This window comes from Odontesthes bonariensis, chromosome 20 (assembly GCF_027942865.1).
Source record: "Odontesthes bonariensis isolate fOdoBon6 chromosome 20, fOdoBon6.hap1, whole genome shotgun sequence".
NCBI lineage: Eukaryota > Metazoa > Chordata > Actinopteri > Atheriniformes > Atherinopsidae > Odontesthes > Odontesthes bonariensis.
In genome coordinates, this window is record NC_134525.1 from 28,104,299 (window position 1) to 28,223,563 (window position 119,265).

General features: G+C 38.4%; 2 protein-coding genes across 4 annotated transcripts; both read left to right on the plus strand.

Annotated features, from left to right (window-relative positions):
• The first annotated feature begins 28,797 nt into the window (after positions 1–28,797).
• palmdb (palmdelphin b) lies at positions 28,798–85,313 on the plus strand. 3 transcript variants are annotated; one of them, XM_075452159.1, is made up of 8 exons: positions 28,798–29,023; positions 38,488–38,538; positions 42,330–42,410; positions 45,393–45,523; positions 50,446–50,560; positions 54,568–54,592; positions 55,981–56,091; positions 57,016–59,217. In XM_075452159.1, exons 2-8 carry the CDS (start codon positions 38,494–38,496, stop codon positions 58,077–58,079), a joined length of 1,572 nt encoding a protein of 523 aa, XP_075308274.1. In that variant the 5' UTR covers positions 28,798–29,023; positions 38,488–38,493; the 3' UTR covers positions 58,080–59,217. The 3 variants fall into 3 exon arrangements, with proteins under 3 accessions (XP_075308274.1, XP_075308272.1, XP_075308273.1); XM_075452157.1 differs by lacking the exons at positions 54,568–54,592; positions 55,981–56,091; positions 57,016–59,217 and adding exons at positions 76,975–79,252; positions 79,348–79,436; positions 81,489–85,313 and having other exon boundaries at positions 28,827–29,023; XM_075452158.1 differs by lacking the exons at positions 28,798–29,023; positions 38,488–38,538; positions 42,330–42,410; ... (3 more) ...; positions 55,981–56,091; positions 57,016–59,217 and adding exons at positions 61,968–62,267; positions 76,975–79,252; positions 79,348–79,436; positions 81,489–85,313.
• Positions 85,314–108,887: 23,574 nt separating this feature from the next.
• LOC142369843 (CBY1-interacting BAR domain-containing protein 2-like) lies at positions 108,888–114,662 on the plus strand. Its single transcript, XM_075452243.1, has 9 exons — positions 108,888–108,983; positions 109,143–109,380; positions 109,467–109,535; positions 110,222–110,323; positions 110,888–110,893; positions 110,971–111,075; positions 111,184–111,297; positions 111,866–112,073; positions 112,226–114,662. The coding sequence occupies exons 1-9, from the start codon at positions 108,964–108,966 to the stop codon at positions 112,411–112,413; spliced, it is 1,050 nt and encodes a 349-aa protein (XP_075308358.1). The 5' UTR covers positions 108,888–108,963; the 3' UTR covers positions 112,414–114,662.
• The last annotated feature ends 4,603 nt before the right edge of the window (positions 114,663–119,265 follow it).

The following is a 119,265-nucleotide window of genomic DNA, read 5'->3' on the forward strand; positions in this document are numbered from 1 at the left end:
TTCCAACCTGTTAGCAAGCTAGGCATTGCTGTTGCATACAACTTCATTTCACTTTCGAAAGAAATACTGGACTATGTTTGTAAAAAAAACGGCAATGAAATTGTGACTTTCCAGAGCGAGTTACTCCACACTCAGCAATCAACTACGGACTCACGTGACGTGATGTCTCGCGTGAGATAGCCTCTTGTTGACGGAAGAGGCTCTGATTGAGAGCAGGTACTGGCTTGATTAAATTCATTCTGGACTCTATATCCGACCACATGAAGACCTCGGGACACTTCGGTTTGGCTTTAGGGACCCTCTACTCACTACCACGTAAGTGTTATGTTGTTTGGAGCTGTAGAAGAGGTATAAAAGTAGCGTTTTGTAGCGGTGACATGATATGCCCCCGTCACCTCCAGGCTAACGACTTTTGGCTAAAAACGGTCAAATCGAAATTCTCAAAACACATCCGAATGACATGATTTTGATGTCAACTCAACGTATGTACTCCAAACATCCCGTAAATTGATCTAAAGTGCATTTTACTCCGGATTATCCCTTTAAGCAATGAACCTGTATTTAATTTGGCCAAAGGTCATTTCTATCCGTGCCCTTGTTGTAGCATGTGTATGGTGGAATGCCCTCTCCGCCCTTGTTCCTGGATCAGGATATGGCGTGAGGAGGTACGGCCAGCATGCATAGCCTCTGTCCCCAAGCAGGACACCACTGAACTCTTCTGCAGAATAAGAGAAATGTTGGATGGATATACATGTGTTAAGACTGTAGGCAATTTGATGCAATATTTGCCTTATATGGCTATCTATGATAAAGTATGACGAGCACTTTAAATTCCTTAAGATGACCTCTACACCTGACCTCTCATTACATTACCAAAATTCTGCCTATGCTACACCTTACTTCAAAAGTACACTCCTTCGGGTAAGTAAAATTCTCGCGCCTTGTGCAAACCTCTGTGCCAGTGAAGATGCTCGGAAGATCCGAGAATCATGCACTGATCCCGGCCATTTAGCCTCAATGTTGGAAATTAAATGACCTCCATCACAGATCATCTGTATGCACGGAGGAAAGGAGTCAATAATGAGGTTTCACAGGGCATTAATGTAACATTGCTCAGCATTACTCAAAGGGGTTGATGTGGTATTTTTCAAAATGAGAAATCCAGTTCAGAGTCTATGGACAATTATCCCCAAGTGTACCTGTTCATTTAGGATATGGAAAAATTTTCGGTGTACATAGTCAGCCTCCACGGGTCCAGCAGGGGCCTGGACAATGTGACAATGTTTAAATCCAGACTGAAAGTTCTATTTAGATGTGCATATGACACCTGAAAGTATTTTATCTGCACTCTTCACTTTTAAATTAATTAATTAATGATTTTTTTAGTTTTTTGGAATGATTTTATTGCCTTCTTGTGATTTTATGTAGCTGTAAAGCACTTAGAATTGCCTTGTGTACGAATTGTGCTCTACAAATTGCCTTGCCTTGGATGCGTACATGGGTACAGTACGCCCCCGCCCCCGACATTCGCAATAATGACACTCACCCTCTGTTCAAGTCTTAACTCAAAACCCATCCGTTTAACTTTGCTTACCTACAGTGATTGCTCCGTTCTGTGTATTTTTAATATGGTATGATGTTTTAATTCCTGCGTTTTATCTAATATCTTGTTTGTACAGTGTCCTTGACTGTTTTAAAAGGAGCTTTCAATAATTTGTATCATTAACATTATTACCTGTCCCCCATTTTTCTGAGTCTGGTCCTACGTGGGTGTAGATCGGATGTTTGTTAGGTGTTGATTCGTTTTAATGAATACCATGTTCTCTCTCATTTAATTTCATGTTCAATACGTGTGTATAGTTGCGTTTCTTTAGTTGCACTGGCACCGACTGATTGATTTTTTCGTTTTTTAGACAAGACATGAGTTGCGGGAGCGCAGAATTCTAGGTGAACATTTCTTTCCGGAGTCTGTTTCAGCTGGTCGGACATTTTTTGAGTTGCAGCTAAGCTAAGCTTCAACTTTAGCCTGCCCGGGACCAGGCTAGATCAGCAGCATAAATTACCATGGTTACTCAGCCGGCGTTCAAATAAGCCACCTTTATGGAACGGCACTCTCGCTAAATTTAGCCAGAAGTAGCGAAATAACCCAGGCTTTCCGCTAAGCCCGCTTCTAGGAATACCCCCCAGGTTTTGGAGTTCTTGTTAGTTTTGACATTCTCTCTCTCTCTTTCGGGTTTTTTAATGGCGGTTGGCAAACAACTTTTAGCAGCATTACCGCCACCCACTGACATGGAGTGTGGATCACATGACACCTATCTTTATCCCTATATACCCTTCAATATATATATATACACTCATCTATAGCCCCATATATCTACTTATACCTACACTTTTACATATTCCCTACTCATATACCCTCATTTATATACTCTATATCTATATATAATATATATCTATACTAAATTCTATTATATAACCTACACTGTTTTAAATAATAAAAAATTACTTGATAACATCTGTTTCCTGATTCTTTTTGCAATAATTCTACTATATCTAATTTCATTTTCATCCTTCTAAGTTTTCTAATTAAATTATTTCTCTGATCCTGATAATTCCTACAATTTATCATTACATGTTCTATTGTTTCATCTTCCCCACACTCACATTTCCCTGATTGATGTTTTCCTATCATATATAAGTTTTTATTTAATCCATTATGTCCAATTCTAAGTCTTGTTATAATGATCTCCTCTCTCCTACTTCTTTCTGTTCTTCTCATTTTCCCTATTTTCCTTTGTATTCTAAACAACCAACGTCCTTTTCTTTCTTCCTCCCATAACTTTTGCCATCTCTCTTCCATTTTTTGTTTTATAATACCCTTTACTTCTTTTACACTCATTCTTACATTAATATCAATCATTCCTCGTTTAACACTCTGTTTTGCCATTCTATCTGCCATTTCATTTCCCTCAACTCCATAATGCGCTGGTACCCATATAAAATGAACTATAAGCCCCATCATATTAATTCTATATAGTGTTTGTTCTATTTCTATTAATACATCTGGTCTACTTTCTGACTTACTATTTTGTATACTAACTAATGAAGAACTTGAATCTGAACATATAATTGATTTTAATGGTTTAACCTCTTCTATCCATTGAACTGCTAAAAGTACTGCAATCATTTCTCCAGTATATACTGATACTCCATCACTTACCCTTTTCCCCACTTTAATTTTAAATTGCGGTACAATCATACCTATCCCTATCCTATCATCTAAAGTTTTTGATGCATCAGTATATATATGTACATAATTATAATATTGGTTTATATGTTCCTGTACAATATATTTATTCAAACTAAAATTATTTCTATTCTTCTTTTCTAATAATGCTAAATCTACTTTTGCTTCAGGTATTATCCATGGTGGAACTGTATGTAATGGAATCATTTGACTTATATCTATTTTATCTAAATGTTTTTCCCTAATTTTAACTTTTACTATTGTACCATAACTTTTAATTTTTTCTTTTTCCCACCCTGTTTCTAATACTTTTACTGTTGGATTATCTTTTTTCTGTCCTTGTAATTTTGACCAATAGTTTAAGGATAATTGTTCCCTTCTCATTTTTAGAGGCATTTCACCCATTTCCACCTGTAATGCTGCTATAGGAGATGTTTTAAAGGCACCTGTACATATTCTTAAAGCCTGATATTGTATAGTATTTAACTTTTGTAGATTTGTATCTGCAGCTGAATTATATACTATGCTCCCATAATCCAATACTGACCTAATTAAACCTGTATAAATAGCTTTCAATGACCTTCTATCAGCCCCCCACTCAGTACCAACTAAACATCTCATTATATTCAAAACCTTCCTACATTTATCTATTATTTTCTTAATGTGTATACCCCAAGTCATTCTTTCATCCAACCATACCCCAAGAAATTTAAATTCCTTAACTCTTTCCAATTCCTGACCATATATTTTCAACTTCATTTCTCCATCCACTCTTTTCCTTGTAAAAAACATTATTTTAGTTTTTTCCACCGAAAACCTAAATCCCCATTTATATGACCACTTTTCCACCATTGAAATTGCTTCCTGTAGCTTCTTTACTATAAATTTTAAATTCCTTCCTCTTTTCCACATTGCGCCATCATCAGCAAAAAGTGAACAACCCATTCCACCTTCTGATTCCTTAAACATATCATTTACTATGACAGAAAATAATACTGGACTTACTATGCTTCCTTGTGGTGTCCCATTTTCTATATTAAAATTTTCAGAATATTCCTTCCCTATTCTCACTTGTATTTTTCTTCCTTCTAAAAATGTTTTAATCCATTTAAACATGCAACCACTTATACCCATTCTTCTTATTTTAACTAATAACCCTTCCCTCCACATCATATCATACGCTCTTTCAATATCAAAAAATACTGCTACTACACTCTCTTTATTTACTTGAGCCTTCCTAATTTCATGCTCTAGACATATTACTGGATCCATTGTACTCCTCCCTTTTCTAAATCCACTTTGAACCTTTGATAGAAGTCCTTTACTTTCTATATAATATAACAATCTTTCATTTATCATTCTCTCCATTATTTTACATATATTGGATGTTAAAGCTATTGGTCTATAATTTTCTGGTTTGGAGTCATCTTTCCCTGGCTTTCTAATTGGTATAACCACAGCTTCTTTCCAACTTTTTGGTATTTCTCCCTCCTCCCAAATTCGATTATACAATTCCAATAAAATGTTTTTAGAAAATTCACTTAAATTACTGATCATTACATAACAAATCTGATCTTTCCCTGGTGCTGTTAATTTATATTTTTTAAGTGCCCTATTTAATTCCATTATTGTAAATGACATATTCAATACATCATCCGATTCTACCATTTTTTCCAAAAGCTCCTTATTTTCCAGAATTGTTTTTTCTCGCCCTTTTTTCCCTTCTAAACTGATATTTTCAGAACTATGAATTTTAACCAACACTTTTGCTAACATCTCTGCCTTATCTTTATCTGTCACTGCTGCTATTTCTCCATTATTTAATACTGGATATCCATTCACTCTTTTAATTCCTTTCATTCTTTTAATCATTGTCCATACCTTAGATATTTCTGTCTCCCTCCCTATTGAGTTACAAAAACTCCTCCAATAATCTCTTTTTATATTTTTAATAGTTCTTCTTACCATCGCCTGTAATTTTTTGTATTCATTCAAGTTCTGAAAGTTATGATTTTTTTTTAATACTTTAAACGCTTTATTTCGTTTCTTAATAGCTGCAGTACATTCTATTGTCCACCATGGTACCAACTTCCTTTCCTTTTTCCCGCCTTTTATCCTTATAGTTTGATGAGCCGCTTCTACTATAGCTTTACATATATTAAGATTCAAATCCTCAATACTACTATTTACATCCACTTTTCGTATTTTTAATTCACTATTATTCCTAAAAAGTTTCCAATTTGCAGATCTAAAACACCATTTTTCCATCTCATTCATACAATATTTCTCTATATGCATTTGAATTTCTATCATAATAGGGTAATGATCACTTCCTATAGTCGTTTCTTTAAGTACTTTCCATAAACTTTTACATGCTAAAGAATTTGACACTATCGTTAAATCAATGGCTGACTCTGTATTCTCTCTAAAATTAACTCTTGTTCCACTCCCATCATTTAATATTACCAAATTTTTTACATCCATTATTTCTTCAATTACTTCCCCATTCTGATCATTATGACTGCCCCATAATGAGTTATGCCCATTAAAGTCCCCACACCAAATCACTTTACCCTCTAAATACTTCCCAAATTCCTCCATTAACTCTAGAGATAGTTTTTTACATGGATTATAAAAATTTATTATTTTAATGTTCCCTTTTGTTGTCCAAATTTCAATAATAATGTATTCTAATTCTTTTCCTTTAGCTATTACTCTAAATTGAACTCCCTTTTTTATAAATATTATACATCCTCCTCCAGACCCTCCCTCTCTATCTCTTCTAACACTTTCATATCCTTTAATAACAAAATCTAAATTAGGTTTAAGCCAAGTTTCCTGAATACATATAATATCTAAATCTTTTTTAAATTCTTTAATAAATCCTTTAAACTCCTGTCCATTTGCAATCAAACTCCTGGCATTCCACTGCAGGATGTTCATTATGTTCTGTCTTCCTGTCCTCCTGTCTTCCCTTCTCCCCCCAACTTTTTATTTATGTGCTCCCAAGATATGTCCTTTATCCCAAAGAATTTCTCTGCTCCTTTCACTATTATTTTGATTTTTTCTGTTTTATATTTAACTTGCTCTGTACAGTTAATGACATATGCAATGAACAACATAATCTTCTCAGCTGTCAACCCTGTATCTGTTCTTATATGTCTTTGTTCTGATGTTGTATTCATCTCAGCTGTCACCACTGTATCTGTTCTCATTTGTCTTTGTTCTAATGTTGTATTTATTTGATTTTCCCCTGACACCTGTCTTGGCTTCTTCATTCTCTTTGCAGCTTCTGCATAGCTTATATTTTGAGCAACTTTAACTTGTTCTATTTCCACTGCTTTTCTTCTAACTTCGCAACCTCCATAAGTCACCCTGTGTTGCCCTCCACAGTTACAGCAAATATCCTTTTCATTTTTACACTCTTCATATCCATGCTCCCCTCCACACTTTGGACATCTTTGTTTCCCCTTACATGCTGCTGCTATGTGTCCATATCTCTGACACTTATAACATCTAAGCGGAGGAGAATTGTATGGCCTAACAGGAAAGACCATACATCCCACTCTGATCCTTTCCGGAAGAACTTCTCCTTGAAATTCTAACATTACTGACAGGCTTTCCACTCTCTTTCCTTCCACTGTTCTCATTAATCTTTTAATTTTGTTTATCTCATTTCCACTAATACTACGTCTGAACTTTTCTAGATCTTCTTCCACCGGTATTCCATAAATGACCCCTCTAGCTATTTTAGCTTCTCCCAAAATCTTTGTCTCATTCACCATTTTTTTGCAAATGTTCTGAACACTCAACACTTTGTTTTTCTGCTCTTCACTCCCAACAATAATCAAAAGATTCCCATCTCTCAGAATCTTAGCCATAATCACCTCACCAAACTTCTTTTTTAGTTCCCTAGATAAATTTAATGGACTTAGTTGAATACCCTCATCTTCTTTCCTGAATTTTATAATTATTTTGGTTTCCTCCCTGACAACCTTCTTACACACTATATTATTTTCGTCTGAGCTATTTCCTTCTAAACTTCGCTTACTACTTTGCATTCCCCTCATATTATCTTCCTTTGTCCTTCTTTCTTTTCCTGCCCTACCACTACCACATACATGACTCCAATCTCCATTTTCCATTTCATCATCTCCCTCATCTTCACCCTGAGACGCCATACAATCCAGTCACAAATCAGTTTATGCCAACCGCCCTACCGCCACGTCTCTCCAAACCTCCAACTCCTCCGAACTACGATTTCGATTTCAAAATTCAAATCTACTCCACGTCACCAAACCAACAGCTCGCCTCCGACACACTCAGGCTGACTCGACCTAGTTTTGACATTGTTTTCCCCTCACGTCCATGTTCAGTTCATTAGCTTCACTCATGTCACCTGTTCATTCCCCACCAGCTGCACCCAATCACCCAATCACTAGTCACCCTCCACAGTATTTAGTTTCCAGGTTCCCTCATTGTTTTGTGAGATCCTACCCATCAACATCCCTCATGCCATGCCATGCCATGCCATGCCATGCCATGCCACGCCACGCCACGCCACGCCACGCCACGCCACGCCACGCCATGCCATGCCCCCACGACCCCACGTCCCCACGTCCCCACGTCCAAGTTAAGTGTTTTTTTGGTTTGTTTTTTTCCCCCTCCATGCTATGTCAAGTGTTTTGTTTTGTTAAGTAATTATTCCACAGTTTAGGTTTTTGAATCCGGCTCAGCCGCGCTTTTTGTTTGAACTTTGTTTTGTGTGAAAATAAATCAAGTTTGCTTTTTTGAAAGTCCGCATCCGCATCCTTCCTCACACCCACCCTATCTGACAGTATTGGTGGGTTCTAGATGTAGTAACACATTGTTAGGTTTACCAACACGCCAGATGTTAAACAAAAATGTCACCTGAGGTCCGTTTCACAAAGCAGGTTTAGTGAAAACTTAGAGTTTATTAACCCTGAAATGAGGGAAACTGAGTTTTCTGTTTCACAAAGGGAGGTAACTCAAACCAGATAAAGAGGGGTAACTCCAGCCTGTTTCACAAAGAGAGGTAATTTAAGCTCTTGGTCAGTTACCGTAGTAACAGACTCTATGAACCTAACCTGGTTGGGACTAGGTTTTACTAAATGAACCTCGAGTTTCTCTCTGTCTCCACCCTCTTTCAGCCAGACTTGTCATTTGATTTCCTCATTCATTCAGTCAGCAGAGCGAGTTTTGGCGTAGCCTAGTTCTTCTAGTTCTATAAGTCCATTAGGCAGTGTAGGAGACGACTTTTTTCACGAACATGACATGTCCTTTTGACAACGATCCCGTGGATGAAGGTGCAGCATTATTGCGCAGATAATTAAATATTCGTCGGGAGATGTTTATCAGACCGCGCATAGATGTTTTAGCATTTACAGATAATTATCTTTTTGAGCGGCACCTTCAGAATTTTGTTGGGACAAAAGAAAAAAAGACATAAAAGATAAATAAATATTTGTATGAATAGGCTTAAAAAAGATATATATAGGCCTATTATATTTTATTAAGGCACTTGTGTCTTGGTGTGGACTCCCTCCAGGGATTCCCTCAGCCACTGGCCTTCTGGCTTAGGGTCAGCTCCTCTGCCTCCGTTACGGTAGCCGTCCACTGTTCCGGCACGTCAACTTAACTCGCCGGATTGGATGCCTAGTCTCGCCGTGTTGCTACTACAGTGGGTGTGTACAGAGGGGCGTGTAGAATGGCTCCGGGGGAAAGTAAATAACTTGTGATTTTAACCAACCGAAGTTTCTCCCTCTAAAAATTTGAGTTTTGGAGGGAAATTAATGTGTATAAATCGTCAGCAATGGAACATTATTTCATATTGCACCATGGCTCCGGATCTGCGAGCGAGGAGAGCTGCTATTGTGCTGCTGCTGCTGCGACACAGGAGATCACATGATCTACTGTCATTGGATAACGCACTCCGTCTGCCGTGGCAAATTTGCATAAACTTCGAGCGAGCCCAACTTTTTGACGTGCCGCAGGTCCCCCGCTCGCCGTGCCGGAATCCCAGCATGCTTTGCGAGCACGGCGACAACGATCGGCCGGATTTCATTGAAAATGAATTGAATGCGTTGGATACGGCTTGACGTGCCGGAACAGTGGACGGCTACCGTTAGAGGTGGCGGTGCTCGGCCACCACCCGATTTACGGGCATCTGCCTTCTTTCTGTTGCCTGAGTAGAAGGCTTAATTATTTAACAGAACATGATATAGATGAGAAGACATTTATGTGTGTGAAAACAGCATTATGTTGGGGATAAAACAACTGCACTGTGAAATTGCCACTTAATATTTACTTTACAGTGTAAAACATGATCAAAATAAGGGTACCTCCATGCCGAGGTCTCACCTGTTAGAAGCATGTTTTTATATTTCATCTTAAACTGGTGCCAAATGCGCTTCTCCCCCGTGGGATTGCACCTAAATTAAATAAATGAATAGGCTACCATTCAAGCAGTTTTCCCCTGTAATATTATTGTGACTGCAAAGGACTACATTTAAACTTACGCTTTTGTAGCTGCAGCGGTGTTGCACTTTCTAAAAACGTGTTGAAACTCGAGCGCAACTATGAGCACATTAAGATTTCCAATTCGAGGTTGGTGAAAAACGTAGCCCGCCTCTTCCCCCTTGCCATGGTGACTCGTCGAATCGGGGCTCCATTGATGCTGGCTTTTTAAACTCAAGGTGAAACTACTCAGAGTTGACTAAATTCACTCAAATCAGCGTTTCTGGAACCGAAAACTCAGAGTTTTCTATCTCAGAGTAGATCAACTTAGAGTTCAGGAATAGACTCAGAGTTTGTTGAACCTGCTTTGTGAAACGGACCCCAGGCTACTTTCCAGCCTTTGATCAACTTTCATCCAGGACAGTGCGGCACTCCACACTACTACGTGCCGCCCTGTTCTGGGTAAGCTGGAGTTTATTCAAGTCTTGCCTTGCAGCACTGGACCATATTGTTGGACAGTAATCTAGACTGGATAGAACCAACGATTATAGCACCAGTTTTACTGTTGATCCGGTCAACAGGCGAACTCCCCTTGTTATCATTGAAATATTACTACTCATTTTAGACACCATTTTATTGATATGTGTGGACCAGGAAAGTGTTTCATAGATAATCACACCCAACAACTTGGCCTTTCTGACCTGTTCAATAGCAACACCCTGCAAAACAAGCCTTATTTCAGGATTTGATATTAGCATATATATAGAACCCAACATGATACACTTTGTTTTAACAACATTCAACTTTAACCTGTTTTCACTAATCCAGTTAGAGACCATCATCAACTCAACTTGCAACAACTTGATACACACTACATTCTCTGGAGAAACATACATTGTAGAGTCATCCGCATAGATCTCCATACACACGCTTTTAAGTACATAAGGTAAATCATTTATAAATATTGAATAGAGCAACAGGCCCTTGGGGGACACCACATTGAGGGGTTCCCATCTCTGAATAGAATAGAATAGAAAAATACTTTATTCATTCCCCAATGGGGGAAATTCAAATTAGTCAATCGCTCAAAAAAAATTATAAATATTTACAATGATTAACAACAACTACAATAATAACAATACTAATAAAAATACTACTACTACTAATAATAATAAAAAATGACTTGATAAATCAGTCAATCAATTTGAGAAGAACTCAGCAGTCACTGTTAAAAAGTCTTATGGCTGTGGGAACAAAGGACCTCCTGAACCTCTCAGTCCTGCAGTGCAGAGAGATGAGCCTCTCATTGCAGCTGCTCCTCTGTCCTGCCAGGATGCTGTCGAGAGGATGTTTGATATTCTCCAACACAGATTACAATTTCCTCCTCATCCGTTGCTCCACCACAGCACTGAGAGGGTCTAGCCTTCTGTCTAGAACAGAACCAGCCTTTTTTTACCAGTTTGTCCAGGTGCCTACAGTTTTTGTCGTGCAACTCCCCAGCAGACAACAGCATAGAACAGTGCACTTTCAATGATAGTGTGATAAAACATGCAAATCATATCACTACAGACTTTGAAGGGCCCGAGCCGTCTCAGGAAGAAGAGACGGCTCTGGCCCCTCCTGTACACTGCTTCTATGTTGGAAGACCACTCCAGTTTATTATTATTGAAAGGCTGTCATTAAACATTACGCATTGCTGTCTGTCAACCAAATAACTTTTCATTTGTTTTATAGCACCTGCTTTAAAATGATATGCCAAAAATTTCTTGAGTAACAATTCATTATCAATAATGTCAAATGCAGTGCTTAAGTCCAAAAGTACAGCATTGACTTTCTATCAACGCACATAAGCCAGTCAGTGAGTGCTGTTAGTGCTGTGTTTGTGGAATAGCTCACCTTATATGCATGTTGACTCTCAGAGTTGATGTTGTTTTCTTCAAAGTAACACTGAGTTTGCTTACATATTATTTTCTCCATTAATTTGCTTAAAACTGGTAAAATACTCACAGGCCTGCTATTTGGACCTGTGAAAGGCTCCCTACTGTTTTTAATCAGCGGAGACACCTTCACGATCTTCCATAACTGTGGATTGACACCATTCTTAAAATTTAAATTAAACATAAGACATATTGGTATTTAATGTCCAGTCCTGAGACTGTTTTCTGTTGTGCCAACTCTTTAACCATGCTATTTATGACCTGTTGTTGATTAGATATTTTGTCCATGGTGCTTGAGAGCATACTAATAGCGTCATTCATTTAATTTAACTTCACCTGAATTTGTTTCAATGTCAATGTAGCTTCTATTCACAGTAAGCAGGCTAAGCAGGTAACCTGGCTGGAGTGAAGGTAGCTTAGCTGGTAAGCAGGACTGCTCCAGAGGCCTGGGCCTGGCCTGGCCTGGATGGTAGCGTGGAGGTAGCTTGGCTGAAAAGCTGGGCTGCTCCAGAGGCCTGGTCCTGGCCTGGATGGTAGCGTGGAGGTAGCTTGGCTGGAAATCTGGGCTGCTCCAGAGGCCTGGTCCTGGCCTGGATGGTAGCGTGGAGGTAGCTTGGCTGAAAAGCTGGGCTGCTCCAGAGGCCTGGTCCTGGCCTGGATGGTAGCTTGGAGGTAGCTTGGCTGGAAAGCTGGGCTGCTCCAGAGGCCTGGTCCTGGCCTGGATGGTGGAGTGGAGGTAGCCTGGTTGGAAAACTGGGCTGTTCTAGAGGCTTGGGCCTGGCCTGGATGGGTGAGTGGAGGTAGCTTGGCTAGAAAGCTGAGCTGCACGCCAGGAGGTCTTTGATGTCACTGGTGATCCGTGGTTTATTATTAGGATAATACAGTCCTCAATAATACAGATAGTACAGTCCTCAGTGGAATCACAGTGTCCCTACAGAAGTTAATGTAGTCAGTGATGGTGCTGACCTTCCTGTCCATATCGATGCCCATTTCCAGCTCATCCAGAAGTACAGTCCAGTCTGTGACTCAAGGCAGTCTCTCAATGCATCCCTTACCTTAGGTGACCACTTCCTGAAAGATTTGGTGGTAACAGGAAGTCTTTGTACACAAGGGCTGTGTTCGAAACCGCATACTTCCCCTACTACTCCTACTAACTTTTTGAGTTAGTATGTGAGTTTGAGTAAGCGAGAAGTTCCCAGGGTGGTGCGGCACTATAACACCATTCAGAGGATATCTATTGGAACAGGGAAACACGAGTTAATGACCACAATAATGTCACATATACATACAGAGAGTAAAGTGAGGAAAGGTGTGACAGATGAGGCCCCCCAGCAGTCTAGGCCTATAGCAGCTTAACTATGGGATGTTTCAGGATCACCTGAGCCATCCCTAACTATAAGCTTTATCAAAAAGGAAAGTTTTAAGCCTGGTCTTAAAAGTGGAAAGGGTGTCTGCTTCCCGGACATTTACTGGCAGCTTATTCCACAAACTGAGCGGAAAAACGCCACCCGACTTTTTTTTTTTTTTACGCCACCCGAGATTGGAAACATGTTTATCATATTACGCAGCTTTGACGCGAAAGTCAGCTAGGAAATGGAAGCAAGATGAAGAAATCTACTAAACAAACTAAACTCAGCTTTGGAAAGCCAACTGGCCAGGGGGAAAGAAAGAGAGAAGGTGAGTTAATTTCGCCAATCGCCAGTGAGAATGAGTGACAGTTCATAATGTTCATATGCGTTCAAAGCGCGGCTAGGAATAGGAGAATGCTAGATCATTGTCCTCAGCATTTCAAGCAACAGTCACAAAGCCCCTTGGTTAGGATTTCGTTTTCCAGTCGGCACCAACACACTGCACACAAATCTCTCTCAATTCCATCCATCCATTTTCTATACCGCTGAATCCGTCGGTCGGGTCGCGGGGGGACTGAGCCTCCCAGCGGTCAATCTCTCTCTCAATTCGATTTTCAAAAAAAAAAAGTTGCGACCTGTAATGAAATTATTGGGAATCGTGACACGGCTTGGGCTGTTAAGCTAACTTTTTTTTAATCAGGACTTGACAGTTTTGTGCCAACTGTGGCTAGTGGTCATTCAGCCTCACTAGCTACAGTTTTGTTCAGTGCTATATGGCTTCCTACATGTAAATAAAGCAGACTAATAGAAACTGGGTCAGAAACTTATATTTTTCTTTTACTTAAAACTATTGATGATGCACACGGGGCAAAATAACAGAATGAAATACCCCATGTACTCTCTCATATGACACAATCTTGAGGTTAGTTGTGCTGCTCATGGTGCATTATGAAGCCAAGTTTTACCAGCATTTAGCTAGTTGTCAGTGGTGACAATAGTAATAGTAGTAAATTATTACTACTATTACTATTGTCCACCATCATAATGTAATATTAATAACAATAATACTAATAATAATAATATTAATGGTGATGCTGCTGCTGCTGCTGATGATGATGATATTTTAAAACAGATGACACAGGAGATGATGAGAATCAGGGAGTTGAAGAGAGAGAGTCAGTCGAGGAAGAAAGGGGAAGAACTGAGTCAGGAGAGGAAGAAAGGGGAAGAACTGAGTCAGTAGAGGGAGAAAGGGTAAGAACTGAGTCAGGAGAGGAAGAAATAACAGAATCAGGAGATAAAGATAGGGAAATGACAGGTGAAGATGAAGAACGTCCAAGTACAAATTTTTCCATCCATGATCCGGCAAGCTATTCTGTAAATACAAAAATTCCTACACATGTTAGGAGAAAAGGAACATTCTACAAGGTAGATGGACTCACTGACTCACATTCATTCTCACTCACTCACTCACTCACTCACTCACATTCATTCTCACTCACTCACTCACTCAAATATTCTACTTTTGTGATCACAAATTGTTATAATAATGTTGTTCACCTACATATTCACCTCCTTGATGGGCTTGTGATTTACCTCTGTTTATTCACGTTTCCAAACTGTATTTTAAAAAGTCACCATATTAGGATGGTTTTTTTTGTCAAATAAGATTTATCGCAATATTTGACCTCGATATTTGAAAAATCCTGGTTACGGCCCTGCTTGCCCAAGGGAGGTTTGCTGGACTTTCAGCTCGTCTGCGTTGGCCGGACTGTGTTTGAAATGTCCCACCATTTTACGACACTTGGCAAGTGCAGCATCAAACCCCCTTCTCGCAGTGACATTACAATCGCTCTCTGTACAACATGTGCAACACACGGCAGATGCTCGAAGGGCAGTATCCTCCCTGCGGCCACCATATTAGGAGCGCTGTCTGTTCCAACAGAGCAGATTTTGTCAACTATCCCCGACCTCCATAAACTGCCTAGCACAGGCTTCTGCAAAGTGGCGTTCTTCTGTTTTCATCACACCTAACGGCAGACAAAGTACATCGGCCTACACCCGAGCTAAAATATCAAGGTAAAAGTCATCACAGTTTGCTTACCTATTTTGACCCAGTTCCCAACCCAATTTTGAGAATAGATTAACAGCGATATTTTTTATATCGCCCGATAAGACTCAAATTATCGCAGCACGTTAACGCCGATAACGGCCCACCACTAATTCATACATATTTTAGATACATATATATCATATGTACATATGATGTCTACCTTAGATGTCAAAGCCATTCATCAACATAATACAAAATAATTTATTCTTATCGCAATTTATTCTGGGTTTGCATATTTTCAATGACCCAGTAGAGTGTTTTTCCACTTGATACTTCAGTAAGTTGCTCAAAAGTGGATCCTGTCTACAAACCTTATTGACAATTTGAAATGTAGTCAACACGACTAGATTTCTGTGAGGAGGAAATCTCAGGTGCTTCGGTAAGAGGGAGAGCTCTGGTTTTGTTGTATGAAGGCAGTTTGTGGAAGCTCAAGATTTGTAAATGTGTCTTGAACTGAATTGTTTCTTATTGACTGGTAACATGGTGGAAGGGAAATATGAGATACTCCCAGATGAGGAGGTAAAGGAGGCAGAAGTAGACTATGACAAAACAGCTTTATTCATTTGGTTTGATATCCTATGGATTTAATAGTCTGGTAGTAAAATGTGATGGTGATGGTGGCGGTAGCTTTTAAGCAGAAGCTACAGGATCAGCCACAGGTGGGAGTAATGATGATAATGAGGCCAACAGTGTCACTGCCAATTGAGGAACCTGAAACACTGAAAACAGCGACAACACAGACAAAGAAAAAACACAAACCCTGACACTTGTTTTTTTTGCCAGAAAAATCAAAACCCATTAGATGCTTCTGCTGTATCACCAAGCCTGCTCAAATGAATCCCTGGTTTGAGATTTTTATTTTTCCTTTTTTTTTATCTGAGATATCTGGTATGGCCAGCTGTCCATTATACAAAGCAGATCACCAGTTACTTACAGTTCCTTGAACACTGTTCTCTGATTTAAATTCTAAGAGATATTTGAGAGGCTCCATTTAAGCCATTTGAATAAATTATAAATTGTGACTTCAGCTAAGAAACCTACATTTGACCAAAATAAATCCAGAGATTTTTTTTAACTATCATTTCTAAATGGTGATGGTAGATAGAGCGGAATGCCTTTATTTGTTAAATCTCAGGACATACTACCTAAAAATCAATGTAGGAGGCATGTTCTCTCCCCAGTCTGTCGCATAGCAGTGTGCACATTTGAAACTAGTAATGTTGCTATGGCAACATCAGCCTCTCCAATTAAAGCCTTTATGTAAAGCGTTACAGAGGGAATTCAATGGGAAAACATAATTTTATAACATTAGACAGATGCAGATGACTGATTGCTTCAGCATTAACATGTACAGTGCGCCGAGAACCTTATAACTAAGAATGAGTGTTCTTTACATCGAGAGCTTACTCTCATAGCTGAGAGTTTCAGCTATTTTTTGACCCAAGATTACTCCAATTGAGTTACAAAGAGGAAGCAGACAGCAATATGCCCATCTACACTTCATTGCTCTCACTCAAAAAAGCTAAGAGAGTAATGCGTAATGATATAGTAATGCCTAGTCAGAACTGACATCTGTGCACATCTACTATTTGCCATAAAGAGCTGAATTTTCACTCATGTACACATTTCCATTCATATACAGATAATGATTTTCCTCTTTATTGAAGTAAATCTATTAATGGTTTTTGATGTCATGTCAAACAAGATTTGTATTGACTGGCTGGGTACATTTACATTACAGATTCTATAAACATAAAGTAACAATATTTTGTCTTTATATACAGGTAAGTTGCCTATCCTCAGAGACAAGGGAGGCAAGAGGAAGATCTAAATAAAAAAACAAATACTTTTGGTAAACAATTTCAGGATAACAGTTTTAGCGATGAAATATGTTCTCTTTCTTGGAAAAAATAACGGTGTCTATCTCTACCTGCAGGGACAATCGAGAAGAGGAAAGATGGTCTGTATTCTCGGCCATGACTCTTACATCAGGGTTAGATCTTTTATGGTCACACCTGGAGCAATAACTACCAACTTCGATAATGGTTAAGCTATCTATATTCAGCTACAATGTCCGGGGACTGAACGCAAAACTTAAAAGAGTGAAATGCTTAGACTTACTCCGTCGCAAGAATGTAGATGTAGCATTTATTCAAGAAACACACCTGAGGGCGGAGGATGTAGCACGCTTTCAAAATAAGCAATATAAAGTCGTGACTTCAGATTGTGGGAGTTCTAACTCTAGGGGGACAGTCATTTTGACCAAAAGGAGCTTGACCTTAGAGGTGGACAAGATTAATAAAGGGGCATCAGGTCGCATAGCATTTTAATGTGCATCCATATATGGAAAGAAAGTAGCCTTTGTATCCGTATACGCACCAGCAGTTTTTGACCCTCTCTTTTTTCGTGAACTTACCAAAGAGCTGCTGTCCTTATTAGACTACGAGCTGATTGTGGGAGGGGATATGAACGCAGTGTGCAACCTTAATTTAGATAGATCCACCTTGTCAGTTTCCCACACCCAGCGGGCAGCATCAGCTGCTCTCAACGCCATGATAGAGAATATTAACCTAGTTGATATGTGGCGCGTTCAGAACCAGGGCATTAGAGACAATACATGCTTTTCCGCGTATCATAAATCACATTCCAGAATCGACTACTGTCTGCTTTCTTCGAGTCTGAAAACAGGCGGAGACCCGATACAGGTGCTGCCGGCGACGCTATCTGACCATAACCCGCTGTTGATGACAATAGATCTTAGTCACAGACTCAATAAAACACCTAGATGTCGCTTTAATACGACACTTCTGCAGGATGAGGTATTTGTAGCACAAGGAAAAGAATTACAGAATTCGTAGCCAATAATATAGGCACATGTAACCCATGAAATGTGACATAAGTCAAAGTTAAAAATGTTAATAAAAGAATCATTTGTTAAAAAAAACTAAAAGAATGGTGACAGAAAAGTCATGTCGCTGTCCCTTTAAGAATCAGTATGCAGCACCTCACTGACGCTGCCGCAGATAACTGAGGGAGAGAGCAGAGGGGAGATTGCAGAAAGTGTGCGGCGGCTAATTAGAAAATGAACAGTGAAAAAGTTAATTCAGAACCCATAAAACCATACTTATGGGAATTGACGAGGAAACGGATACAACCCTAGCGACCCCGGTTTTGGTGAGTTTTGTGTTTATTTTCTTGCGGGGAGCTAATGCTAAAAACGTAGCAATTTACAAAGAAATGCTTCGTCATAGACTGTCTACCACAGTGGTACCCAAACTATGGCCCACGGGCCACATCCGGCCCGCCTAAACAATTGGAGTGGCCCACTTAATAATCCCAAACAATCCCTCTAAACATGGCCTATTTTTTAAAATTGTATTTTCCTATTATAAAATATCCGCACTTAATTATTAAGGTTGGTATTCCGATTAAGATTTACCTTATTTACGAATTATGTACAGTTGTAGCTAAATTTAACCAACCCCATACACACACACAATGGTATATTCCAACTTGCTTGTAATCAACAGTCAAGTGCGCGCGGGTGAGGCGAGCTAACGAAAGAAAAGCAGAAAACAAAATGTCGTAACGGAAAATAGATTCAGAGTGTAGAGTTTTTAAACAGCAATGGTAGGATGAATATTTTTTTGTCCTGTGCAAGAAAAAGGCAGTTTGCCTTATCTGCAAGGAGACAGTGGCGGTGTTTAAAGAATTCAACATTCGCTGGCACTATGAAACTCGCCACAGAGGGCATTATGCTAGCTTGCAGGGTCAAGTGAGGAGAGACAAGGTGGCTAAGATAAAAAGTGGATTAGCTGCCCAGCAGAGTACAATGCTACGCCAAACACAGACGAACCTGTCATCCATTCGGGCCAGCTTCAAGGTAGCTAAACTGATAGCAAGCTGTGGAAAGTCGTTCAGTGATGGGGAGTTCATTAAGAAGTGTTTGAATGCTGTCGCGGAGGAGGTCTGTCCGCATCTACAGTAACCAGGCGAATAGAAGAAATGGGACATAATGTACATGTCCAGCTAAAAGAAAAAACTAAAGATTTTGAGTGTTTTGCATTGGTAATGGATGAGAGCAATGACGTGCAGGACACAGCACAACTGCTGATTTTTATTTGGGGAGTTAATTCAAATTTTGAAGTGTCCGAGGAGCTGGCAGCTCTACAAAGTCTCACAGATACTATGACAGGAGAGGATATTTTTTGTAAAGTACGCCAAATGATGGAAGAGTTGGGTTTAGACTGTTCTACGCTGGCTAGCATCACAACAGACGGTGCTCCAAGTATGAGTGGTGCGTCGAGGGGGCTAATGGGGCGCATAAAAATCGAAATGCAGGGACGAGGTCTCACCCCCCCATTACAAGTCCACTGTCTGATTCACCAGCAAGCACTGTTCTGTAAAGTCCTGAAGTGGGAATCTGTCATGAAGGTAGTTATGTCCTGCATAAACTTCATCAGAGCAAACGGACTTAAACACAGGCAGTTCCAAGCTTTTCTCTTTGAGCTGGAGTCTGCCCATGGAGACGTGCTTTACCACACTGAAGTCCGATGGTTAAGCCGGGGCAGAGTTTTGAAGCGTTTTTACGACTTACTGCCCGAAATCAACGCCTTTCTCCTGACAAAGGGAAAAACTGTCCCAGAGCTGATCGACGCAGGATGGAAATGGGACCTCGTCTTTTTAACAGATGTGACAGAAAATTTAAACGGCCTCAATTTACAGCTGCAGGGCAAGGGGAAATTAATCCGTGAAATGTACTCCCACATCAAAGCATTTGAGGTTACACTGGCGCTGCTTGTTGGACAAGTGCAAAAACAAGACTTCACCAATCTCCCTGCTATTCGAAGCCTCTCAGCTGAAAAACCAGCGGTCCCATTCCCAACCGAGAAGTGCAAGGACGCACTGTAAACGCTGAGGGCGGAGTTTAGAGTGAGGTTCCGTTTTTGCTCAGTTGGAAGCTCTGTCTGAGCGAGAACTGGACTTTCACTGCAGTGTGCGGGCGTGCACATACACAGGCGGGATTCAAGATGGCGAGCCAGACCTAGACCTTCGTCTTCTCATCCTCATCGTATCAGTGAGGAAATCCTCTGCATATGGTGACTCGCTACCAGAGCGGTAGGAGTATTGGATAAGTTTGAACAGAACGGAGAACTGATTGAACAATATTTTTCCTTTATTTTTTGGACTGAATCGGACTGAAACGTTTCATTGAGCTGAACTCAAACTCACATTGAACTTGAACGGATTTAAAGTGTCATACTTTTATTTGCATATTGAGTTAATATTTTTGAATGTGATTTTGAAGGATTGTGGCCCACTTTTATTGATTATTTTGAACTGTAGGTTTAATTTTACCTGTAAAGAAAGAAAAAGAGTTAACTCGGGAAATAAAATAGGATCTCAAAATAGGTCTAACCTAGGAAATAAAACGGTCTAACCTAACTTAAATTTAGCCTTACTGAAACAACCTAGGTGAATTGAAGGAACAAAAAGTAAAGGGTGAAATACTTTTTTATTTTTATCATTTATTTAATTGCACTTAACTCTTATAAGAACCTGCAAGGTATTTTTTTGTTTTGTCTAGGGGAGAGTGGGGTGAGTTGTGCCAGTTTTTACTTAAATTGACTTTAAAACGAGGCTATGACAGTAATGCTTCCATCTAAAATATGTACATATATTTCAGGATGAGGTGCATCCCTGCAAACAATCACTTTGGATCTGAAATATAGTATTTAAGAAATATGGCTTTCTGAAAAAAAGTGGTCTCGTGGCACAACTTGCCCCCAGTGCGGGGTAAGTTGTGCCTTTGGAGAGAATACATTGGGGTAAATTGTGCCATTGATTATTGAAGTAAAACAGTATATTTTGATCTCAGAAACAGCAATGCTATATAAAAGATAGACAAAGTCAATACAAAATTACTCATTTAAGGTTTATTTAGTTATTTTACAACATCAAAGGCCAATTTTCTACAAGCCTATTGCGCCACATGAACACATCAAAGGTCAATTTTCTTAAACAAGGCCTAGTGCCACATGAACACGTTTAGAACAAAATTAAATTCAAATGAAGACCAAAGTGACTGCAATTCTCTTCACAGATCTGGCCTACTATATAGCATCCCACTTGTCGATGCTATAGGGAAATATAAATTTCTGCTCCCTTCTGGCTGTACCACCAAGTTTTTGTGGTGTGGGTAGTTTCTTCAGCACATCTTCTCTAGGGATGACTCCTTCATCATTTTCTTTGAAAGTGAAGATGGGCTTCCCATCCACAGATCTCTTACTACTTTGCCTTAGAAACTGCGCTGATGTCGGCACCATCAACCTTCTCAACCAATTCAACGTAGTTGTAGGATTTGGTTTTGCCTGCAAAGTTCACAATGACAAAGTCCCCAGCAGACAGATCCTTCTCACCATCATCATTCTGGACATCTGAACTCTCATAGTCAGTGGTGTCATTAAGTGGAATGCAAATGTCACTCTCTTCTGAGCTACTGGAGACAACCACTTCTTTTTTTGGTTTGGTTGGTTTGGACCCTTTCAGAGCCCCTCTCTTCTTATTTTCATTCCTTTTCTCCTTTTCACCCCTTTCATTTTCATTGTTGTGTGTGTTCTCCAGGTCATCTTCTACTTCATCATCGTCAATCATGACTTTACATTTACGTTGATTTGATTCTTTGAGAGCCCTTTTCCTCTGCCTTTCATTCTTTTTCTTTTCAGCCATTTTGTCATCTGTTTCTTTTTGTACCTTCTCCAGCTCCATCTTCTCAGGTGTGTCAGTCACGATATCGGTTTCATTTCTCCGGGCGTACTCAAAAGCCAGTTCACAGCATTTCATGGGACTTAGACCGTGAAACATTGCTGCTAGTGCCTTCATATGTTCTGCCAGCTCTTTCTCCATATGTTCGTCAAAGACTTGATTGGCAAGTCCAGTTCTTTTATATCCTGGTCTTATGTATTTTCCATCTATCTTTTTCTTCTCCATGTATCATTTTAATGTCATCCTGCATATGTTCATCTGCCTCGCCACCTGACGAATGGACTTCCCTTTCTCCACCACTTTCACTGCTCTGTCCATGTCCTCTAGAGGAGTGGAGGCCCTGCCTGTCTTCCTCTTATAACTCCGTGGCATGATGGTCTATTTCTGTTTTTGGTTTAAAATTAAGAATGTCAGATAGTTTTAGTGATAAAATGTAAGAATACAATGTACAGTTACAATAAAATAATATGTTTAAAATATTCATAAGTGGGGGTGAGTTGTGCCACTGGCACAACTTAACCCAGGCCCTTTGGCACAAATCACCCCAACCCTACCATTTTGTAAAAAATGCATCATCCAGCAGTTTTGAGGTAACATCATGCTAGCTGTGTAGACTCATAGTGTAGCTTACCAAAGCAATAAAACATGTGTGAAATGTTTTTAAACTTGTCTATAACTGTTCAGACACAACAATAAAAAAACATTGATCATAGATATTTTACTTTGAAAGGCAAAAAACTGTTTTTTGAACTTAAATGTTAAACCTTTCATGCAACTGATGGCTCAGACTTCTTGATGGCTCAGACTTCACCCCACTCCCCTACTGTGTTTTATATGTTTCTACTGCATTCAGTAAATTGCCGGCCTTTTGAACTTAAAGCAGTGGTCTCTGGTCTTATTATTTTTGCTCCCCACTCCTTAGAGCCTAGAACTGGTCCAGTGGCGCAGTAAGTGGTGTGATACCGGTGCTACACACAGTAGAGGATGCCTCATTTATATGGATGGCCACCAAGGGATGTATTAGGGACTTTACATCCTCTTATGCATCTCACCTTAAAAAAGAGAGGAGCCGCAGACTGTGCGAGTTAGAAAGGAAGTGTCATATACTTGAAAAGCAGTTAAAGGGTAAATACGCTAAATCGACGGAAAAAGAACTGAAGGGAGTTAGGGTGGAGCTCAGTGATCTGTTGAGGAGGCGAGCGGAATTCATCATGCACAGAGTCAGGCAGAGCTATTACTTTAACGGAAGCAAACCAAGCAGGTTATTAGTCATCAAAATGACTAATAATAAATTTACATCGGACCCAAAAGAGATAAATGTCACATTCCACTCTTATTACAAGGAGTTGTACAAATTCAATTCAATTCAATTCATTTTTATTTATATAGCGCCAAATACAACAAATGTCATCTCAAGGCACTTAGATAGTAAGTCCAATTCAAGCCAATTGGAATTCAATTAATTAATAATAATCATAATTCATAAAATAATCCAATTCGTTCATATAGAGCCAATTCAAAAACAATTTCCTAGCTAAGAAAACCAACAGATTACACTGAAAACTTTATGTTTTTCGGTCCAATCTCCCGGCCTGAGCGTGCCTGAGGCGACTGTGGAGAGAAACGACTCCCTTTTAACAGGAAGAAACCTCTGGCAGAACCAGACTCAGGAAGGGTGGCCATCCGCCTCGACCAGCTGGGGTTTGAGAAGACAGAAAGGGGGGGAGGGGGGGAGGGGCGCGGCGGCGGCACTGTAACACCATTCAAAGGATATCTGTTGGAACAGGGAAACACGAGTTAATGACCACAATAATATCACATATACATAAAGAGAGTAAAGTGAGGAAAGGTGTGACAGATGAGTCCCCCCAGCAGGCTGGGCCTATAGCAGCTTAACTATGGGATGTTTCAGGATTACCTGAGCCATCCCTATTCAAGGTAAACACAAGAAACTTGTGCTAACGAAAAAATAAATAAATAAAGGACCAGACTCAGTAAGTAATTCCCTATACTCCCTATATAGACAAATATATACAAATCAACATCTAATTTTGATTCAGAGAAATGTAAGCAATTTCTGAGCAGTCTGGATTTGCCCACATTAGGGGAGCAGGAAGCAACAGATCTGGGTCGTCCCATATCCTTAAAGGACAAGACCGTTTTTTTTTACATTGGGCCCTTGATTTCACATTATAACATGATGTTCTACTCACCCCTGGTTGTTGTTGGTAATTTGGAGCTGTTCCGAAGATATTCGAGAGGCGTCTGGCTGCTCTCTTGAGATATTCGGCCATGAAACGGTTTCCTATGAGCAACGTTATACAGGCACAAACTATGCTGTTTATAATTTATTAATTACTGTACACTAGCACTGATAACGTGGAGGTGCGTCGCTTACTTAAAAAAATCCGGGTTACTGTAATTTTGAATTTTAGCCGAATGAATAAATAGGCAGCAGGTCTGTGGGCTGTCTGTGGTAGTAGCACGACGATAACGTCAGTAACACCCACTTTACGACAAAAATTCAAAACAGCTCCAAATTACCAACAACAAGCAGGGGTGAGTAGAACATCATGTTATAATGTGAAATCAAGGGCCCAATGTAAAAAAAACGGTCTTGTCCTTTAAAGGAGCTGGAGACTGCGCTTAGGATGACAAATAAAGGGAAATCGCCGGGTCCAGACGGCATACCGCCAGAGCTCTTACTACACTTCTGGGATATATTAGGGCCAGTTTTGCTGGGATCGATCCAATCAGCGGTTGGAAAAGGTTCTTTCCCTACTCACACTAATGCTGCCCTGATTTCACTAATCTCCAAAAAAGGAAAGACAAAACTGACTGCTCAAATTATACACCGATTTCATTAATTGACTCAGACAAGAAGCTGTATTCTAAGGTACTGGTGCTACGTTTGGAGAGATACATGGACAAACTAATTCATAAGGATCAGATCGGCCTAGCAGCGGACAATATCCGACGCCTAATACATGTAATTAATGAAACCCAACAATAAAAGACTCCATGGGCGATACTGTCACTTGACGCCGAAAAGGCCTTTGACAGGCTCGAGTAGCAGTACTTGTGGGCGGTCCTGGAGAGATTTGGCCTAGGGAAAGGGTTTGTCGACATGATTTGTATTTTATATCTTAACCCCACTGCCATGGTGTCCACGAATGGTTTACATTCGAGCCCCTTTCCCATTTTTCATCCGACAGGGATGTGACCTCTCGCCAAGATTTATTCTCTCATTAGAACCGCTAGCCCAACATCTGAGGGCGACCCAGGTCATTGCACCTATTCGGATTAAAACCTTGTTGCATGCCATATCGGCTTTTGCGGATGATGTACTTATCTACTTATCGGATATCGAAAAGTCAATACCCTCTCTGTTAACCACTTTTGAAGAGTTCAGGATGTTATCAGGCTATAAGATCAACTGGACAAAGTCAGCTCTGATGCCCCTGAATCAACCGCAAAAGCGGTAGTTTTGCCTTATGACATTCCCATTACAGCAAAGATCACGTACTTGGGCATCCAGATTCAGCCTTCACTGTATAATATAGTGAAAACGAACTATGAGAACATTTTTAAAGAGGTGGAACGTGACATAGCTGTATGGACTTAATTACCAGCTTCACTGCAAACAAGGATTGCCTCCGTCAAAATGAACGTGTTGCTTCGTCTCAACTTTGTTAGCATGATGATTCCGCTCCCTCCTCCGGCGAGATATTGGAAGAGAGTTGACTCCCTGCTACGAAAATATATCTGGAATAGTGGGCATTCCAAAATTAAACTCTCCACCTTACAGTGATCAAAGCAAGAGGGGGGGCTGGCCTTCCCAAATTTTTTGAAGTACCATCAGGCCTTTCAGCTACGCCCACTTAAGACATGGCTTGACCGCTCCTCCCAGGTAGCCTGGAGAGATGTAGAGGGTATGTTAAAAAAAATTGTACTACCCAATGTTGTCATGTGAGATTATAATTTCAATAAAACAATTGTTCACAAAAAAAAGGAAACCTAAGCCTGGTGAATGTACTTATGGATAAGACACAAAATATGAAATATTAATAGATCATTGATTGATCTAAAATTTGGACCCATCAGTTTTTTCTGGAGTGTGCTTCACACAAAGAACAATACCTTTGATTTATTTTTATATATTGATATATATTGATATAGAGAATTAATACACAGGATGGAAAGGACAGGATGGATGATTCCTGGTTCAAATCCTGGTTGCGGCCTTTCTTTGTGGAGTTTGCGTGTCATCTCCATGTACACTGGCTTCCTCCCACCATCCAAAAACATGCATGTTGGAGTGAGTGGTAATTCTAAATTGACCCTAGGATTGAGAGTACATGGTTGTTTGTCTTGTCTGTCTTTGTTGGCCCTGTGATGGACTGGTAACTTGTCTAGGGTGTACCCCGTGTCTCGCCCAGTAGCTGTAGGGATAGGCTACTGGGGGCTGTATCCTATTCCAGCTGCCCTTGGGTGAGAGACAGGGTTGCCAGTCCATCACAGGGCCACATAGACACAAACGAGACAAACAACCATCCACGCTCACACTCATTCCACAGGTCTGTGGCAGACCCATGAGAATCAAAGTTAAGTAGTTGTGAGGTAAGGTTACATGAAATTATTTGATAGATTATAGTCCATGGAGGACTGTAGTCCTGGGGGAGGCTGTAGCTCAGGAGGAAGAAGTCACCTGCTAATCAGAAGGTCAATGGCTCAACTCCCAGCTTCTCCAGGCCACATGTCAAAGTCACAACCAGTTACCTTCAGAACCATCATCTTGAATGGAAAGGCATGGCAACATATCAGGATTGTTCATCATGATATAGATTAATTGTGGTTGATAATATCACTGATAAAAGCTTGATTAACAGGCATAACTAAAACATCACAAGTTGTAAACCCAAGGGCAGAATGATCCATGAGAAAGGAACCGGAGGTTTGCCTAAATCACAAAACTGTAATGAGAGAAAAACTTACAATTCCTTTTTTTTTGCAAATCTTACTGTCTCTAGTGGAAGGAAAAGAAATGAGACTGTGTATATACAAAAAGGACAAAATTATTTTTTTCGTAAACTAGCAAAATTATATTTGAATCTCAGTTTGTTATCGTCCAAAGGCACAATACATTTTATTTGTATTTTTTACATGTATTCAGCAGTGTTGCCAACAGAATGAGAAAAGGGAGAATGTGTATTAAATATAGGCTACTAATATATTAATAATTGAATTAATTATATAAAAAAACATAATTAATATGTAAATGTATTTATAAATACTCCAAAGACCAGTCTGGTTAAGAAAACAGGCAGAAGACAAGGACCACAAGACAAACCAGTGGGGAGCTGATCAGCATTAGGACCAGTGTCTTTACTGCCCCTAGTGGTAGTGACCACTGGTCCGTGCCAGGTAACAGCTGGTCCTGACCACACGGATCTGCATAATTAATAATTTAAATAACAATAATAATCATATGATATGATGTATTTCATAGACAAACGATTGTGATCTCTGACATTTATCCATGCACCTAACAATGTGGACAAACCGACCGGAAAAGGGAGAAAATACTAAAGCCGCTTCACAGATCACTGAGGAGCTGGTCAGGACCAGTGTCTTTAGCGCCCCCAGTGGTAGGGACCACTGGTCCGTGCCAGAGACCAGCTGGTCGTGACCACTAGGAGCTGGTCCTGACCACATGGACCTGCATAAATATTAGGAGATTGTATTTTATAGATTTTTATAGTCATCAAACAGTGCTGCCACCATGACCAGAAAAGGGAGAAGATGTATTAAAATGACAAAAGCCGCTTCACGGACCACTCTCTAACTGATTCACACCACAAGGACCACGGGACAGATCACTGAGGAGCTGGTCAGGACCAGTTTCTTTAGCGCCCCTAGTGGTCATGACCACTGGTCCGTGCCAGAGACCATGGTCTGTGCCAAGGAGCAGCTGGTCGCGACCACTGAGGAGCTGGTCATGGCTACATGGATGAACATAAATAATACAAACGATAGAAGTTTGTATTTTATGGACAAAAGATTCTGATTTATTCATCAAACAGTGCTGCCACCACGACCGGAAAAGGGAGAAGGTGTATTAAAATTACAAAAACTGCTTCACAGACCACTCACTGACTCATCAAGACCACAAGGACCACAGGACAGACCACTGAGGAGCTGGTCGTGACCAGTGTCTCTAGCGCCCCTAGTGGCAGTAACCACTGATACGTGCCAGAGACCATGGTTCCAGGACAGACCAAGATTTTGGCCACAATCCTTACTGAACACGGATGCTGGGTTAAATAATGATTCTAAATTGACCTTTATGATAAATGTGAGCGTCAGTTGTTTTTTTTTCTGCCAACTTTTCTAAAATGTAACTCTTGCTATGATAGGTACTAGCACAAATATGAAGATTATTGCTGCCATCACCTTTAGCATAAGCAAAAGACATGTATGTGCTTTCATTAAAGTTTGAGATCATTAATTACAAACGAAGGGGTGTAAAAGAAACGTTGCAGATTTAGATTTAAAAAAATTTGCAATCGAATAAGCTATGTTAGTAAAACAATGTGATTCAGTATCTTTCACATAAACATGAACTTAGCAGTTTGTCGTGTTAGCTCAATTTTCAGTCCCACAGTAGGGCTTGGGCTAAGAAATTGATGAATTGCGAACACTGATACTATTTCAAGTCTATTTTGTACAGCTTTGTGTTGAAGCATTCGTATGTGCATACACTGCGCTCATGTATGTCTTTCTTGGTGTCTTGCTTTGTGTGTGTGTGTGTGTGTCTGTGTAGGTGGGCGGGGGCGGGCAAGGGGGGATTTGTGGAGCAATTGTTTGGCAGTGGTATTTCAGGCACATGGCTGGGCTCTTTGACAGTCTCACAGCAAGCAGATTAAAACAGAGTGAGAGTGAGTTAGAGAGAGAGAGAGTGAGAGTAGAGAGGGAGGGGGAGAGAAGGACACAATCTTCCCAGTCTTTTAATGTCTCTCAGCCTACACAATCTCCCGGCACAACCTCAGGCTCAGTAATGTTGGATACGCTGTGAGAGTGAGCTCTACCTTTCAAAACCGCTCTGCTGCTTGAGGACACACAAAACAAAAACCAGGTAAGAAGACTTTTGTATTGCTACTGTTGTTTGTGTTTATTACAGTAGACATTTAGAGCTATGTATGCAATGTATTCTATTACAAATAGATATTCTCTTGTATCAGACAGAGATTACATTTGTATTGTCAACTACTCTCCTTAAGTAGTTTGCACAATAAGTCAGTTATCCAGACATTACTTGAAGGTAAAATGAGATATAAGGGTCTCTTGATTCCATAATCTTTTAATTCCTTTAAGCTGTTGGCTGTTTGTAGAATCCCAGCAGGGGTGTGGGTTTATCTAACAAGTTTTTTACGCATAGATGGACAGCTGTATAGCATCACAACATTGCATCTTGTCATCTCTTCAGAAAGAACATTTAAGAAAACAAAAATGAAGATATATTAAACTGACAGGAAGGAAAACTGACAGGAAATAGCATGCACTTGGGTATGATTAATGTATGTACATAGACACAAATGCACTCCCACACACTTTCTTGGCTGCCTTTGGACAACCAGTTACCTACTATCCTTTCCTTCTCACTTATCACAGTCAGATAAACATTTCAACACATGTGGCAGAGACGGGAGCCAAGATGCTAATGAAGAAGTGCTCACACCCTTTTCAGGGTTTAAAATCACACTGCTGTTCTTGCATAAGATTTTATATAGTAAAATTAAGTCCTGACTTATTCTTTCCCCGAGAAACAGGTTATTTATGAGAAGTCAAGCATTCAGGATGTTCTTCTAGAAAAACAAAAATGAAACATATTTGCATTTTACAATGGGAGAATCAAGGCCACAACAGAAAATAAAGGGAGAGCGAATATGCATAAAAAAAACACACAACTTCATATGGATGATAATGTCAGTGTGTGTTGGATGGGTGCCTTTATAGACTGGGGACTGCTTACATATTAGTAATTTCATCATGATAAAAAATATAGCAGATACAATAATTTGAAAAAAATGGTTACACATTGTTTTATTGTTCCTGTTAGGTGAAAAACAAATTATTGAAAGGGATAGCATTATTGGAGAATATGCTAATTTTCCAAAATGCAAAACAGACATTAAGACCCAATCATTTATTCGCTCCTTTGCATCATCAGTCCATGTCTATCGCTTTTGTAGCTGATAGTCTCTCACTCGTGGACATTCCGAGCTAGCTGCCAAGGTAATAAACTGTGTATTTTCCATCAGATGAACTGATGCCAGGTATCAGACATTGGTATCATTACCTCCCACTGGTACTCACCTAATAAATTTGGTTAAAAGTTAAAATAGGTTTTATTTTGGTAACCAAACCAATACTTTGTTCCAACAACAGTTATTTTGCCTGTTTTACTGTTATTGACATTCAATAGACACACTTAATTTCTGCTCGTATTTTTGTGTCTATTTATGCATACATGTCCTTCAACTTTGTTGCCCAGGAAGTCAACTTAATAATGACTCTAACAAGACTTCTAACAAGGCTAAGACCTCAATAACTAGATTTTTATCAGACGGCGTTATTGACTAGCAATGGCATATGCTGTTAGTCTGTCCACAGTAATCCATCAGAGATCAGATTAAGGAAGGAGGAGCAGGGATTAGAAATCAGGCAGTCCTTACTTGAATGGCTAGACAAACAGGGAGGTAACGGGGTCATGTCTTTGAGAGTGGAGTCTGGCATGGACAAAGAACTGAGAGGAAAATCGGCAAGAATTTTACTCAAACTATACATAGGCAGAATACTATTTACACATGAGCTGTCAATGTGGAAGCCCCTTGAAAAGTAGCATTAATCCTCACTGAGGGATTGTACTGTTGGTACTGCAAGACTTATAACAGCAGTTGCAGAATATATCACCGGATCAAAAGTAAGAAAGTAAATACCAACTATCATAACGTGTCATGGTATTATTTTTTTTGTGAAGAATAAAACACCATTTAACTTGTTTTAAAGGCAGAAATTAAGTTTATGTTATAAATGGATTCATCAAAGCATTGAAGAAAACGCCAAGGAGTAGCATCACCCAGACAGAATGATATTCACATGGTCCAGAGACATTCACAGTATGCAGTGCAGTGAATGTGACTAAGGGATGCATCACACGATGTTATACGCATTTCACATCATAGATAATGTGGAAAGTACTTTCAATGGAGAATGAGTCAAACCTGTATGTCGTTGGTCTTACCGAGATTTTTAACAAGTCAATTCTTCCTTGCTAGAAAGCTGGATTCTCACAAGATTCACAATCCTACATCTCGCTTGGCTCCAAGCTATGTGTTTTTGATCATGTCAAGTTGGGTTACATAATCACCATTCGTTACTGGGACACAAAAATCAATGGCAGCTCAAAGAGATGTTAGCATAGCAGTTAGACCAGTGCTGGAGAGAAACTCTTTATTGAAATAAGAGTAAAGAATGACATGAAGTCTTTTAACCTTGAAAAATAAATTTTTTTATTTTGTTTGCACCAGCCTTGACAAAAACTTGACTTTTTTTTGTTTTTCTGTTTATTGAAGCTAGCCTTGGTAAGACAGTCATAGACAGATGGCTCATCCTTTCACAAGCCAAGTATTATTTGAATGTGAAAGCTTCCCAGATGGTTCAGTGTAACAAACCAGCTGGCTTGTAAGGTTAAGTCAGAGCTTCATATGGGGATTTCCAGTTGCCACAGGGGGCAATAGTGAGTCTGTTTCAGTTCCATGCAGTGCAGGGTACGGTTAGCTAAGGAAGATCACACACTCATCATATTTTGAAAACGTCTCTGGACCTTGACGCTCTATCTAAATACTTTTATAAAACAGGATAATCATGAGGATTGCATTTGGAGTTGTTTTTCTACTTAGATGCTTTCATCAATTCCTGCTGAGAGGAGTGTTACTCATTCACACATACAGTATATTGCCATAAGTATTCACTCACACATCCATGTAATTAAATTCAGGTGTTCCAATCACTTCCATGGCCACAGGTGTATAAATTCAAACACCAAGGCATGCAGACTCCTTCTACAAACATTTGTGAAAGAATGGGTCACTCTCAGAAGCTCCGTAAATTCTAGCATGGTACCATGAAAGATATATTAAACTGACAGGAAAAAACAGAGTTCCTTCCAGTGAAAGGAACTCTGAATGCTTCAGCATACAAAGAGATTTTGGACAAGTTCATGCTCCCAACTTTGTGGAAACAGTTTGGGAATGGCCCCTTTCTGTTCCAACATGACTGAGCACCAGTGCACAAAGTAAGATCCATAAAGACATGGATGAGCGAGTTTGGTGTAGAAGAACTTGACTGGCCTGCAAAGAGTCCTGACCTCAACCCGATAGAACACCTTTGGGATTAATTAGAACAGAGACTGCGAATCAGGCCTTCTCGTCCAACACCAGTGTCTGACCTCACAAATGCGCTTCTGGAAGAATGGTCAAAAACTCCCATAAATACACTCCTAAATTTTGTGGAAAGCTTGCCCAGAAGAGTTGAAGCTGTTATAACTGCAAAGGGTGGGCTGACGTCATATTAAACCCTATGGATTAACAATGGGATGTCACTAAAGTTCATATGCGTTTGAAGGCAAATGAGCAAATACTTTTGGCAATAAATTGTATGTATGGACCTTTGGAAATGGTAAAAGTCCACAACTTTGTTGAAGGTGGAAACTTCTGTAACAAGCTGACAGCATTGAGATTTCAAAACACATATCAGTGGGAATTTCTCAGAGTTACTGGCATAGTATAGCTTTGCAGTTAACTTTAAATTGCTCTTCATACTTGGTATCGTATTTGAGGTTGTGTTTTTCTTGAAGAGGCAATATGTCACCTACCACAAATATACATGCAGTCTCTCATACATTTCGTGTCAGCCTGGTCCAGCTGTGAGCCAGGCAGTGACTCTATTTTCAGCAGTGCAGGATCAGACCTCCATAGTGTTAACAGGTGGACAAACTAACCAAGAGTATGACCTTCAGTTTGCTCCTCCCCTGTTCTCTTCCTTCCATCACCCAGTTTTAAATTTTCATGTATTCTTAAAATGGTAAAATTGTGATACACTAACTCTTTACACATACAAAAGCAGAATAACATCTTACAGAGTCTTGATGACAAAGAAAACAAATACAGTCTAATCAGTTTAAAAACTTGAGTAGAGTTAAGAGAACTAAGTCAAATAAAGATGTAGCTTTATATCTCATTTCTGTTTATGTTGTCACTTTCCAAAAAACTATATTTCTTTTATCATAATCTATTCTAATTGGCTATTCAACACCAAACTTTTCTCTAAAGAAATTGAGGAAAAAATAAGGTAAGTCGAAAATACAGTTGCACAGTTCAACGTAGCATTTTTATTCTTACCCTTTGTGCATGCTGTACAGAATAAATAGATCAATCTGGTAGAACAATTGGGCTCAAGGTAAAGAAGACCAACAGATCCCACTCAGAAGATCCAAACTGACGTAACATTCCTACTGATAAACCACAATGCTGCACACTAAACAAATGTATATTCTCAGCTTCACCTTGCTTTTCCATTTTTGCAACTCAGACTTATGTAATTCACATGCCTTCTTGTTTTTCTTCAGTCAGGGCATCTGCAAGCTGTCAGTGGCTTAGTAAACACAAATTAATGCATTTCTTCTTTGCTTAAAATATGTATTAAAAAGCAGAAAAAGTTGTAATGTGAAAACAGATCATGGGTGAAAATCACGTCATTATTCAAATGGTTTTTTTGTTTGTTTTCTTTTTTGTGTAAAGGACAAAAAGTAATTCTTTAAATTCTTACCATGGAAAGGAAGACATCTCTCAATGGAGAAAGTGTGTGACAAATAATAAATCTCAGACTTAGAATAAGAATATTATGGGTATTATATGAGGTGAGATCAAAATGAACTGGATTATGTAACTTTATGATCTATTTAAATGTGTCACTAACTGCAATATTCCCTTGAGTTATACGAATGAAGTAACACGTAACAGCAAGCTGAGAGGATTAGTATTTTGGGGTGGGAATTAAACATCCACCATCTTCTCTGAGAGGCATGAATGATGTGCCTGTGTTAGACATTTGTTAGTAAAAGGCAGCTTTTAGTCAGGATGTGTGGGTGTGTAAGGGGGCTGAGCATGAATGTGAAAAATTAAAACTGCCTACATATGCTGAAAAGATCTCTATTTACAATCATGGAGAACAAATGATTCCTTCACTCATAGTTACCAACAATGTGGATCTTGTGATCTGTTTGCAACATTTGGAATTATTTTCATATGAATTTCAGCAGCATAATAGTTGGCTTCTTTTCAGAATACCTTTTTTGTCATTGTAGATTCCTAGCTGGGAAAAAAGCATAAATAAAATTTACAGACATCTTATCACCTGCTCCGATGTGAAGATCAAGTGATAGGGGGATCTGTTAGCAAAAAGATTGTACAATATTCATTATCACTATGTTTATATTAGTTAGTGATGAACTACATAATTAAATGGAAATGATAGAAATAAAGCTCGTAATGTTTTTGTTAAGAGTGAGTATTATATCTGTAGGACGCTTCATGTTTTTTGTGTTTTTATTGGCCATGTTTGGAAAGGGAAGGTGAGGGTGAGAAGAGGAATAGTAACCAAATACTAACATTTTGTTAGGAATCCTGATATCTCAGTGATATACACAAGTTGTATTTTGATGTTCACTCAGTTTATTGCATTTATCTTGCGGCTTTAAAATGGCTGAATATCTAATGGAGTGAGTAAGAGAGAGTGGTGAAAATAAACAGCATATATAGTGGATTCCAAAATTCTGAGACTAGTGAAGATAGTTCTACGATTGCATTTATTACAAATTTTAAAACCATGTCTGGTGAAACAAAAGTGTTTTATATGCAAAAAGACACATTATTAGTTAAACAACTATTCAACACTTCGACTTAGGATTTCCACGTTAGGAGGGCAGTGCTTCAGTGATAATTAACCGAAAATAGCAAACGTTGGGTTTAACCAGTGCCTAAAGAAACATTGTAATAAAAATCTAATCGACATTGCAGCTTCTTTTGATGAAATACTTGGCTTTCTTAGTCTTAGTCCATTAATGTAGCCGTGGCTTCAGTGATCAAAGTTTTCTTACTACTTGGTAGGTCAGGGATCAGTCCCCAGCCCCTGAATATTCCATGTCCCATAGTGTTCTGGGGCATGTACACTATGTAATGTATGTACAGTATGTATGTGAGCATTGTATTTATGTATGTATTGAGGGTTGATGATAAAGAAAAAGCACTGCATTGCCCATAACACATAGAGACAAGTAGTGCAGTGCATAAATAGGGTGTGGATTGTAGTATAAAGTGCTTTCATCCAAATAAACATTGTTTGTATATCTATCCCAGTCAACTGTAACACACAGCTGTGTGACAGACGCTGCCATTTATTCACCACAGCTTCTTGCATACTAGTGATCCTGACAAGGACATTTAAAAAAAAAATCCATCTGTAGCATATTTGATGTAATCAGTCTAAACACTGCCACCTTTTAGCTGTACAGTACATTAAACCATCTTATCTCTTTGATAGTCAGGAAACATGTACAGTGAAAAGAGTCAGGATTACAAAAACATGACTCAAATGTGAATACTGGGATCATGTCCCTTGTTATCGCTTAGATTTATGTTATATAATGCACGTTCTGTTTCCCTGTTAGTCAGCTAATACATGAAGAGATTTAAGTGGACATACATTATGACAGTTGAAAGGCTTTTCAATTTTTTTTATTTATTTTTAACTGTTTCAAAATCCAAACTTAGATGCATTACTTTTGTTTCGACAACATAGGGTTAGGAAAACAGCCATTCCAGGTGTTGTAGCGGGGTACCATTATTGTTCAATATGACAGCACAAGGAGGCAAATAGTTGCTGGTTCATGCCAAGCACATTAGGGATCTGTTAGTATCAGATTCTGTACCACTGAAGTCTGATTCTAAGCTGAAATGGTATAGAATATGGCCATATCTGTTTGTGGATAATTTAGTAGGTACACTGATGAGCCAAATCATTATACCCACAACTGTGTAATATTGTTTGGGGGGGCATGGACTCCACATGACATCTTACCCATTGTGGTTCCTGGCTCAAAGTCATAAACAATGGAAAATTGAAAGAAACACCAATTGGTCTGACTTTTATCTAGAACATTGGACTGGTATTCTGTTGCCAGTTCAATATTATTGCAAATTAATCTTTCCAAATTCTCCAAACATTTTTATTCAAAAAGAGGAGTGTTTTCTTGCTAAGTAATACATTCCAGATCCTGTCATACTCTGCTGCTCAAAACAGATGGGTTATTTTCTGCATTTAAGAGAGCTTTAAAACACTGTGACTCATTGAATTCAGGATTAGGGTTATGCACGAGGTATTCAATTTGTTGCAAGGCTGCTGGTTGTTCTTGTGTCTAAATTTAAGACTTTGTGTCATTGGCTGAATGTGCGTGTTCTTATGTAAAAAAATAAGAATCTGTCTGTGATTATCAGACAATTTCTTGATAGTGTTCCATGATAAATTTGTGATCATCTTTTTTTTTTTTTTTTTGCAACTTTCCTAAATCTATGTTTGAAAATGCAAAATGATAACCTATCTGAATATGTCGTAACTTGCATAAATTTAAATTTTCCAATCATCAAGAAAACTATCTAAAAGAAGAAATTGAAGCTAGACAACCGAAAATCTCAAAATGGGCAAGTGCTTGAAACAAGTGTTTTTCCCTTCAGTTTTTGCCAAAAACAAAGTCTGTAGTTTGCGAAGACACGGTTTTGAGTACCATCAGATTCTTATAGAAATGCTGGTTCCAAAGATGTTCATATTGGACATAACTGTAATTGATTCACAGCAACAGAAGGTCTCAGAAGTTTAGCTACATAGGGCTCCTGGGGAGCACCACTGGTTAAATGAGTGCCACATGTATGGAGGCGTCTCACGTCTTCTCTCTCCTTGTGCATTTCCTGTCCTTCCCACAGTTCAGAAAAGATCCTTAGATCCAGAGATGAAACAAAATAAACATAAACATAAAAAGTCTCTTTAAAAGACTTTGTGACTTGCTGCAAATACTGAAATTCAGAAAAAAAAGTTGATATGCCTGGCTTTGATTACGAAGCCTAATAAAAACAAACACTGTGTTACATGTAAGTAAACAAAAGACAAGAATACAATGAATTGCAAATCTCATAAATTAATATCTTATTCACAATAGTACATAGAAAGCATATCAAATGTTGAAAGTGAGACTATTACTATTTCTAGAAAACTTTGGTTAATCTTGGATTTGATGGCAACAACATTTCTGAAAAAGTTGTGTCAGAGCTATGTTTACCACTGGGTAGCATCCCCTCTTCTTTTAACAACAGTTCATAAATGTCTGGGAAGTGAGACCAGTTGATACAAAAATAGCTTAGAGCAGACAGCAGTGTTGTGTCAAAGATTGTTTCCCCAATGGCTACAAGAAATAATCAGCCTTGACAACAGCTGTAGCTTCTTAAATGTTTAGCTTCTCTCAGCCTTCTGTGACTCCTGCTAACAAGACTTTGAAAGAATTTCTCACATGAATACTAAAATTTGATTCCCTGAAAAAAAAAAAGCAACAGAAAATACAAATTTTAAAAGATTGATTTCAGTGATAAAACTTTGTTTTGGCAGTTTACCTTATCTAAATATAATTTCCCTTATAGCTATGTTTTTCAAACACATACTCCCTTTCTGCCATTCTTGTTTCCTTCACAGACTTTCCCCTGCAGCACAAAACTGCACTTTTGCTAAATTTTCTCCCATGTATCTGTCGATATGAACTCAGTGCTCTTTTCAAGTAGCTGATGTTCTCTTTCTGTATAGGGTCAGGTGCATCTGTACTTTCAGTAATCATTCTGTCCTTCTGTGATTTATTGTCTTGGATTATAACACGGAGTGCCAACACCGCCATGTTACATTTAATTGTTCTATTGCTCAGGCCTGGGTCATTCATTCCTCTGACACATGACACAGACATGAGAATTCTCTTGCTGACTCCCTATCTGTCAAAGTTGATGTATCCAAACCCACATTATGTATTATAATGTATTGAAGTAAGTCATTTGTGGCAGGTACAAACACAGTTCATTAAGTTCTCTTAGTGAGCTGTTGACCCTTTAGAGTGATGTAATGGAAACATACTGCCATGACTATGCCATCATAAAATAAGATTATGTGGGGGGGATAAGATGAGTATTTACAACACACCAGTGAAACACAATTGTACTTGGTGACTCTTTACAATCTTTAATTCACACATTTAACACATATTGACCCAATCCCATAAACATTTCCTTGCTGCTGCAGACATGCATAAAATAAATGTTAATCTGCCAAACAAACAGCACATAGCCCATTCCCTTTTAATCTAATTTCTTTTTCAGAAAGACGTGTTAAAAACTGTGAGGGTTCATCAAACTTTGCATCCTTTGATCGTTTTTTTAAATTGTCCTGTAGGCTATCATGGAGGAGGCTGACCTGTTGAAGGAGAGACTCCAGGCAATCACGGTAAAGACCAGTCCAGCATATTATATACGTTTATTGTTCATTTGTTGACTTGAACTACTGTTACTTTTTCTTATTAGCTGTGGGTGCTGGGTTATTATCTCTTATTTGAGGATAGGACTTTATATCAAATTTGAACATTTTAAAATCAACCCTGATTGTCAGTGGTATTCATAGGACTGAAGTTGGATGCAAAGATTTTTGGTCTGTGTTCAAACTAATGTGATTTGCCTCTAATTCTACAGATCACATAAATGATGTAGTTACAATTTCAAGCTTTGGTAAGACAAACAAGGTGAATTATGTTCAGGAGGTCAATTTCTAGAGTAATGCAGCGAGAAAAAGAATATGTATAATTATTTTCAATGTTGAGAAAATAAGTTTGCTTTTGTTACTATCTTAAGACAAGAAACAACTTATGTTATGAATCACAAGGGACATTCCACATTTGCTTAGTGTAAAAAAAAACATTTTAGATTTCTTTAAATTGATAAACACTTTAAGAGAGATTATGAATGTTAAAAAATATAGGTCAATTGATGACAAGCCAAACTGTTAAAAAAAAAAGCATAATCAGCTAAAGTATGGTTTATATTGTATGCAGAGTAAAGTAAAAATGTGTTCATGCTACTTTTTAATGTTGCCTTATATGTGTCAAATAAATACTTTATTTGTTTATTTTTCTAACAATATGAATTGCTGCACTGGAGTGATTCAATGTTGTGATAGTTTATCTGAGCCAGATGTCATGACGTAGCTCCCAAATAGGAGTTGTTACCAAGCTGAAAATAAAAATAATAGGTGTCTAATTGTGGGATAACAGTGTACAGAAGAGGAAAATCTCCTGGCTTTAAGCTGAACCAGTCAGCTTCTCTGATAGAGAATACTCAAGCTGTGTCACTTGTATCTCTTGTAGAAGAATGCTTACACAATGCCAATAACACAAAAACAAACAGAATAATAATCCTAATTATAATAAGTATCAACAGATTGCCCTCATGATATTGTTTGGTATTTAACACAATTCTAATAAAACACTACTGTCATTTAATTTTATTGTACTGATTTTTCTTGCACTAGAGCAAAGACAGAATATGTTCAGTTCAAGCCACGTTCTTTTCACTTCTGTAGTGGTCATTGCTCTGTTTTTAAAAACTTATGTACCTCATTAAAAACTTGTGTACCATTTAATTAAACTTATCACATATCCATTTGAATTCTTTAGGAGATTCCAAACATTAATTAGATTGCTCAAATTACACTCTGAATTCTAAGGTAGATGTGTTGGAACTGTCCGGCAAACGCATTTAGAATAATGATACTCAGTTGAATTTGGGATACAAAGAAACAAACCTTACAGTGGCTGATTTAGGCCAATACAGTTTGGTATTGATTTAATCAGCTTTTCTTTTCTTTTTTTGTCTACTTCAGTTATTTACTTTGTTAATAGACCTTTTTTCACAGACAGTATTTGATAATATTTGAATGATTTAATTATGTTTATGTTATCTTGCTCCCTAATTCTTAATTGTGCTCTCTGCTTAAAGGGATATAGTTCGCCTCTTTTGACATGAAGCTGTACGACATCCCATACTAGTAATATTATTTATGAACATTTTCCTCCCCCCCGCTGCGTCCTGTGAGCTGAGTTACAGCTTCGTTTTGGGGGTGAAGTAAATAGTCCGGCGAGTTGGCTGGGGCTTCACAAATAAAGCGTTTTGCTTCTGAAAAGAATATGCATTCAAAAGAGTAATACATTTGCATCACAAAATCGTATCTTCCGAAAAAGTTACACCTCACAATCGCTTGGCACTAGGAGTATCAATGCGCGCTGCCGCCTGCCGCGCCTGTTTCTCGGTGTTTACTGCTCGGAAAGTTAACGTAATCATGTCTGACTACGACACCGATGATGAAGACATCCCTTTTACCACAGAGCTAAAGAGATATCTTTATGAACCAGAATATACAGATGCCGAACTTCACCAGATGGAGTTAGAACGGGCAGAGAGAGAGGAGGGACAGAGAAGTGGTCCCAGCTGAAGTTGGAGCCACAGCTGCAGCTGTGAGACACAGGGTGACCGACAAATGGTGGTGCACTTGTTCAAAGCGCCCAGTAATGCCAACGGAGGTGGAGAGCTACTGCTGCCACGAATGGGAACTCATCATGCCACAGATGCAAGACCTTTCAATTGATGAAGAGGCCAGTGTAGCAGCTTCTGTCTGCATCACAAATCATAAAGACTTCCCCTGAATGCTGGACCTTTTTCCACGTTCCCAAAATTAACTGGAAGAAGCGACCCAGGCCAGCTCTCCACCTCCGTTGGAATTACTGGGCGCTTCGAACAAGTGCACCACCATTTGTCGGTCACCCTGTGTCTCACAGCTGCAGCTGTGGCTCCAACTTCAGCTGGGACCACTTCTCTGTCCCTCCTCTCTCTCTCTCTCTCTGCCCGTTCTAACTCCATCTGGTGAAGTTTGGCATCTGTATATTCTGGTTCATAAAGATATCTCTTTAGCTCTGTGGTAAAAGGGATGTCTTCATCATCGGTGTCGTAGTCAGACATGATTACGTTAACTTTCCGAGCAGTAAACACCGAGAAACAGGCGCGGCAGGCGGCAGCGCGCATTGAAACTCCTAGTGCCAAGCGATTGTGAGGTGTAACTTTTTCGGAAGATACGATTTTGTGATGCAATTGTATTACTCTTTTGAATGCATATTCTTTTCAGAAGCAAAACGCTTTATTTGTGAAGCCCCAGCCAACTCGCTGGACTACTTACTTCACCCCCAAAACAAGGCTGTAACTCAGCTCACAGGACGCAGCGGGGGGTAGGAAAATGTTCATAAATAATATTACTAGTATGGGATGTCGTACAGCTTCATGTCAAAAGAGGCGAACTATCCCTTTAACTGTCAAGCCAATTAGTACCAGGCGAAATGCTCTTATACATACGTATCTTTTATAGATACAAAAGAAAATAAAAAGAAATGTGAGTTTAGTTAGGAAAAAAATTACATAATCCTTTTTTTAGATGAAAAAAACATAGGTTTAAAACAGCTGAGAAAAGATTTGCCAAAACTAAGCGTTGCAAAGACCCCATATTCAAGAGATTGAGAGTGTTGATATACTGGATTCTTCTGTGTACCCCATCTACCAGAGGTCTAATAGGAAAAACAAACATGATGAATAACATGGTCCATTTGACAAGTATTCCTCTCTCAGTTAGCAGGCTGCCATTTGTCTTTGTGAATTGATTTGAATGGTCCAGACATTTTTAGCAGACTGACGTAGCTGAGACTATAAATGTAACCAGGCATCATCAGGGAGATCTCCTTTCGCTGAGGCTAAGCGCCACGATGACCCTGGATGCAGGAGCAAACATTAGCCAACAATGACCGCCTCAGTGTGATAATCAGGAACACAGATATATGTTTTGAATTATTTTCTTATCAAAGCAATATGTTTGTCTGGGATTTTCAGGGAATAAAGTGTCAATTATAAAATGATCTAACTTTTTAAAAATCTAAGTTTTATTTAAGGCTTATCTTTTCTACAGGAAATACTCATAAGGAAGGGAGGTTGTAATGTTTTAGGTAACAGTTGGACACACACACACTCACACAAAAAACAGGTACAGTCAAGTCATGTAGGCTGGTTTGCATTTTAGTTATTTATGGTATTTGGAGTCCAACTGTCAGCTCAAGGTTGAAGAGTCAGCACAAGAAGGCAACAGGTGCAATAGTTTCCATGCAGCAAAATGTACACACAGTACAACTATGTGATCTGTCCCCACAGGACAAAAGAAGAATCCAGGAAGACATCGCCAAGAAAAGGAGACAGATTGAAGAGGAGAAATTGAAACTCCAGTATATAAAGGTATTTTTAAGCTTGCTCACACAGGTCATCTATAGGTCTGATTCTACCTTCTAAATGTCAAAGACAAGACTCAACTGATTTCTCATTGTAAGCAGTGTTGGTCAAGTTACTTTTAAAAAGTAATTAGTTACAGTTACTAGTTACTGCTCCCAAAAAGTAATTGAGTTAGTAACTCAATTACCACATTGTAAAAGTGATTAGTTACTCAGCAAAGTAACTGTGGCGTTATTTTTTATGTTTTATAACGCTGTTACGTTCTATAACATCTTTAACATCAAATATGTTTATATTAACTGATTGAACAATAAAAACACTATATACAGTAATTTAGAACATTCTGTATTTATTTGAATTCAATAGATTGCAGCCTGCCATATGATGCAGAGAAATAAAAACATAAATATTGAATATAAAATGGTGATGGTGGTCACCTGTTTCTGACCCGAAAAATCGAGTGTTGTTTTGTTTTCGAGTGGCTCCGTCTCCTTTGCTGGGGCTCACGCTATCTGCATTTGGGCGGGGGGTTGGGTTAGCAGCTGCAGAAGCAACAAGTGCTTCATATTCACATGGGTTGATGTAAGGTGCTTCATTAGATTTTAGTTACTTGAGGCAGACGTGGATAAAGTTTTTTTCCCTGGGCATAGCGTGCATGTTACATACACATTCTTGCCTTTTATCTCCACGAGTGAGAAGTAGTGCCGGTACAGTACTTCCAGTTAGAGAACGCTACCTTTGAATTTCCCTGACTCGTGGCCATTGTCGCTGTCTTGTGTGTGTTTAGTAGTAGTCGTCAAGGCGTGCAGTGAGACAGCGTGAGCAGGTCATCCGCCCGCCCAGCCAATCATCATCGCATTTGCAACGGTGTCATCATCCCCACCCCTGCTCTCTCCAGGCAGCATGCAGCTGATGTGTAGCCTAAAACCTACAACCAAATTGTAGTAATGCGCCACTTTATATTCTCAGTAACGATAACGGCGTTGTAACGATGGGAAAAGTAATTAATTAGATTACTCCGTTACTGGAAAAATAACACCGTTAGTAACGCCGTTATACTTAAACACCGTTACACTTATACGCCGTTACTCCCAACACTGATTGTAAGTTACAATATATTACAGTACAACTTGCATGTGACTGCACAATTGTCACAGATAATACATAAATAACTCTATATAAATACAGAAAGTAGGAAACCGAAATATTTCTGTCCAACTTGAATTAGACATTGACCAAAATAAATGAAAACGTAATGCTTCTAACTTCATTTATGTGACCTTATCTAAACAATTTTATTACATGTTCAAAACTGTAATTTAAATGATAAAAATGCAGAAAAATGGTTATCGTAGCTGCAAACCATGCTGGTAAGAAACCTGGTTGATGGTCACACATGACCAAATTCCTGTATTTACATCCTTTCTAGAGTCCTTGGCAGGCTAAAAAGTCAAAACATTTTCACAGACATTTAAATGTAAAACTGACAAACAAGGCTATTTTGTCCCATTGGCATATGTATTGCACTTTAGGTTGGAGGTCAATCTGCCAGAAACTGAGCCATCCATAGTATGGTGGGATCAAGGCACATCTTCTACTACTTTATTAAAAAAAAAAGCTCCAGTAATTCGCCACATTATATATCAGACATACTGATGAATATGCAATTAAATTAGCATATTACTTCAACTATTCACCTGTAGAAACATACAAAAATACCAGTTGAACATTTTTACTAACATTCTCTCAATATGCCATAAAACGACTTGTGGTGGTTATTTCAATACTATTTATAGTCAGTCAAGGTTGAAAATTCAACATTTTGTCAACATTAATCAGGAAAAACAGTAACACAGGCTGAATCCTTCATAATGCTGCAAGACATATGATTCTCATTCCAAGCGTGTCAAATAGGGTAGGATTGTCAAAGTCTTCAGCATCTCTGATATACAGAATTGCCCTTTGGTTTTAGTGTTCTGCCGCTGTGTTGGATACAGGCAAAAAATAAAAAAAATAAAAAACCTCAGCACTTGTCATTATGAACAAAACATTTTATTAACCTACATCATGGTATCATTGCCTTGAGCCAACACAAAAAAAGCCCTTCTTTTCTGGTGCTTCTCGTGAAATTATTATGAGATTTAGTTTCTCGCAAATCTTGCTAGAAGGCAGCTTGCTTGCAAATACCTAATTAATCTCTATTAAAAGATACAATGGATCAAAAAATATTGGACAGCATTTATTAACTATTCAAAATATACCTCATGTAGCTATGTCATTTATAAACTTCTTCAACAACAGAAACAGTAACAGCAGAAAAACATCTAGAATGAAATGTATAAACAGATTTGTGTCATTTGTGGTTCTAACATCTTATTTCCTGAAATGCAGGACAAAGCAGAGTAAAAATGTTATTCAGTCAAGCAATGAACAGAAAATCCAAGGACTCCCATGAGAAACTCTGGGATGAGAGTTTTGTTATTTCATTTACTGTCTAAAAGCTAATAACGCCACAGCAATATCATATCAGATATTTCTCATTTATGGCTTCTCCCTTTGCTCCTCCAAAGGTACTTTGGTACTTTATAATATTGTTCTTACCCTAAAATAAGCTATCTCAGCTGAACCAAAGAAAGTTCATGTATTTTCAACTACAGTCGTCTAAATTAATGCTAAAGTAGATCTCTTATTTTCATATATCTCTATATATAAGTACTACACTTCACTTCCATTGGACTGAACACATTTGTGTGTCTTTTTGTTCCTCAGGCTTTTACGTCCTTCCACTAAGGCTTCAGATCAATAGAGTAGACTAAGCACAGAATACAAAAACGAAGGATTGCTTTCTCTGCTGTGAACACCATTATTTCTGCCTAGTATTCCAAGATGCTTTTTCTTCTCTTACAAGGTTTTTAAAATATGAAAATACAACAAAACTACGTTTAATATTTAGCTAAAGTTCCTGTGTGTGGTGTTTTTGACTGACAGAAAAAAGCCCTTAGGGAGCAATGGCTGATGGATGGTCTCAGTCAGCAATCGGAAGAGGAACAGGAAGCCATGAGGCTTCAGGCTCATGATGAACAGCAGCAGAGTGATCAACTGCAGAGCAACATCCTCAGGTAACCAGACCCTTAAAGCACCAGATTATAGTGAATATGAAATTTGGTGGAATATTGCATTTGGTTAACTGATGCTGGTAAACGTGAACTGAAACATCAGAGATCCAGTCTGCCTGTTAATTTTACATTGTATAGTTTGACTTTTTATCGCTACGGTTTATGTGGATTGAATCACTTTTTAAAGAAATGCTCAGTGGCCATTAAACACACTGAAGTTTCTGGCACAGAGATATTATTAATTGGATTGTATTGATTTGGACTAAATGTGATCACTTGCGATGGGATTTGAATTTAACTTGTTTGATTTGTTTTTAGAATTCCATAAGATTGTATCTATTGTGAATTGGTACCAAAAAACACTGCAAAGTTTTAACAGTTTAGGTTGTGTATTGTAAGCAATAACTGAAAACTTTAACTTAGCATGGTTTTAAAAATACTATTCGAGTATCCCGTGAAACTTGACAAGCTTCGTCTGGAAAAACTCAATAAACTACATTAAATCTCAAGGTATATTTGCTTGTTACAGTGAATTGACAGCTACTTAACAAATATTCTAATTGTTAGAGAACTACAAGAAGACAGAATACAACTGAAGACTGTCACATCACAATTAGAGTTCTGAAACACAATCCTAAAATAAATATTGCATTTGATTAATTTGTGTAGTATAAAATACACCACTGTGACATCTACTTTTTGGATTATAGTTATAATATTGTGAGATTTGGCCACCATCAAATGTGTTTGCGAATGGCTGGGCTTTGAGAAACATTTTCTATAATTCAAGCTGTCTTAAAGTCCTGACTAAAATCAGTTTTAGTAAGTTAAATGAGTAAGGGCTTTTTGCAGAATGGAAGGTTGTGGGTATTTTGCCAATGGCTCGAAATAGAGATTGGCTAGAATCACTCTTTGGGATAACTTCACTCAATAGAAATTAGGTCTTACAATGTTGTTTAGTTGGCAATAAAATGCTGAGAAGCTTTCCTGTCATTTCAATTTTTTGAGGTGGTTAAGGCAGACTTATATAAATTATGATTTTTTATAGTCACAAATTTGCACAATAGCATATTACAATACAAACTTCTGCCACATACCTGTTTTGCTGCAAAAGAACAGAGCTTGTTAGAATCTCAAGTAACCTACCTGTGGTACCACATGGCTGCAGCACAGTGTCTCCTCTCTTCTGTGTTTTCATAGATTACATCCTCATACAGCTGATTCCCAACTAAGTTGCTTTCTTTCACATATTTTTCAGTTTCTGTAATCAGATGGCGAAACGAATAAATTCAATTCAATTCAATTCATTTTTATTTATATAGCGCCAAATACAACAAATGTCATCTCAAGGCACTTAGATAGTAAGTCCAATTCAAGCCAATTGGAATTCAATTAATTAATAATAATCATAATTCATAAAATAATCCAATTCGTTCATATAGAGCCAATTCAAAAACAATTTCCTAGCTAAGAAAACCAACAGATTGCACTGAAAACTTTTTGTTTTTCGGTCCAATCTCCCGGCCTGAGCGTGCCTGAGGCGACTGTGGAGAGAAACGACTCCCTTTTAACAGGAAGAAACCTCTGGCAGAACCAGACTCAGGAAGGGTGGCCATCCGCCTCGACCAGCTGGGGTTTGAGAAGACAGAAAGGGGGGTGGGGGGGGAGGGGGGAGGGCGGCGGCGGCACTGTAACACCATTCAAAGGATATCTGTTGGAACAGGGAAACACGAGTTAATGACCACAATAATATCACATATACATAAAGAGAGTAAAGTGAGGAAAGGTGTGACAGATGAGGCCCCCCAGCAGGCTGGGCCTATAGCAGCTTAACTATGGGATGTTTCAGGATTACCTGAGCCATCCCTATTCAAGGTAAACACAAGAAACTTGTGCTAACGAAAAAATAAATAATAAAATAAATTCAGAATGAACAGCGGTCAATTAAAAATACATGTTTGGCCATGGCCCCTTGTGAGGCTTCTGCTCTACAATAAGATCCTAAATTTTTTAAGCACAGCATCATCTGACAGAATCTCCATTCAGTCAAGTTAATGGAGCGAACAAAGTGCAATCGTGTTAAAATGACAAAGATGTTTTGTTTTACCTGGTGAAGAAAAGTATCCTGTATGATACATTTTTGTTGTTCAATAATCTTAACTAAGTAGTTACTTAATATTGTTCACAATTCGGCTGAAAGCTGCCATTGCACCTTATGCTGCATACACTTACAACAGGGAACTCATAATCATTGAAATTGGATCCAAACCCAAACTTTAGAGGGGTTTGTTTTGTTTCTCTGATTATGACAGACTCTTTCAGTGTACATTATATGAAATTGTGTAGTTATCTTTACAATGGGGGCTGCACACTGGTGTGGTGGTTAGCACTGTTGTCTGACAGGAGAAAGGTTCCTGGTTTGAATCTGGGCAGAGGCATTTCTGGATGGAGTTTGCATGTTCTCCCCATGCATGTGTGAGTTCTCTCAGGTACTCTGATTTCCTCCCGCCATCCAAAATATGCATGTTTGGTTAATTGCTTCTTGATCCCATCCAGGGTGTACCCCTCCTTTTGCCTGATTGCAGCTCGTATAGGCTGCAGCCCTCCCGTGACCCTGAAGTAGGTGTAGAAGATGAATAGATAGATAGGCATTTATAATGGGGAGGCAAGGTGGGGTGGTGGTTGTTACCTTACAGCAAGAGTCACTGGTTCTTGGGCCTTTCTGTGTGAAATTACATGTTCTCCCCATACCAGCATAGGTTTTCTCTGGGTACTTCTGCATCTTTCCACAGTCCAAAAGCACACATGTTTGAATTGTTGAGTGTAAACTGAACATCGGTATTATTGAGACTGAGTGTGGTGGATTGTGTTGTGTGTGACGGGTTGACGACTTGTTTAGGGTGTCCTCTCACTCAATGGCAGCTGGTGAAGACCAATAAAGACAAATGAAGACCACCTATTACCTGTGCATGCCTATCTCCTGATTTTGCATTTCTAATTTCCCCTTAAGAAATAAAATGATTAAAATGATTAAAAACAAGCAACAGTCTAGATAAGTTAAAAGATACCGTGCAGATTTCATGCATAGACACATGAGAAAATAAATATTTTTAACCTGGAAATTATAAATGTCTACATTTGGTGAAAGTTTAATCTCCACTGGCAGTTTGTTCCACTTGTTTGCAGCATAACAGCTAAATGCCACTTCTCAATTTTTAGTCTCTGGACTGGACCAGCTGACCTGAGTCCCTGGATCTAAGAGCTCTGCTAGGTTTATATTTTCTGAACATATCACAGATGTATTTTGGGCATAAACCGTTCTGGGATTTGCAAACCATCAGCAGGCTTTTAAAATCTATTCTGTGACTGACTGGAAGCCAGAGTAAAGATTTTAAAACTGGTGTGATGTGTTCAGATCTCTTAGTCCGGGTTAAAACTCTAGCAGCAGCGTTCTGGATGTGCTGCAGATTTTTAATGCTCTTTTTGTGAAGTCTAGTTAAAAGACCATTACAGTAATCGAGTCTACTGGAGATGAATGCATGGATGAGTTTCTCCTGGTCTTTTTGGGAGAGGAAACCTTTAATTCTGTTGATGTTTCTGAGTTGGTAAAAAGCTGCCTTGTTGACAGCTTTGATGTGTCTGCTGAAAGTCAGATCTGAGTCTATCAACACTCCAAGGTTACGAACTTGGTCAGTGATTGTAAGTGTGATTCAAGACCAGAATGTACCTCAAGATTTTTATGCTCATTCCACTCCACTAAAACCCACTGATCCCAGCCCTCTTGTAAATCACAGCTTATTTTTTTGACTGTCCCGGGGAGGTGGGGGACATTGAGTCCGAATGGGCCTCCATTGTTGAGGCGGCTGACCGGAGCTGTGGCCGTAAGGTGGTCGGTGCCTGTCGTGGCGGCAATTCCCCAAACCTGCTGGTGGACACCAGTGGTAAGGGAAGCCGTCAAGCTGATGAAGTCCTATCAGGCCTTTCTGGCTAGTGGGAAGCAGCTGATGGGTACCAACAGGCCAAGCTTCCACGGAGAAGCGGAAGATGATGAATGGATGGATGGATGGATGGATGTTTTTGACTACTACAAGTCACTATACACAGCTATCATCAGGACTCTCTTTCCTCTCCAGTTGATTTAAAATAATGCAGCTTGACTCATTACTGGGACAAGAATGCATTAGCACATCACCCTTGAGCTTGCCTCCTTGCACTGGTTGCGTGTTAAATTTCAAATATGATTATAAATATGATTTTGAAATCTTTTTGCTCACATTCAAAGCCTTAAATAGGCTTGCCTCAAAGTACATCTCAGACTTACTGATCTTGTTAGATCCCTCCTAATCACTTAGATCCACAGATAGTGCCCTGCTAACCATACCCAGATCATAGTTTGTGACAGAGAGATCAGTCTTTTTGCAATAGTGCCCCCATCTTATGGAACTCTTTGCCCTCGAAAAATGGGAACAAGTCTGTAGCTACCTTCAAACCCTCCTTAAAACTTTCCTCTTTGAGAAAGTCCCGTAATGTGGTAATCTGGTAATGTGACATTATGTATCAGAATATTGTGTCTTTCAATGTCATGTTGAAAGTGATACCTAAATGTTGTCATGTAAGATCTAAGAAGACTGCCATGATTGCTTTTAAGTAAAAGTACTATAGTGCTCATTCAGACAAGAAGCAATTGTCTTCAGTTAGTGTCAGATCAGAGCAAAGTAGTTGATGTTTAAAGTCATGTTTTCCATCAGTATATGTAATACATTGTGAGCAAACAAAGCCATACTACCAAACATGCCATATTTAAAAAGTCTTGTATTGCTTTATCAATATTCCTTAAAATAATCCCTGGTGTTGATAGGAAATTCTGGAAATACTATTTAATATATTTTCCATTCATTAACAAAGTTCATTACTCTCTTTTACAGAATAGAGAAGGAGATTGAGTCATTGGAAGAACAAGAGCTCAACATTTCTGCCAATGAAGAGGCAGTTCTGAAACGATTAAAAGAAGTGGAGAGGACAGCAGAGGACATTATTAAGGTAGGCTCAAATCAGATAGCCACCTTTTAATAAGCTGCATGTGTTACTTACACACTGATGTGTGTTGCTTATTAATTTAACTAAAAAAACATTTTCCTGTAAACAAACATCAATTACATGGAAGACTGAACTGAATATATATATACCTATATATATATATATATATATATATATTTACACATGTAGAATTCAATAATGTTTTGATTTGATCTGCTAAGATCAAATCATGATATTATCATAAGTCAATGATTTAATATTGTTTGAATACTTGTTTGATATAAGGCAGGTTAGGCTTTTATTATAAATTGTCTTTGCGGTACGCCCTGGTAAGAAGTAAACCACCGTTGTGACGCTGACACCCGGAGTTGAACCTGAAGTGACCCTGCTAAGCCACAAATCCTGCCTCATAGTATAGGTGTTAAACAGGGTTCATATCCACATTCTTTCCATGAAGTGACTCCTCTGTTGACTGCATGTAAGTGTTTAAAAAAAATACTCTATGTCTCTAAATAGAATATTTATTACCTTGTTATGTTGTTGTTTCTCGTGAGTGTGTTGTCTCAGTTGTTTGTTCTTAATCTTCTTCAAGATAGCATAATGTCGATTTTGTGAACAATGGCCCCGTGTAGAGTCAAATACATCCAAAAGAAAGGCATTCTTTAGGACATGTCAACAGTGCTGTTGACAGGTTGTTCCTATGAGAGAACACTGTTTCCTCAAGTCAGGGTTTAAAAAACCAAGATGGTGATGACCAAAATGCCAAAATTTGTACTTAATGATATTTAATAATGTATGGGGTGACATCAAAGTCGTTATGCCCGTCTTACACACAAACTATGGATTGAACATATACGATATCTAAAAAGGACATATTTACCCCCATCTTTTTTGAGAGTGTACATTTGTTCAAGTTTTTATGTGGTGTTACAGATACATACTTAGAATGAGACAAAGATGACAAACCCTATTTACACACTGTTTTATAGCTGCACAAATGAACATCCCCACACTTCCGTAAAATCTTTTACAAAAGTTGTCTGCACTACCAGATGTTGTGTGGAAATCTGAAATCCTTGTTGTGCTGATGCTGAGTGAGCCTGATAATGTAGTACATCCACATCCATTTGAAGACACACTTTAAGCCTGCAGCTCTTTGACACAAAAAAGAACAGAGTGGACACCCTGTATTGCTAATTGCCAGAATGTTTTTTCCCTAAAATGTTTTGAACACGGGCTGCACAGTGGTGTGGTGGTTAGCATCGTCGCCTCACAGCAAGAGGGTTCCAGGTTCAACTCCCAGCTGGGTCCTTTCTGTGTGGAGTTTGCATATTCTCCCTGTGTATGCGTGGGTTCTCTCTGGGTACTCTGGGTTCCTTCCACTGTCCAAAAACATGCATGTTAGGTTAATTGGTGTCTCTAAAATAGTCCTTAGGAGTGAGTGTGGTTGTCTGTCTGGTTTGTCTCTGTGTGGCCCTGTGATGGACTGGTGGCCTGTCCAGGGTGTACCCAACCTCTTGCCCATTGACCGCTGGGATAGGCTCCAACCCCCCCGTGACCCGACCGACGGATTCATCGTGTATAGAAAACGGATAGATGTTTTGAACACCACACAATAAGAAACAAGAAATATACAGGTTGAATGCAGGTTCTCTGTAAATTAATATTTACATAGTTCTAATAGGTCACAGGTGGTAATAGAATGTTTGGAGCATCATGCTCATTATGCTTTTAAAGAAAGACTAGAGCATGAATGTAAACTGCAGTGTGATGCTGGCTTATAGTGTCTCTGAGTTTAGAGTTTGATACTGAATCACTGATGCAAATTTCAGCTTGATTTCCAGAAAATCTTTAATGTTTTCTTTGGTTAGTTTTTTTAATGGACATAGCAACAGTTGCTCTAAATATAGACCTGCTTATTTAAGCCAAACCTTGTTTCTACATATAGAGTTGTTCAATATAAAACAAATCAATATACTCTGGACATGATGGATACTGTCAGTTTGCTTCAACCTATGATTTGGAGAACCTCAAAGCTGAAACTTGTTGGGATATATCATTCCTGAAAGTTGTGGAAAATATCAAAACAAAGCCAAGTTCATTTGTTGTCACAACCCAACTGTCTGACTGACAATGTTATAGTATTGTTGTAGATTAAAGTTGTGGGACTAGACTTTAAGTTTTCAACTGTATAAACATTTTGTTAATATTATCAACATTATTATTAATACCATATACCAAACTTAATTCCCAAGTACCGAATATCAATGTTTTTCTACTTAATGTTAGATTTCATATGATTTTGAAATCTTTCTGCTCACATTCAAAGCCTTAAATAGCCTTGCCTCAAATTACATCTCAGACTTACTGATCTTGTTGGATCCCTCCTAACCACTTAGATTCACAGATAGTGCCCTGCTAACCATACCCAGATCATAGTTTGTGACAGAGAGATCAGTCTTTTTGCAATAGTGCCCCATCTTATGGAACTCTTTGCCCCTTTGCCCAACTTCACTCTTTGAGAAAGTCCTTGGCAATATATTTAACACATATTTTATCATTTATCATCGTGTTTTTGTGAAACTTCATCCAACGCTAAATCACCTTGTTCTGGCTTTTTTAACAATGTTAAAGGGACATTATGTAATTTCTTCCCCCATCTAGTGGTGCAATTTTATTTTGCAAAGTCGAATGAATTTGCTCTCTAGCGCCTCACGTTTTCAAATGTGCGTTGCAACTTCTTGAACTACGGCAAGCGGAATGTGTCAAGATTCAAGAAGCTATAGCTTCAGACTCAAGGTCCATACAAACAAAAAGACATCAAGACACACAGTACAAAGGATTACATAACACACATACAACAACACTATAAATACAGATGACAGATAACATGTCAGATAACATAAGTTGACATAGCCATTGGTGTGAAAACAATGCAATTAGTCATATTCCGGGAGTTACCGGAAGTGACGTCGACGCAGCGTTAGCATTGGCAGCGTTAGCATTAGCAGCGTTAGTGACGTCACAATGACGTCATTTCCGCTTGCAGGCCTGGCGGGGAAATCGCGATTTGATGGGCTTTATGTCCCTCTCGGCACTTCGTCGTTTTTCATAGACCGGAAGGACATGGCAGCTTACCCGCTCTATGTAGATACAGACAAGTTATTCTTCACTCAGGAGGATAAGTGAGATTTTTGACAGAGATCATTTTACACCAATGAGGACTAACTTATGAATGAATATGTTGATTTGAGCTAATAAATGACTTAATTTATTACATAGTGTCCCTTTAAGAAAAATTCATTACAAATAATACTTTATTGATATCATCTGGTAATGTGACATCATGCATCATAAAATTGTGTCAATGTTATATTGAAAGTGATACCTAAATGTTGTCAGGTCAGATCTAAGAAGACTGCCATGATTGCTTTTAAGTAAAAGTACTATTGTGCTCATTCAGACAAGAAGCAATTGTCTTCAGTTAGTGTCAGATCAGAGCAAAGTAGTTGATGTTTAAAGTCATGTTTTCCATCAGTATATGTAATACATTGTGAGAAAACAAAGCCATACTACCAAACATGCCATATTTAAAAAGTCTTGTATTGCTTTATATTCCTTAAAATGATCCCTGGTGTTGATAAGAAATTCTGGAAATACTATTGCATGCTGCCTGTGGCTCTGCCTCTAATTTCTCCTTGTTTTTAACAAGAAGCACTTACTCAAGACTGGCTGGGTGTGCTTATTTCACAAGAGGCTGCTTCAAGGGTACAAGGTGGCAGGTAAATCAATTGCTCACATGGTAGTGTGCGGTGTGAGGACTAACATGCTTGATTTGTCCTTTATTTGCTGTCTGAATTCAAAATCAAGGACACAAATCACTGTGACATTAACATTGCATAGTCATAGACTGCTGCTGCTAAAAATCTTTAATCCGTAGCTCTGCATTCATTTTGAAGTCTTGCTACTGTGTCAGCTTTGATCCACATCTACTCTGTCTTCATATGTAGGACCTAAACGCAGAGTTCGAGGCAGGTAAAAACTCTTAGCATTTTTGTGTGTTATGTTTGATTTATTAGTTGCTTAATGTCTTTATATACTTTAATAATGAACACTTTTGTGAAAACTATGTTGTGTAAAATATGTTAGATAAGGCTACATTCACTTTTAAGATGTAAGAGTATTGTTATAATAATTGTTAAAGATTGAAACATCATATTGTTTAGAATAAATGTTGACATACTAACCTTTTAAGCCTTTGCTGGTATAATTTAGGCACCGAGAGGAATAACTGGTTGCTCATCTTTTTAGGCCCATTATTTTCAGATCACGATTGAAATTTCTGTCATTTGGTCAGCTCTAATAATTACTGAAATTCATAATTTATTGGCTAATAATGTTGTTATTTTGGAAATGAATTTCAAAATACATAAAGTAAAAAAATGTGTTAACAACAAAATTGAAATCCAAAGTCCAAACTCACAAAGATGGGAAGAATATATGCATTTGGAACACCGGTGTTTTTGTTGATACTTCTAGCTTTATTCATTTTTTCCCCCACCAACGTGTGAGTCTAGGCAGAATTAAGTGATTTTTCCTGCCCAAGTTTATGAAATTCTATGGCTCGATTAAATTTCTGTACAGATCTTTTTTTAGAATGCAAAATAGGACATGGGCTGATAAATAAATGCATGTTAAAACAATACTAACCGTCCTGAGATAATGATGAGGTTTGAATCTGAGGCCCAGGCTGTAAAGTCCCTTTCTCCAAAAATGTTTGAATAGGTATTATTATTGAAAGATTTGCCCCATATTCAAAATCTAAGTGGACTACATTTATTTTGCACAATTAGACATTCACACTTAGCTTTTGTCTGTACTTAATAATTCAAAATGTGGCTGCTGGTTGTGCAAAAGGCAATATGTTATGTGTGTTACCAATTCCACACAAGACAGTCTAAAATATAACTACAATATGACAGTTGGGGCAAGAACATTGCTGGTCATTTGATCTATACTCAGGGGGCACATTGAGCTATATATTTTTTCTCTAGCAATCACATGCCAATTAGCATTTAGAGGATGCTTGGTGCAGCACATTAAACTTAAGGGGTTTTGGAGACATATAGTTTAACTAATCTCATCTTGTCTTAAGCTCCATGTGAATATCTGTGGACCCACAATCACAAGCTTTATATTAATTTTCTAACTATACTCATTTAGCATATTTTCTATATTATCAAATAATGGGCTTAAAACTTTAATATAAGCATCATCAGACTGTAACTATGAGTATTGTCTAAGACCTTACATTATACTGTTATACTGATGTCTTTAAATTTAGATTTAAAAAAATGAATCTAACTTTGCTGCTTTTGACTTTGTACTGTTTAATCTTTCTTGTTGTATTGTTTTTCTGTCAGATGTGACACATCACCCCTCTTCGCCATTCCCAGATTTTCCATTGTACATACCACAGGCCCAAGCAAAAGCCCATCCAGTGTGGGAACCTGGTAGTGATGAAACAAAAAGAGGTATGAAAACTGGACAGGCTAAAAAAATATATGTGTTTTACAAAATAATCATAGACTAGTCAGGACTAGTCTGTTTTGAAAAAGTGTAAAATGGGAAGAAGTTGAAGATGTTTGCGATGCAAATATGCTATTTTTATAGCTCAGCTTCATAAATATAATTTATGAGTCTTGGTTCCTTTGTGTTATTTGAAAAGTTATAATTGTACAGAATATAAACCATAAGGCATTTTACCGGAAAGAGAATAGCACATTTCCATGTGTACCCATTTGGAACTTTGCTCACTCCATGTGTTTCAATTTCTATTTTTCGTCTCTGAAGTGTATTGTCATTAATCTGACATTGGTTGTAACAGTTGTTTGGTTTAAGAAAATTACAAATTACTTTTCTCTCAGTTGACATAGCAATACATCTGTTGACGTAGATTCTCAGTCATTCAGGTCATAGTAATCTAAACGCTTGAATAAGGACAACTGAACTCCTTCTTGGATCTTGAAGACGCTCCACCTCTCCTCCGAAATGCTTCTTCAGTTTTAAACTAAATGATGGGGAATATCAACTTATATGCAAAGAGTGTTGTTACAGTCAAATGTGAGCAGAGGTGGAGACTGTCAGGAAATGGCTGAGAATTCATAGGTGAAAATGAGTTAAATGAGACAGACATTGGTCAGGGGGTTCAATGACATGTGACTGCAGCAACCTCTCTCTGCTTATGAGCTGATACTCCCCACCATCTAATTGAGAAGTGAAGAAGCCTTTCGGATGAGAGGTGAAAAAGGTCAAAGAAGGAGTCCAATTGTCTCATAGGATAACAATACATCAGTTAACTGTCTTATCTCTAATTGAATTTGCTATATAATTATTATATGATTTACCTTTCTAGTATTGGTACTAAGATTGTATTTATCTTTTTTTCTCTATTCTAGCAACTTTTGCAATTGAGATAAATGTTGAACATGATAAGAGGACAGGCAAAAGTCAGGTGTTGTCTACAACAACTATAAACTCAGAAACCATCCAAGAGAGGGGTTTAAAGATATATGATGATGGCCGCAAGTCTGTATATGCACTGCAGTCAGATGGAGACAAAATACTCAATGGAGTGGTTGGAGAGATGACAACCACTGAGGTGGAAGACCTTCTGCATCAGGCCACAGATGAAAAGGTGCCCACTGGGGTGCAGTACCATCAGCCTGTGTACTCTGTTCCCTACACAGGAAACAGCAGACCATCAACACCTGGAACTCCAAAAATAGCATTGAGACAGAATGCAACCTCTTTTAAAAATGGATCTGACCAGTGCATTCAAGACCAGGAACAAAAATTGCCCCAGAAAATCCATCAAGATATCCCAGAAAAACCCAAGAATGACAAGAATCCAATTCCACAGTCAAACATTAGCGCCAAAACTCCACAAGGACTCACCAACAGCAATATGGATGTGAGCAGTCCAAACTCAGCAACTCCTGTTTCAGTTACAGTCAGGTCTGAAGGAACGCCTGCACCTGTGCAGCCAGCTTACAGAGCTTTAGCAAGTCATAGTTCTTCATCAGCAAAACCAAAATCTGGAGTTGATTCTAATGCCTTAATGGAGTGTTTGGGTGATTGTAACAGACACCCACCCATCTGTGCAGAAAACATCGCCCCTGTGAACCTGCCAGAGGAGCAAGAATCAGAATCCATCACCATGATTTTCATGGGCTATGAGAATGCTGCGGATGAAGAAGAAGAAGACATTCAAGCTGAGTTAGTTATTATAGGTAACGGTGATGAAGATGATCATGACGAGTGTGTTCAAAATAAAAGTGACGAAGAGAAATATCTCTCATACCATCCAGAGGGGTACAAAAGCCAAATCTTCCAACCCAAAGTAGGAATAGCTACAGTCTCAAGTGGTAGAGACATTATGGAAGACACCTACACAAACTGGGAGGATTTCGAGCTCCACAAGCCAACGTTCATCCACAAGGCAGGAAAGCACAGCTCCTAGTTACAAGGGCAGGGGATGGATGAAGCTGCAAACACAGGCAGCATCAATTTGGAGAAGAGGAAATTCGATTCTGTATTGCTGTGAAACCAGAATGTAGGGATTGAATTTTACCACTTCTTTCTTTCTTTCTTTCTTTCTTTCTTTCTTTCTTTCTTTCTTTCTTTCTTTCTTTCTTTCTTTCTTTCTTTCTTCAGTCCTTGGGACTTTGACATTCAAATAGCTTTATTGCCATCTCCTGGCCAATTATTTTCATTACATGACCTTATTAATCCAAGTCAGATTTTCAAGTCTAACCAATTGTAATTAACTGGTAACGCTGTCTAAATTGTTATACGCTATTAATGCTTCAAAAGGTATATGTAATGTTCTATGAATGATATAGAAATGGAATTTATTAATTTTCATCAGTGCTCTCAAAATTAGTATTAAACAATATTTTTCAAGCTTTGACCCTCTTAAGTTGCAGCATTTTCTTTATACAGCACAACACAATCTGGCCAAAAGTACTATAAAGGAACTCACACTCAACCTCTTACTCTGGGTCTGTTTCCTGGTTTATTACCTCGCTTAAAGAAATCTCAACACACTTACACACATATATTACAGAATATTGGTTGTTTCTTTATTTTTCAACAAGTCACAGTTGGTTCTTTATTTCATGTTGACAAGACAAAATTGAAAAGATGAGGATCTCATTGAAAGCCTGTTGAATACTGAAGGCTGACACAGTAGCACAGTTACACAGATGGTGCCAGAATAATATGTCCAAGAATGAGCAGAATGTGATGAGAATGAGCTGTTTTATTCAATAATTTTTGTCAATCGAAAGGGTAGATCATGCTGCTACAATTTGTGGGCAAGAATTTTTTTCTTTTTAATTTCAACTGTAACTTTGTTAACTAACTGCGCTGTTAAATTGAAAATTAAAGAATTAATACATTATCCATTGTTGACTGTGATGTTTTGTCCATGATGTTTGCCAGATAATTTCAACTACAACTTATAATATCACAACATCAAAAGAGTCTTTTTATTCTTGCTCATACAAATGATTAATTTCAGTCTAACAGACATTGGCAACCTATATTTATGATGAAAGTAAGATTGATAATAATTATAATTGTATAACCAATCGTAAAACTGCAAATAAGACTTTAATTCTCAGTACTTACACAGAGACATGTGTAAGCAGCAGGTTAGCTCACAGTCCCATCTGCAGGAAGTGGCAGCTGAGAGAACAGAACGTTGGTGTTCTGTTGCTCATCTCAAACACTTGTCCTTGGTTGTTTTCCATTCCTTTCTGTGTCTCGGTGCAGTAATATGAAAAGAGGAGACTACATAGAGAGGTTTGGAAAAAAAACACACTTATATAACAGCTATTTCTTAAGCATGGAAAAAAACTGAAGAAAAAAACATGGCCATCCATTATTATTACTGTCACTGAAATTCATATCCAGTCTCTATTTTTTGGTGTATTGAAGTGCTGCGTGAACAGATTCTACTTTTTTCCTGTAGATGAACATATTATTCTTACTATTTTCTTATTTTTTTAGTTGATGAAATGTTTCTTATTAGATTTCCTGGAGTCATTAAGTGCAGGCATGATTTTTGTTTCCTCTTAAGCAGATCGAAATTCAGTAGAATCTCTAACCTCCAACTCTAAATGATGACTCTCCGTCTCTGCTGAGAGTAGCATTGCGTCGGATAAGATATGTTGATTTGAATTTATTTTTAAAGGACATTTCTTGGTGCCGTTATCAAGATGTGCTTTATCCCCACTATATTGATATGGATCTACCAAGTTTTGGTTTGGACTGTATCTTTGATGTACCTTGAGATGACATTTGTTGTTATTTGGTGCTATGTATAAATTAAACTGAAATTAAATGCTTTTTGATCTACACTTTGATTAAAGAGCACTAACCCAAAGTTTGAGCACAGAGCTGCTTGGTTAAGATGATGAAAAAATGTTGGACATATTTAGATTAAACATATTTGTTGATTTTTTTTTTTTTCATCTACTCTATCTATCACATTTCTGATTCAGTTTGCCCAGTTGCAGTGCAATGATTCATAGTTGCTCACAATCATTTTGTTTGTGTACTCTGTTTTGCTTTTTCCTAAACTAAGCAGTATTTCATAAAAAATAGAAAAAAAAAGGTTGGTGCTTGCATGCTTGCAACCTTGTTACGTTAGAATCCAAATACACATTTATAATTGTAAGTAAACACATCTCCATACCTTCCATTTATGTGCCAACAAGTTCATACAGCCTAATGGTCAGCACTCATCCTGCAAGCTTTATGTTTTGTACAGCCCAGTCTCCTGAGAATATTGTAGCTTTTTAACATTTTTCGAAACCAAAATTAAGTGTTATGTATACATTCCATAGCCACAGGAGCCTGATTTCTCACAAAGTAACACATAGTGAGTGTCCGCATTATGTAAGCACTGTATCTTATGCTAAACCATAACACTAACCAGGTATTTTATTTCAGAACTTTGAACAGGCGTTTAATTTTCTAAACCCGACTGAGTTGATAACCTAACCAGTACATAAAAAGTATGTAACTAAAGAAAAATAAAAAAGAGCCAAACATTGCCGGCAACAGAACTTTCAACAAAACAAGAAGTTGAACTCAAGTCAAAACATCCACTATAACTCAGGACGTTTTAGAGTCAGCAACGTTGCTTACCCTGTTAAGAGTCTTTTTTATTTTTGTTGCTTGATTAAAGCTAAAAGCCATCAATTTTGTAATTAACAAACAAAAACATATGTAAATTGTGGCTTCTTGAAAGTATACAATTGCAACATATCCTGATGACAAAAATACAAAAATGGAAATAGCTTTCATAGTTTTTGATGGTTTGCTATTTGATGTATGGATCATACGTTCTTTATTTTACTATGAAAACAGTGTTAATGGCCATTTTTGAGGATAGCTGTTCTTAAAAGTCAATACTGATTTGACAGTAGTGAGAGTTTCTTTTTCCAAACCATGCAGTGATGCAAAACAAAATACAAAAAGACTGAGTAAAAGCGGGTTTAAAAATTCTAAGAAAGCTAAGCTAAAATATATGAAAATGGTGGTACTGCAAAACAACTAAAATATTAAATATAAATGAGAAAATAAGCAACTTAGCTCAACCCACTATTCACTTAATTGTTGTACAATGTCTGAAGGCGAAGAATGGATGTGGCAAGATTCCATTTCAATTTCTCAGTTGGCTTGAATGGAGGTGCACAGCAATAGTACAATAAGGCATTTGGGTTCTTGCAGACTTTATTTATTTCAGTGCCAATGCATTGTATTGCTTACACCTCATCACATTACATATAACAGATAAAATTACTCTACATCAGGACAAAATCTGGAAAGCTGTTTATAATGCTTTGAGTCTTTAAAAAAAAAATTCAAAAACCATAATTAAAGACAGGGACTGGATACAGGAAGCAAGCAGTTTTAAATAGCAAGTGTGCTATTTATTCATCAACAATGTTTGGTAATGTAATGTTAAGATTTAGTCTTCAGAAGATTTTAAGACCAAATTTCAATGCACAAGATTCATTTCTTGGTTCATTCTCCCACTCTACTTGTTTTCAGAGAAAAAGACACTGCACACTACAGTCTCAGCAACAAACAGCAGAGAGACAAGGAGACAAGCAGATTAACATGGCCGAACATTTCACTTTTTAAAGTTAGAATTTAAGCATAAAGTTCATTTTACGTTTTTGTAAATACCTAAAAACATGTTTGTGGACTTTAAACCTTTTAAATTCAAACACACAGTTGGTGTTCCAAACTAAAAACATTCTGCATGATATTAGGTAAATCTAAGTGAATAAAAATTAAATTATCTCTTAACTATTACTCAAACTGTAACTTAATGAGAATGTGGTTTTAACTTGTAAAACTATGTCTACTCTTCCAACTCCTTAGCACTGAAATGTAAGCAGGTCGTTCAAATCAGCCTTGCTATGGAATTGTGGGCACGAGACCAAGATTAGCTTCTATCTGCCTGAGTGTGTATTCATCAGAGAAAGCTCAAGTATTGGCTGCCTCTTGTAAACCCCCCTTTCACCAGTCATCCAATCAGCAGCAGGAGCAGCCAAGCAGAGATGCCAGTACAAGGCTGCAGCCAGAAACAGAGCAGAGCTCTTTCCATTAGCCCACCACTATCTCTCAGGTAGGTCTATTTATACAAACATACATGCATTGAAAAGTTTACAAAGATTTTCCTTTCTAGGGTATCGACCCGCACTCCATTATCGGCTTCAGCTGCTAAAATGGAAATCACATTGTGTGTTTCATATTGATGCGGATGGAGTGATGCTGCAAACCTCACAGTAGAACACAGTTACCGGGTTGATAATATGCTGTGAATCCACTGTCTGCAGTTGTCAGTGTGTATTTGTGTGAGCTTGGAGGATGTAAAGAAGCAGTGAGGTTAATTTGTATGTGATGAATAAATGCTTCTTTTTGTTATGACATCGTTTTTACCTATTTGTTTGTACTTGATTGCTGGCAAGTGACTAAACAAGTACTTTAAAGAGTTGATATATTTAAATATTTCATCTCACAATTATTGTTATTTTGTCAGGCAGATTTTATAACTGTGCTTTTATTTAATACTTGGAGTTATGCTCCAAATATTATTAACAAATATTTAATACAGTATGACCAGTACTTGAGTGCTCAGTTCACCATTTGATAGTTGAAAGATGGACATTCCTCTGTTGTACCATTTTTCTGTTGAACTTAAGCATTGAGGACATATAGTAAAGCATCTATTTGAAAGTTAGATGAATAAGATATCTTTGCAATTGTCTAAAAGTTTTAACTGTGATTTTTATTGAACTTCTTATTTCTATGGAAACTTACACAGATAATTTAGATCAAATTAATTGGAGCTTTGATAGACTACATTATCACCATCATTGACATGATCAGTTTGTTGCTGTCTAGCATCTTGTTAGTCCATTTCACAAAGGTACCATGTACAAACGTACCAATCTTTCAGCTTGAATGTACATTGCCCACCTAATGCAGGTTGTAGCAGTTTCAAATGCTTCACATTTAACTGATTTTTACATTTTACAGAATTTATAATTTGAAGAAGACCAACTGTGTATGACAATACCAAAATACACAAAGCACACAGTGCTATCTTTATGTTTTTTTTTTTTTTTTAAATGTACACTGTCTTCCCGATTTCCTGCCCCATCTGCACTGGTCAGTTTTGTCTTCTTGCCAGGGTATATAATGTATGTACTGGCTAGAGATTGGAGGTTCTCTTTGTAATGTGTTCCTATGCTGTTATGTTTGTCAAAACTCTGCTAACGTTAGTAGACACAGAATGAAGCTTCTCGTTGCTGCTGGTTCTACATGAGTCTTGAGACATAGTCTTGTGCCATTTGCTCTTTTTCAGTTGGATAAAACCTTTCCACTTTCTACAGTCTCAAAACTAATGTTAAATATGTTAGATAAAGAGACAATACAAATATTAAACAAAAAAACAAAATAACTACATGCAGTAAAACCACACATAATGTAGCTCCAGATCCTGTCTCTCTTCCCACTCCCCCCTTTTTATCGCCTTTCATTCTCATTCATCGTGTCAACAATTTGCAAAGCCAATTCCACACATGCTCATTGGAGGCTTTCAGGAGAAAGTGCAGACAATTTGCTTTGGATTTTGTTGCCAGTTACATCTTACACGTGCACTTCTCAGTGCGAGATTCTCTACTGGAGATGCATTCTCGCAGCTGGCAATACTGGAGTGCCACCTGGGTAGCTAACACATGGCAAGACATGATGGCTATAGAAACTGCATTGTTTTGTTAAGAGAAAAGCAACATGTAGGTCAACAGAATAGTGTATGAAGCAGCAATCCTTACCACTTTCCTTAGAGGGAAATGCTTCACATTTTGTCTTTCTTAGCAATATTCTGAAGATCATGCTGGCCTCAAATTCATTGGGAGAAATCATTGATGTTGCAGATATTTGCATACTTGCATGTTGTTTGCTTAGTCTTTACTATCACCTCTCCCTCAACTTTATACAGACTTGGTTTTTGCTGCATAAGGGAGGTAGGTCTATTCAGTGTGACTATGGAAACCGTCCCCACAACAGAAGCAATGTAAGCACACACACAAAGCTGTCTCTCAGCCACCAGGAAATGTATTCTCCATCAGTTTCATATAATCTTCATCCATAACAGAACTGAGAGTTAGGTCATTGTCTGCATCCCAAAGATTTTACTGTGAGAACTCCAGTGAGTTTGTGTATGTGTGTGAGTGGGCATGTGTGTGGGTAGGTCGTCATTATAATGAAAGAATTGATGTTTTCCCTTTTTTTAAAGTTTTGCTTTGAAAACACAGAAAGCACTGACAGCCTTCACAGAGAATAAGAGAATAACACTTTGTGTATCCCTTAGTTACCTCATCTTAATCTTGATAGAGTTGATAAAATGAAACGAATGAAACATTTTTTGTTTATCCCAAAGATAAATTATAATGTTGCTGTAGTCTTCTCAACAATCATTATAATCTGTTATTATGTATGGTTATTGCTGCTGGCAAGAATGACCTGTATTACTCTGTGGTCTCATTGAACACACTGTTTTTTAAACACTATTTTATGTAGAGGGTCCACTATGTCAATTTTTGCCTCACCAAAATCAGCTCCAAGTGCTCTGGAGCACTTCCCAGCATGTCAGGAGTAGATTTTGTTTTTGCTGTTTTGAAAGCCTTACCTGCATTCTATCTATATCACCACTGAAAAGAATTTCATTTGCAAGTTTTTAACATCAATCTTTACAACAACAAAAAAATTTGTCAGAAAACATAAAACATCTGACAGAAGATTTGCTGGCACATGATATTTTGATGATGTCATCCCAGGTTTAGAGTACTGGGGATCTATTCCAATACTCATGAAAATAATATTTTTTTCACTTTAGATGTGCATACAGGCTGGCTCCATTTGCTATTACTTTAAGAACATTATTAGAAATCTTATTTTTTAAGCTTTTTGAAAAGATTTTTTAGACATCAGTTAACCTAGTGCAAAAGACTTCTCAGTTCAATTGTTTCGCACTAATTCACAATCAAAGTCACCTCACTTTACAGTGACAGAAAACCAGTTCAATTAGATTTCAATAACATGTAATCCAATTCAGTCCATCCATCAATCCATCCATTTTTTATACCTGCCTAATCCAATTCAGGGCTGGAGCCTATCCCAGCCATCATTGGGCGATCCAATCCAATCCAGTTCAGTATAATTACATTTATGCACCTAGCCAAAACATAAATAAAGTCACCACCTGGATTTGACCCCTTAACGTTTTTACGTCGTGCCGGCGGGACGTTGCATACTTCAGGACAAATCTGGGGTTTTCCTCAGCCCAAAAGATGACTGTTTACCCCATAGACACATAAAGACCCTATCTGCTGGGGCACAATAGTCAATTACTCACTTATACGTAAAAAGTATTTGCACCTATTCTTATGTGTGAGGCTCGAACCAGTTGCGGCGGATTTTACTTATGAGTAGGGCTGTAGCGATAAACTAATCTCACGATACGATACGATACACGATATTCAGCCAACGATACGATATGATACGATACGATACAATTCCATACACTTACATCATTTTCTGGGGGAAATAAAGGGACAGTGTGATTTGACATGAATCGTCGCTGATTGGACTGGTGGTCCAACCTTTTAACCGGAAGGACAACACAGCCAGACAAACAGAAACAAACGAACATGTCACAAACGTGAGAGCTGTGCACTTTATACAACATTTTTATGAACAGTGATGCTTCTGACGTCAGAGGGGGACAGTGACAGTGATAATGACTGGAAGAAGCATCTGAAGAGGGACACGTTGCTCTCGACAAGTAAGTATTATTTATATTTTATTGTTATTTTAATTAATATTATTATACTTAGATAGATAGATAGATAGATAGATAGATAGATAGATAGATACTTTATTGTTCCAGAAGGAAAATATGGACTCAGCATTATCACTCAGCAGCATTCTCATCAATAAAGCAAACATCGATCGAACATTTCTGCCTTTTGAAATGTAATAATTTGTGTGCTGGACACAATTTGATACGATTTTTCTTTTTTGTTTTTCCAACTGTCCTTTTAGGTACATGGGAGGGAGTTGACCTATTAGATGGCCTGAAAAGATACAACAAGGTCTTACACAAAACACAGAAGTAGACTTTCTTCTACCACTTCATGGACATTGCTTTTGTGAATGCATCTTGCACAAAGAACATGGCAGAAGCAGAGGTGAGGTTCCTACGCACCAGAAGGCATTCAGGGAGACCTTAGCCTTGGACTTGGCAGAGATTGGGTCTCCCACCACAGTTGAGCCTGGGCCATTTCTTGCCAGTCATCACAAACCTGTGCACATATCAGGACACAGCACAGCTGGGCACTTGAGGTGCAGACACTGCAGACCAAGACTCCTGTGAAGTGTGCCACATGTGATGTGCCCCTATACTTTGTGCCCAGCAGAGACATGAGAGCATGTTGCCAACAGCAAATAATGTCAATACAAATTGTGAATAGTGTTCAGTGTTGTTTGCTATGTCATTATTGATGTATATAAACTAATTGCATTTAGACCATACTATTTGTTTGGACTTTTATTGTATGCTCAAAGCTCTGGTTGTAGACTAAATGTGTTTGTGCTTCTGTTGCTCTTTGTCAGTAATACAGACAGAGGATCTGGATGTGGGATAAGACAGTACCGAGTGTAACCTTTCATAAGAGCCCAAGATCATGACTGTATGTTGAAGCGCTCGGGAATGGCAGAATTTTTTTCCCAAGGCTCTCCAAATGACACACTTTTGGCACAGTTTTGGCACGCCTGGTCCTATCCTTAGAAAAACCTGTACAAAATACTTATCTTTGGTTGTATTACAGTCAAATTTGAAATGGGACGAGGTAAGACTTCAGGCTGTAGCCCCATTTTGTTTTTCAGTCTACAGCCCTATGCTAAAGTCACTTTTAAGACACATTTTTGGGAAGAATAATTAGGCAGACATAAAAATCTGTCTCTTTCACTGTATTCAAGCTCATATTACTCTGTGACAGTAGCACTTACAGAGATTCTGACTGTTGTGGGTGAAGATTGAGAGTGTTCTTTTCAAAAGAGACCTCAACCTGCCCTCTACTCCAGGTGGTTCAAGAACAGCTTTCAATTTACTTTGCGTATGCTTTTTTTAGGAGTTTCAGGCAAAAATTTGCCCAACTGTTAAGGGCTAAGTAAATAGGTAAAAGCCCATCACTGGAAAACTACTGCAGTGATTAATGTTTCAGCTGGCAACTAGTTATCAAACCCAAACTGCAGCAACTTGCTAAAGAGCATAAAGATTGGACTGCGTAGCAATGGATAAGGTCATATGGTCTCATGAGTCCACATTCATCCTATTCCAGAGTGATGGTGCATCAGGGTAAGAAGAGTGTGATTAAGGGCTGCCCCATAATTTCTGGTGCTTGCTGTATAGGTCTATAGGGGCACCATTGTGATCTGGGGACGATTCAGTTGGTGAGGTCTAATTTCAGAAATGTTATGTGCCTAAAAAACTAGGTCAGCTGGCATCCTAAATATACTGATAGCCCATGTTTTTCCATCAATAGATTTTTTTCCTCCCTGATGTGTCAGGGATACATGATTCATGAGGCTTAAACTGCAGAAGAGGGATTCAGGAAGGATGAGACAGCAATTTTAGACATGGATTGGCCACCACAGAGTCCAGACCTTAAATCCGTTGGGAATCTTGATGATCTTGATATGATTTGCCTGAGACTAATTTACGCAGCAGTCTGACTCTCTGATCATCAACACAATATCTTTATGTTTGTATGAATGACGTACTACCTATTATACTCCTGCTACTACACTTCATATGGTGTTGCAGTGTCGTTTTGTCAGCAGTCACATCTTCTGTTTAACTGCTGTGCAGTGTATCTCAAGCACCAGTGTACTCTATATGGTTATCGTAAATATTATTCCAGAGAGCTTCTCTGACATTTACAAAACTACAGTGGCAATCCATCGTGCGACTGTTGTGGATTGTATTCCTGTTGATACTCTTAAAGTTTTTACAGGGGATTGTTTTTAAAAAATGAATACTTGCCATTTTTTTTCTTTCTTATTAAGAAAATCCATCCATCCATTTTCTAAACCTCTTGTTCCAATTCAAGGTTGCTGGGGGGCTGAAGTTTATCCCAGATGCCATTGGGATACATGTCCAAAATCCTCTTTGTAAAAACCTTTTAGTATAAAATGTCAACAAAACTTTTAACCATGTTTCAAACATTTATGAGATTTTCTTTCTGATAAAGTATTCAAGGTCTTGCAAATCATACTAAATTATACCTCATTTACTTTCACAAACTTGTGAATTTATAAAAACTACCACATTTACCTGCACTCTAAAAATCTGACTCCTGAAAGTGGTGTACCTTTATTACTCCAGGTTGCATATGGAAACAGAACAACCTCTGTGAGGAGAAAATAATCGCAGTTAGAGGTTGTGCTATTAAGCTGTCATTTACAGAACATGTACTATTCAACTTCACTTACAGAAAAGGACAAAAATAAACTCATAATGTGCTCAAGCTAATGAGTGAATGAGGGACAAATGAGTAAGGAACCTTATTTATCTGCCTCTCTTGCTATTGTCCAATGTACAATTTTTTTTTTTTTTTAGCCAATTGTCTGTAGAAAAGAAAGGGAGAGCTCCTTCTGATTGGCTGTTCAGAGCAGCAAATAAGTGCAAGAAAGGGTGTGGGGGGCTATATTGCCAAGTTGGCTGAAGGTAAACTGTAAGAGGTGGAGTATATAGCTTCATAGCCACAGGCAGAAATTATTTCTTGTTGAATTCACTGTGGTAGAATGAGTCTCTTGCTGAATGAGCTCCTGTGACTGGCTGGCACATCATGGAGCTGGTGCGAAGTGTTGTCCAGTATTGTACTTAACTTGGACAACATTCTCCTCTCTGACACCACAGCCATAGTCCAGTTCCACCCCTACAACGTTGCTGGCCTTGCAGATCAGTTTGTTAGACGGCAGTGGTGTTCTTGGTCCAGTTCAGTGTAATGTCAATGTTCACATCAAGATATTTCTAATCCTCAACTATCTCCATTTTAACACCCCAGATGGAAACAGGGGTAACAGGTGCTATATTCCTCCTGATATTCACAACCAGTTCCTTAGTCTTTGCTACATTATGTGGCAGATGATTCTGTTCACACCACGTGACAAATGTTCCACCACAGCGTCGTATTCAACCGCATCACCCTCTCTGATACATCCAATTACATCAGAGCCATCAGAAAACATCTGAAGGTGGCAGGTCTCTTTGCAATAGTGAAAGTCTGTGATGTAGAGGGTGAAGAGGAAGGGAGAGAGGACAGTCCCCTGGGGCCCCCTGTACGCTTGATCACTCTGTCTTCTGTCTGACACAAAGTGCGCAGGTGCACATACTGTGGCCCCCCAGTCAGCTACAACAACCAAGCGGATTTCACAGTAGATACGTCCTGATGTTATTGAACACACTGGAGAAGTAAAATAACATGACCCTAGCAGTGCTTGTTGAAACATCCAGGTGTGCATAGATGCGGTTCAGCAGGAAGATGGTGGCATCCTTAATTCCAAGTCTGGACTTGTAGGTGAACTGTAAATCCAAAAGTGGTCTGACCATGACTCAGAGCTTGTCTAGAAGTCTCTCCAGGGTCTTCATGATGTGTGACATCAGTGCCACAGATGTGTAGTCCTTTAAGTCACCGGGATGTGGTGTCTTTGGCACAGGAACAAGGCATGATGTCTTCCACAGCACAGGGACCCTGTGCAGAATCAGGCCCATCCTGAAGACATGGTGAAGTATTCCGCAAAACTGGGGGGCATAGGTTTAGAGAGGGCCTGGAGGCTTACCTGAGCAGTCTTATCAGTTGTCTCCTAACATGGTCAACAGAGAAGGACACAGTGGAGGTGGCCTTCTAAAAAGTTGATGAAAAAAGGTCTTGATAGCAAGAGTGTGATAACCTTGGTTGATAATAAGCTTTTGGTCATAATATAATACTTGACTTTGTTAAATAAAACTGGAACAAAGCTCCAAAACCTTCCACAAAAGCTCTCATTCTATTCCCATTGTAGCCTGACAGAATTTCTGTGACTCAAAGAGGGTAGTCGCTAGATTTTATTTGATTTCTTTCTTGTTTCTTTTCATACAACACATGGCACAAATTTTTATTTCTTTTTAAAAATAATTTTATGTGATAAACCAGTGTTTGGACTAAAAATCTTATTTCAGCATTAAGGAAAGCTAATGTTCTGTGAGTCTGCAGTTAACGATATCCTTGTTGGGGTTGGTCATTACAACAATCAAATCTTGAATTAAAAAAATTCAATTAAACTCAACTTAGTTTGGATAAATGAAAATAATACTTTCGGCCCCTGTGTATATTGGAATTCAGGTCATCTTGGTCCATTATTGAGGTTCACTCTAAATTAATCACTTTTAGGGAGCAATGATACATAAAATTGGACCTATGTTGTTTTTGATTGATACGTCAAACTGCCTTTTCAGTTTCTGTTAAGTATTTCATCGTAGTATTTCATAATTTATGGAAATTCACTGAAGTTACACGTGTTAAAAAACAGTGGCCTTCTAATTGTTAGGTCTAATTTATATCTCTCACTGCATAGAGGAGGCATAATTTTCATTGGGAAATGCATGGTGTGTTTGGGTCTGTCATTAGGAAACAGCCTAAGGGGGCTTTATTTCCACTCAGCTTTATCTTAGTGACAGTTCTGCCAATACTTTCTGTGCGTGTGTCAGTTTAACACACAAGCTATCAAAGTTTCGATTCACTCAGTTACCTCCCCAAAAAGAGACTTGCTGTACTGTTGGTATATAGTAGTAGTGTTTGCACAGTTTGAGTTATTTAGAAGCTGTTTTCCTGGATATGATTTCTATGTGGATGATCTACTTCATATTGAAGGTAGGTATGGCTTAATTCTACTGTATATTGGGTAGCGGAGCCTGTTGGAAACATAACTGAAAACGATTTAGGTTGTTTTCCAGATAGAAAAAATAAATATTTTCTGAGCAGTATCATTGGTCTCAGCAACAATATTAAATAGTATATTGTTGGACCTTAGGAACGATAGTACAACAAAAGGTCAGTAAAGGTCTAAACATAGCAGTACAACGTGCCTTTGTCAGCATCATCTGTAAAATTGTGGAGGTTCCAGATTGTTAATTAAGAGCACAGATGTGAGACCTAATTTAATAATTCTAAGATATGTCGATCTCAGAATAGTGTGCGACTTATTTCTTCTATTTGTCACTCTTATTCCTAAAGTCAGTGGTTTGTGCTTTTGGAAGAAGCTTTACAAATATGTTTGTCAATGGATATGAAAGAACATGGCATGCACACACAATGTACTATAAATATGTATACATATATATTCATATACATTTTAGATTTTGATACACAGAATGTACTTGATAGTGCTATACAATCAATTAATTGATGGTCACTCTAGCATAAGTGCAATATGTTTGCTATTGTAATAATAAAATTTATACACATCTCAAAAACATAGTGATGTCAAAGTCCATGGTTAGAAAATGTCTGATCACAAAGCACCCCTCGCCTGTTGTTATGTGAAAGGCAGCATGCCATCTACATGATAGGAACATGAAGGAACTTGCCGAATAGTATAACCACGTATGTCAATTCTAATTCTTGTGAGTGAGAGGGTAGTAGAAAAGTGATAGGCCAGTAGAAAACTTTATATGGAATGGGTCTTAAATCAGTGGATTAGTGCTTGCGAACGACTCCTGTGCCGATGCTTATAGGGATACATAGTAAGACGTAGCAGGATGCTGAACATCAACATCATTACATAGCAAGATGTAAGCTGTCTCTGTAGAGAAATGAAAAGGGAAAACATTGTCACAGAGTACATTTACATACACAGAAATATTCTGATTTTAACCTAGTTAAAACCATACTCTGAGTGAGTCGCTGTCTTGTAAACAGTATTTCCTGATTTATTTAACCAAAATACAATTGTATTTGGACTAAGCAAAAGAAAAATTCAGCAATGTGCAGTAAGCCAATCTCAGTTACACGTTGTGGACATGTGTATGTTTTATTTGCACAATTACATCCTACAAAAGTTTTCATTGTATATTTTAACATACAGCGCTGCTTTATGACACATCCACTGGGCTCGTTCAGAGTCAGTGCAGGGCATCATGGCTGTAATGAAAAAGACGAGACACTTCAGGGATGAGGGAGATACAGGAGTAAAGCTCCTGTTCTGATGAATACAGAAGATATGAAGACTTTGAATGGATGCAAACATTGCAAAGTGGGCTTTCATGTGAATGTGAACCCTTAATTGGACTTTGCTATACAGTTTCTAAAGGTGAATATGTAAGACATGTAAAATATGCAGTCCATGTCACATCATAATTTGAACATTGTTGTATTTGGAAGAAGGTCAGTGGTCGCTATGCATTTAAATACAGCCTTTTTGCAACTTTTGAGCCTTTATTGAGAAACTGCAACATTTTGTGCTGTTGAGCAAAGCTTTCATATATTGGTAGCTTTGTTGTGTTTTGAGATTGAGCTGCTGAAAAAGCTTTACATTAGTTTAACACATTCTGTGACAAAAAAAAGTACAATCATTCAATATGGCAACTGCAGGGATTGCAAGAAAATGATATAAGGAATTTCCATTTTTCCATGTATTATTTAGATGAATTCATAATTATTTAGGACTAACAGGCTGAAGGCATGATACAAAAACAGGGCAAGATATGGATTTCTGGCTTTGCCTAGGGTTAGTTTTTTTAGACATGGTTGAATGGTCATAATCATGACATCATTAGGTTTTGCTTTTGATGCTTTTTTGCCCTGCATTTTTGTGAATTTGACCATCCCTTTCATGGCTTTCACTACGATACATCCCAATCATCAAACTTGGTTGAGAACCTTCCAATGCAAAAAAAAAAAGCAATCTGACTGGATCACCTGTTAATATCAGCAGTTTGAGCATTTAGGCTGTACTGAAATGTATTGTGACCACAGAAGTGTTTTTATTCTATTTCTTTGTATTTTCTGCCTTTAAATAATAATTCCCATGCCATTTAAATGCAACCCTGCTTCCCATCACATTTAACAGTCTCCTGATGAGTTGGTGAGGGGGAGGTGGAGGAGGTGACAGCTGAGCATTGCAGTATGTGTCAAGCCTGCTGACGGTTACCATGGTGCTCAGTCTGTTGCACACTCTTGTCACTGTACGAGTTTGTGTGTCTACATATATATATATCTATATACAAAGAAATACGAAATAGAAAAATACTTTATTCATCCCCAAATTCAAATTAGTCAAGTAGCTCAAAAATGGTTAGATATTTACAATGATGATATTAGACAACAACAACAACAATAATAATAAATGACTAAATAAATAAATTTGAGAAGAACATGTCAGCAGTCACTGTTAAAAAGCCTTATGGCTGTGGGGACAAAGGACTTCCTGAACCTCTGTCCTGCAGTGCAGAGAGATGAGCCTCTCACTGCAACTGCTCCTCTGTCCTGCCAGGATGCTGTGGAGGGGATGTCAAAACAGAATATCACTTCCTCCTCATCCGTTGCTCCACCACAGCACTGAGACGGTTTAGCCTTCTACCTACCACAGAACCGGCCTTTTTCACCAGTTTGTCAAGGCGCCATCCTGACATGCTGTGGTCTGGCAGTCAGATAGTCTGGAATCCACGATGTCAGGGAGGGGGCCACACCCATACCTAGAAGCTCGTATATATATATATATACATGGCATGCCATTCAGGAAATTAATCTTTGAATATATGGAATGAATCCTCATTGGGAGTTATAAAACATGTAAATAATCTTTGCTAACTTCTGTGTGTGTACACGTGTAACTCAATCACGTTAATGGTGAAAACTCATAAATGTACATCTTCTCAAGTGTTCATTCTACAAACGTCATTAGCATCCAAGTTAACGCAGATACAAGATGATGTGTTCAGCCAGTGGACTGTGGTTCAGATGCTTTTCCACGCATTGGTGGAGTGGGCAGAAAGAGAGAACCAATTATACTTTTTTCTTTTTTTACAATGCTATTTCCTGTAATATTTTATGAATAAATTGACCTATTGGCATTGTGATTAGTGGAAAGTGAAATACAAATTGTGAAAGACAATCTGCAATTATGTGTTTTTTCACATTTAGAGATTCATTGGTGATGCAGAGAAAACTGCCAATTAACCCGTGCAAAGACAAATACATTCTGCACACATTCATCCAGGGTTAACTTGCAGCAGTTAACTCTAGCAATCCAGTATTGCCTTTGGTTGAATTAAACTGAACTTAAATTAAATTGATTTATGGGGAAATGAATTAGACAGACCCGCTCAAATGATTATATTTAGTTGTGGGTGATTCAAATTTGTCACAAAAAGTGCTGCATCTCAGTCACAAATACCAGTCTCAGCTTGTGCTCTGCTTTGTCAGCATAAGCTGGCTTGATGTAGGGAATGTGCCTACTGTGACTATTCCAAAGAGAGATATGGAGAAAGAGGAAGGTAAAAAGGATTACACTTGGTGGAATGGGACAGGCGCTTGTGGTTGTTGATTTTTGGTTACAGCAGCCGTGGGTATCCTGTCAAATACTCTGAGCTTAGGAGTGAAAAGAGGAACAGGCACGATGAGCTGCTGGCCCAAACCTTGGCAGCAGAAGTACATGACCTCAGCTGCAGTGTGATGCAGATTCAACAGATTGTTTTTAGCCAGTAACAGGATTGTTTATAAAAAGAATGTCCCAGAGTGGCTGTAATTTCCAGAGTCTTTTGAGAAGCATGGTGAGGATATTAATCACAATAAGAACGACTCTGTGTGCAAAATATTCAATCAAATATAACATTATGTTTTGAAATGTTTATAGATTTAAAGATTTCATCACCAAATATATTCTAAATTAAGTAGTGGCAGTACAATAAAAGATACTGCTTGGACTCTGGAATACCTCTGACAACCATTGCCAGTGAGCAGTTATTTTGGACAAAGCCTGAAGGCCTAATAAATGGTGTACATTGATAAGATCTGGAAACAATGTTGGCTTTTAAAATATAACAAATTACTTGACACCACCAATAAACTAGGAACTAATAACGTAACACTGATATGAGTCTTAAGTGTCTGTTGGTTTGTACGTTTCAATATTGGACAAATATGATGCACACAGAACAGACAGTGAAGGATGAATCTGAGCATCGACCTTCATCATCATCAGTTTCCGCAGTACGCTAACTTTACACATGATGTCTCCTTTAAAATAGTATGACCATTATCAAGGTTATTGCAGTGATTATACAGATTAAGATCAGATTTATTGTCATGCATACATGCATATACACAAAATTTGTCCTCCGCTTTTAACCCATCTAGGTTGGCACTTGTTGACACACTCATACAGGGTCACACACTCATACATCACTTATACTTGAAATTAGATTATATGAACAATATTTGGGTTTTTTTAAATAAGTCATATATTGATAATAATCAATTGAATAAACACTGTAGCTGAGGAGAAAATGCCATTTTCTGCCAATCTAAAGGTTGCGTTGTGATCTCAAGCTCTCCTGCACCACATGTCGAAATGTCCTTCGGCAACACACTGAACTCTATTGCTTCAGATGCATTCATCTGTGATTTTGTGTGTGTGTGTGTGTGTGTGTGTGTGTGTGTGTGTGTGTGTGTGTGTGTGTGTGTGTGTGTGTGTGTGTGTGTGTGTGTGTGTGTGTGTGTGTGTGTGTGATAGAGAAAAAAGTTCTGCATAGATGGAACGAGTTTCATCTGTATGTATATATATACATACAGATTAAACTTGTTCCATTGTCTTTTTGTCTCAGCTTTGAAATCAAGGAATGAATCAAAGACATTAATTATAGCAATGCAAATATCTATAAGTATATGTGTGTGTGCATGCATGCTTGTACGTGTGCGCTTGAGTCCAAGAGTAAAAAGGTATCTTGCATTGTGTGGGAGGCAAATCCAGTTCTGCAGCCTTACATAAGGGTAGACATAATATCTTTTTAATTCAGCTGCCTTTGATGTGCTCTCTTTCTGCACAAAACCCACTTAGGGAAACATTCAGTCAGCATAGCAACAGCAAGCAGAAGCAACGTCATCCCCATTCCCTAACACTTCAGAGATACATCTGAAAATGTTTCTCTGCATGGCAGAGATTATGTAAGTGCTGTGCATGGACACCTTTAGTGTGCTCACTGCATTTCAAAAAGACTTGGCCAAGTCACACTGTTGTGATTATTCTCGCAATAACACCATGAAGTGTTCCCGAACCAGTCCAGTGTTATGTGTCTCTGGTGTAAATGATGATAAGCATGATGATCAAAGATTGTCAACAATTAAAATTTTCAGCCTGAAAACCCATGTTCTTATTTATTTGAAGCCAAACCTTTTTTGTTGCTGTTTCATTATAAATAAAGTATACAGCAATGCTGATAAAATATCCTTGGTCTAATGTTTTCTGACTGTGTACAATTTATCTCCTTCAGCTATTTATTTCAATGTGATAATGTCTTTGCTATATTCCCTAATATATCACAGAGGAAATGCAAATAACGGTTATTCAAGAAATAAAAGTACACATTGCAAACAAAATAATGAAGTTGAGGATACAGTAAAAATCTTATTCCCATATCAGCTATGTATTTCATAAATTTAGTAAAGAAATAATTTTCTCTTCATCCTCGAAGGCAAATCTCTTTTCTTTATTCCCTTTTTTCTCAGAAAGCTATCTCGGTGGATAGAGAGGCAAATGGAAAAGAATTGAAAGAAGGCTGCAGCACAACTGAGAATCACAACTTCATCTCTGTCACCATGGAAACAACTGAACAATCAAAGCTGGTGATGGACTGTGAAGAGGAGGTCGTTGTGGCTGATTCACCTGAGCAGGGGAAGGAAATTAGTGCAGACGACGAGTTAGTTTGTTTAGAGAAAGAGAACGATATCCAGAGGGAAATAGTTTGCTCCTCATCAACCAGCATACCAATCAGCACAAGTGAGATGGACAAGCCTGGCTGCTCTGAGACCAGTGTTTGCACTGAAATGCCATGTCAGGATCAAAAGGAAGCTTTGATATTAGAACCAGCGCATGAGGAGCTCAACAGGAATGAGTCAGTCACCTCATCAGTGTCTGATACCCCCTCCAGTGTTGACAGTGTTTATGAAAATGAGGCCCACCGGAAGAGGCAGGAAACACTAGAACAAGATCCTGAACATGAACCTGAGCCAGAGCAGTATGCTGAGCCCAGAAAAGAACCAGAGCCAGAACAGTGCCCAGAGCCTGAGGAAGATTATGAGATGGAGCCCAACCAAAAGCCAGAGCAAGAACCAGAACCAAAGGAAGACTTTAAAATGGGGCATTATTGTGAACCAGAGCAAGACTCTGAACCAGAGCAAGACCCCGAGCATGAACAATACTCTGAGCCAGACCAAAACCCTGAACCAGAGTTATATAGTGACCAAGAGCCTGAGGCAGGTGACAATATAATCAATTCTGAAGATGATGCCTTTCAAAATCTAGCATTATATACAGATGAAGGCCCAGAGGACCATGATATCCTATTTGAACCACAGTTTAAAGAGGAGTCAATATTAGAGCAGCACATTAGAGAGGAGGCCATGTCAGATGTGTCAAATGAGTCCTGCCATAACCCTGATGAAATTGACGAATGCCTAAGAGTTGAGATTGCAGCAAATTCATCTGACAGTGACACAGATGAAAAATGGAGAACAATATTCTCCTCCTCTATAAATAAAGAAGACGATGACTCTTATTTGGACAATCTTGAGCTGAGTGCCCAGGAACTTTTTGTGCAGAAAGTTGATGTGACAGATTTTGATGAACAAGACATTAACAACTTTGAAGAAGTTAATTTTGAGGTCCCCCAAGAGGCAGAAGTTCTGGAACAACCTGAGGACATCATAACCTTTCCCACACCTCCACAAGAAGTTAAATATAACCCTTTAGGCCTTCAAGCTTTGTCCAAAATATCTGAAGATGAGAGTGAAAACGGCAGAGATGCCAACCATAACCACACCAACCACCAACAGAGCAATGCTGACACAGTAAAGAAAGTACCTAAAGACTTTTGTGTCATACAGGAGACAAAGAGTGAGAATGTTAGTACTGAGCATGTGGACTTCCAGCTGGCTCGCAAGCAGTGGCGGGAAATGGAGGAACAAATGAAAAATAAGATAGTCCTTCCTACAACAAAGCAGCCAAATTTCCATGGCAGCCACAGCTTCATGTACACACCAGTTCGCAACATTGACAGAAGTCACAAGAGAGGACCTGATCTGGAAAGTTTAAATCTGGTTGGGGATTATCTTCACACCCAATTCAGCCCTTGCTCAGAGGATTCTGGTCTGGGGGATTCAACTTATAGGTCTCCTTACGATGACCCAGAAACACCTGTTGATAGGGAAATTCGTTTATCAATGGAGAGGGAGGGAAATTTCAAAAGAGAGAGGGGGCTCTCCAGGATGGGCAAATCAACTGATTGTGCTCCATCAAGAAGCATCCCTAGATCAATAAGTATTCCACTGACACCATCATTTATTATCACCTCTTCCCCCACTAAAGAACCACTGAAACATGAAATGTCAGCTAACAACGTTATTATCTTTGATCCAAGAAATGATTTTACCTCCAGCCCTAAACATGGTAAAGAAAACACACCAACTCGGTCTGGTGATTGGCTCTCTGAAGAAAGCAGCTCCAATCTCATCATCCTTGAGACATCCAATCTGATAATTCGCAGTGCCTCAGAGTTTTCTCTCAACAAAGCCTGTGAACAGCCACAGGAAAAAATGTTCCTGAACAACCCATTTTTCAAGCTGCGTTCAAGAAGCACAATATCACTGGTGGATGAAGAGATTAAGATGGTGAAGCAGAGGGAGGAAGAGCTGAGGAAAGAGAGGGCAAATCTGTATGGCAAAGACAGTTTGATTACAGAAAAAGGGTTGTCAAATCGCATGAACACTTTGGCATTTGATCATTCAGGTATGTCAATAAAAAACTTAGCCTAGAACAGTAAATTTCAGTGTTCATGTTTGAATTTTTATGCTCATAATAATTTATATTTTCATTGTGATTAGACGTGCCAGTAAAGTGCAAGTCTTCTCCTTCTTCACCAATGAAAACACCCTACAGGATGGATCGATCTACCTTATCCTGTGATCACAGAGTAAGTTCTTCTCAAACTTTTAAACTCTGACTGTAAATCATATCACATTCTAAATATACAATCAACTCAAAACATATGTATTTCATGTTTTGTATTTGAGAACAGAAATATTTGTGTGTACAAGTAGCTGTCATTTACTCTATGCATATTATACTGTGTTGTGTGTACTTAGTATTCAGACATTGATAGTATTCAAATGGAGTTTGTCATTGCATCAGAACAAAAGAACAATAATTCTCATATGATTGTTGCCATTTGTGCCAGAGTGGATAGTACATCAAATTAAATATAACACCCACGCAATTACAGAATCTGAGTTATTTTACAACAAAAATTTCCATAAATGTTCATGTCAGTGTATCTGCTTGTGTGACACATCCCATACAATGAAAAAATAACTTATTTACATGGTTAAACTCACTGAACAGTATGTGTCCTAAAGACTTGCTAGTTACTCACATTTTCAGTTGCACTAAGAGTTAAGAGCATACATGTTATCAGCTTTATGATATTGTAATGTAATCTTTCCTTTTACAATGAGACACTGTTTCAATGTACACAATGTCACTCTCAAACTGTCACAAACTGATGGTTAGTCAAGAGCCCTTCTCATCATTTATCAGTACAGGGGAATTACCACAACCACTATTACCACAACTTTAGGTCACAGTTAGTCAGTTATCCTTTTGCAGCAACAAATGACCCAATTGTTGTGTCAATAGTAAATGCCAAAAGAACATAAAAAACATAATTCTACAGAATATGCTTAAAATGAGTAACATGGACTGCATGAGGAGCTCAGAGGGGAAGCAGATAACAGCCTGACTCCCAAGCCTTAAACTAGGTCCAACAGTAACCTTGACACTGTTTTTTGCAGTTTTTTCACCTTCTTTTCATGAATTTATTTTAATCTCCATTGTGATATAATTTTTATTACTTCACTACACATTAAAAGTACTTAGTTGAGGTTAGGTATTAAAGATGCTTACTTTAGGTTATAGATTAAAAGTGTTTGAATACAGCTGCGCATTAAAAGTTTTTGATTAAACTAAAGGGATTTGTCAAAGGGATATTTCTCTTTTTTAATTGAGGTTATATGAAGTACTTCTTAATAGTCAGTGTCTTACCTGTAGTAGGCAGCAGCCAGAGTACTCTTACTTTGGAGAAGCTTTCGTGACAGACAAGTTAAAGCTAAAAGCTACTCAAAACAGGGTCACCAAGAGAGCAAATTTAATAAAATCACCATCTTTAATAAAATCTAACCTAAAATCAATGTAAAGGTGTTCTTACAAGAGATACAGTATATAGTAGATATCTAAATATCATAACTTGTGCATTAAACAATTGTTTTTATATCATCAAACTAGAACAACCATGTAGTAACACTGTCCAGGGTGCATTACCACACTGAATGGTAATATGAACCATTTTACATAGAACCACTCCGTGTAACTATCTGATGTAGAAGTGATGTGGTGTAAAAGTCAACAATACAGATTCGCTCAAATTACTATGAAACCTTTCAGCTGAGAAAGCTCATGACTTGGCATTAAAATACACAACAATATAAATCCATTGCAGAAAGGTTTGCCAACTTTTTTCACATCGCCACGGCAACGGCTACCATGACTGTTGCGTTACCCATTCATGAGATCTTGCATGGCCAAAACTAATGCTTTGTTGTTATCAAGCATCAGTATGTACTGTCTTTATCTTTGTGCTGTCTGCTGAGTGTATAAGAGGAGCAGCTGCAGGACAATACAAACTACTGTAGCAAACATTCAGAAAGGTTTTTCTCCTATTCGTTCCACACCATTCTGTGTTTTTAAAAAATAATATAGGATCAGTGGAAAAGCACAGTTTCGACAGCACTGTTATTTATTTATTTGATGCATGCAGGTAATACTTCTGCTGTGTTAAAAGTGCTGCGTAAATGGTACTAGGAAAAACTTAATGAGAATATAGTTACAAAATGTTTAAATTAAGATCGAGGTGGAGGAGTTGATGGAGGACATGCTTTGAAAATAAGTTACCAAATAAACTGTCTTTCAGTTTCCTGAGGACTACATTGGAGGAAGACGTAAGAGTGCCATGGCTCTGCGCTGGGAGGCAGGGGAGTTTACAAAAAACAACTGAAGTCGAACAAGTCTACAGTTCGTCATTTAAATGCATCAGTTATCAGTGTTGTTTTCATTCAAGTTAGATGCAATGTTGCAGTTAGTTGCTTCATGTTGTGGCATAACCTAAACTCGGCTTCTGTGATGCTTCAGGGAAACAGTGGGAATGTTTGTGCCACGTTTGTTTGGACAAGACCATTTGCAACTCAAGTGTTTCTATATAATGGATATGAATAACAAAATATTCTGGTGGCACTGGATTTATATATTATTTTTTGATAACCACAACGTTTTGACCTTTCCCTGTAACTTCCGAATCAGCACTTTTAGCTATAACACTCCAGTTACAACTCTTACCTGGCTACAACTTCCACAATTATGATAATACCAAAAAGACACTGGAAACATACACTTTCCAATTTAAACAAAATTACCAAGAAAATGCTGTTATTTGGACTGTGACTATTAGCCATGGAATAAATAGGAGAATCCTGTCCAATCAGTGCATGTATGAGGACAGGGGTTATCAGCTTGTGCATAATGCAATAATTCTCAATAAAAGCATGCCTCTGTGTAGGTGGTCCCTTACCTGCTAGCAAAATGTTCATACCAGAAACATAAAAACTAAAACAATTTCAAGTAAAAATAGATATGGTGGTCGTAAAGGATGGAAACATTTCTCAATATAATGAGTATGTATAGCTGGAACTAATTACAAACCTCAGCACTTAAACTAAAGTAGTGGTGATCTAGTGTTTGTTTTTCCTTTGTTTGTTTTTAATAAAACTGTGTGTAATATATCTTGCACTTGTTTTGAAGTTTGCTTCCCCCCAGTGTTTTCTACTTTGTTGCCCAATGGGATTGCAGACAGGGCTTAAATATGTTCATTGTTAGTTTATGGTTTCATGCCACAAAAGTTACTGATCTGCTAGGCTTGATTGATGCTTTTACTTTAAATCAACTTTGAGCCTCCTCTGTAGCCTATGCAAATTACTTGCATTTGTGAGCATTCATACCTATGCAGTGGTATGTGCATCGTCTTGCAATTCTAACATATTATGCTAATTGGTGGAGAGACTTTTGTGTCACTTTCTCGAGCTTCTTCATTATGTGACATGTTCTTAAACGCATATTCATGCATGCCATATTATGCATAATAAGTGCATGTTGTATCAACCAGCAAATTCAAGCCGATGTCAGTGGTTGGAATAAAGGTTTTAGAACCTTCATGTGGGATTCTGAGGCCATTTTAAATCTTATGTTTCCCCTTTCTTTCTTATATTTATAATCTAATTTATTCTTGAAGTCTTTAACACCGAAATTACTTGGTTAAGTTTTAGCGATAAAAATGAGTTAGGGGAGTCAAGGTTCTTTAGTCTTAAAAATGTTATAATGATATGTAAAAGTAAGATTAACTGTGCAGAGTGTGCTACATTATCATCCATTTGGAGTCATAATTTTGTAAACGTGATTCCAAAAGTCACTCTTCAGTCCAGTTCTGGTTTGCTCTCCGAAAACTCCTGGAGGAAATATTTGCACTTTTGGCTGCTGTGCAAACACATTGTTTGCAGCTGAGTGATAGAGTGGTATTATGGGCCCAGGCTGCTGCTGCAGGAGGCACAAGTGGTCCCACTGAAACAACCATATAGATTGGTTTTTCATACCTGTAAATATGAGCCACAATGCCATCCTGTAATGTATCAGACCATCAGGCGACAGGTCGGAAATATGACTCATATGGGAGGTTCCATGTTGGAGCATAGGTTATTCTTGAGTGTTTTATTTTAACAAGGCACAAAATCCTCATACGAAGGCAACACGTTACATGTTGGGATTATGTGCAGTGCTGGTAATCATTTGTGCATTTTCATGCGTGTTCAAGACCCAAATATGATGACACTTTTGTCACTTCTCGGTTTTGTTCAAGAATAGCATGACTTGGTTAGTGTTTCAAATCAAATATATTGGATTGCATTAGAAAACAATAATTATTAGGCCTAAAATAGCCAACATCGTTTTTACAAGCAGACTGTCATTCTGAGAGGTTATTTTGCTGGTTGTAAACAGAACAACATAATGAAACTTTGTCACTTCCTTGTTGGGTTTAGGCACATGACATCACTTGGTTGGGGAAACATAAAACAACTTTATTAGGGTTAAAAAAACATTCATCATTACAGCTAAAATACATTCTTCTTATGACAATCATCCCCATGGAGGCCACTTTTACACAAAAGGTTACAGAACCTTCCAACGAATCAAATTTTTTTTTGGCTTGCAATAGCAAATGACCAATGGGGTTGTTTCTAGAAGGAGGACAATCTCAGGATGCAAAGTAGATGAGAGAACTGTTAGACGCACGCCAACGAAGTAAAACAAAGAGCTAAAGGAAGCTAAAATGTTATATAAAAACTGAGTGAGACTACAGACCTTGTGGTAATTATTTGTTGGTCTATCATATTTCAAAACTGTTTATTTGATGAATTGTAAATATAGATACAATGATCAGTATAGCTGAGGGTATAGTATCAGTGACGGATCTCCCTGCTAGTATGGACATACAAAGCATCACTCTGCTGCAGCTCAGCAAATGGAGACGAGATTGATTTTAGCTTCAGTCAAACTTTTTTACTGCATTTTTATGCAGGCTTGTGAATTTTGTTCTCCATCCTTTACAGTGTGGTGAGTATGGATATGGGCAATGATTACAGGGACAATAACTTTTTCCACAGGGCATACATGGGACTATTATATAAGATAATATTTGCAGACTGAACACTGACAGGATTTGCTGGCTTTTGCTGAGATACCTGAATGTATCTGACAAATGTATTGTAGATCCATTCTTTGCTTAAATTTCCATGTTATTATAAATGTAAATCAGATTTGAAAACTTTTTTTTTGGTGTCACTGTGTCTTGATGAAAAACAATGCTACAGTATGTTGCTTGGTGTATATCAAATGTATATTTATACTATGCTTTTTGGTTGAAACTGTAGGGTGAGCTGGATGGAAATAAATAAACACAATGTACACAATGTATTATTTGCACACATTTCACTAAAAATATTGTTTACTCAGAACAGAGTAGATACAAATGCTCCTTAATTTCTCAGTCATGTTACTCTCTGAGTGATACTTAAGCGCACTTTAAAGTTGTTTGCCTGAAATAGTGCAACATTATTCAGGACCAGTGAATAAATATAGATATTTTTAACAGTGCTGCCATAGAGATCAAAATTAGAAAACCAGTCAAATGTGAACTTGTATGTCAAGAGCGTGGACATTCCTAATAACACAGATTTTCACAAATAAAAGTGCTTTAACTTTATTATATTACTTTGAAATAATTGATACTCAACTTCTTGATACTCAATCAACTTCAGATTATATTGTCTATTTCCATCATTCAGATGCTGTTTTGAGAAAAATGTATTTTCTAATTACATGACAATTATATTATTCACACAGCCTTGTTTTTTCCAGCTCTCTGAAAAGTAGTTTATAAAAGCTTGGTAATTTTCTTGACCTTAGATTTAACTGACCTGAAACAGCTTTTTACTTTTCATGTGTGTATGCTTGTTAAAGTATAGCTAACAAATATTAAAGATTGCTTGCTGTAGTTAAACATTTTGTGAATCATCCCTGGTGTGGCTTTTGGGGGCCAATTGGCTCTTTATGACTAAATATGCAGGGACTATGTATTTCTCATAATGTGTATTTAAGAGATTAGTACAACAATAAAAGTGTATATAAATGATGTTGGCTGGCTTTATTTTTCCTGCTCTGCCTAGGTGTCCATTTGTGGGCAAAGATGACATTAAGTCAGAAGATGACACAAGAAGATATCTGCTGAAATAACTCATCCTATGGTGAATTAAAATGTTAAGTAAAGAGCAAACATGAAATATGCACAAAATGAGTGAGTTTTTGTGCTGATTGACAATTATTGTTTTCTATGCTATTTTTAGCATGGAAACTATATTTTAGGTTGACATTTATATGTTTTTATTAGCTATCAACTTTTAATAACTCCTTTTATGACAGTCACAAAAACATGAGACTGTATTCCCATGTACATTTAATAACTTTTGCTAAAGGTTGCCTTGTGCATTACAATTTGATACCTAGAATGTGAAGTATGGTCCCCTTTGGTCCTTGGATACAGCTTTGTTCCCTTATTTAGAACTGTTTTAATGCATTTACTCCAGGAAAAGTTGCCAAAAAGATGATACCGGATACATTGTTTTAGAAATAAACTGCTGGTACCAGAATTGAAACCATAAGCAGCAATTGAAGGAGAGATTCTCCAACATTTTGAGAAAACAAGAGTAGTACAAGCAGTAATGCACATGTAAGCAAGTTGACAAACACCAAAAATGTAGTATAATGTAACATTATTCTACGTTTAGATGATTTGGCTGGTTTTCAATAGGCTCTAAAGCAGAACTAACTCAGCACATAATTCATCAGCTGGAAAAATATATTTTATTTTTTAAACCAAGTGTTTTGATTTCTTGAAACCAAAAATACATACAGTATGTCTACATTCTGTTTAAATTTTTTCACGTATCCTTACTAACATTCTTTATGTACCCATTTTAAATTTCTTTTTTTTACTTATGGGACAAGTATGAATAACTTTGGGATCTCAGACAAATGTCAGTGTTATTTATTAAACAAACAGGGGCTTAATAGGCAGGAGTGGCAGAGTGGTCTCACTTGTGTACGTTCAGGTGACATGTCCATATTTAACGTTTTTTTCTGGCTACTCCAGTAGGAGTAAAAGGTACCTACTTAAGGTTAGTACATAAAACACCTGATTTTGGTCAAAGAAAAATATATAGCTTAATGTTAAATACCAGCTTATTGCCAAGAAATAAAGCAGTAATGGGGACAAAGCTTAATTTTCATTTTAGATAATTAGCTGAACTGCAATAAAGAATAATTTTCCAAATGAATTGTGGTTCTACATCCAATGGCATCCATGATGGGTATAACGATTGAGTGGTATTGGGCCCAAAGATAACTGACAGAGGAGGTGAGTTCAAAAAAGATTTATTGGTGCAGGTAGGTGAGATGTGAGGGGGTCCCAGTACTGGGGAGCCGAAGTTCCTTATCCAAACACAGAATGATTTAGAAAGCACAGGAGTCCAAATCTAGCCTGGCGATGCCATCCTACGTACTTCCGCACATAGTCTGGCCAAATCCCCCTACCTCGGTTCGCTCAGTGTTTTGCCAATCAGCAAACAGTTGCGAGTGGTGATGCAGAACTCACGCGCGGAGTCCATTGTAGTCCATATAATTGTAGTTCAACCGCAGCGGAAATAAACATGGCGACGGAAGAACGCTAGAAGCTATCCATGAAGTTGTCTCAACTCTGGAGATCATTACACAATTAAAACGAGAGCAAGAGGAATGCCTCGTCAATTTTGTTAGTGGCAAGGATGTCGTAGCTCTCCTTCCAACTGGCTTTGGGAAAAGTTTGATTTATCAAATGGTACCGGTATAATGAAAGCGGATGTGGGAAGCGTGATTCGCGAGCTAGAGCCTCGCGAGAGTAAGCATGAACCTCGGCGCATAACCAACGTCATTTCTAAACATTATGATTGGTTAAGGGAACTCCGTTACTCCAATGAATTTAAGTTGCTGGGTAAGGTCCCGCCCTCCAGTGTTCGAATTATCCACCGGGCTTCGGGGGGGTCGGACTATTTGCGGATCAATTGATGACGTCCCCCCCCCCCCCCCCCCCCCCCTCCAAAAAAAAAAACTGCGAGTGCTACCTTTTTTCTTTAAGTGGTAATATACTGCACAAAATAAAATGCAAAAACAGAAACTTGAACTTTGAACACAACAAACCCATAGGCTATATAACATGATATGCAAACACAAAGTTATCATTTGCAAACTCTCTGCTAAAGTGCTAGAGCCTTAGGCTATAATATAGCCGCTATATCATATGAATCAAGTGACCACGTTCGCGGAATCAAAGCACTCGTCTCCGTAAAAATGTTGCCAGATTGGGCTGTTTTGGATTACCGTCTGTGGGTAAAAATGGGTATTGGGCGAGTTTTTCTGTAGCTTTATGGCCATAGAAATAAATAGAATTCAGTTTAGACTGGTTTAGTTCAGATTTAGTGGCTCCAGGCGGGTTTTGAGCATGTTTGGAAATCATCTGGCAACCCTGCAAAATCCGCTGCACAGTGGTGAATTTAGCTCAACTCGGCACACAGCACTGTCAAGTTCAACCACCTAGCCAAAGTTAATTGTCACACAGGTTGCTGCAACAGAAATGTTTCCACTTTCCAGTTAGCAACTGCACAACCCAGAGTGGTGTAAAAAGAGAGTGGCGACACTCCCATAGACTTCTATAGAAAGAAAGGAATGCGGAAGTCACGTGGGTCACGGAGACGCCACAGTTCCAAACAAGGGACGCAGCTCCGTTAACCTCAATTGCTCGTCAAGAACAATTACTGGTAAGTTAATAAAATAACAGCATTTTAAACGTTTTTTACATTTTTAAGCATTATCTACCAGAAGTATACTCTTAGACATCGTTATTTTTACATTTGGTTAGCATGAAATGTCGATGTTGATGTTAAAAATGGAATGGATTTAGGGGCCTAGCTTAAAGCTTGGTAACGGAGGCTAACGTGAGGTAATTAACGTGATCATTTCACTAAAGTCCGTTAACTTTTTATTGTCAGGTGACATTGTGTAAAGTTGTTTTGATTGTTAGGTTTTAAAACATTACCAAAATACTATATAGGCCTATAGAAATAATAAATTTTTGGTATTTCTGACGTATTTTCTCCGGTAAATTTATTAAATTACAACATTTTTGGCATAGTGAGGCATTAGCTGACTGGTCTTTAATTAAGTAAGTTTTTTTCAGCATGACTTTGCAGCTGTGATAATGAATTTATCAATTTCTTTGTTGTTGTTGTCAGGGAGGTCAGCAGATGTGGTGCTCGCTGCTGTCATGGATCAACCCTCATTAGGACTTCAGAACTTTTCTACAATGTCCAAACCCTTGAATTTGATCAAATACAGTTCATTGTTGCAGATTAATCTACCCAACAGTATAAATAGCAGTAAAATAACTTCTTTAATAAGGCTTGTTTTACATTTTCCATGATGACATTTTATAATAAAATGTTTGGTTTAAATCTGTTTTGTTTATTTTTTTTCACAACTGACACATTTATTTTGTCATTAATATGGTTTTAACCAGAAAAAAAGTTAAATTCATATTTTAATCCATCCATCCATCCATTATACCCGCTGAATCCGTCGATCGGGTCGCGGGGGTGGGGGGGCTCATTGTCCATCCGACACCAGAGAGAACAGACAGACTGAATGACATCTTCTACAGATGGAGTGTTTGGGACAACAGGAGTAGATCCTGGGAACAGACAGTAACATCAGGCTCTGTTGAAGGATGTAGATCTGAAGGTAAGCTGGACCACTGGCATGATTCAGTATAAAGGAGGACGAGGTAGCTGCCCCCTGCTAGCATGCAGGGGTACCCTCTACGATTTGAAATGGTGATAAATGTGTCTCTGCGCTCCAAAAAAGAAAAACGTTGATAAAATACATCGTCGGTGAAGTGATCAATGCACATTATGGGTCAATATTTACCGAAAATTGCGTCGTAAATGTTAAAGTTATCGTTTTTGTGCTCCGTCCCGCTAAAACCCGTTCAAAACTGACTGACAGCGCTGTGATGTTTGGAACTCCGGAGGCTCACATGAACCACGTGACAGCCCTAGCGGCGACTTCAAAGCGTGTCGCAACTCTGTATTACTCTATAGCTCTGGCACAACCAACACATGCAGAATAATACATAAATATTAAACCTAGCAACGACCCACACTGCATGAAAAGAGGGATTTGTGGATGTATGTGGCCCCTTACATGTCCGCATACGTTAAGCCCCTACATTTGCGGTGGTAAAAGTGAAAACTTGGCCCAAGTTGTCGCAAATTGACCTGGCAACTGCTCCCCCATGCCCCCCTCCCCTCCCCTACTTAGGAGAGCCTTTAATATGTAAATGCCAGTGATCAGGTCAGGAGCTGCCACAGTCATTTTCAAGTGGGGTGGGGTGAGGTGAGGTGGGGGGTGGGCAGGCCTGTTTCTACACGTTCATCACCATCACCTCCAACTCCAGCCAAGTTTGTTGCTGTGTTGTCTTGAAAAAGAAGAGGTGCACGCTGTCTGCTGGTGACAGGTGATGCATATCTGTTTTTTTTTCTCCCAAACACCTCTTTTGTAATACCGCTTTTTGTGGGCAAAATTCAAGGATTCAAGGATTCAAAGGTTTATTGTCATATGTGCAGTTAGAAACGTGTTTCCCTGAACAATGAAATTCTTTTCTTTGTTGCCCGCACTGGATGTCCAAATGTATAACGCCGCGTCGGTGTGCAAGGACAGATCTGTTTCCTTGAGGCCTTAGGCCTATTTCAGACCAGGGCGGCAAAGCGTGGCGGAACGGAAGCGATTTTCACCGGCGGAGGTGAAAATACATGGAAACAGATCTGTCCTTGCACACCGACGCGGCGGTAGTCGGGCGGTAGCGGCGCGGAGACGCCTCCGTCCCGCGCTGCTTTTGGAAAATAGAACTCGAGCGGAATTTGGACGGCAGCGGCCGGCGGCGGCCAGCGGTGTCCCGTTGAAATGAATGGGGAATGCAGACAGGGCTGGAGCAGAACCACCGCGGCCGCGGACTGTCCGGTGTGAAAAGCCAAGTTGAACACACCGCCTGATAACCGGCGTAAGACTGCCGTCGTTTCGCTGCCGCCACGCCACGCTCTGGTCTGAAATCGGCCTTACGCCGGTTATCAGGCGGTGTGTTCAACTTGGCTTTTCCCACCGGACAGTCTGCGGCCGCGGTAGTTCTGCTCCAGCCCTGTCTGCATTCCCCATTCATTTCAACGGGACACCGCCGGCAGCCGCCGGCCGCTGCCGTCCAAATTCCGCTCGAGTTCTATTTTCCAAAAGCAGCGCGGGACGGAGGCGTCTCCGCGCCGCTACCGCCCGACTACCGCCGCGTCGGTGTGCAAGGACAGATCTGTTTCCATGTATTTTCACCTCCGCCGGTGAAAATCGCTTCCGTTCCGCCACGCTTTGCCGCCCTGGTCTGAAATAGGCCTAATGCGGATTCCAAACGGCGGCGTTTAGGCTTATTGTGTATATTGTAGGCTACAGCAGTGTGTGTGTATAGTTTTCAATTCTTTATTATCAATATGGTTCTTATTACAATGTAAGCTATGTACATTGTGTGGTGTGGCAATAAAAGCGCTTTAAAAAAAAAAAGTTTCCTTTTTCATTTCCTCAATAGATTCACGTCATTCATGCCTGCATCCATAGCCTAGTCATAGTGCAGCTTATAAGAATGACGTGAATATATGAAGTACACAAACATCCCAGGAATATTAGTAATCATAATCACAATTATTAATCATAATTGCTGAGTGATATGCCCATATAAAGTATGCATATATTAACCTTATTGGCCAATGGGCGGTCAGCTTTACAGGAGCTTTTTTATGTAATCACGTGCCTTTTTCGTCCAATACCAGCGAGGCCAGTGAGAGGTCCAGGCACTCTCACAGCGGGGTGCTAATCGCTGGGCCATTAGCACCCCGCTGTGAGAGCCCGCCGCGAGTCGGGTTCGTTTCCGACGATTTTCTCGCTCAACAAACTTAAAGTTTGTCTGCCTGCAAGCGCCCAGGTGCGTCCGAAAATTAGGCAAATTCGCGGATGTTCACTGCCGTCCACAGTGACACAAATCCCTCTTTTCGTGCAGTGCCAACTTCAACCAGCTGTATGGCTTACCAAAAGCCCAGCAAACTAGCAACTAGCCTACATTATGTAGTGTCCACGAAACGCAATCAAGAAACGTCAAACAGCAAAGTGAACCCAATGACGCATACAGAATCAAGCTGTAAATTATCAGACTACAACTGCCAAATTCAACATAGCTTGTAATGTCCGCTGTGAAGTGTGCGCTTTTCTTGAGATTGAAAAGTGCTATCAGACAGCCCCGTGGTGCTAGTCATGGTACACTGCTAGCTGCTATATGAAATTGCTTCAAACAGAGTCAAAATTATGATTAATCCTATATTTGTCAAGGCGGACATACGTAAAGGAATCCCATTTTCCCTACCTCTTTGTGGGCATGCTATCCTTTTTGCCCTCTTGCTAGACACAGCTATCCTTGCTTCTTGCTTGGTGGAGTCAGTCACACACTGTCCATTTGCCTTCTTCTTACTTAGTCAAATGCTATTATTCCAATTGTGCTTTAAACACATGACAAGCCTTGTACTTTATTTTCTGACATCAAGTATGTTGGTTGGTGTATTCTGGATTAGAGCAGTCCGCCTCTGTCTTTGAACTGAGACTACTTGTGCATGTTGACTCGATGGAAATCTGATGTAGGCTATCTTTTTTTCTCATGGGAGAAAGGGAAGGACGGTCGTCTTGAGTGTTTGTAAGTTCAGTGCTTTAAAGTTGAAATAATATTAGTTTGATTTGTTAGTTTCATTTAACAAATCACAGGAAACCTCCACCTTGACACCTTAGCTCCACTCACTCACAGCTCAAACACATAACTTCAATGGGCATCAACAGCCTGCATCTCAGTGCTGCCGATGTTTTGGACTATGCGCGAGCTGCCTGCGAAGATGCGAAACGTCCGCTGGTGGTACAGTCCATCGAAGGGGTGTTCCAAAACGCATTTTATTTGGTTATTCATAGTACACGTTGAAAAATACTAGGTAACAAGACATTTTCAACACCTGATTTTAATAATAGATAATTTTTTCAGTACCCCCCAAAAGTGTAATTTAGTCCCATTTGGGGGGTATCAAGTCTCAATCGGGGGCGGTCAGACCCCCCCGGTACCCCCCGTAATTCGAACACTGCCGCCCTCCATGGAAACGGATTCCTCTTGGGTTTTCCCAGACTGTTTGACAGAGTCAACAGTCAGCTTTCGCCCAGGCTAGTCCAAATCCACCCTGAAGAGAAAAAACGGATTCATTAACTATTTCAGGGAGCAAGCAAGAATCAAATCCAGGTCGGGTCCAGGGTGAGATGCATAGGTTCCAGAAATACCCAAACATACAATCCAAAAGGTATAATCCAAAGGCAAAATCCAGGAGGCAGAAAAAAAGGTCAAGACAGGGCAAACAGGTCAAAAAACTTGCAGAGCCGATCAGGGATTGGGGTAGAGATCAGGGTCAAAAACAGGTCAAGATGAGGACTGCCCAGATGAAGCTCAGGCAACATTTCATCTGAACATTCAACATTTGACTTTTCTACCAAATAAAGACAAGGAAAAATACAAAATCAAATCCAGCTTTCATGAAAAAACAGTTTTCTTTCAACTTATTGCTTAGAACATCTGCAAGTTAGTTATTAGTGATTACAGGTCTCACAAAATAATTATTATTGGTTATATCATTATCATTAAGTATATTTATACACTTGCAATGGTATTTACAAATGCTGCCAAGAGCCCAGTATTTCCTATCAAGAACACCAGAAGCAGCATCTTCTTGAAGAAATTGCACTTTTATTGAGGAATCAAATAGATGAGGGAGAGATAGAAAGACAAAAACAGCATTAAATAATGCATATAGAGAAGTTTTAAGAAAGATTCATTCTTCATCCATCTGCGCTCGCCATAGTCTCATACAGCTCAAGTTCATTCACAGAGTTTACTGGACTAAAGTCAGGCTCTCCAAAATAAAAGCAGAGGTTGACCCCATCTGTGATAAATGTAGGCAGGCTCCGGCTACATTGATGCACATGTTTTGGTTCTGCCTCAAGTTGCTTCCCTTTTGGACGTCCATATTTCAAGTAATCTCTGAGGCCTTCCTCAAGACTATAGACCCTTCACCTCGAATCGCTCTCTTTGGTCTACCCCCTAGTAATGTTCGCCTTTCCAAGGCCAAGAAAGACGCCCTTGCCTTTGCTTCTGTAGTGGCTAAAAAGGCCATTCTTAAGACCTGGAAATCCTCACATCCCCCCTCATATGTACATTGGATGAGGGACCTACTGAATTGCTTACATCTTGAAAAAATCAGATACACAAGACAAAATAACATAGACAAATTTGACAGCACCTGGGGTCCGTTCATGTCCCTCTTTTCCTCTCTTGACCCCTCTGAACTCTCTCCTCTACTGACTCCCCAAGCCTAACTCCCACCTTGTCTTGTACTTATGTAACTTTGCTCTAAAATCCAGATACCCCCCCCATCCTTCCTCAGTGAAAACACTACCAGCTATTATCTCCTTCTTCTTTCCTCACCTTTGTTTCCTGTTCGTTTGGTCTTTTTTGCTTGTTTTTGAATATTGTTTTTATGTTACTGTTGCTATTTATGTTATTATTGTGTTATTATTGTTTGATTTTGTTTGTTTTTGTTTGTTTTTTCTCTTTATATTATTTGTATGCGAATATTGCAGTTCTACGGTCAGCTTTGCTGTTTATTGTCGTAAGGGGTGGCGGGTGGGTGGAGGGGATTTTTCATGTTACTTTTCCTCTGACATTGTCTACAATTTCTGGAAAAAAATAAAAACAGAATTTGGAAGAAAAAAAAAATAATAAAGCATATAGAAATAGAAATCTAAGAAAGGTTGCTATTTCTTACCATTTCATGTTGCTGCCTCTGACTGAGCTAACACAAAATTTTCTGTGTTATCACTGTTGCAGCTACCTGTGGACACATCTAATGTTTATTTTCAAATATATAAATTCATTTATTTCAACTTTATACTTGGTGAACAGTTTGCTGATAGCAGAAACAAGAGCTGCAGCCTGTTTGATGGGAAATTTCTGTGAGTTATTAACAATTTACATGCTTTTTAAAATCAGATAGTAGGCAATTTGGTGATATTCCCATAGACGTGGTCTTGACTGGTCTCAATGTCCACTCTGTTTGAGACCAAGACAAGACCAAAATGGTCTTAAGTACTACAAGACTACTTACAGGACAAAAAAAAGGTATATCAATCCACCTCTCAAAACAGTCATCCTACTCAGTTTCCTCTTTTTAAGAGTAATATAAGCTTTTTTTTTAAAGAAATTATACATCAGAAAAATTTAAAATTATTGTCAGTCGATCAAATGTTTGGAAGTTTATAAACAATAGCTTACATAATCATCTAGCCTTTGCTGGCTAACCTATATCACTAAATTTGTTTATCACACCAACATTTTCATGTGGTACTGGAAATCATCATCCACCATCTAAAACATCAAATCTGGTCATGCCATCACAAACAAATTTGGTTCAATCCAAAGTAGAAAAGTGTAACCTATTCACTACAATATCTATCAAATGCAGTGTTATTTCACTATAAACAGGTAGAATATTTGGCGTCACTGCCCATAGCTCTGATTGACAATTAATTGTGTACAATTAATTTTTACACAACACCTACAGTTTATAATAACTTTTTGATGTGTAATCATTATTCTTGATATGCATCTGAAAGATGACTGAATAGAAGTATTTGTGACACTTTGAGGAGTAGTAGTTTACAGCAATCAAAATTTTGATAAAAAATATGACCCTTTAAACCAATCCTCTTACCAGCAAGAATATGACCAATAGTGCCAGCCCCAAAGTGCATCCAGCTAAAGATGATCCTCCTCTAAATGCATAGTAACAGATGTGACATTTTAGCAAATGTAAATGTATTTTCAAAAAAATCTTGGTTCTCACAGGTATGATAAAGCACTTGTTTGCGACAGTAATGAGCATGTCACTAAACTTGATTTGAGGAGACAGTGGAGACGGTCTAAGAATTGCCATAATTGGCTGGATGACAGACAGTGCAACGACACTAAAGCCTATGTAAGGGTGAGAACCTGCAGACTAAAGGGAAGGAAAAGAAAGTCAGGAAGAGGAAATGCAGTGTTTTACTTTTAAAAATAGTTTGACTTAATGTCATCATTTTCTCTGCCAAGAAAATGCCAAAAACCATACTAGAACTACAGGTAAATAATTACAATCACTTCAGTATTTACTTTTAGTACTAGGTCTATCTACCAGGACCCATTCACAAAAACTTGATCTCTTGGAGAATATGCATTGAACCATATTTAGTTAGTAGCCAGTGGTTAGTTTCCAATGGCAGGCCAGGACAAGAAGATACAATGATTTTGTAATTTGAAATAATACCTCTGTGGCTACATTCTACACTTGATGCTTCTAATTCAGAAATTTTTGCAGTTCATTAAAACTTGTGTCTTAGTTTAATTACTTGCTCACCTTTTTGTGTTTGTTTTGATGCCATGGAAATTTGATCATCATCACATATCACTGTTCTTAAACAGTGAAAATGACAGAAAAGTTACTCATGATTGTAAAAAATAACCCTAAATTCTCTTCTTTTCAATATTTGTTTTTCAATTCAATGTAATAACAAGCGATACAAACAAATTTATTCTATATCCTGACACAGATTTGTTCTTCTGTACTTGTCATAGTGATACATCACAGCAAAATAGATTAAATCATTTTAAAAAATGTACTGTCCCAGTTGATGTCTTCTCTCTTAATCCTTTTAAAAACTTTTTTCTATGCTCCAAGCACCATCATGTCACCATGAGAGTCTAGAATATAAAACTGCAACATAATATTTAGATGGGCAAGTGAATGTGTCAATGTTAACATTTTAATGCATGTGGAGCCCCATGAGTTAGATTCTAGTTTTCACATTGTACCATAAGGCAATGATGGGTGGAAATTGCTTTCAGGCTTTTCTCCATTCTAAAATCCCTAACAGAATTAGTATCAACCCATTTTACAACATTTAGAGTCCTGTATAATGTTTCTCTTACAAAATAATATGTCTTCAAATCTCTTAAATCTTATTAGCATTTTCCTCAGGGATCTCTGTGAGACCGAAAACCTCTTTTAAGACCTTGGCATTGTTGAAATAATTGACAATACAGTTTAGAATTAGGTAGGGAACTTTCACCCTGAGGTTCAGCTCTTTGCAGCACTCATAATTCAAGTTAGGATAGCCTCAGTTTCAAATATATTGATGTTCTGATTTATCTTTCTTGACACAGCAGTCTGCTAGAGCGAGGAATGAAATCATCATACCCAGATAATCAGTGTGGAGTAAATACTGAAATTTTCACGAGTGAATTAAACAAGAAAAATAACTAGAATATTTTCCTTATCCTAGATATTGGTGCTCATCTTTAAAGGTGCCATTGTGCACTCTTCTTCATAGTTCTTCATTTCATCTTGGCTCAGCTTACCCACTGTTGGTTTCTCACCCACTTCATCTGTTGGGATTGCCACAGAAACTCCATTACATCATGTGAGCTGTTCCAAAAGTTCTGACTCCCATTATGCATAATCTTGAAGGTGGCATGGCAAATCGGGACAGAATAACTCACTGGTTTTCTGGACACAAAATATAAATAAATAAAATACCACTGAATATGTTGCATCCCTCTGCAACTCCAACAGCCTAGTGGCAACGCATAAAACTTTTAAATGGTTATGGGCTAGTGAATGAGTTTGAGTTTAGCGGGAGGGGCTTTAACTCCCCCTAAAGTTCTAATCATTTAACGTTCCTTTCCTTGCGTTCTTTGTCATCATGTTAACACAAACTGAATGCTCCAGAACAGCAAACTGCGAAAAGTTTTCTTCCTAAAGAAATGGTCACACTTGTTGATGACAATAATTTGGCATTTGGCTGCTGCTTTGAATTTGAATTCTTCTGGAAGCGTTAAGGGCATACTTCATTAAACGGAAATCATTTCTGCATGTTGGCTTTGTTTTTGTCAAATAAATAGTAACACTGTGAAAATATCATCTGTTGCTTTGCATCCAAATATGTATCTACTTCATTGTAAGACCTCGTAAGGACGAGAAAAGTCATACTTGTCTCACTCTCTCTGTCAATTTACGATTTTAAGTTGAGGTTCCAGAAAAGCATTTATACAACACTGAACTTTATGGAAATGTGTATATTTTCATCAGATGAAACATTACTAATACATATCATACAGTCATGCAGTATCTTCCTATCCAAACAAAAACTTTTAGGTAAGTCTAATTCAACTAAAAGTGACAGTCAATGTAAGAACCTCTAAAGTAAGATTATTCAAATGTCAGTGTGTATTAATGTTGATTTTCTGTTATGTCAGCTAACAGTTTCACAGGCAAGCATATCAGTAAGTACCCTACGCTATACTTCCATACATGCAAACATAGAACTAATCCCCTTCATAATGAAATAATTCAGTCAGTGAGAAAACCTGCTGATAGATTCTGTTGGTAGCTGTTTTGAGAGCACAGTCTCTGTGATGAGTCACGATGAACAAATGTTTGGATAAATTCAACACTGTGACAATCGCATTGCGGAACAGCATGTGACCAACACATCTGAGTCATTTACACACATACTGTGAACAGCTCAACGAACACACACAAACTCAAAATAATTTTACAGCATAGAAGCTGATTAACAGGAACATGTGAGAAATAAAGTTTAATTTGCTGGGGTAGAAACAACACAAATAATGTTTCAACCTACAAGTATCTAAGGGGGTTTAACAGTAACAATGCACATGAGGAAGTTCACTAATATTTTTATAATATATTGTTTAGTTTCTTTGAATTGTTATGCGATGAACTGAGCAACAGTACAGTCATTCAAGTCTTGTTTTAATTCCTTCTAATTAGAGCAATAAAAATATTTTGCATAATTTAGTGAGAAAGATCTGTTCTCTCATGTTTGAAATAGTCTCCTATAGTCTAATCTTTTGATCATTTATGCTTTCCTTTGGCCTAAGAGACAAGGCAAGCGTATTTAATTTGCTTACTCCCAGAGTTTATTTTGTAAGGAAGAATGTTGCTTAAGCTTCACAGCATAAAAATAACACAGCAAACCCTCTGCATGGAGCCCAGAAACTCTGGAAAGGAAAGGATTATTTTTACAACCCCCTGTGATTTAAGAATCTCACCTCTGTGACATGTCTGTTCTGTTTATTAAGTTAACCTTTCATCTTTCACACAACAAATATTTTAACCATTTCAATTACCTTTTTGAGCTGCGGTATTAAAGAAAGTTTAATGTTACAGTGTGTAATGTTTGAAGAGAATATTTGTAAAGTGCATATGGTTTGATTAAAAATGGAGCATCTTAATTAGTCGGCTTCTTCAGGACTGATGCAGAACATCATTCCTGTGCATCACAGTAGACTTACAGTACATAATAGCTCTCTCCAATGACTGTTGTTCAAATAATTTATATAGGATACTACTAGAATATTACTTACTTACAGGGATTAAAGTATTTCTCATTCCAGTTCAAATCCAGGATAAAGTATTTAATATTCAATAAAAGCCAAAGGTTTAAATGTTTATTTTTTTTGTTGTTATTATTTCATTTCCTATAACTGCAGAGGCTGAGAAATAAGTCTTAAACATTTTAAGTTTTATCAAAACCCTTACAGTTTGAAAATACTTTCTTCCGCCGATTTTTGTCCTTCAACTAATTCAGCATACTTTCAGCTATTTCAACAATTTTGGTATTAAAATGTTCAGCTCTTTCAGCACATTACTGTTATTGTTTCTTGTATTTCAAACTTTTAAACTTTTTAAGATATTAAGCTTTTTGTGCAAGTTTTCCTCCCTTTAAAAGTAATGGTAAATCCTTTCAAATCCTTTTTTAGCTCCTTCAGCTTTAGCTTCTTCAGATTTTTTAGCAAGGTAATTCAGCTCATATGCATTCTCACTGCTGTTTCGCAGGAACAGCAATTTTCTAGTATAGAATTAAAGTTCATATTCAGGCTATCATTTTCAACATATACATGAATATTAAAGTCACCCACTACAATGACTTTATCTGTACTCAGCACTAACTGGGATAAAAACTCTGAGAATTCAGACAGAAACTCAGAATAAGGGCCAGGTGGTCGATACACAACAACAAACACGGTTTCTGTGATTTCCACTTTGCGTGGGAAAAACTGAGAATCAGAGATTCAAAAGAGCTCAAACTAATCTTGGGTCTGGGACTGATTAGTAACCCTGATCTGAAAATAGCTGCCACTCCTCCTCCTCTGCCTGTGGTTCGAGGAACGTGAACATTTAAACAGTCACAGGGAGTTGATTCATTAATGCTAACATGATCCTCCTGCTGCAGCCAGGTTTCTGTAAGACAAAATATATCAATATGATGATCACAAATCAACTCATTCACTAACAGAGACTTCGAAAGGAGAGATCTGATATTCAGCAAACCACATGTAATAGTTTGATGTTTTTGTTCAGTTAAAGTTTTTGTTTTAATTTTTTTTTTTGCACAAGAGGATTTGCTCCTTTTGTGTTAATTGATTGGGTGGGTAGCAGCAGGTGGGAAGCTGCAGAGAAGTGTGTAAGACTACAACTCTGCATCCTGGTCTGAGCCTTGGGTTGTCATGTTTTAGGGTGGCAAATAAATTCGTCCATATTTCTAGAAATGAGAGCAGCTCCTTCCAAAGTGGGATGGATGCCGTCTCTCCTCATCAGACCAGGTTTTCTCCAGAAAGATTGACAATTATCTATGTAGCCCACGTTGTTTGCTGGACACCATCTAGACAACCAGCGATCGTAGGACGACATGCGGCTAAACATGTCATCACTGGTCAGATTGATTTGGTGAGAATTGATGAGAAGCATGGTTGTATGACATCTGTTCTTATGCAGGTACGGGTGCAGGCAAAGGCCAGTGTCTTATTTCTCAGCAAAATTGGACCCTGTGGCTGCAGGTCTACCTGGTTGTCTTCGTGCTGTTGCAGCTGCAGAGGAAGCTGTCCTGGCCTCCCGAGATAGGCTACGCTAGTTTGACTGTTTTGGTTCCTCATTCAATTGCCATTATTCTTCTCGAGCAGAAAACTTCACATCTTTCAGCTGTTCGCTGGCTCAGATACACTTCAGTGCTCCTTGATATACCAAATGTCACTGTTAAACATTGTTCTGTTCAGAATCCTGCTACTTTGCTTCCGACTCTTGATGATGGGGAGCCTGTTCAGCTGTTCTGGAACAGGCTCTTTTCTTGTTTTCACTTCCCTCTTTTTGCAAGCGGAAGACACCCTCACAGATTTTCATGCTTTGCAAACTTTTACCTCTGCAGATGAAAAACGCATTTGGTCCTCCGCTGGTGCAACTCATACAGATGGTGTTTGGCTGGGACCTGATTGTAAACCCTGTCTTCCTAAACACTTTTTCCCACATTTTGCAAAATTGACACACGGGTTGGACCATGTGTCAAAAGGGGGGATGCTGAATGCTCTCACTACTCATTGGTTCACAAAAGGATTCAGCTCGTATGGACAAAAATACTGTCAGTCATGTATGGTTTGTGCCACACACAATGCAGTAAATAAAGCACTGCTGACAGAAACCATTCCAAGGTGGGGCATTCCAGAGAAGATCAGCAGTGATAATGGCACACATTTTGTAAACACAGCATTGACCGAGGTTGGTAAGTTACTGGGAATAAGCTTGCGTACACATTGTGCTTATAATCAACAGAGCGGAGGTGCTGTGTCTGTGGAAAGAGAAAATGGTACTTTAAGGTCCAAGTTAGCTAAATGCTGTGAAGAAACGGGTCTGCCATGGACAAAAGCATTACCTATTGTGCTCACCTATATGAGGATGAGAATTAGAGCTTGAGTGCTCAGCCCATTTGAAATTTTATTTGGCAGACCTCCTAACCTGGGAGTGGGACCTGTAACCAGACCCCTCCCCTCCACAACTGTTTCTGTTTGTGATGATGCAATGTTGTCTTACTATCGAAACCTTTTCACTGTCCTCTCTCAAGTTTCACAGACAGTGAAAGCAGCACTTCCAGCCTCAGCAGACACACCCCTGCACCCACTCCAACCAGGTGATTGGGTAGTGGTGAAGGAACTTTGCACTGGAACACTGGAAGTCCGAACGCTGGCAAGGCCCGTTCCAGGTGCTACTGGTCACTCACACGGCTGTTAAAGTCGCCACCCTGACATACATCAGCCTAACCAACAGGCCCTGAAGGACAAAGAAAAGAGTAAAAAAAAAAGCTGTCTAAAAGCTGTACTCCACGGGTGTGTTAAGTGCTAGTAACCTCTGACACCGAAGTTTGAGACATCCCCACCAAGACCTGCGATGAAGCGACGTGGTCGTCACAAGTGCGAACAATGGCAGAAACTATTTGTTGTTTGTGTTTTATTTGTAACCAGCCTGTGCATATTTTATCTTGATTTCACAGGCAGCAATAATAGAGATCATCTTAGAGATGCCTCTCCTTGTGGCAACTCCAGAAATGTTTTACGAGAACCATGGGTGACGTGCAACATTTGGTATCAATTGGCAAATTATTCTGTCAGATCTGTCACCAATGATTCTTGTGTGGTTTGTATGAAAGATGCACAGCATGTTGCTTTTACAGGAGTGCCAGGGGAAGTTGACTCTTTAACTTGTACTTCCTATGCCATCTGCTCTAAAGGCAGTCTTAATGAGACGCTATACCTGCCTGAGGTTGCCCCTGAGTTGGCAATGTACCTATGCCGGGGTGCTATAAATTGTACCTATCACTTGTGTACTTATTGTTGGCTGATGAGAGGAGTTATTTTAAGGGCCTGGATGTATGGAAATATCATAGTGAGGGAGACCACTATCCTTGGTGTACTGAATGTCCGCCCCTCACCAGTCGCATTATTCTACCACCGCCACATTTTAAGTTATCTAGACTAGAGCACAAAATACTTATATGGTTTGCTATGAATCCCAACCTGAATCTGCAAATTAATTCAACAGAATAAAATTTCCACCACACTATGCTATTTTAAAGCTAATTTGAACTGATTTCAATTTTAATGTGGATAAAATGCTGACCTTTTATCAAGAGGATATTTGGATATTTTCACCTTTTCATAAATATCGTAAAACCACTTCAATCATACCTTGCTGAGATCTACCATGTGCAAGAAATAGGTAGTAGCTCTGGTTTAAGTCAAATCTGTTAGATAGGATGCTGTTTCTATGGAAACGGCATTGAATGACTCAGTCAACCAGCCTCGAGGCTTGACCCCAGAGAGTCTCCTGGAAACAGGGAGAGAAAGATCAACTATGACAAGTGTGACAACTGTGTGTTTGTTAAAAAAATACAAATGTCACTAGGCATGTTTTTGAAGACAAATATTTTTGTGTGTACCTCTGTTTCTAGCTCAGGGTGTGTTCGCCCAGTGACATATACAGCTCTGATAGTGACTCTACCTCTGTTATTCATACATAGATTTCATCATTCAACTTCAAAGACAGAAACACTTACACTTATATATATATATACTGATCATCATGTTCAGTTAAAAAAAAATGTGTCAGATTGTAGAAGGAATCTAAACATTTTTCAGTGACTTTGCAAACAAAATCATCCTCAGCTGTTAATGGCCCAAGAAACAGCAAGGAAATTCACCAAATTAGAAACCTATTGATGTCATATAGTTTGTGTCATTAAATACCTCCTCTGCATGCAAAGGCAGACAATAAAATGTTGGATATCTCCAGAAAAGTTTAATTTTGGTTATTAAAAAGGGTTTACTTACAAGAAATTGTTAGGTCCTTTCAGCCCATGGCAATCACCAGCAGATTGCATATTTTCTGCTATAAATCATTTACATGGCTCAGGTTTCACTTGACTAAAGAACTAATGTCACTTTAGAACATTTAACTGTGTATAAGTAGTGGTAACCAATGGTCTCTAACGTTATCCCTTTCATCTATGCATCTATCCCAGACCAGTCTAATCAGAAATTGTAAAATACCTGTCAAACATGTAGTTTTACAATCCAGGCTTCAAAATTATGAGAGTAATCCATCCATTTTCTATACCCACTTAATCCAATTAAATTCAGTCTATCCCAGCTATCATTGGGCAAGAGGCTGGGTACACCTTGAACAGATTGCCCATCCATCACAAGGCCACACAACCATGAATGCTCACACTCACTCCTTGGGTTAATTTCACCGATTATTCTAGCATTGTTTTACTGTGAGGCAACAGTGCTAACCACCATACCACCATGCAGCCCTAACTGTGAGATGACAATGTCTTTAGTTCGGCTTTTTTTTTTTTTTGTCAAATGTAGCATTACTTCATGTGATAGAAACCTAAACCAGCGAGTATTGTAAGTCTTTGATGATGTACATTTTTCTGAGCAAAATGTAAATCTAATTGTAACCACGTACATTCATTCTAACACTAGCCCTATACTTTTTACTCCCTACTGTAACATTAGCAGATGGGAGCGAAAAAAAGAAACGTAAGTAAATGTCAGGAGAAAACTAACTGGACTAAGGAAAAGGTCCCGAAGGATGAGACTTGTAATCTCTCAGGCACCGAGGCAATTTTTGTACGTTGGGAGTGGCAACTGTCAACATAATCCCATCGGCAATTTGTAAAGTGGAAACATCATCAGAAGCACGACTGTATCGTGGTCAGATGTTTGCGGGCAGCAGATAATTGTGTTTCCAACACAGTCTCACTCCAGAATGTATAATAACTATATTGGTCGACAGAGCCAAACAGCAAATTCACATAGTTTCAAAGACTGTAAAATTACTATAATTGTATTAATTTGATTAAATTCAATAAAACTTTATTAATCCCTTTAGAAATATTATTTTGCTACAGTTTAAATTAATGTTATTGATTAGATTAAAAAGATAAAAAAAAATAGAATAAAATAAAGATAAATTGTTAAACTTTTGGAAAGTTGGAAGTGTAGCAGAGAAAGAGGTGCATGACTGAAATTTCAAGTGACTGGAATCAGGTTATTGATTTTTAGGGCTTGGCAACTTATCTGATGTTACACTCAGCGTCGGTAACACAGGTAAACATGGACAAAAAACTCACAGCCAGGAGACAGAGATGCCTGTTTGGAGTCTGAAAAAAAAAGGTATTAATTCAATTCAGTTTTTTAATATAGCATCAAACTCAATGCACTTCAAAGATACAGACCAATTCAAGTCATTTGCAATCAAATTTACTGTAATCCAATTTAATCGAATTCCAAATTATATATATATTTTTAATTATTATTTATTTATTTCACCATGTTATGGTGAAATTAATAATATTGCATTCTCAATATTCCTGCTGCAGGCTCCAAGTTCATCCATTTTTTTTTCTTGTGATTTAATGAGGATCAAGGGAAGAATATGGTTTAAACATTTTCCTTCTTTCTCTCTTTCCTGCTGTGCATCCTAGACATCTCCTTTTTAACTCATTTAGATTTGGGGACTTATTCCAGGAATTACTTGGGTTTTAAAATGGCTTTAGATGTTATAATGATGGAACTCTCTACTGCAAGAATCCATGGGGCAAGAGTTTCAACAATACAAATGTGGGAAAGAACTGCAGAGGGGGTTACAGACTTGCTGGCGAATCATGCACAATGAGATGTCTCACATGCTTTCTTTTGTGTGTTTTTTTAATTTATTTTAATTTATTTATTTATTTATTGTTTTTATTTTATTTTATTTTTTTTCTCTTTCTACATTTTGATACTTGATGTCATTATAGCATTAGGTAAAAAATACATGCCTTGACTACTGTTAATTGTAACTTAACTTTTTCTTTTCTTTTATTTCGCTTATGACCAAATGGGTCATGTGATGTGTATCTAAGGTTGGGGTGGGGTGGGTGGGTGTTGATCACTGATTTGTAATGCTCCTGTTTCCCATCTTGGGATTTTGTTCATAAGTAAAAAACAGTGAATCATAAAAAAAAAAAAAAATGGCTTTAGTGCCGGAGCTAACAACTCGCTAGCTAACACAATCAGGGTAACGTTAACGGTAAACTACTACCAAAACCACGCGTTTAAAATTGAATTTCTTTGGCTCCAGGTGCCATATCCGTCATTCCTTCACCCATCCACCAATGGCATACTGGTAGGCATCCGTGCTCTTAAAAGCTTTCAGGCTGTCTCGGCTGCCAGTAAATGTCGGGGAAGCAAACACCCTTTCCACTTTTAAGACTAGGCTTAAAACTTTCCTTTTTGATAAAGCTTATAGTTCAGGTGATCCTGAGATATCCCATAGTTAAGCTGCGATAGGCCTAGACTGCTGGGGGGCCTTATCTGTCACACCTTTCCTCACTTCACTCTCTTTTTCCCCCGTTTAATTTCTCAAATGATATTATGTACAGGTGACATTATTGTGGTCATTAACTCGTGTTTCCCTGATCTTTTGAATGGTGTTACAGTGGTTTTTACCCCCTCTTTTCTGTCTTCTCAAACCCCAGCTGGTCGAGGCGGATAGCCACCCTTCCTGAGTCTGGGCCTGCCAGAGGTTACTTCCTGTTAAAAGGGAGTCGTTCCTTTCCACAGTTGCCTCAGATAGGGAGATTGGCCTGAAGACAAGTTTCGGTGCAATCTGTTGGTTTCCTTAGCAAGGAAATTGTTTTTGAATTGGCTCTATATGAATTAATTGGATTATTTTTAAATTAATTATGATTACAATGAATTGATCTCCAATTGGTTTGAATTGGACTATATTATTTAAGTGCCTTGAGATGACATTTGTTGTAATTTGGCATCATATAAATAAACTGAAAACTGCCACACTTTCAGCTTTCCAACAGTTTGTGAATTGCTCCTCCAGAGAAATTATAATACATAAGAGGTGCGTACAGTTCCTTTGCTTTTGCTACCTTAGAAAAATCAGACTATATTATGGTTTCTTCACATCCACCTACAAATTCATTGTTCGGTGACAACCTGTGACCAAAAGAACTTTGAGGAGGTGGTCTAAGGAAGCTCAAGAAACTCAGAATAGAGCTTTATGGCCACAGACTGAAAATATCTTTCTGATCCATATAGAGATCACATTATTTCCATGACTGAGAGAGTGACAGACTATCAACTTCTGTGTAGAGATTATCACCCAGCAGGTGTTTCCCCAGTAATGAGTCTTGGATCATCAGTGGCCTGAAAAAAAGCTACTACCTGAAGGGAGACTTATTGAGGAATGTACAGAAATAGTTGGGAAGAAAGCTATAAGAGAGCATGGAGGTGTACAGGAAAAGGAAACTGGAGTTCTTCAACTTTAGCCTGAAACAGGAGAGAGGTTTCCAGATGTTGTGGAAGACATCCTGCCTTGTTTTAGAGCTTAGAATTTTTTTTCATAAAACCTGGCTCTGTACCGAGAGCTGTGCCGGCTTCCCCGGGCCACATGTTGAAGCGCCCTTGGCAAGACACTGAACCTAACGTTGCCGACCGATGCATCCATCGGTGTATGAATGTGTGTATGAATGGTTAGAAAGCATGTAGTTATGTACAGACTAAAGACGTGCTGTATGAGTATACGTGGCATGTAGTGTTAGAAGTGCTTTGAGTGGTCAGCTAGACTAGAAAAGCACTATACAAGTACAGTCCATTTACCATTTACAAAAGCTGCTCAATATAATAAACAACACTGCAGACGGTCTACAAAACAAAGTGACCAAACAACAAAGTGTGTTATATAAGAGGTCTCTTCAGTTCTCCTTTAACAAAAAAACTATTTAGGTGGGTCATTCCTGCCCAGCAATAACTCTAAACAATGATTCCTCTACAAAGACTAATGACAAAAAGCATGTTTGATTCTTTATACTGTGAAATAATTTGCCATTTTATCCATCCATCCATTTTCTATACCTGCTGAATCCGTCGGTCGGGTCACGGGGGGCTGGAGCCAATCCCAGCAGTCATCGGACGAGAAGTAGGGTACACCCTGGACAGGCTGCCAGTCCATCACAGGGCCACACAGACGTTCACACTCACTCCTAAGGCCAATATTAGAGACACCAATTAACCTAACATGCATGTTTTTGGACAGTGGGAAAAAGCCGAAGTACCTGGAGAGAACCCACGCATACACGGGGAGAACATGCAAACTCCACACAGAAAGGCCCCAGCCGGGAGTTGAACCTGGAACCTTCTTGCTGTGAGGTGATGGTGCTAACCACCACACCACCGTGCAGCCCCATTTCCCATTTTATGTTTATGAAATATTATTCAATTAAGTTTAGTTCAGGAAACTACTCTGAAATTAATCAGGTGTTGAGTACATAGAGAGGATGAGATAAAAAGTTTTGAGTATTGACTTCCATTTTTTGTCTGATAAGCTATAACTTTTCATAAATGATTGTGATAAAGTTTTTTATGCGATGGGATCAAGGAGAGGAGATTATCTGGGCAAGTAAGAGAGTAGGTATTCCCTAGCTTCCAGGTGCCTGGAAAAAGTCTGATTTTCTGTGAGAAACTTTTCTACTTAGCTGAACAAATTATACCAGGTTATTATCTCCAGGCAGGTCTCTGAAATACTTGACACTCTTCCTGTGCCATTCCAGAAAAGCCACATACTGAACAAATGGTTTTAAAAGATGGTCTGACATTATGGAACTAAACAGAGAAAGATGTGCAGGCCAAAGTGTTTTAGAATTCTACATCACGGTCATTTTTTTTTTCTATCAAAGTTTACAGATGAAAAATTACTCCACGAATAATGCACTCATTTGTAACCAAAGTGACATGAAACCTTCTCTGAATTCCAGTACAAGGTGAATATTTAAATATATAAATAGGTATGGTGCTGCTCATTTGGATCCATTGCAAAATCCTTTTCATCTGAAAAGAATGTGAAAAACTAATAGAACTATTCTGAACTCTAAAAAATTATTTTAACACTTGACTTATCTTGACTTATTTATACTCTTTGATGATGAGTAACTAATGAAACTTGGGCTGAAGTCTTTAATTAAGACTTTCAAGTCTTAATATACATATATAAATATAGTCTTGAGAGACTAAACGCAGGTTTAAATTATTTCACATTTACAGATTATAAAAAGTAAATCTAAAGATAAAATCCCCTCAAACATTGTAATTCTACATAAATCGGTGACTGAAACACAACATTAAAAAAGGTTTTTCAGATGTGGGTTTAAGTAGCTGTTTCACTTTTATTATCATTTGTGTAGATCACTGTGTTCTCAAATGACTCTGTCCCACTTTATCCATGAACTATATCCTCTATATTTATGGAGCTAGTATCTATCCTTGCTGAACAAACAAACTTAGGGCCAATTAAGAATTATCAACCATGCACGTCCTTTGCACTGTAGGAGATAGAAATTGACTAGGAAAAAACATCTTCTGTCGTCAGACTGCTTATAAATACTCCTTAACAGTCACAGATTCACTTCATGGCGTTGAATTCCACTCTTCTGCCATCTTGTGGCAAAGAGTAATTCTTACACCCCTGCCTCAGTCTTGTTGTCAGTATTCCCATGGCAACTGTCTTCTGTTGTTTTGCACAGGTGAGAACCAAACGACGGAGCAGAGGAGAAACCGAGAGGAAAACAAAGCAAATATGAACAGTTTCATCTCCAGGTACAGCTTTTATGCTTAACAATATCTTGAGAAATCTAATTTAAGACTTTTTATGTCAGGGTATCTTTCTAGACAGGGCATTTGTGGTTTTGGTGATAAAGCTAATCAATTCTCAATATGCTAAATAGCAACATACCCTCGTCATTTTTGTTATTCAAGGAGAGAAGTCCAGGTGAGGAGCATGGAGCAGACAATGAAACATGCTGAGAAGAACCTGGGTGAGATTTGCTCCCTCCTGGCCTCCTATACAAGGAAGACAGCCAAGCTCAGAGACAAGGCAGACCTGCTGGTGGCTCAGCTTTTTGACATCTCCAGCACAGAGGACCCTGAGCTTCAGATTGGCCTCAAAATTGTAGCTGAAGATCTGGCCATGGTTCAAGATTATAGACAGGCTCAGGTTAGAACACTCTTTATATGAATGTATCAGTGAAATCCATTTTTGGAATCGAGCACTTACTAAGTCTGTAATCACTGTTGTTGCAGATAGAGAGACTAGAGACAAGAGTTGTTCATCCTCTAAAAGCCTATGGAGAGATAGTCAAAAATAAAAGGGTGAGTTCAATACTAATTTGCGACATACATGTATATTCAATTCAATTTTATTTCTTTAGCGATAAATTACAACAAATGTCATCTCAAGGCACTACAATAATACAGTCCAATTCAAGCCAATTGGAGTTCAATTAATTGTAATCATAATCGTAATCAAATCAAATCCAATTAATTAAATTCAACATTAGTCCAATTCATACATACAGAGCCAATTCAAAAACAATTTCCTAGCTAAGGAAACCAACAGATTGCACCGAAACTTGCAATCTCCTGTCCTGAGCAAAAATAAATGGGTGAGTTCTGTATATATATATATATATATATATATATATATATATATATATATATATATATATATATATATTTATATATTTATATATATTTATATACATATATATATATTTATATATTTATATATATTTATATACATATGTGGGATATTTGGATAAGTGTGGAGATTAACCACTCTGACAAGTACTCTGAATCATTACAGCCAGCCAACTATAGGTTGGATCATCTTAGTGGCATTGAGGAGGTGTAAACCAGGATGTTGGATTCCTTGGGCAAGACTGCTATTGTCTTTATGCCTATATTACAACACAATAACATATCAGGAAAGGGGGGGGGCTCATTGTGTTTTGGTTTACCAATGCATTGTATGGGCTGAAATTTTATCCTTCATCCAGACTAATCTAAAGAAATTCAGCACTGACCTGGATAGAGAGCAGAAGGAGTTACAGAAACTGGAGAAAATCCGAAGGAGGAACCCAGCAGACCGACAGAGTATTGTATCCTTTGCATACAGACATTTTTTCTTTTCATCACTACAGTATAAAAAAAACAGGGTTTTAGTGACTAATCAATTGTCAATGAACCACCAAAGGGGTCAGTAAGAACAAAGTCCTGATGTGCAGCAGATCACTGTTCAAAGTCACAGCATTTCAAATATATTTCCCTGGGGAGCCCAAAGCTTTCATAAATTAAAATTCAAAGATGTGTCTTAAATAATACTTTGACTTTGAGAATATTTCAGTTTGATTTTCTAAACTGTTATTTTGATGGCCCAGGTTTAACATTCAGATATCAATATTTTGGTATTTTTTTCAGCACATAGTAAACATATTTGGTTAGAAAGGTGGAGCTGGAGAGTGTTACAGCATCTGAAACCTGATAGATTTGAGGCTTATCAACCTCTTAATTATAGAATTACTTTATATATAACACAGCTCTTTACCATGCAATGGCCACAATACACTGATCTGTGGGACTGAAAATACCATAATTACTTGTGTGACAATTTTTTTTCGAACTTGAAAATACAACTTTCAAGTTTTCTTGACTACAACTTTCAGTCTCAGGTATGTAAATTTTCCCGAAGACCATTATATTCTGACAATAAAGCATATCATTTTTACAGTTTATTTCCTGTTGACAGGCAGAGGTAAATGTACAGAAGGCTTCCAACAATGCCCAACACAGCATGAGAAAATTAGAAGAGACCATCACAGAGTTCCAGAAACAAAAACTGGAGGATATCAAAGTAAGTCTCATGCGTATAAATTATTTTGCTGTACACATATCCAGGTAAAGCTTAAGTTTTTGACCTGCAGCCAATGTTGTCCTTTTTTTCTTTCTTTTTTTTTGACAGAGAATTTTCACAGACTTTATTACAGTGGAGATGCTCTTCCATGCTAAAGCACTAGAAGTCTTTACACACACACACTGCAACCTGGAGGCAATAAATACTCAAAAGGATCTGGAGGTAGGTTGTGCAGCACCAATAGTAACATACAATTAGTAACTATTAGAAAAAATGGTTTACACTACATGCTCAGTACAAAACAACTGGGGCACAGCAAGCTATTATGTGGACATTAATATTCAAACAGTCAATTGCATAAATTCTAGAAGAAACATCAAGCCAGCAAACACAACTCTAAAGGAAAAATAAAGTTTCTCTTAGTCTGTTGAACGCGTATAAAGCTGTTTACTACTATTAATAAAATATATACTAAAAGTCATACAGAGTTTGGGAAAAATGCCACTTTAAAGATACAAAATATGTTTAGAGAAGTTTCACTCATATGATTAAGTTTAAACAAGCCATACAGTTTCCTTGAGTCCCTTGAATTTATACTCTTTACTAAAAGCCTTTCTTGTCTCTAAATAATTTCTGAATGTTTTTTGTGTTTGTTTTGTTTTGTTTTGCTTCTGTTTTTTTTTTTCAGAAGTGTTACAACAACTAAAATTGTTGCAACTGTGTATTTTACCAGTATGTTGGCTATGTTCATGCTAGCATGACACTGTCTTCTGGTTTCTTTTTGTCACAGCTGTTCACTGGTCGAATTAGGATGACTGACTCTCAAGCTGGGCATCAGGACAGCCCTCTTAGCACCCACTCCTCTCATTTTATAAGCCATTACTCCAATTCTCCTCTGGCTTCCTTGAAAACCCAAGGCCTAAGTTCAATGCAGGCCTCTAACACAGGTCAAAGACACAGACAACAATACAAGCAATATAAAGAAGTAGCTAAAAGGGTGAGTCCTAATGTCCTTGGTATGATGGTGACAAGGCAAGCTAACAATGAGACAGAAATTGTAGTTACTGTATGCTATGTACAATTTTGAAGTCTAGTCTTGAGGTCCATTCGTCAGTAAACTTGAAAATTCTAAATTTGCTTCATTTGCAATTTCACGGCAATTTACAACATCAGAGAGGCACGGAAGAACTGGAACTGGAACAGGAGGAAGATGATGAAGATGATGATGAAGAAGAAATAGAAGGGGAAGAACAGGATGAGTCTGAGTCAGACATAGAGAAGGGTAGGCACACCAGCCGGCAGTCTTATGCTGCTCAATATGCCCAGATGCACAGATAGCAGATGTTACAGCCTGTGCACAGATACAAATCCACCTATGTACACCTACATGAGTTGTTGTAATGACTGTTGTAAAAGTGCAATTGACATGATCAAACAACGCATTTTGAGGATTATTTCTCGTGTTTTTTTTCTTAAATGTAGCTCATCAGCTAAAATGAGACACAGATTAATGGTGTAAATGACCTTGTCTGCAAAGGACTAAGCCTTGATCAAGACAAATAAGATATGGATGTTCAGTTATTGTGAATAAAATGTTTGTGTATACCTTATATCAGCACAATTTGACCAAGTTGACCAAAGCTCAAACTTGCAGATCATGTAATTTTTTTTAATCTTTTTTGTTCAAACAACATAAAGGATTGAGAAAAATATAAAGGACTGAGATGAGAAGTTTTAACTTTTTTAACCTGTCCATAAGCTCTTTTGTTTATATGCTCCAAGACATATCATACCAAGACTACTTTGAATCTGCAGAACACCAAAGAAAGTCTATGAAAGGCAAGGTCAGGAAGCCTTTATGTTCCACGTAGATTATTTGGAGGAACTAGTGCAGATTAATCAGGATTTCTCCTGTAGGGTGGGGTTTTACAGCTAATTTGCATGTGATGTGAACAGTTTAAATGAAAAGCTAGCAAGATGAGGTGAAGTTAGCACAGGCTAGGTGGAGAACACAGCCAAAGCAATGCCAAGCAAGGAGCCACAGCAATAAGAAAGCTGTAGGAAATGACGACAAGCTTGCTTGCTAGCTCAAGGTCAAATGGGAGCAAGCCTGGAAGCAAGAAGAGCAGACACTCAGCTTGGCTCCGGGGCCACCAGATTTCACTCAGCAGTGAAGCTGAAAGCTCTTGGAGTGCTAGGTTGAATAGGGCCAGCTAATGGGCTAGTAGGGAAGTTTCCACCTTGCTTGATACTTTCTTTTACTGTATGATGCTATACCCCAGAATCAGACTACTGCAGAGGGCGCCAGCTAGCTTGCATCTTCTTGATAGTTAAAACAATAGGAGGTATCATTATGATACATCTACATACATAGGAACTTGTAGAATTCCTTCCTCTTTGTTGAGAAGTGCTCTCTGGTTGTGTGAGTGAAATTCTTTTTTTTTTCAGTTTTTGTTTTCTGACAGAGTTTTATTGAACATATAGTCATAGAAAGAATTGTTGAATAATTGTAAGGCCAAATTACACCAATAGAGGATATGCACATGATGTCAACAGACATGTGACAGACCTCTGATTGTGACCGATTATGTCCCATTAAATGGCAAAAAGACAGCTATCTCACTGGCTGTGTGTGGAGTGTTTGATTTACTCGAAAAAAAATAACAAAAAACACATCTCAAATGCTTTCGCAATATTTCTTTTTGTCTCACTGAATAAGCATTCATAACTTGCAATTTTGAAAAACAGTGTATAGTGGACCTAAGGATCTTAAACGTAACCCAGGTAGTCAACCCTTTAGCACATATGTGTCAAACTCGAGGCCCGCGGGCCAAATGTGGCCCACCACGTCATTTTATGTGGTCCGCGAGAGCTTAAAAGGTCTGATTGTCTAAAAATAGTCTAATACGTGCAGTGACCAAAAACTACATTTCCCACAATGCACCCCGCCACTGGACTGCAATGTTTCCAAATCGATGCGATTTTCCCAACGAGTGGAATTGAGAAATACAAATAATGATCCCAAAATGTCCAGGAAGAGAAAAATTGATGCAGATGCCATCTTCCATCTGCATCAATTATTCTGTTTCAAGAAAGATTGGAAGGCGAATACGTGTTTGTGCTTCAAGGAAAAAAAACGGTATGTCTTCTGTGTAATGAGGCGGTGGCGGTTGTCAAAGAGTACGATCTACGTCCGCATTCTGAGACCAAACACGGAGCTGAGTGTGCCAACATCAGGCATCAAGAAACAAACTGCCCGAGAATTAAAAGGCAAACTACGATCGCAGCAGAATGTGTTCGCTAAAAGCCACAACTGAAAACAATGCGGCAGTAAAAGCTAGCTTTGTTTGATATTTCAAGTTTTGAAATATCAAACAAAGTAAATGTCATAACTTGTGTTTGATGTTATTTTTCTTTATTCACTTGGATGGTTTGACCGTTGATTGATGGAGTTGATGTGGGTTTCATAAGCTGACAACTTAAAAGGATTTATGATATAATAACAGAGCAACAAGCAAACATATTATTTTTACATCTATGCAAATATATATGTAATATTTGTAACTTGAATAAGTAATAAATTCAGAGTTATTTAACATTAAGGAGTAGTTACATTTATTTTACATTTCATTTATTACATTTATAAGTTACATCTGGCCCTTTGAGGGCAACGATTATGCTGATGTGGCCCTCGGTGAAAATGAGTTTGACACCCCTGCTTTAGCACCTCCCTTAGCTCCTCCCCATGCTGTGCCTCAAAATGGCTCCATTCAGCCTCTTGCTGAGCTGAGGGGTGTTCCACAAAGCTGGATTAGCGGAAAGCCTGGCTTTTCTCGATAGTTCTGGGTAATCGAACGTAGTTTATTTGAATGCCCGCTGAGTAACCATGGTAACTTGTGCCGCTGAACTAGCCTGCTCATGGGCAGGCTAAAGTTGGAGCTTAGCTTAGCTGTGTCTCAAAGAATGTCCGACCGGCTGAAGCGGACTCCCGAAAGAAATATCCACCTAGAATTCTGCGCTCCCGCAACTCATGTCTTGTATAAAAAACGAAAGAAAAACTGTGGTTATCTTATCACCACTTTCACTGTCTCGAAAAATCAATCAGTCGGTGCCAGTGCAACTAAAGAAACGCAAATATACACACGTATTGAACATGAAATTAAATGAGAAAGAACATGGTATTCATTAAAACTAATCAATACCTAACAAACATCCGATCTACACCCACGTAGGACCAGACTCAGAAAAATGGGGGACAGGTAATACTGGACTCTGAAGTGGATTTCTCATTTCAAAAAACACCACATAAACCCCTTTGAGTAATGCTGAGCAATGTTACATTTATGCCCTGTGAAACCAAGTACCTCATCATTAGCTGCATTCCCACTGTAGGAACCTTTTGCAGTTCCTATAACCTTTTCAGGAACAGGGCCGTTTTTTCCCGCATTCGCACATACAGGAACTCGGGACCATGGCCCTTAGTTCCTATAACCATTTTAGCTCCTTCTCCTAGGCTGGGTCTTTTCAGGGTTCTATAGGAACACATCTGACGGAGGTGTTTGGTGGTTGGTAGCTACGCCCCATGTCATGCTGTCACGGCTGAAATGTTTCCTCATACGACACAGACACAACCGGCGCGTGTTTAATAAGTTAAACTTACACGTTGTCTCCTTTGTCTGCGGCGCTCTGCTCTCCTTTCTTCCTTCATGAAATGAAAAAGTATCGCCTGCGCTCGATCCTTCGTCTCCTGACTCTCTCTGTGTGCTCTTCCAGCCTCGATGTTAGACGTCTGATGTGATCGTCCATGATTAATATTACCATCATGCAGACCATAAACACAGTGGCCTCCCCGCTCTCCATATTAGCTTCTTTGTGGTGTTTTTTCTTCTCTCCTTACTTTTACCGGGTTTTGTTTTGTTTTGTTTTGTTTTGTTGTTGAATGTGGCGCTAAAGTAACACGTCACTGACGCAGATGGCTGCGCGCACCGCATCAGTCCCGACCTGGTCCCGACTCATGTGCAAATGCAGACTGAAACAGTTCCGCTTGGGAAGGACAGTTATCAGAACGAAATTCGAGGTGGACCGTTCTTAGAACGGCTCTGTCCTAAAGCGGCTATTGACTCCTATCCTCCGTGCATACAGATGATCTGTGATGGAGGTCATTTCATTTCCAACATTGAGGCTAAATGGCCGGGATCAGTTCATGATTCTAGGATGTTCCGAGCATCCTCACTGGCACAGAGGTTTGCACAAGGCGCAAGAATTTTACTTACCCGAAGGAGTGTACTTTTGAAGTAAGGTGTATATAGCATAATCATAATTTTGGTAATCTAATGAGAGGTCAGGTGTAGAGGTCATCTTAAGGAATTGAAAGTGCTCGTCATACTTTATTATGTGCCATATAAGGCACATATTGCATCAAATTGCCAAGTCTTAACACATGTATATCCATCCAACATTTCTCTTATTCTGCAGGAGAGTTCAATGGTGTCCTGCTTGGGGACAGAGGCTATGCATGCTGGCCGTACCTCCTCACGCCATATCCTGATCCAGGAACAAGGGCGGAGAGGGCATTCAACCATGCACATGCTAAAACAAGGGCACAGATAGAAATTACCTTTAGCCAAATTAAATCCAGGTTCATTGCTTAAAGTTCTCATGCACCATGGCTAACTTCTGACAGAGCCATCTTAAATTCTATAGTATACTTCATATTTTATACATTTTGTCTTGTGGACAACTTTTCAGTCTCAAGTCTTTTCTTGCTTGAGTCCCTGCAGGGGTAAATTAGATTTATTATTTAGTTTTGGTTTCCCTGTTTATTATTTGTTCTGTTTTGAGCTGAAAATAGGAAAACAAACACCAATCTTCCATTTTTTGGTGAAACAGAATACAGAAAAACGAAATATTGACTTGTTTTTTCATTTTTCTGTTTGCCAGATTGAATGGAATAATTGAATGAACGGATATCCCGTAGATTAAGCGTACGGCGCTTCTTAGTTCTGCATTTTAGAACCGTCGGTATTACTTACTCTAAATAATCGAAATTTGGATGTTTGTGAATCGATTCCCCCACCCCTAGTAGTTATTGAGGGTAGATGGATGAGATTTTACATGCACCTGAATTAGGCAAGATGCCTTCCACAGCACTGAAATTTTCTCAGGCTGAGGTTGAGAATCCCACATGGCCTGAAGTTCTTTTGCCTACCGATGTTGAACGCACTTATTGTAAGTCGCTTTGGTTAAAAGCGTCTGCAAAATGACCGTAATGTAATGTAATGTAATGTTCAGTGCAGTTGTTCCTTCGAGTTTTTCTTTGAGGAGAATTGTTTTGAAACATTTCAGTGATTGTTTTTTTTGTGTAGAAACGAGAAGGATCCAAATGCAGACTCAGAACAAGCTGGAGGAAGGAAAACTAAACTTTTTTATAAAGGAAAAAGCCAGAAAACCAAAAAACTGAACTGAGACAACAAAACCCAAAGAACTTACAAAAGCTGACTAAAACAGAGGAGCATGAACAACTATGGAACACAAACTATGGGTGAAACAACAGCCAGGATCTGACAAAGACTATGAGAAGACAGTGAGCTTAAATACTGAGAAGTGATTAGTGAAAGAGTAACAACTGAGCAGACTGGACACAGGTGAAATGAGTGGAACTAATGAACATGACGTAGAAGCTTAGGTAACTATAACTGAGAAAATTAAACAGGAACGAACATAACTGAATTAAGACAAGACTAATGACAAGAACAACTAATAAAAACAAACGAAGAGCTTAAAAAGCAAACTAAAGACATGAATACAAAATGAAGAAAACCTGATAACAAACCAATAACTCAAGAACATAAATCAAAGTGAAACAATAAATCCAGAAACCCAAGAAGGAATACTCGTACCCTGACAGTCTTGTTGACCACTCAAAGTGCTTGAACACTGTATTCCACATTCATGTCTTACTCCTGAGTCCTCTATGCATTCACACACATTCATACACTGATGAACATATCGGTAGGCAATGTGGAGTTCAGTGTCTTGCTCAATGACGCTTCAAAGTGTGGCCCAGAGAAGCCAGAAGTCGAACCACTGACCTTCTGATATAGGTGCCTCCTCCCCCTCCTGAGCTACAGCCACCCTAACTTTGTACTTAATCATGATTACAATCACCTTGTTGCCATTAGCTGGTTGAAAAAAAATCACACATATTTTCACATTTTTTTTCCTTTCAGTTTTTTTTCCTTTTTGTCTTTTGTCTATCAGTTTAAAATCACCTCCTCCGTACAATAAACTCTGTTAACCTTTATCCTCCCTGTTTCCAGCGTCTGCTCTTGGGTCCAAAAACATAAAGGTGACTGGCAACCTCGCCGTGACATTCGCAGCACTACACTAAATGTAGTGCTGTGAGGTTCACCCACATAGCATATCTTAGTCTATATACTTGTACAGGCTTCACAGTGCCACATTCAGACACCGAGGGATGATGGCAACATGGGCTTCGATGGGCTTCTTGCCCTAGGATGCTTCAGCATGTGGTCGAGAAGCTGGGGGTCGAGCCACCGACCTTCTAATTGGCAGCTGACTGCTCTACTGCCCCGCAGATGTCAAAGTGCTCTCAACTACTCTATATTGATGTACCTTTATCAAAACAAAATTAATTATTTCTGTCTTGTTCATCATTGATTCCTCCTCACCATCATCAAATTCAAACTGTTAATTTGCCATTTAAAGCACAAGTTATTAATCTGTTCTGACCATGCCACATTTTTTTACTTGATGCATCTTCTGTTTTACATACTTGGATACTTACACACTTTGTAAATTACCTTGTTGAGTTGTTTTTTTCCTTTTATTCAGGGATGGAAATCAATGGATTGATCTTCCTTACTTTGATAATATTGTTATGCATACACTAGAATAGATGTCCGGAAAATTTTAACAAAACACAAAGCTTGTACTGTTGAAGTAAGATGTCACCAGCTTAAAAAAACAAAAACTAACAATTATACAAAATATAGCTCAGGGTTCAAATTAAATTGCATGTCAGTTCATGTTGGAGCAGTTCCCACATTTTCCCATTTTGAATAATCACCCTGGGTGACAGCCAAGTTTTTCAGCTTAGGAATGTTTAATATTGTTTAACATTTGAACATAAATTTGAAAGGAGTACATTTTACTGAATGTACCTACAGA

Excerpts from the sequence above, each read along its gene's own strand:
- palmdb (XM_075452157.1), top strand. The coding sequence starts at position 38,494 with ATGGAGGAGGCTGACCTGTTGAAGGAGAGACTCCAGGCAATCACG. Across the intron at positions 42,411-45,392 it reads TGAAACTCCAGTATATAAAG|AAAAAAGCCCTTAGGGAGCA; the intron begins GTATTTTTAAGC and ends TTTGACTGACAG. Across the intron at positions 50,561-76,974 it reads CAGCAGAGGACATTATTAAG|AAAGCTATCTCGGTGGATAG; the intron begins GTAGGCTCAAAT and ends CTTTTTTCTCAG.
- LOC142369843 (XM_075452243.1), top strand. The coding sequence starts at position 108,964 with ATGAACAGTTTCATCTCCAG. Across the intron at positions 111,298-111,865 it reads ATACTCAAAAGGATCTGGAG|CTGTTCACTGGTCGAATTAG; the intron begins GTAGGTTGTGCA and ends TTTTTGTCACAG. Across the intron at positions 112,074-112,225 it reads TAAAGAAGTAGCTAAAAGGG|TTCACGGCAATTTACAACAT; the intron begins TGAGTCCTAATG and ends TTCATTTGCAAT.